Here is a 144,179-nt window from a genome sequence, read left to right as displayed (position 1 = left end):
GAACATATCATGAAACTAGAAGCTGGTTTTTTGAAAGAATCAATAAGATCAATAAACCATTGGCAACACTAATCCAAAAGAAAAGAGAGAAAACCAAAATTCATAAAATTATGAATGAAAAGGGAGAGATCACAACTAACACCAAGGAAGTAGAAACAATCATCAGAAGTTATTATCAACAGTTATATGCCAATAAGCTTAGCAACCTAGATGAAATGGATGCATTCCTGGAAAAATATAAACTACCAACATTGAACCAGGAAGAAATCGACAACCTGAATAGACCGATATCTAATAACGAGATTGAATCAGTGATCAAAAACCTCCCAAAAAACAAGAGCCCAGGACCTGATGGATTCCCTGGAGAATTCTACCAAACATTCAAAGAAGAAATAACACCTATTCTCCTGAAGCTGTTTCAAAAAATTGAAGCAGAAGGAAAACTTCCAGACTCTTTCTATGAATCCAGCGTTACCCAGATCCCCAAACCAGGCAAAGACCCTATCAAAAAGGGGAATTTCAGACCAATATGACTGATGAATATGGATACTAAGATTCTCAACAAGATCCTAGCCAACAGGATCCAACAGCACATTAAAAAGATTATCCACCAGATATATACACAATGGAATACTATGCAGCCATCAAAAGAAACGAAATCTTGCCATTTGGACAACATGGATGGAACTAGAGCATATCATGCTTAGCGAAGTAAGTCAAGCGGAGAAAGACAAATATCATATGATCTCCCTGATATGAGGGAGTGGTGATGCAACATGGGGGCTTAAGGGGGTAGGAGAAGAATCCATGAAACAAGATGGGATAGGGAGGGAGACAAACCATAAGTGACTCTTAATCTCACGAAACAAACTGTGAGTTGCTGGGGGGAGGGGGTTGGGAGAAGGGGCGTAGGGTTATTGACATTGGGGAGGGTTTGTGCTTTTGGGTGAATTGGAAGGGGAGATGAACCATGGGAGACTATGGACTCTGAAAAACAATCTGAGGGGTTTGAAGTGGCGGGGGGGTGGGAGGTTGGGGTACCAGGTGGTGGGTATTATAGAGGGCACAGCTTGCATGGAGCACTGGGTGTGGTGAAAAAATAATGAATACTGTTTTTCTGAAAATAAATAAATTGAAAAAAAAAAGATTATCCACCAGGATCAGATGGGTTCCATCCCTGGACTACAAGGATGGTTCAACATTCGCAAATCAATCAATGTGATACAACAAATTAATATGACAAGAGAGAAGAACCACATGGTCCTCTCAATTGATGCAGAAAAAGCTTTTGACAAAATCCAGCATCCGTTCCTGATTAAAACGCTTCAAAGTATAGGGATAGAGGGAACATTCCTAAACCTCATCAAATCTATCTATGAAAGACCCACAGCAAATATCATCCTCAATGGGAAAAAGCTTGCAGGCTTCCCGTTGAGATCAGGAACAAGACAAGGATGCCAACTTTCACCACTCTTGTTCAACATAGTATTAGAAGTCCTAGCAACAGCAATCAGACAACAGAGAGAAATAATAGGTATCCAAATTGGCAATGAAGAAGTCAAACTCTCTCTTCACAGATGACATGTTTCTTTATATGGAAAACCCAACAGACTCCACCCCCAAACTACTAGAACTCATACAGCAATTCAGCAACGTGGCAGGATACAAAGTCAATGTGCAGAAATCAGTGGCTTTCTTATACACTAACAATGAAAATACAGAAAGGGCAATTAGAGAATCGATTCCATTTACTATAGCACCAAGAACCATAAGATACCTGGGACTAAACCTAACCAAAGAGGTAAAGGATCTGTACTCGAGGAACTACAGAACACTCATGAAAGAAATTGAAGAAGACACAAAAAGATGGAAGACCATTCGATGCTCTTGGATTGGAAGAATAAACATTGTTAAAATGTCTATACTGCCTAGAGCAATCTATACTTTTAATGCCATTATGATCAAAATTCCACCAGTATTCTTCAAAGAGCTGTAGCAAATAATCCAAAAATTTGTATGGAATCAGAAGAGACACCGAATCGCTAAGGAAATGTTGAAAAACAAAAATAAAGCTGGGGGCATCACGTTACCTGATTTTAAGCTTTATTACAAAGCTGTGATCACCAAGACAGCATGGTACTGTTATAAAAACAGACACATATACCAGTGGAACAGAGTAGAGAGCCCAGATATGGACCCTCAACTCTATGGTCAATTAATCTTTGACAAAACAAGAAAAAATATACAGTGGAAAAAAGACAGTCTCTTCAATAAATGGTGCTGGGAAAACTGGACAGCTGTAAGTAGAAGAATGAGACTCGACCATTCTCTTACACCATACACAAAGATAAACCCAAAATGAATTAAAGACCTCAACGTGAGACAGGAATCCATCAGAATCCTAGAGGAGAACATAGGCAGTAATCTCTTTGATATCAGCCACAGCAACTTCTTTCAAGATATGTCTCCAAAGGCAAAGGAAACAAAAGCGAAAATAAACTTTTGGGACTTCATCAAAATCAAAAGCTTCTGCACAGCAAAGGAAACTGTCAAGAAAACTAAGAGGCAACCCACGGAATGGGAGAAGATATTTGCAAATGACAGTACAGACAAAAGGTTGATATCCATTCTTGTAATTTAAAACAAAAAATAACGAAATGTTGAGAAGATGTACACGTGATTCTGAGGCCTCCATCCTAAGACTGTGGAATGCACACAGTCGCTTAAACAATAAAGAGAAAATTGAAAAAAAATTATGGGCAAACATAAGTTGAAATCACAAAATTCTGGAATAATCACATTAGCCAATTTCTGAAAAAACAAATCTGAGAATCAAGCTTTTTAGCCTTAACTATTGTCATCTGTTGTCTATATTGCATAACATGTGGGTTGGAAGCCATACATTATAAGAAAATAATTGGATTCAGTCTTATAATGTGGACTTTATATTAAAGATATTGAGAATAAAAAACAAAAAAGTTTGATATCCAGGATCTATAATGAACTCCTCAAACTCAACACACACGAAACAGGCAAACATATCAAAAAATGGGCAGAAGATATGAACAGACACTTCTCCCATCAAGACATACAAATGGCTATCAGACACATGAAAAAATGTTCATCATCACTAGCCCTCAGGGAGATTAAAATTAAAAGCACATTGTGATATCACCTTACACTAGTTAGAATGGCCAAAATTAACAAAACAGGAAACAACATGTGTTGGAGAGGATGTGGAGAAAGGGGAACCCTCTTACACTGTTGGTGGGAATGCAAGTTGGTGCAGCCTCTTTGGAGAACAGTGTGGAGATTTCTCAAGAAACTAAAAATAGAACTTCCCTATGCCCCTGCAATTGTACTCCTGGGTATTTACTCCAAAGATACAGATGTTGTGAAAAGAAGGGCCATCTGTACCCCAATGTTTATAGCAGCAATGGCCACAGTCGCCAAACTATGGAAAGAACCAAGATGACCTTCAATGGACAAATGGATAAGGAAGATGTGGTCCATATACACTATGGAGTATTATGCCTCCATCAGAAAGGATGAATACTCAACTTTTGTAGCAACATGTATGGGACTGGAAGAGATTATGCTGAGTGAAATAAGTCAAGTAGAGAGAGTCAGTTATCATATGGTTTCACTTATTTGTGGAGCATAACAAATAGCATGGAGGACAAGGGGTGTTAGAGAGGAGAATGGAGTTGGGAAGAATTAGAAGGGGAGGTGAACCATGAGAGGCTATGGACTCCAGAAAACTATCTGAGGGGTTTGAAGTGGCAGGGGGTGGGAGGTTGGGGTACTGGGTGTTGAGTATTATGGAGGGCATGGATTGCATGGAGCACTGGGTGTGGTGAAAAAATAATGAATACTGTTTTTCTGAAAATAAATAAATTAATTTATAAAAAAAAGAAAAAAAGAAAAAAAAAGAACAAAAGTTGCAGGATTTGCACTACCAAATTTTAAGATACACTAAAATGCTATATCTGTCAACACAGTATGATAATGTCATATGAATGGACATATAGACCAGTGAAATCCATAAATATCCATAATACATAAAATCCATAAATAGACTCACACATGTATAGTCATATAATTATCATCATTAGTATTGATCAAAACGTAAAAGGTAATACTCTGAAACTTCTAGAAAAAATATAGGAAAAAAATATTTGCTGTATTGGGTAGACAAAAATTTCTTAAGACTCCAAATCACAAACCATAAAGAGGAAAAATGGCAAACTGGGCTTCATCAAAAGCATATTTCTTATACATATAAATCTGACAAAATGAGAATATCTAAGACAAATTAAAAAATTTCCACAATACAAAAATAATACAAATAATTCAATTTAGAAATCAACAAAGGATTTGAATAGACATTTCTCCAAAGAATGTGGGAATGTAAATACTCTACAACCACTTTGGAAAATTATTTCACAGCTTACTGACCTATGGCCCTGCCTATTTTACTCCTTGATGTTTATAAAAAAATAAGAAAGAAAAAAAGAAGAGGACAAGAGGAAGATGGTGGTAGAGTGGAAGCAAATGAGGTTCACCTTACCTCATGGACACAAGTATCAAATCATCCTAAATACCCTGGACGTAGACGTGAATGTGACTGAATAAATTACACAACTGAAGGGATACAAGAAGCCAAATCAAAGAAGGTAGGAAGTGCAGAGACATCGTTTAGGGAAGAAACAGATTGTGACTGCTGTGGAGAGGAGGGAGCTGTGGTCACACAGAAGGGTGAAACAGAACAAAGCACAAAGCAGAATGCATAAAGAGAACACTTCCCCCAAGCCATTGGCTTGGAAATGAGAGGCACTGAAATGAGTTCTTGCAACTAATGGGTCATAAAGTCTGGAGGTTTTTTGTTGTTGTTGTTGTTTTTAAGATTTTATTTATTATTTATTTGACAGACAGCGATTACAAGTAGGCAGAGAGGCAGGCAGAGAGAGAGGGGGAAGCAGGCTTCCTGCTGAGCAGAAAGCCCAATGTGGGACTCGATCCCAGGACCCTGGGATCATGACCTGAGCTGAAGGCAGAGGCTTTAACCCACTGAGCCGCGCAGGCACCCCATAAAGCCTGGAGTTTTAAGTCAGTGAGCTTGACTTGGCTAGAGCTCTGAGGGCACTGCACTGCTCCTAGAGAGAAGGCAGGCAAACAAACTGAGGGCAGACAGCATGGAAGAGTACCAGGGGCACGCAGTGGGGAGCTTATTTGCTCTTCTCAGAACATGTCTCTGAGAAACAGCCTTCATGGAGATACATCCCTGAGAACAAAGGTGACTTGTGTCATGTTCCTCCAATGGCACTCTGTATAAAGACAGAGCCACCTGTGTGAAACAGTGCAGCACCAACACTGGATGCCTAACTTGCATACACCAAGCCCCACCTCCTGTTCTATGGTGGGACTGTCCTTCATAGTCAATTTGCCTTGGTCCCAGTGCAGTGGGACCAGCATAAACCCCTGCCCACACCACATCTGAACAGAGCTCTGCAGGGACTCAGTTCTGCTGGAGGTGGTGACAGTTCTCTTTTCACAAGAAGACAACAGCACGTATAGTTAAAGCTCTGTTCATTCAGGCCAGGAACAAAACACTGCCCACTTCAGGCAAAGAGAACCTCTGCAGATATACAGCAGGAAAAACACAATAGCAGAGCACACACAGCACACACCATAGATACTCTCTGAAGTGTTAAGCCCTGAGCACTACATTACATCTTCTTCATAAGGCCATTACTTTCAAGAGCAATAGACATAAATGGATTTTCTAACACAGAGAAGGCAGCAACTTAGACAAAAAGAGAAGACAGAAAAATTCACCCAATATCAAAGAACAAGATAAGGCCACAGCCAGAGATCTAAGCAAAACAGATATAAGTAATATGGCAGATGAAGAATTTAAAGGAAAAAATAATGATACTCAAGGGCTTTAAAAAAAAAGAATAGAAATATTGGTGAAACCCTTACCATAGAGATAAGAGAGTTAAAAAAAGAATCAATCAGAGATGAACAGTGTAATAAATGAGATTACAAATACACTTGATGCAATAAACAGCAGTCTGGAAGAAGCAGATGAATGAATTGGTGACTGAGGGTAAAAAAGTAATGGAAAGCAATAAAGCTGAACAAAAGAGAGAAAGAAGAATTACGCAATATGAGAATAGACTTACAGAAGTCAGTGACTCTACTAATGTAATAATATTCAGATTATATCAATCCCAAAAGAAGAGAGATAAAGGGGGGCAGAAAATATGATTGAAAAAATAATAGATTTCTTCTCTAATCTGGAACAGGAAACAGACACAGATCAAGGAAGCACAGACACCTCCCATCAGAATCTAAAAAAATCAGGCGAACACCAAGATATACTGAAATTAAATTTGCAAAACATAGTGTTAAAGTAAAAAGTCTTATAAGCAGCAAGACAAAATAAGTCCTAACTTTCAAGGGAAAATCCATAAAGCAAGTTGGAGAATTTTTAACAGAAACTTGGCAAGCCAGCATGGAATAGCATGACATATTCAAAAGGGTGAATGGGAAAAAATCTGCAGCCAAGAATACTCTACCAGGCAAGACTAGCATGTAGAATAGAGAAATGGAGGGGGGGGGTGTTTTCCCAGAGAAAGGGGGGCCGTTTCCCAGACAAAAACTAAAGAAGTTCATGACCACTAGACCAGCCCTGAAGAAATATTAAAGAGGACTCTTTGAGGGCAAAGGAAAGACCAAAATTGATGAAGACCAGAAACAATCAGAAGAAACCTCCAGAAATAATGACAAGACAAGTAATAAAATGGCAATAAAGACATATCTACCATTAATGATTCTGAATGTGAATGGACTAAACAGTCAAATAAAAAAACATAGGATGTCAGAATGAATTTAAAAAAAGAATGATCTATATGCTGTCTACAAGAGACTCATTTTAGACCTAAAGACACCTGTAGAATGAAAGTGAGGGGATTGAGAAAAATTTATCGTTCAAACGGATATCAAAAGGAGGAACTAAGATGATGGCATAGGAGGACCCTAAGCTTACCTCATGCCTTGAATACAGATAACTATTACAGTTGATAGTTATCTGAAGAGAACATAGAACATAGATAACTATCAAATCATTCTGAATACCCAGGAAATCTCCCTGAGGACTGACAGAACAAACAGCACAACTAGAAGGGGATAAGAGGCCATATCAAGGAAGGTAGGAAGTGTGGAGATATGTTTTGGGGAAAAAACAGATCATGGGTGCAATGGAGGGGAGGGAGCCTTGGTTAGAGTGAAGCATACAGAGATATGCACAAGGAAAACACTTCCCCAAACCCATTGCTAGTAAAATGAGAGAGACTGATTTTCATGAGTTTTTGCAATCAGCAGGGCTCAATCACTGGAGTTATAGAGGTGCCTGGGCTTGGCTGAGAGAGAGCCCTGAGGGCACTGCCCTGCTATTGAAGAAAAGATAGGCAAGCAACCCATAGAAAACAGCACAATCTGAGGTTCGAGTCAGGTGCATGGGAAGAGACTGTTCACTCTTCTTGAAGTACATCTGTGAGAAGTAACATTTCATCTCGGGATAAAAAAGAGCAGGCAGGTGCCATTTCCCTCCCTGCCCCCCTTGGCGTAGGTGCAGAGACACCTACCCAGAGCAGCTAAATTGCATACTGGCTGTTTAGCTTGCTTTACTACAAATCCTATGGCTCTGTGCTCTAGTGCAACTTCCCTTCTCTGTCAAACATGCATCACTCCCAGTGTGACAAGACCCTCCCCCAAAGACCAGTGAATATACCCACCACACCAAGTCCCTAAAGTTTAGAGTTCAAAAAGTCAGCAAGCTTGGCTGAGATAGAGCTTAAAATGAACTGCATTGCTCCAGGCAGGCAAGTAAACTGGAGACAGTGTGAAAACAGCAATTCAAAAAAAAAAAAAATGCCTGGGATGCACAAGAGGAACTAATTCACTCTTCTGGGAGTGCTTCCTGAGAACAGCCAGCACTGAGTCCCCTATCTCGGGACAAAGAACTGGCCAATGCCATTTCCATCACCTGCCCCTCAGCATAAACCAACTTCAGTAAACAGCACAGTGCAAACACTGCCTGCCTAAACTGCTTACACCAAGTTGTGACACCCTGCACTCAGTTAGTACCGCTTTTCTCAGGCAAGTATGTCTATGGCCCAGAACAGCAAGCCCCTTCCCCAGATGACCAGGAGAAAGGTCTGCACATACCATGTCTACCAACCACAGAGTTCTGCTAGGCTTCAGTTCTACTGGAAGTAAAATCAGGTTTCATTTAACAACTGGACTAGAGCATGCCTAGCTAAAACCTGCCACACTCTGGGTGAGGTCCAAACACTGCCCACTGAGAAAGGAAAGCCTCTACAGATGACTGACCTGTGGGATAAAGCAGCCAAACAGCATCAGAAGGCATGCAGCACACACTAGAGACACTTCGTGAAGTATCAGGCCTTAAACACTATATGAACTCTTCTTCATAATACTGAGGTTTGAAGGAGGGGATGTTGGAAGGGGGATGGATTAAATATGTAATGGGTATCAAGGAGGGCACATGTTGAGATGATGCAACTGGGCATTGCATTTAAGTGATGAATCGCAAAATTCCACTACTGAAATCAATATTACACTGTGTGTTAGCTCAATAGAATTTTTATTTATTTATTTATTATTTATATTATGTTCAATTAGCCAACATATAGTATGTCATTAGTTTTTTATGTAGTGTTTAAAGATTCATTAGTTGCCTATAAGACCCAGCTTATCACAACACATGCCCTCCTTAAAACCCATCACCAAGTTAACCCATCCCCCGTCCACCTCCCTTCTGTAAACTTGTTTGTTTCCCAGAGTCCAGTCTCTCATGTTTAATCTATTTCTCTGATTTCTTCCCATTCAGTTTTCCCTCCCTACCCTTATAGTCCTCTGTGCTATTCCTTATGTTCCACATATGAGTGAAACCATATAATTCTCTTTCTCTGCTTGACATAGTTTACTTGACATAATCCCCTCCAGTTCCATCCATGTCAATGCAAATGGGAGATATTCATCTTGTCTGATGGTTTGGTAATATTCTATTGTATATATAAACCACATCTTCTTTATCCATTAATCTGTTGAAGAACATCTCAGCTCCTTTCACAGTTTGGCTACTGTGGACACCACTGCTATGAACATTGGGGTGCAGATGCCCCTTATTTTCACATCTGTATCTTTGGGGTACATACTTCATGGTGTAATTGCTGGGTCATAGGTAACTCTGTTTTTTAACTTTTTGAGGAACCCCCCCACAGCTTTCCAAGGTGGCTGTACCAGCTTGCATTCCCACCAATAGTGTAAGAGGGTTCCCATTTCTCCACACCCTCACCAACATTTGCTGTTTCTTGTCTTGTGAATTTTAGCCATTCTAACTGGTGTAAGGTGGTATCTCAATGTGTTTTTTATTTGAATCTCCCTGATGGCTAATGATGAACATTTTTTCATGCATCTGTTAGCCATTTGTATGTCTTCTTTGGAGAAGTGTCTGTTCATGCCTTTTGCCCATTTCTCGACTGAATTATTTGGGGTTTTTGGAGCTTGAGTGTGCAAAGTTCTTTATAGATTTTCAATACCAGTGTTTTTCCTGTAGTGTCATTTGAAAATATCTTCTCACATTCCATGGGTTGCCTCTTAGTTTTGTTGACTGTTTCTTTTGCTGTGCAGAAACTTTTTATCTTAACGAGGTCCCAATAGTTCATACTGCTTTTGTTCCCCTTGCCTTTATAGACGTGTCTTGAAAGAAGTTGCTGTGGCCAATGTAGAAGAGGGTACAGCCTATGTTCTCCTCTAGGATTTTGATGGATTCCTGTCTCACACTGAGGTCTTTCATCCATTTTGAGTTTATCTTTGTGTAGGCAAATGGTCGAGTTTCCTTCTTCTGAGTATAACTGTCCAATTTTTCCCAGCACCATTTATTTAAGAGACTGTGTTTTTTCCACTGGATATTTTTTACTGATTAGCTGAAGATGAGTTGACCATAGAGTTGAGTGCCCAATTTTGGAGATTCTATTCTATTCCATTGATCTAGGTGTCTGTTTCTGTGTCTATATGATGTCTTGATGATCATAGCATTGTAACATAGCTTAAAGTCAAGCATCGTTATATCCCCAGCTTTGGTTTTCATTTTAAATATTACCCTGGTTATTTGGAGTCTTTTCTGGTTCCACAAAAATTTTAGGATTGTTTGTTACAGCTCTGTGAAAAATGTCAGTGCTATTTTTATAAGGATTGCATTTAAAGTGTAGATTATGCTGGACAGCATAGACATTTTATCAATGTTTATTTTTCCAAGCCATGAACATGGGATGTTTTTCCATCTCTTTGGGTCTCCCTCAATTTCTTCCATAAATGTTATGTAGTTTCTTGAGTATAGATCCTTTACTTATTTGGTTAGGTTTATCCCTAGGTATCTTATGGGTTTTGGTGCAATTGTAAATGGAATCAATTTCTTAACTTCTCTTTCTTCAGCTACATTGTTAATGTCTAGAAACACAACTGATTTTTGTGCATCAATTTTGTATCCTGCAATGTTGCTGAATTGTTTTTTGAGTCCTAGTACTTTGGGAATTGTGTACTTTGAGTCTTGTGGGTTTTCCACATAAAATATCAAGTTATCTGTGAAAAGAGAGTTTGTCTTCTTTGCCAATTGGAATGTTTTTCATTTTGTTGTTGTTGTCTGATTGCTGAAGCTAGGATGCTTAGTACTTTGTTGAACAATGGTGGTGAGAGTTGAGCATCCGTGTCATCTTCCTGACCTTAAGGGAAATCTCTCAAGAGCTTTTCCCCATTGATAATTATATTCACTGTGGACTTTTCATAGATAGCTTTTATGATATTGAGGTATGTTTTCTCTGTCCCTGTACTTTGAAGAATCTTATTAAAGAAAGGATGTGGTATTTTGTCAAATGCTTTTTCTGCATCAGTTGAGAGGGACATATGGTTCTTGTCTCTTTTGTTAAAGAGATCTATCGTGTTAGTTGATTTGTGAATGTTGAACCACCCTTGTATTTTAGGAATAAATCCCACCTGGTTGTGGTGCATAATCCTTTTATTATACTGTTGGATCCTACTGGTTAGGACTTTGTTGAGTATTTTGGCATCCACATTCATTAAGGATATTGGTCTGTAATTCTCCTTTTTAATGGGGACTTTGTCAGGCTTGGAGATCATGGTAGTGCTGGCTTCATAGAACAAGTTTTGAAGTGTTCCTTCCATTTCTATTTTTTGAAAGAGATTTGGTCTTTGCTGAGAGTTCCTCCTCCTAATCATTCTGCCAAGAGATGGCTGAGTGAATGAGCAGATCCAAAATATCAACTATGATCCAAGCAAGATGCACCCTAGCAAAATCTGGAGTGGTCAGAAGCCACCACTGAAAAAATAAAGCCAAAATGAAACACAAAAATAAAATTTAAAAAATGAAAAAATTTTAAAAAGGTGGTGGAGGGAATAAAAGGATATAGTAGGGTGTTTCAGTTGTTCCTGGGTGTATTTTGGTCTGTGTATTAGAGGACACTATGCCCCCAAATTACAAGAAAGTAAACTTGTATGTATAAAAAGGTAAAACTGAATAGTGAAAAAAGTACTACAATAAAGCACAGATCTATAAAAAATTTAGTTGTGAAATACAAGTTGAAAAGTGACTAGGAAATATAAGTTGATATAATAAACATCCAGTTGAAATGAGAAAGTAAAAATGGAAAAAGAGGAAAGTATAAGAAGGAAAAAAGAAAAGAAAAAGAAATGAAAATTCTGTCTGAATAATAAACAAGTCATGAGGCTATACCTAGAGCTCAATATAGAATTTTCTCCTAGCCTTGGGATTTTACAGTCTTATAGGATCCATAGACTTGTCCTCCAGGTGTTCTTCCAGCCTGTCTTCTGGGGGAGGGGCCTGCCATACTGTTTCTTAGTTAACTCTGCCTGTGTGAAGTTGCCTGCTCCCCCCCAATCCCAATCCCATCAGGGGGATGGTCTCTGTGGAAACCTGTCTTTTCTGTGGCTTTCGTTTCCTGGGGGCTTTCCACTCCTCTTTGAACAAAAATGGCCAGAGCCAAACCTCTGGCCCAGAGCAGAAAATTCAGTCTTCCCTTTAATAAACACTCCAAGACAAATAGTCTCCACTTCTGCCTGCACAGCCTTCCATGGTGTGTGTCCACAGAAACTCTCTCAGAGGTAGTCCCTGGGGCCCAGAAGTGTCACTGTCCTTTGTGATTTTAAAACCACATGTGTCTTTGGGCTTGTGTGCACACCCAAAGCTCCTGGATGGTGTCTGTGCATGGCTGTAAAGCCCTTTCCAGGCTGCTACTGCTCTGCAAGTTTTTTCCCTGTCTCGAGCACAGGTTTCAGATTTTTCAAGGCTGCACAAGAGAAGAGCAATTATCGACTAGCCCAGCTCAAGGTTTAAATGGTGATCTGAATGAAGAGTCCCTTTCTGGACTTGCTGACCACAATCTGCTTCCTGGCTCTGCTGCTGAGGCTGTTTACTGGTTCAGCAACATCCTTTTGCCTGTTGTTCCTCATATCATGAGACGACTATGCCCTACTTAGAATTCTATCTTTTCATTTCCAGAATCCCTTACAGAGAGGAATGTCTCTCACTAGAGCAGATGTCTAAGGGTTCTGATTTTGTGCTCTAGTGTTATATCACTTTTGAGAAGCCAGCTTATGGAGGCTCCCTCTCCCTTGTTTGTCTTCTGATATCTCCCCAGAGATTCATGATTCTGTATGTCTTATTTTGCAAAAAGCAATGCCTTTCTGTTTGTAAGGATCCAGATATATATTCTTACATAACAGGCAGATTTCTTGAGTGTTCAGAATGGTTTGGTAGACATCCAGCTCATTTCAGGGGACCAGTAGAAATGGGGTCTCCCACTCCTCCAATATATTGCCTCTTTTTCCAGTCTACCAATTTAAATGTTAATCTCATCCATTACAGTCTGAAAGAAACACACCAAATAATGTTTAAGCAACTATCTCCATATCTCCATGGCCCAGTCAAGGTGACACATAAAACTAACCATCACAGTAACCATCTAGGATGAGTCTGGTGTGATTTACTTTTTTTTTTAATTTTATTTTTTTTAATTTTTTATTTCTTTTCAGCATAACAGTATTCATTGTTTTTGCACTACACCCAGTGCTCAATGCAATCCATGCCCTCCCTAATACCCATCACCTGGTTCCCCCAACCTCCCAACCCCCTTCAAAGCCCTTAGGTTGTTTTTCAGAGTCCATAGTCCCTCATGGTTCACCTCTCCTTCCAATTTCCCTCAACTCCCTTCTCCTCTCTAACTCCCCATGTCCTCCATGTTATTTGTTATGCTCCACAAATAAGTGAAACCATATGATAATTGACTCTCTCTGCTTGACTTATTTCACTCAGCATAATCTCTTCCAGTCCCGTCCATGTTGCTACAAAAGTTGGGTATTCATCCTTCCTGATGGAGGCATAATACTCCATAGTGTATATGGACCACATCTTCCTTATTCATTCATCCGTTGAAGGGCATCTTGGTTCTTTCCACAGTTTGGCGACCATGGCCATTGCTGCTATAAACATTGGGGTACAGATGGCCCTTCTTTTCATGACATCTGTATGTTTGGGGTAAATACCCAGTAGTGCAAAAATGAACTTCTGGGACTTCATCAAGATCAAAAGCTTCTGCACAGCAAAGGAAACAGTCAAAAAAACAAAGAGGCAACCCACGGAATGGGAGAAGATATTTGCAAATGACAGTACAGACAAAAGGGTGATATCCAGGATCTATAAAGAACTCCTCAAACTCAACACACACAAAACAGACAATCATATCCAAAAATGGGCAGAAGATATGAACAGACACTTCTCCAATGAAGACATACAAATGGCTATCAGACACATGAAAAAATATTCATTATCACTAGCCCTCAGGGAGATTCAAATTAAAACCACATTGAGATACCACCTTACACCAGTTAGAATGGCCAAAATTAGCAAGACAGGAAACAACATGTGTTGGAGGGAATGTGGAGGAAGGGGAACCCTCTTACACTGTTGGTAGGAATGCAAGTTGGTGCAGCCTCTTTGGAGAACAGTGTGGAGATTCCTCAAGAAATTAAAAATAGAGCTTCCCTATGACCCTGCAATTGCACTACTGGGATTTTATTTTTTAATTGAAGTATAATCAACATAAAATGTTATATTAGTTTTAGGTGTACAGCATATTAATTCAACAGTTCCAGGGGAGCTGAAATGGTAGAGTTAGAGGAGAATCCTACACTTGCTTCATCCCTTGAACACAGCTAGATAGATATCAAATCATTCTGAATACCCAAGAAATCAATCTGAAGACTGACAAGATAAACCGTGCAACCATAAGGAGAAAAGAGGCCACGTCATGGAAGGTAGGAGATAGAAAGATGTGATTTTTGGGAGAAACAGATTGCAAGAGCTACAGAAGGGAAGAAGCCACCTTGGTGACAACGAGAAGCAAGAGAGAGAAGACTGAAGAGGGGATCACACAAGGAAAACACTTCTCCAAAGCAACTGACTGAGAAAAATGAGAGGAGCTGATTTTCATTAGTTTTTACAACTAACAAGGCTCAAAGACTAGAGGTTTAGAAGTTCATGATGGCCCCTGTGGCGCTCTGAGGGCACTGCATTGCTCCTGTAGAGAAGGAGGGCAGATAGCCTGGGAGCAGAAGGCACAATCTGAGGATTTGCTGGGATTCACTGGGAAAAATGGTTCTCTCTTCTCTAAGAGCACATTTGGGAGAGGTGGCAATGACTCTCTCGGGACAAAAGTGCCATCAACACCATTACCTACTCTCACCCTTCAGCAAAGGTGCAGAGACACGTACTGAGGGTAGTTAACCTGGACATTGGCTTTTCACTGTGCTTTACTCCAAAATACATACCACTGTGCTTTAGTGAGACTGCCTTCCTGGAACAAATCTATCTCAGTCCCAGAGCAGTGAGACCCTCTCCCAGAGGACCAGCACAGGTCCATACCATACCAGATCCCTAAAGTTTGGATTTTTAAGACTCAGCTGACCTGCCTGATATAGACTCCAAGATGCACTCCACTGCTGGGTGGGCAGGTGGCCCAGACAAACAGCGTGTGGAGAGCGATCTGAGAGATGCCTGGTACATACAAGGGGAGATTTTTCACCCTTCTGGGAAGGATTCCCAGACAGCAGGAAGCATGATCTCCCCTCTCCAGGTACAAGGGAGTATGATTTATTTTCCCCACCCATCAGCATAAACAAATCTCAGTAAGCAGCACAGTGTCAATGGTGATGGCCTAAACTAATTACAGAAAGACCCATGCCCTATGCTCCTCAGATGCTGCTTTTCTCAGGCAAGTGCCTGAGAATCAGGGTTGTGCTCACCCCCCAGAAGATCAGCACAACCATCACCCCACACACACCATGTCTACTGACCATAGAGTTCTCAAAGCTTCAGCTCTACTGGAAAGAGAATCATGTTTTCTTTTAATGAGCAGACTAGAGCACACCTAGTTAAAATGTGCCACACCCTGCCCAAGGTCCAAACACTCCCCACTGCAGGGAAGGAGAAACTCTACAGAAGACTGAGCTGATACAAAAAGCAGTCAAACACAGTACCTGAGTGCACACAACATATACCAGAGACAAATCCTGAAGCGCCAGGCCCTGGACATTATATGACCTCTTCTTTATAAAGCCATAATAGGAAACATCATATCTTAGGAGCAGGAAACATAACAAGATTTGCTAACACAGAAGAAGGCAGAGACCTAGACAAGATGCCAACATGGAGGAATTATCCAAAGGAAAGAATAAGAAAAGGTCATCGCCAGGGATCAAAACACATATAAATTATATACCTGGTTCAGAATTTAAAATGGCAATCACAAGGATACTATTTGGGATTCGGAAAAGCACAGAATACACCAGGGAGTCCCTTACTACAGAGATGAAAGACCTAAAAACTAGTCAAGCTGAAATGAAAAATGCAATAGTCAAGATTTGAAACTAACTGGATGTAATGACCACAAAGATGGAAGAAACAGAAGAATAAATAGGTGATGTAGAATAAATAAGTGATATAGAAAATAGAATTATGGAAAACAATGATGCTGAACAAAAGAGGGGAGGAAAAATGTTAGATTATGAATGTAGACTTAGGGAACTCAATGACCATAAAGTGTAATAACATTCTTATCATAAGAGTCCCAGAAGAAGAAAAGAGGGAAAAGTAGGCAGAAGGTTTCTTTGAGGAAATTATAGCTGAAAACTTCCTTAATGTGGGGAAGGAAATAGACATCCAAATCCAGGAAGCACAGAGAATTCCTATCAAAATAAAAAAAAAATCAGGCCAACAATAAGACACATCATAGTCAAATTTGCAAATATAGAGATTAAAAAAATTCTAAAACCAACAAGAGAAAAGAAGTTCCTAACTTACAAAGGAAGACAAATAATCAGATTTATTCAGAGAGATTTGGCAGACCAGAAAGGAGAGGCATGATATATTCAAAGCACTGAATGGAAAATATCAGCAGCCAAGGACAATCTATCAAGCAAGACTATGATTCAGAATAGAAGAAGAGACAAATAGTTCCCCACACAAACAAAAACTAAAGGAGTTTGTGACCACTAAACTAGCCCTGAAAGAAATATTAAAGGGGACTCCTCAAGTGGGAAAGAAAGAATATAAGTGACAAAGACTAGAACAGAACAGCAAAAATCTCCAGAAACAATAACAAAACACGTAATAAAATGGCACTATATTCATATCTATTCATAATCACTCTGAATGTAAATGGACTAAATGCTCCAGACAAAAGACATAGGGTGTCAAGATGAATTTTAAAAAAATATATATGTTGCTTAGAAGAGACTCATTTTAGACTTAAAAATACCTGCAGATTAAAAGTGATGCTAATGGACATTTTTTAAAAAGCCAGAGTAGCCTTACTTATATCAGAAAAATGAGATTTTAAATGAAAGACTGTAATAAGAGATGAAGAAGGGCACTGTATCAATAAACAGGTCTCTCCATTAAGAAGAACTAACAATTGCAAATAGTTATACTCCCAAGTTGGGAGTACTCAAAGATATAAATCAATAACAAACATAAATATACCCACTGATACTAATACAATAATAGTAGGGGACATCAACATCCCACTTATAGCAATGGGACAGATCATCTATGCAGAAAAACAAAAAGGAAACAATGGATATAGAGACACACTGGACCATATGGACTTAACAAATATAATCAGAACATTTCGTTCTAAAACAGCAGAATACTCTCCAGAATAGATTACATGTTGGGTCACTAATCAGGCCTCAGCAAGTACAGGAAGACTGACATACAATGCATATTTTCTGATCACAATACCATGAAACTTGAAAAATTTGGGAAGACCACATATACATGGAGGTTAAAGAGCATCCTACTAAAGAATGAAGGGGTCAATCAGGAAACTGAAGAAATAAAAAATACATGGAGATAAGTGATAATGAAAGCATGACAGTCCAAAACCTTTGGGATGCAACAAACATAGTCATAAGAAGGAAGCATATAGCAATACAGGACTACCTCAAGAAGCAAGAAAAATCTCAAATACACAACCTAAACTTACACCTAAAGGAGCTAGAGAAAGAACAACAAATAAAGCCTAAAGTCAGGAGAAGATGGGAAATAATAAAGATTAGAACAAAAATGATACACAAAAAATACCAGTAGAACATATCAAGGAAACCAGGAGCTGGTTTTTTGAAAGAATGATTCAAGTGATAAACCCCTAGCTAGACTTCTCAAAGAGAAAAGAGAAAAGACCCAAATAAATGAAATCACAAATGGGCGAGGAGAGATCACAATCAACACCACAGAAATACAATTATAAGAGAAGATTGTGAAAAATTATGTGCCAACAAACATGACAAACTGGAATAAATGAATAGATTCCTAAAAACATATAAACAAAAAAAAACTAAAATAGGAAGAAATCAAATACTTGAACAGGCCAATTATGTGGAAGGAAATTGAATCAGTGATCAAAAATCTTCCAACAAACAAAAGTACAAGGCCAGATGCCTTTCCAAGGGAATTCTACCAAACAATTAAAGAAGAGTTAATGGCTATTCTTCTCCAACTATTCCCCCCAAAATAGTAATGAATGGAAAATTTCCAGACTCATTCTATGAAGCCAGGATTATCTTGATTCCAAAAGCCAGACAAACACCGCACTGAAAAGGAGAACTACAGGCTAATATCCTTAATGAACGTGCATGCAAAAATTCTCAACAAAAGGGGCACCAGGGTGTCCCAGTTGGTTAGGTGTCTGACTCTTGGTTTCAGCTCAGATGCTGATTTCACAACCCTGGAATCCAGGCCCATGTCAAGCTCCCCACTCAGTTGGTAGTCTGCTTGAAGATTTCTCTACCTGTGCCCCTCCCCCTGCTCTCCTTCTCTCTTTCAAATACATAAACCTTTTAAAAATTCTCAACAAAATACTAGAAGATCAAATCCAACAGTACATGAAAAGAAATTTATCCATTCTGATGGAGGCATAATATTCCATTGTATATATGAACCATATCTTCTTTATCCATTCCTCTGTTGAAGGGCATCTCAGCTCTTTCCACAGTTTGGGGATTGTGGCCATTGCTTCTATGAACATTGGGGTACATATGGTTCCTCTTTTCACTACATCTGTAACTTTGCAGTAAATACCCAGTAGTGCAATTGCAGGGTCAACTTTTGTATCAAGATAAACAGGACTGAAGGAGATTATGATGAGTGAAATAAGTCAAGTAGAGAAAGTCAATTATCATATGGTTTCACTTATTTGTGGAACAAAAGGAATAACATGGAGGACATTAGAAGAAAAGGAAAAGTGAATTGGGGAAAATTGGAGGGGGAGATGAACCATGAGAGACTGTGGACTCTGAGAAACAAACTGAGGGTTTTGGAAGAGAGCTTGGTCGTGGGTATTAGGGAGGGCACGTATTGCATGGAGCACTGGGTGTGGTACATAAACAATGAATCTTGGAACACTGAAAAAATAAAATAAAAAAAATAAAATAAAATCAAGTAAGAAAGGAAAAGAAAAGAAAGAAAAGAAAAGAAATTTGCCACAATCAAATGGAACTTTTTTTCATAGATTGCAAAGATAGTTCAATGTTTACAAATCAATGAATGTGATATATCACATTGATAAAAGAAGGGATGGGGCACCTGGGTGGCTTGGTGGGTTAAAGTCTCTGCCTTTGGCTCAGGTCATGATTCCACCCAGGGTCCTGGGATTGAGCAATGCATCGGGCTCTCTGCTCATCAGGGAGCCTCCTTCCCCCCACCCCCGCCTGCCTCTCTGCCTACTTGTGATCTCTGTCTGTCAAATAAACAAATAATTTTTTTAAAAGGATAAGAATCATATGATCTTCTCAATGGATACAGAAAAAAACATTTGACAAAATATAGCATCCATTCATGATTAAAAGCCCCAACAATGTAGGGACAGAGGGAACATGCCTCAGTATCATAAAAGGCATACATGAAAGACCCTTAATATGGGGAAAAACAGAATTTCATCTACGGTCAGAAAGAAGACATAGTTGTCCACTCTCACCACTGTAATTTGATATAGTACTGGAAGTCCTCGACTTAAAAATCAGAAAACAAAAAGAAATAAAAAGCATCCAATTTGATAAGGAAGAAATAAAAATTAGACTACTTACAGGGAACATTATACATTATGTAGAAAACTCAAAAGACTCCACCAAAATTTTGCTAGAACAGATACATGAATTCAGTAAAGTTGGAGGATATAAAATCATTGTACAGAAATCTTCTGCATTTCTATACAACATAATTAAGCAGCAGAAAGAGAAATCAAGGAACTCATTTCATTTGCAATTGCACCAAAAACAATAAGATAAATAGGAATAAACCTAACCAAAGTAGTAAGTGATCTGTACTCTGAAAACTATAGAACACTTATGAAAGAGATTGAAGAGGACACACACACAAAAAAGGAAAAAAGACATTCCGTGTTCATGGATTGGGAAAGCGAATATTGTTGAAATATATATAAAAACAAGAACAATTGGCATATTTAATGCAATCCCTATTAAAAGAACATCAACATTTTTCACAGAGCTAAAACAAACAACCCTAAAATGGATGTGTAACCACTAACACACACACACACACACACAACCCTAAATAGCCAAAACTACCTTGCAAAAGAAAAGCAAAGACAGAAGCATCACAATTCCAGACTTGAAATCATATTATATTGAAGCTATATTCATCAAGACAGTATGGTAGCATGAGAGACTGTGGACTCTGAGAAACAAACTGAGGCTTTTGGAGGAGAGGGGGTGGGGGATGGGTGAACCTGGTGGTAGGTATTAAGGAGAACACGTATTGCATGGTGCACTGGGCATAGTACATAAACAATGAATCTTGGAACACTGAAAAAATTTAAAAAAAAAATTAAAAAGACAGTATGGTACTGACAAAAACAGAAACAAAGATCAATGGAACAGAACAGAAATACCAAAAATGGACCCACAATATATGGTCAGTTAATCTTCACCAAAGCAGGAAAGACTGGAAAAAAGAAAGTGTCTTTTTTTTAAATTATTATTAATTTATTTCTTTTCAGAAAAACAGTATTCATTATTTATTCACTACACCCAGTGCTCCATGTAAGACGTGCCCTTTATAATACCCACCACCTGGTACCCAAACCTCCCACCCCCCTGCCACTTCAAACCCCTCAGATTGTTTTTCAGAGTCCATAGTCTCTCATGGTTCACCTCCCCTTCCAATTTACCCAAATTCCCTACTCCTATCTAACACCCCTTGTCCTCCATGATATTTGTTATGCTCCACAAATAAGTGAAACCATATGATAATTGACTCTCTCTGCTTGAATTATTTCACTCAGCATAATCTCTTATAGTCCCGTCCATATTGCTACAAAAGTTGGGTATTCATCCTTTCTGATGGAGGCATAATACTCCATAGTGTATATGGACCACATCTTCCTTATCCATTCATCCGTTGAAGAGCATCTTGGTTCTTTCCATAGTTTGGCAACTGTGGCCATTGCTGCTATAAATATTGGGGTACAGATGGCCCTTCTTTTCATGACATCTGTGTCTTTGGGGTAAATACCCAGGAGTGCAATTGCAGGGTCATAGGGAAGCTCTATTTTTAATTTCTTGAGGAATCTCCACACTGTTCTCCAAAGAGGCTGCACCAACTTGCATTCCCACCAACAGTGTAAGAGGGTTCCCCTTTCTCCACATGCTCTCTAACACATGTTGTTTCCTGTTTTGTTAATTTTGGCCATTCTAACTGGTGTAAGGTGATATCTCAATGTGGTTTTAATTTGAATCTCCCTGAGGGCCAATGATGATGAACATTTTTTCATGTGTCTGATAGCCATTTGTATGTCTTCATTGGAGAAGTGTCTGTTCATATCTTCTGCCCATTTTTTGATGTGTTTGTCTGTTTCATGTGGGTTGAGTTTGAGGAGTTAATTATAGATCCTGGATATCAACCTTTTGTCTGTACTGTCATTTGCAAATATCTTCTCCCATTCCGTGGGTTGCCTCTTTGTTTTTTGACTGTTTCCTTTGCTGTGCAGAAGCTTTTGATTTTGATGAGGTCCCAGAAGTTTATTTTCGCTTTTATTTCCTTTGCCTTTGGAGACGTATCTTGAAAGAAGTTGCTGTGGCTGATATCAAAGAGATTTCTGCCTATGTTCTCCTCTAAGATTCTGATGGATTCCTGTCTCACGTTGAGGTCTTTTATCCATTTTGAGTTTATCTTTGTGTACGGTGTAAGAGAATGGTCAAGTTTCATTCTTCTACATATAGCTGTCCAGTTTTCCCAGCACCATTTATGGAAGAGACTGTCTTTTTTCCACTGTATATTTTTTCCTGTTTTGTCAAAGATTAATTGACCATAGAGTTGAGGGTCCATATCTGGGCTCTCTACTCTGTTCCACTGGTCTATGTGTCTGTTTTTATGCCAGTACCATGCTGTCTTGGTGATCACAGCTTTGTAATAAAGCTTGAAATCAGGTAAGGTGATGCCGCCAGCTTTATTTTTGTTTTTCAACATTTCCTTAGCGATTCGGGGTCTCTTCTGATTCCATACAAATTTTAGGATTATTTGCTCCCGCTCTTTGAAGAATGCCGGTGGAATTTTTATTGGAATGGCATTAAAAGTATAGATTGCTCTAGGCAGTATAGACATTTTAACAATGTTTATTCTTCCGATCCTAGAGCATGGAATGGTCTTCCATCTATTTGTGTCTTCTTCAATTTCTTTCATGAGTGTTCTGTAGTTCCTCAAGTACAGATCCTTTACCTCTTTAGTTAGGTTTATTCCCAGGTATCTTATGGTTCTTGGTGCTATAGTAAATGGAATCGATTCTCTAATTTCCCTTTCTGTATTTTCATTGTTAGTGTATAAGAAAGCCACTGATTTCTGCACATTGACTTTGTATCCTGCCACGTTGCTGAATTGCTGTATGAGTTCTAGTAGTTTGGGGGTGGAGTCTTTTGGGTTTTCCATATAAAGAATCATGTCATCTGCAAAGAGAGAGAGTTTGACTTCTTCATTACCAATTTGGATACCTTTTATTTCTCTATGTTGTCTGATTGCTGTTGCTAGGACTTCTAATACTATGTTGAACAAGAGGGGTGAAAGTGGGCATCCTTGTCTTGTTCCTGATCTCAATGGGAAGGCTGCAACCTTTTTCCCATTGAATATGATATTTGCTGTGGGTCTTTCATAGATAGATTTGATGAGGTCCAGGAATGTTCCCTCTATCCCTATACTTTGAAGCGTTTTAATCAGGAACGGATGCTGGATTTTGTCAAATGCTTTTTCTGCATCAATTGAGAGGACCATGTGGTTCTTCTCTCTTCTCATATTAATTTGTTGTATCACATTGATTGATTTGTGAATGTTGAACCATCCTTGTAGCCCAGGGATGAATCCCACCTGATCATGGTGAATAATATTTTAAATGTGCTGTTGGATCCTGTTGGCTAGGATCTTGTTGAGAATCTTAGCATCCATATTCATCAGTAATATTGGTCTGAAATTCTCCTTTTTGGTAGGGTCCTTGCCTGGTTTGGGGATCAGGGTAATGCTGGCTTCATAGAAAGAGTCTGGAAGTTTTCCTTCTGCTTCAATTTTTTGAAACAGCTTCAGGAAAATAGTTGTTATTTCTTCTTTGAAGGTTTGGTAGAATTCCCCAGGGAATCCATCAGGTCCTGGGCTCTTGTTTTTTGGGAGGTTTTTGATCACTGATTCAATCTCCTTATTAGATATCACTCTATTCAGGTTGTCGATTCCTTACTGGTTCAATTTTGGTAGTTTATATTTTTCCAGGAATGCATCCATTTCATCTAGGTTGCTAAGCTTATTGGCATATAACTGTTAATAATAACTTCTGATGATTGTTTCTACTTCCTTGGTATTAGTTGTGATCTCTCCCTTTTCATTCATAATTTTATGAATTTGGGCTTTCTCTCTTTTCTTTTGGATTAGTGTAGCCAGTGGCTTTTCAATCTTATTGATTCTTTCAAAAAACCAGCTTCTAGTTTCATTGATACGTTCTACTGTATCTCTGGTTTCTCCCTCATTGATCTCAGCTCTAATCTTGATGATTTCCCTTCTTATGTGTGGAGTTGGTTTGATTTGTTGTTGATCCTCCAGTTCTTTAAGGTGTAGAGACAGCTGGTGTGTTCTGGATTTTTCAATTCTTTTGAGCGAGGCTTGGATGGCTATATATTTTCCCCTTAGGACCGCCTTTGCTGTATCCCATAGGTTTTGGATCGAAGTGACTTCATTCTCATTGGTTTCCATGAATTGTTTCAGTTCTTCTTTGATCTCCTGGTTGATCCAAGCATTCTTAAGCAAGGTGGTCTTTAGCTTCCAGGTGTTTGAGTTCCTTCGGAACTTTTCCTTGTGATTGAGCTCCAATTTCAAAGCATTGTGATCTGAGAATATGCAGGGAATCATCTCAGTCTTTTGGTATCGGTTGAGTCCTGATTTGTGACCCAGTATGTGGTCTATTCTGGAGAAGGTTCCGTGTGCACTTGAGAAGAATGAGTATTCTGTTGTTTTAGGGTGGAATGTTCTGTATATATCTATGAGGTCCATCTGGTCCAATGTGTCATTCAATGCTCTTGTTTCTTTATTGATTTTCTGCTTCGATGATCTGTCTAATTCTGAGAGAGGTGTGTTAAGATCTCCTACGACTAGTGTATTCATATCAATATGACTCTTTATCTTGATTAACAGTTTTCTTAAGTAATTGGCTGCTCCCATATTGGGAGCATAGATATTTACAATTGTTAGATCATCTTGGTGGATAGTCCCTTTAAGGATTATGTAGTGTCCTTCTGTATCTCTGACTACAGTCTTTAGTTTGAAGTCCAATTTATCTGATATGAGAATCTCTACCCCAGCCTTCTTTTGAGTCCCATTGGCATGAAAGATGCTTCTCCACCCCTTTACTTTCAGTCTGCGTGTTTCTTTAGGTTCAGAATGGGTCTCTTGTAGACAGCATATGGATGGGTCCTGTCGTTTTATCCAATCTGCAACCCTGTGCCGTTTTATGGGTGCATTTAGGCCATTCACATTGAGAGTGATTATTGATAGATACGTTTTTATTGACATCGAGTTACCTTTGAAGTCTTTCGTTCTGTAGACTGTCTGTATATTTCTGTTCAATGCTATTCTTAGGATTTTTCCTCTTTTATAGAACCCCCCTTAATATTTCCTGCAGTGTCAGCTTGGTGGTTGCATAGTCTTTTAAGCCTTGCCGGTCTTGGAAACTCTTTATCCCTCCATCCATTTTGAATGTCAGTCTTGCTGGATTAAGTATTCTTGGCTTCATGTTCTTCTCATTTAGTGCCCTGAATATATCTTGCCAGCCTCTTCTGGCTTGCCAGGTCTCTGTGGACAGGTCTGACGTTATTCTGATGGGCTTCCCTCTGTAAGTAAGGAGCCTCTTTGCCCTGGCAGCTTTCAAGAGATTATACCTACAATTATAATTCCTCAATTTGACTATCAGGTGTCGTGGTGTTTTTTTGGAATGTATCATCTTGGGTGGAGACCGTTCAGCCTCTAGTACATGAACGCTGGTTCCATTCACGAGATTCGGAAAGTGTTCATGAAGGACTTGTTCCACGATATCTTCTAGACTTTTTTCTTTCTCCTCCCCTTCAGGGATTCCAATAATTCTGACATTGGAACGCTTCATGGCATCATTTATTTCCCTGATTCTGCTTTCGTGGGATCTAAGCTTTTTGTTCCAGGCTTCCTCCTGATCCTTTCTCTCTATCTGTTTGTCTTCCAGATCACTATTCTACCTTCTGTCTCAGTTACCCTAGCTTTGAGAGAGTTTAGATTAGATTGGAACTCATTGAGAGCATTGTAGCTTTAAGCTCCGCCCTAACATTGTGAACATCCTGTCTGGTCGCTTTCAGTTCGGCCCTAATCAATTCTGTTTGGTCATCCATGGCTTTCTCCAACCTAGCTATTGCCTGGATAATTGTTAGCCTGAATTCTCTTTCCGACATATTGTTTATGTTGATAGCCATTAGCTCTGTTGCAGAAGGTCCATGCTCTGTATTTTTCTTCTTTTGGGCATTCCTCCTCCTAGTCATTTTGGTGGGAGAAGACTGAACAGATGTAGCTGGATGTATCAACTCTGGTGCAGTCAAGGTGCACCCTGGAACACTTCTGAGCAATCAGGATTCCCCACCCAAAGGAGAGACAAAAGAAAAGAAAAAGAGGAAAAGAAGAAAAAGAAAAACAAAAAAGAAAAAAGAGAGAGAGAGAGAGAGAGACAGGAAAGAAAGGGAAGATGAAAGAGAAGGTTCAGCCCAGATGTGCCCCAAGGTAAGATTTATGAAGTAGACAAACAAAAAGAGATAAAAAGACTGATACAACTATATGGCAAGAGAAAAAAAGAAAAATATATATATATGCAAATAAATCTTCCTGGATGTATCTTGATGTCTTTGTTAAAGGACTCAACTCTCCTAAGATAAAGGGGATTAAAAATTGGTTTACCTATAGGGGTAGTATTGATTGGGAAAAGGGGATTACTTTGAAGTTAAGTCTATATGAATATTAGAGGATAAAAATAAAAAGGAATATACTAGACTAAACTAAACTAAATTTTTTTTTAAAAAGGGAATTCAAAAAATAAAAATGCAAAAGAAAAACATAGGTGTATGTATCAAAAAGTTCAGGTTAGAAAGGTATTATGGAATTTGATGTACTGTACAGCTCGCTGTGATGGTAAATAGGTTAAAAAATTACCTATGTGTAAAAAAAAATAAAAATAAAAATAAAAATAAAAAAATATGAACCGGAATAGTGGAAACGAGTGAACAATACAAGTTTTCCTATGAAGTAGTGGTGGTTCTCTTGTTGTCCTTTTTTTTTTTTTTCTTTCTTGGTTTGTTTTCTGGGGGAGGGGCCTGCCACGTGGGTTGTCAGTCAATGATGTTTCCTGAGTTGAGTCCCCCCGCCCCCCTCAAGGGGGTGGGCTCTGGGGAAACTGGTTTTTTTCAGGCTTTTGTTCTCTGGCGGTTTTTTTGCTTGTTCACTTTTGTCCCTCTCACCTTGACCGCCTTTGATGGTTTTTGTAGTATTAGAAGGAATCAAACCGCACCCTGATCTCTGTCTCAGAGAGAAGCCTCAGTCTGGGTGCAGAAGCTGAATAAATTCCCCCTTGGCCACTGGCAGCGCAGATTCCAAGTTGCAGACCCTGGGGGCGCAGGATCTTTTGCTCGTCCCCAAAGCCAAGGCAGTGGCGGCTGTCTGGGAGCTCCCGACCGCCAGAGAGGTTCCAAGCAGCGATCGCACACTGAGATTTTGCCGCCGGCCGGGGCTGGGAGTGCCCGACTTGCGCGCACCTCTTTTCAGAGGCGGCTATGTGTCGGGCACGCGTCTGGGGCACTGAGAACCGGGCACGGGTCCGTGAGCCCCAGGCTGGGCTTTTGCGCGCCTCTGTCCGGGGTAGAGTTTCGCGCGCGTGCGCGCGGCTTAGGCTTTGAAACAATGGCGCGGGTCAAGGAGCGCCCGCCGGGCCTCAGTAATTCAGGGGAGAGTGAGGGACGTGCGCGCGTATCTCAAGCTTTGTGGTAGGGCTAGCGCGCGTTCGGCAGACCGGCGCGGCTCCCATCCCCTCACAGGAGCCAGAACCCATGCGCTCTGGGGCGCGCTGGCGGCTTAGGGACCAGGAGCTGGTTTCTCCGCCGCACTCTCTCTGCGTCCGCGCCGGGGAGGTCGTCTGGGACCGGGGACTTAAGCCCCTCTCCCTAGCCAGCCCGATTACCACAATTTCCCCCCGCAATCCTTTGCTCTTTTGGAGTGCTTTCAACCAGTCTCCGAGTTACTGCTGGTCCCCAGACGCAGGGCGCTCTCGCTCGGATTGGGGTATTACTTTCCCACCGGTCGCCTCTGGTGGCTCCCTCCCCCTTTTGTTTATCTTCCGATATCAGTCCGCTGTTCCCATTCCGCTTTACCTGCCCACTGGCGTCTTCTGCCTCTGTAGAGATCCAGACGTGTATAATTCTGGTCTCAGGCTGATTTCATGGGTGATCGGAGTTCTTTGGTAGGTAATCAGCTCACTTTGGGGTACTGGCTGAAAAGACGCCTCTTCCTACTACCCCGCCATCTTGTCCGACCAAAAGAAAGTGTCTTTAATAAATGGTGTTGGGAACACTGGAGCAATATCCAAAAGAATGAAACTGGACCACTTTCTTACACCATACACAAAAATAAAATCAAAATGGATGAAAGACCTAAACTGGAGACAGGAAAGCATCAAAATCCTACAAGAAAACACAGGCAGCTATCTCTTTGACATAAGCCATAGCAACTTCTTTGTAGATATATCTCCTGAGGTAAGGGAAACAAAAGCAAAAATAAACTACTGGGATTTCATCAAGATAAAAAAAACTTTTGTACAGCAAAGGAAACAATTGACAAAAATATTAGGCAACCTATGGAATGGGAGAAGATATCCACAAATGACATATCTGATAATGAGTTAGTTTCCAAAACTCTATAAAAAACATACCAATATTAACACCCAAAAATACAGTCAAGAAATGGGCAGAAGACATGAATAGATGTTTTTTGAAGGAAGACATACATATGGCTAACAGACACAGAAAGGATGTTCAGCATCACTCACCATTAGGAAAATAAAAATCAGATTTACAATGAGATATCACCTATCCACATAAAAAAGTAGATAGAATATAATTTAAGTTTGTCTTAATGACTCAGGGTTGCCATTAAGGGCATGAATTGCTGTACTATGCTTTGTTACACTAAGGTGATATTAAGGTATGTAGGTAAATTAGTCCCTAAACTAATTCCATATTAGTAGTCTTAAATAATTCTCTCTGCTTTAATCTCCTCCTCACTCTAAGCTGCCCCTTCTTCTTGTTGTAAGCATGTCTGACTCTAGATGAATGGCTTCTTTCTGCTATACAGTGGATTAACTAGTTATCTCATTAACTAATTGAGCTAAAAATTAATGGATAAAAATAGTTTAACATCCTTTATGGATCTGTCAGCCTTAAATGAACCTAAACTTTCTAAGCTATGTTCTTATCCTATACACTACCTCTTAAAATAGCAAGTTCCATGTTCTTATCACCCTTTCTATTTTTCTGAATTTACTTGAAAGTTTGGTATGCAGGAATATAGGCAGCCCAGTGAAGGATTCTAGAATTTGGTAAACAAATCCAAGTTCACTTAATCTACATCCTTAACAGACATCAGTGAAACCTCTTTTATTTCTGTCTTTCAGGATTACAAGTTCCCACCTTTTAGACTACCCTTATATGATGTCTTATATGATATGATCCTTATATAACATCTTTTTCTACTAGTAATTTTTTTGCTTTTCTTCCTTTCCCACAGTTTTTCCCCCTTTTTCAGGATTATCACATCATTCCTCACACAATGATAAGGTATTTGTGCAATACTTCTCTGTATTAGACACTGCATATATCGTTGTCCTTTATTTGTAACTTAGTAGATGTCAAACTATGTTGCTCTTTATCTTTTCATCAATAGCAGCCAACATTTAATAAGTGAGTGACACAGAAAGGAATAAGCATCTGTTTTTCAGGGTACTGTTAATTTCAAATAGTCTACCTAAATTTTAAAATGATATGCTTTAACTTTTTGGTTATAAAATATCACACAGTAAATATTTAGATAAATGCAATTCAGTGCTAGAGTCAAAATAATTGTAAATAAGAACTAGAGGGGTTTAAGGAAAAAACATACCAGTGTGACCACTACCACTACCAGTGAAGCAATTAGCAGGATTTCAAAACAGGAGATAGGACTGACTGGGGTTTAGAACAGGTAGGTCATAATTGGAACAGTGGTGAAAGAAATGGAATGATGGTCATCATCTAAGCAGACTAAAGGGCCCGCTTATATGGCTTCAAATCCTACTGAGCAGCATCATACCATACCAACCAATTTCTTTTTTTAAAATTTATTAATTTATTTATTTTCAGTGTAACAGTATTCATTGTTTTTGCACCACACCCAGTGCTCCATGCAATCCGTGCCCTCTATAATACCCACCACCTGGTTTCCTCAACCTTCCAACCCCCGCTGCTTCAAACCCCTCAGATTGTTCTTCAGAGTCCATAGTCTCTCATGGTTCACCTCCCCTTTCAATTTCCCCCAACTCCCTTCTCTTCTCTAACTCCCCTTGTCCTCCATACTATTTGTTATGCTCCACAAATAAGTGAAACCATATGATAATTGACCCTCTCTTCTTGACTTATTTCACTCAGCATAGTCTCTTCCAGTCCGTCCATGTTGCTACAAAAGTTGGGTATTCATCCTTTCTGATGGAAGCATAATACTCCATAGGGTATATGGACCACATCTTCCTTATCCATTCGTCTGTTGAAGGGCATCTTGGTTCTTTCCATAGTTTGGTGACTGTGGCCATTGCTGCTATAAACATTGGGGTACAGATGGCCCTTCTTTTCACGACATCTGTATCTTTGGGGTAAATACCCAGGAGTGCAATGGCAGGGTCATAGGGAAGCTCTATTTTTAATTTCTTGAGGAATCTCCACACTGTTCTCCAAAGAGGCTGCACCAACTTGCATTCCCACCAACAGTGTAAGAGGGTTCCCCTTTCTCCACATGCTCTCTAACACATGTTGTTTCCTGTTTTGTTAATTTTGGCCATTCTAACTGGTGTAAGGTGATATCTCAATGTGGTTTTAATTTGAATCTCCCTGAGGGCCAATGATGCTGAACATTTTTTCATGTGTCTGATAGCCATTTGTATGTCTTCATTGGAGAAGTGTCTGTTCATATCTTCTGCCCATTTTTTGATGTGTTTGCCTGTTTCGTGTGTGTTGAGTTTGAGGAGTTCGTTATAGATCCTGGATATCAACCTTTTGTCTGTACTGTCATTTGCAAATATCTTCTCCCATTCCGTGGGTTGCCTCTTCTTTTTTTTTTTTTGACTGTTTCCTTTGCTGTGCAGAAGCTTTTGTTTTTGATGAAGTCCCAGAAGTTTATTTTCGCTTTTATTTCCTTTGCCTTTGGAGACAAAGCTTGAAAGAAGTTGCTGTGGCTGATATCAAAGAGATTACTGCCTATGTTCTCCTGTAGGATTCTGATGGATTCCTGTCTCACATTTAGGTCTTTTATCCATTTTGAGTTTATCTTTGTGGACGGTGTAAGAGAATAGTCTTTTTCATTCTTCTACATATAGCTGTCCAGTTTTCCCAGCACCATTTATTGAAGAGACTCTCTTTTTTCCACTGTATATTTTTTCCTGTTTTGTCGAAGATTAATTGACCATAGAGTTGAGGGTCCATATCTGGGTGCTCTACTCTGTTCCACTGGTCTATGCATCTGTTTTTATGCCAGTACCATGCTGTCTTGGTGATCACAGCTTTGTAATAAAGCTTGAAAGCAGGTAACGTGATGCTGCCAGCTTTTTTTTTTTAATACTTTTTTTTTAATGTATGCCCATTTTTTTCCAATTTATTTATTTTCAGAAAAACAGTATTAATTATTTTTTCACCACACCCAGTGCTCCATGCAAGCCGTGCCCTCTCTAATACCCACCATCGGGTACCCCAAACTCCCACCCCCCCCGGCCACTTCAAACCCCTCAGACTGTTTTTCAACATTTCCTTAGCGATTCGGGGTCTCTTCTGATTTTATACAAATTTTAGGATTATTTGCTCCAGCTCTTTGAAGATTGCCAGTGGGATTTTGATGGGAATGGCATTAAAAGTATAGATTGCTCTAGGCAGTATAGACATTTTAACAATGTTTATTCTTCCGATCCTAGAGCATGGAATGGTCTTCCATCTATTTGTGTCTTCTTCAATTTCTTTCATGAGTGTTCTGTAGTTCCTCAAGTACAGATCCTTTACCTCTTTGGTTAGGTTTATTCCTAGGTATCTTATGGTTCTTGGTGCTATAGTAAATGGAATCGATTCTCTAAATTCCCTCTCTGTATTTTCATTGTTAGTGTATAAGAAAGCCACTGATTTCTGCACATTGACTTTGTATCCTGCCACGTTGCTGAATTTCTGTATGAGTTCTAGTAGTTTGGGGGTGGAGTCTTTTGGGTTTTCCATATAAAGAATCATGTCATCGGCAAAGAGAGAGAGTTTGACTTCTTCATTACCAATTTGGATACCTTTTATTTCTCTCTGTTGTCTGATTGCTGTTGCTAGGACTTCTAATACTATGTTGAACAAGTGTGGTGAAAGTGGGCATCCTTGTCTTGTTCCTGATCTCAATGGGAAGGCTGCAAGCTTTTTCCCATTGAGGATGATATTTGCTGTGGGTCTTTCATAGATAGATTTGATGAGGTTTAGGAATGTTCCCTCTATCCCTATACTTTGAAGCGTTTTAATCAGGAATGGATGCTGGATTTTGTCAAATGCTTATTCTGCATCGATTGAGAGGACCATGTGGCTCTTCTCTCTTGTCATATTAATTTGTTGTATCACATTGATTGATTTGCGAATGTCGAACCATCCTTGTAGCCCAGGGATGAATCCCACCTGATCATGGTGGATAATCTTTTTAATGTGCTGTTGGATCCTGTTTGCTAGGATCTTGTTGAGAATCTTAGCATCCATATTCATCAGTGATATTGGTCTGTATGTCTTGATTGGAGAAGTGTCTGTTCATATCTTCTGCCCATTTTTGATATGTTTGCTTGTTTCGTGTGTGTTGAGTTTGAGGAGTTCATTATAGACCCTGGATATCAAACTTTTATCTGTACTGTCATTTGCAAATATCTTCTCCCATTCCGTGGGTTGCCTCTTTGTTTTGTTGACTGTTTCCGTGGCTGTTCAGAAGCTTTTGATTTTCATGAAGTCCCAAAAGTTTATTTTTGCTTTTGTTTCCTTTGCCTTTGGAGACATATCTTGAAAGAAGTTGCTCTGGCTGATATCGAAGAGATTACTGCCTATGCTATCCTCTAGTATTCTGATGGCTTCCTGTCTCACGTTGAGGTCTTTAATCATTTTGAGTTTATCTTTGTGTATGGTGTAAGAGAATGGTCGAGTTTCATTCTTCTACATATAGCTGTCCAGTTTTCCCAGCACCATTTATTGAAGAGACTGTTTTTTTTCCACTGTATATTTTTTCCTGTTTTGTCGAAGATTAATTGACCATAGAGTTGAGGGTCCATATCTGGGCTTTCTACTCTGTTCCACTGGTCTATGTGTCTGTCTTTATACCAGTACCATGCTGTCTTGGTGATCACAGATTTGTAATAAAGCTTAAAATCAGGTAAGGTGATGCTGCCAGCTTTATTTTTGTTTTTCAACATTTCCTTAGCGATTCGGTGTCTCTTCTGATTCCATACAAATTTTTGGATTATTTGCTCCAGCTCTTTGAAGAATACTGGTGGAATTTTGATCATAATGGCATTAAAAGTATAGATTGCTCTAGGCAGTATAGACATTTTAACAATGTTTATTCTTCCAATCCAAGAGCATCGAATGGTCTTCCATCTTTTTGTGTCTTCTTCAATTTCTTTCATGAGTGTTCTGTAGTTCCTCGAGTACAGATCCTTTACCTCTTTGGTTAGGTTTAGTCCCAGGTATCTTATGGTTCTTGGTGCTATAGTAAATGGAATCGATTCTCTAATTGCCCTTTCTGTATTTTCATTGTTAGTGTATAAGAAAGCCACTGATTTCTGCACATTGACTTTGTATCCTGCCACGTTGCTGAATTGCTGTATGAGTTCTAGTAGTTTGGGGGTGGAGTCTTTTGGGTTTTCCATATAAAGAATCATGTCATTTGCGAAGAGAGAGTGTTTGAGTTCTTCATTACCAATTTGGATACCTTTTATTTCTCTTTGTTGTCTGATTGCTGTTGCTATGACTTCTAATACTATGTTGAACAAGAGTGGTGAAAGTGGGCATCCTTGTCTTGTTCCTGATCTCAATGGGAAGGCTGCAACCTTTTTCCCATTGAGGATGATATTTGCTGTGGGTCTTTCATAGATAGATTTGATGAGGTTTAGGAATGTTCCCTCTATCCCTATACTTTGAAGCGTTTTAATCAGGAATGGATGCTGGATTTTGTCAAATGCTTATTCTGCATCGATTGCGAGGACCATGAGGCTCTTCTCTCTTGTCATATTAATTTGTTGTATCACATTGATTGATTTGCGAATGTCGAACCATCCTTGTAGCCCAGGGATGAATCCCACCTGATCATGGTGGATAATCTTTTTAATGTGCTGTTGGATCCTGTTTGCTAGGATCTTGTTGAGAATCTTAGCATTCATATTCATCAGTGATATTGGTCTATAATTCTCCTTTTTGTTAGGGTCTTTGCCTGGTTTGGCGATCAGGGTAATGCTGGCTTCATAGAGTCTGGAAGTTTTCCTTCTGCTTCAATTTTTTGAAATAGCTTCAGGGGAATAGGTTTTATTTCTTCTTTGAAGGTTTGGTAGAATTCCCCCAGGGAATCCGTTAGGTCCTGGGCTCTTGTTTTTTGGGAGGTTTTTGATCACTGCTTCAATCTTGTTATTAGATATCGGTCTATTCAGGTTGTCGATTTCTTCCTGCTTCAATGTTGGTGGTTTATATTTTTCCAGGAATGCATCCATTTCATCTAGGTTGCTAGGCTTATTGGCATATAACTGATGATAATAACTTCTGATGATTGTTTCTACTTCCTTGGTGTTCGTTGTGATCTCTCCCTTTTCATTCATAATTTTATGAATTTGGGCTTTCTCTCTTTTCTTTTGGATTAGTGTGGCCAATGTTTTATCTATCTTATTGATTCTTTCAAAAAAAACAGCTTCTAGTTTCATTGATCTGTTCTACTGTATCTCTGGTTTCTACCTCATTGATCTCAGCTCTAATCTTGATGATTTCCCTTCTTATGTGTGGAGTTGGTTTGATTTGTTGTTTATTCTCCAGTTCTTTAAGATGGAGTGATAGTTGGTGTGTTCTGGATTTTTCAATTTTTTTGATGGAGGCTTGGATGGCTATGTATTTCCCCCTTAGGACAGCCTTTGCTGTATCCCATAGGTTTTGGTGTGAAGTGTGTTCATTCTCATTGGTTTCCATGAATTGTTTCAGTTCTTCTTTGATCTCCTGGGTGATCCAAGCATTCTTAAGCAAGGTGGTCTTTAGCTTCGAGTTGCTTGAGTTCCTTCTGAACTTTTCCTTGTGATTGAGCTCAGTTTCAAAGCACTGTGATCTGAGAATATGCAGGGAATCATCTCAGTCTTTTGGTATTGGTTGAGTCCTGATTTGTGACCCAGTATGTGGTCTATTCTGGAGAAGGTTCCGTGTGCACTTGAGAAGAATAAGTATTCTGTTCTTTTAGGGTGGAATTTTCTGTATATATCTATGAGGTCCATCTGGTCCAGTGTGTCATTCAATGCTCTTGTTTCTTTATTGATTTTCTGCTTCGATGATCTGTCTAATTCTGAAAGAGGCGTGTTAAGATCTCCTACGATTAGTGTATTCATATCAGTATGACTCTTTATCTTGATTAACAGTTTTCTTATGTAATTGGCTGCTCCCATATTGGGAGCATAGATATTTACAATTGTTAGATCATCTTGGTGGATAGTCCCTTTAAGGATTATGTAGTGTCCTTCTGTATCTCTGACTACAGTCTTTAGTGAAGTCTAATTTATCTTTTATGAGAATCGCTACCCCAGCCTTCTTTTGAGGCCCATTGACATGAAAGATGCTTCTCCATCCCTTCACTTTCAGTCTGGGTGTACCTTTAGGTTCAAAAGAGGTCTCTTGTAGACCACATATGGATGGGTCCTGTCGTTTTATCCAATCTGCAACCCTGTGCCATTTTATGGGCACATTTAGGCCATTCACATTGAGAGTGATTATTGATAGATGTGTTTTTATTGACATCGAGTTACCTTTGAAGTCTTTCTTTCTGTAGACTGTCTCTATATTTCTGTTCAATGCTATTCTTGGGATTTTTCCTCTTTTATAGAACCCCCCTTAATATTTCCTGCAGTGTCAGCCTGGTGGTTGCATAGTCTTTTAAGCCTTGCCGGTCTTGGAAACTCTTTATCTCTCCATCCATTTTGAATGTCAGTCTTGCTGGATAAAGTATTCTTGGCTGCATGTTCTTCTCATTTAGTGCCCTGAATATATCTTGCCAGCCTCTTCTGGCTTGCCAGGTCTCTGTGGACAGGTCTGACGTTATTCTGATGGGCTTCCCTCTGTAAGTAAGGAGCCTCTTTGCCCTGGCGGCTTTCAAGAGATTATACCTACAATTATAATTCCTCAATTTGACTATCAGGTGTCGTGATGTTTTTTTGGAATGTATCATCTTGGGTGGAGACCATTCAGCCTCTAGTACATGAACGCTGGTTCCATTCACGAGATTGGGAAAATTTTCATGAAGGACTTGTTCCACGATATCTTCTAGACTTCTTTCTTTCTCCTCCCCTTCAGGGATTCCAATAATTCTGACGTTGGAACGCTTCATGGCATCATTTATTTCCCTGATTCTGTTTTCGTGGTTTCTAAGCTGTTTTTTCCAGGCTTCCTCCTGATCCTTTCTCTCTATCTGTTTGTCTTCCAGATCACTAATTCTATCTTCTGTCTCAGTTACCCTACCTTTGAGAGAGTATAGATTAGATTGGAACTCATTGAGAGCATTGTGAACCTCCTCCCTGGTAGCTTTGAGCTCCGCCCTAACCTTGTGAACATCCTGTCTGGTCGCTTTCATTTTGGCCCTAATCAATTCTGTTTGGTCATCCATGGCTTTCTCCAACTTAGCTATTGCCTGGATAATTGTTAGCCTGAATTCTCTTTCCAACATATTGTCTATGTTGATATCTGTTAGCTCTGTTGCAGAAGGTCCATCCTCTGTATTTTTCTTCTGTTGGGCATTCCTCCTCCTAGTCATTTTGGTGGGAGATGACTGAACAGATGTAGCTGGATGTATCAACTGTGGTGCAGTCAAGGTGCACCCTGGAACACTTCTGAGCAACAAGATTCCCCACCCAAATGGGAGACAAAAGAAAAGAAAAGGAAAAAAAAAGAAAAAAGAGAGAGAGAGATAGAGAGGAAAGAAAGGGAAGATGAAAAAGAAGGTTCAGCCCAGATGGGCCCGAAGGTAAGATTTATGAAGTAGACAAAGAAAAAGAGATAAAAAGACTGATACAAATATATGACAAGAGAAAAAAAAATATATATATATGCAAATAAAGAAAGAACCTCGTCAAAAAGAACCCCAAGTGTTAAATTTATATGCTATCAGGACAAACACAAAAAACACAGAAACACTGGTGGAAGAAGATGGGAGAGTTCTTATAAATTCTTAGTGTGTGCGAGGAAAGGTTGTTTGATTCTTCCTGGATGTAGCTTGATATCTTTGTTGAAGGACTTAACTTTCCTAAGATAAAGGGGATTAAAAATTGGTTTACCTATAGGGTTTGTTTTCATTTATTGGTTTCGTTTTATTTGTTTCATATATTGGTTTACCTATAGAGGTCGTATTGATTGGGGCAAGGGGATTACTTTGAAGTTTAACTCTATGTGAATAGTAGAGGCTAAAAATAAAAAGGAATAAACTAGACTAAACTAAACTAAAATTTAAAAAAAGGAATTCAAAAAATAAAAATGCAAATGCAAAAGAAAAACATAGGTGTATGTATCAAAAAGTTCAGGTTAGAAAGGTATTATGGAATTTGATGTACTGTACAGCTCGCTGTGATGGTAAATAGGTTAAAAATTACCTATGTGTAAAAAAAAATTAATGGGAATAGTGGGAACGAGTGAACAATACAAGTTTTCCTATGAAGTAGTGGTTGTTCTCTTGTAGTCCTTTTTTTTCTCTCTTTTTTTTTCTTTCTTTCTTGGTTTGTTTTCTGGGGAAAAGGCCTGCCACGTGGATTGTCAGTCAATGATGTTTCCTAAGTGAAGTCCTCCCGGCCCCCTCAATGGGGGGGCTCTGAGGAAACTGGTTTTTTTTTCAGGCTTTTGTTCTCTGGCGGTTTTTATGTTTGTTCACTTTTTTTTCCTCTCACCTTGACCGCCTTTGATGGTTTTTGTAGTTTTAGAGGAAAACAAACCACACCCTGATCTCCCTTTCAGAGAGAAGCCTCAGTCTGGGTGCAGAGCCTAAATAAGTTCCCCCTTGGCCGCTGGCAGAGCAGGTTCCAAGTTGCAGACCCTGGGGGTGCAGGATCTTTTGCTTGTACTCAAAGCCAAGGCAGTGTCAGCTGTCTGGGAGTTCCCGACCACCAGAGAGGTTCCAAGCAGTGATCGCACACTGAGATTTTGCTGCTGGCCAGGGCTGGGAGTGCCTGGCTTGTGCACACCTCTTTCAGAGGCGGCTATGGGTCGCGTGCACATCACAGGCACTGAGAACGGGGCACAAGTCCGTAAGCACGAGGCTGGGCTTTTGCACACCTCTGTCAGGGGAGAGTTTGTGGCGCGCGGCTTAGGCTTTGAAACAATGGCGCAGGTCAAAGAGCGCCAGCTGGGCCTTTGTAACTCAGGAGAGCATGAGGGACATGCACGTGTATCTCAAGCTTTGTGGTAGGGCTCGCGCATTCTGCTGACTGGCGTGGCTCCCATCCCCTCACAGGAGCTAGAGCCCACGCATTCTCGGGCGCGCTGGCGGCTTAGAGACCAAGAGCTGGTTTCTCTGCCGCACTCTCTCTGCCTCAGCACCGGGGAGGTTGTCTGGGACCGCGGACATAAGCCCCTGTCCCTAGCTGCCCCGATTCCCACAATTTACCCCCGCGATCCTTTGCTCTTTTGGAGTGCTTTCAACCAGTCTCCAAGTTAATGCTGGTCCCCAGACGCAGGGCACACGCGCTCGTATTGGGGTATTACTTTCCAACCAGTCGCCTCTGGTGGCTCCCTCCCCCTTTTGTTTATCTTCCGATATCAGTCCGCCGTTCCCACTCTGCTTTACCTGCCCACTGGTGTCTTCTGCCCCTGTAGAGACCCAGACATGTATAATTCTGATCTCAGGCTGATTTCATGGGTGATCGGAGTTCTTTGGTAGGTAATCAGCTCACTTGGGGGTGCCGGCTGAAAAGGTGCTTCCTCCTACTCCCCCACCATCTTGTCCCTCCACCCCGTTCATATCTTCTGCCCACTTTTTTATATGATTATCTGTTTTGTGTGTGTTGAGTTTGAGGAGTTCTTTATAGATCCTGGATATCAACGTTAAAGACCCTACCAAAAAGGAGAATTCTGACCAATATCCCTGATGAATATGGATGCTAAGATTCTCAACAAGATCCTAAAAAACAAAATCCAACAGCACATTAAAAAGATTATCCACCATGACCAGGTGGGATTCATTCCTGGGCTACAGGGATGGTTCAACATTCACAAATCAATCAATGTGATAGAACAAATTAATATGAGAAGAAAGAAGAAACACATGGTCCTCTCAATTGATGCAGAAAAAGCATTTGAAAAAATTCAGCATCTGTTCCTGATTAAAACCCTTCCAAGTATAGGGATAGAGGGAACATTCCTGAACTCCATCAAATCTGTCTATGAAAGACCCACAGCAAATATCATCCTCAATGGGAAAAAGCTTGTGTCCTTCCTGTTGAGATCAGGAACACGACAAGGATGCCCACTCTCACCACTCTTGTTCAACATAGTATTAGAAGTCCTAGCAACAGGAATCAGACAACTTAGAGAAATAAAAGGTATCCAAATTGGCAATGAAGAAGTCAAACTGTCTCTCTTCATACCAACCAATTTCTTTGCACCTACATTAGATTCTGAGTTCAAGTGTCAGAAGGCCCTTCTCTGTCATTCAGAAGCTTCCTTCTTGATCCTACATCCTATTTTGCCAATTCATTTCCTGGCCTAATCCTGATGGGCTCTGGTTCCATTGGTCAATCAAAAGTTTGCCAAATCAGTTTAGTTGTTTAGATGGACTAGAAACGCTCCAGCTAGAGAGGATAAAGAATTCCAAAAAGTTATTTGATATGACCTTAGCATTCAAAGGTCAGACTAATTTGACTTTTTCTTCATCTCAAAATTGGTTTGGGGTAGTTACATAGCATACAATGTTAACATAACCCAAAATGTAGATCATTTCAAAATAGTATATGAAAATATGATAAAATTAAGCAGGAATAAAATATGTAGAATTAAATATTTACACCATGAATAGACTGAAGTGGGAAAGTGAACAGGGACAGGCAAGAAAATTTCATGTTTAGATAGAATGAGGTTTGTAAACTTATTAGACTTCTTTTGAGTGACCTAGGAAAGTTTGAAGGCTTTAGGGTATCAAAACTACTTGGATAAAGTCTAATGATGTGGGGAAAAAGGCAAGGGAGCTTGGGCTACAGCTTGTGAACAGGACTAAGAATATTTGGATGAGGCCTTAGAGTATCTGACAAAAAAGATTCCCTTTATTTTAATTTACTGGTTTCTTTTTTTCCTAGTACCTCTTAAAATGAGCATGTTCAAAGCCCTGCATCATCCAATAAATAGCAAAAATCTAGGAACCCATGAGAACTATGCAAATAAACTCTATTATTACTAGAATTATGGTTAATTATGGTTAATATCTAAGTATACAAAGAAATAAATAAGTAGAATTATTAAAACAAATGTTATAATCCAGGATGGCATGGGGATGGCCGGTTTGCATCTTCAAGATTTCTTATATATTTCAGGCAGTTGCTAGTTGCATATATGTTACAGACATTGTGAACAATTTCTAGGAATGACTTACAAACATTATACACATTGCCTAGGAATTGTTTACAATTCCTGATTTAACATTCTGCCTGTAACATAAACACCAGTTAAATTTCAAGAAACTTGATCATACACTGGCATCAAATCAGAAGGCAGTATTTCTTCAGATGTGTCATATAATCAGAAAGTTGATTTGCATATTGAAAATGTAACACAGTGTAGGTAATGGCCAAATAACTATACTGTGCATTTTAAGACCCATATGCAGAAAATTATGTATAAATCAACTGAAAGAACCTATGAGCAAAGAAAATTTTGATTCAGTGCTTTTTAAAGTAAGCTAATTTTATAATTATTTACTGAATTGTAGGACTTAAGTCCAAACATAATAAATACATACACATTTCTTACTTCGCTGTTTTTTTAAACAAATTAACTGCTAATTTAATATTTAAGAACATACCAGAACTTGTACATCCAAATGCATGTTGTACTTTTCAAAGTAGTCCCCTTGAAGATCTAACTATCTGTCATCTATAAACTTATTATTATTATGCTATTATTGCTCAGAATATTTTTGAAATGCTGTTTTTGGAGCTGCCTTCAGAGCCAGTTTATGAACTACACAATTAAAAGTCACATTACTTTCTAACATATTTCAATATACATCAGCTATACAACATATATTAGCTATATAATTTATGTAAACCAGAGTAATCTGATAAATTAAAATAGTCATATTATTATTAAAGCCCTTTCCCAAACTACCCTCTGAGACTTTTCTTAGGCTAGATTCAAGACCGTTTCCTCCCTCTCCACCCAAACATGCCTCCCTGAAGACATGTTCAGTTGAAAAGTATTGACTATAATTTGTTTCAAAAAGGTAGACTGAACTTATCTCAATAATATTTCTTAGAATATTACATTTGGCCAGACCAGGCAGCTAGACTATGAGTTTCATAACAGCGGGGATGTTTGTTTGGCTTGTTCAATGCTTTATCCTCAGTGCTAAGAACAGTGTCTGTAATGTTTTAGTTGCTCAATAATTATTTGTTGAATGGATGGATAGATAAATGAATTAATTAATTAAATTCCTTTAAAAGACATTATGGATGAACAAACATAGATGGGAAAATGTGAAATAATAAGGTGATGGCTATATTGAAAGTAAGACCATGCTCCCAATGACAATGAGCTCAAGTTATCACTGGCAGTAGTTAACAAAAATTCTGGTAGTGGTTATAGCATGTCTCTGGATTAGGAGCCAGTTAGCTTGGTGTGACTTTAGAGACTGGTATCATGCCCCATGTGGACCAGTTTAGTTATATATTCCACTCACAGCTTAGGCCTCTGGTATAGGCCAGGAGACTTGCAAATAAGTTTCAGTGACATTTTATTTTCAAGGGTAGTTACTGAAACTTAGAGATCTAAAGTGGCTTGGGCTATATTGCATAGCAAACCAAAGAAGAGTGGAAGAGCTTGGGTCTGAGATAAGAGAAATACAATTCCAGGTTCCTGTACTTCTTTGGTATTTTCCCTATTCTAAGAATTACAGTACTGTGATCTTCCTTGATATTACTACTTTCTTCATAAGTTAAGGAAGTTGGGGTACCAGGTGGTGGGTATTATAGAGGGCACAGATTGCATGGAGCACTGGGTGTGGTGAAAAAATAATGAATACTGTTATGCTGAAAATAATTTTAAAAATAAATAAGAAAAGAAAAAAAAAGAAATCATGAACTTGAGGTATTCAACTTCCCAACTCATTTGGGAAAAGCCCTCATTACCAGTAGTAGTAGTAGTAACAGTAGCAGCAGCAACAGCAGCAGTAGCAGTTTTTGTAGTTGTTGTATAGTGAAGTAATTATAATAGTAATAGTAGAAGAAGCAGTAAAGATAAAAGTACTTCTAGTGGTAATATTAATAGTAATATTGTCTAGGACTTATTGAGTGCCTAATACATGATATGCACTATGCACACTCTTTATATATTTCCTTTTAGTCCACTTCATAAACCTATCAAGTAAGCAATGTTATTGCCCTCATTTTACAAATGAAGAAAACTAAGGCTCCGAGAGATTAAGTCACTCAGCTAGTCAGGTAAGTCTTTGCCTGCCTAACTCTGAAGCTGAGGCACTAAAACACAACAAAATGTTGCCTCCTTAGCATTATCCCCTGTTATCTAACCCATCCTTTCCCTGACCCACAATAAACTACAAGAAAAATCTGAAAAGCCACCATCATTCAAACCTTGAACTGATTTGGTTCTACTTATAGCATTCAATAATACTGGCTGCAAAGCAACAATCCTCCTAGAGACTGAACATCTGTTTTAAGACCTTGAGTATGTTTTTCTGGAATATCCCCTTAGAAATGTTTTTTTGAACATTTGTTCAAACAAGTTAAGGTCTGGACACCCTCTCATGCCTTTCTTGATTGGTTGTATGCCAAATATGACACCATCCTTCTGCATGTGGTTTGAGTTAGATGGAAGCATTGTACATGCCTGGACACTGGGCAAACCCTCCAGACATGCCCCTAGATCCAGACAAGCAGGCCCACTGACTAAATGGCAGCCATGAGGTTACTGGGCTGGGTCACACCATAACCCCCACTGAGGAGGCAGCCTTTGTCTGATATTCTGCGTTCTCTTGACCTTTCCTTTGCCTCTGCCTGGATATTTTCCAGTCTTTGGGACAGGTTCCAGAAACACCTAATGGACTTCTTATGCTTTGTGGCTTAAGAGTTTCAGGATCACTGAGCCCAAACATCTAGCCCAATGCTGCTATGGCCTTATATTCTTACTACAAGCCAACTGAGCTCTATCTGATGCACTGTGAAATCATTAGGAAACTGAATAATGACATTGGCAGGTGCTTTGGTGCACATAACTGGAAGGGACTACAATTCTAGACAGTTTTACAGCTTTGGCAGGATGGAAGTATACTCTGGATAGACTGAATGTCACCTCTTGGCCTGTGTTTGTGGGAGATGGCTGCAGAGCCCATCAGCAAATCTGCCACGTGGCCAAGTACATGTGAGTGATGGAAACATGACTGTAGTAAGAGGCGAAGGCTGGTAATGAGGGAGGAGACACTAAAACCTAAGGGGAATCCCTGAATTCCCAACATCTGTGAAATGGATCAGATGAGGCTAGAGAGCTTTTTAGCAACAGAAAAGCATTTAGCTGATATAGGTGTATTAAAAAAAGAAGCAAAGATCAAATTTTCTGTTGTGGCCAAAAGGAAAGCTATAGATGTCAGGTCTATTTTAACATCAAAATTAGGAGATAAAACATACAGTGAGAGTGCTTCAGAGTTAGAAAAGAATCTAATTATTCAAGCATCTTAGTTCACTTAAAACTCCTGAAACTTCCTCTATTTCAGGAAGCCCAGCAAACTAATGCCATTCCTTATTCATGTCTCTGATAAAAAAAAAAAAAAAACGCACATGTACCTCTAAAAACTTGGTCTAACACTACTGGTGAAACTACTGGTGGGAAAGGAAACTAAGTTAAATGTCGCTCTAGGATTTTATTGATTTAAGTTGATAAGGTTTAAAAGGAATGGACCAGATAAAAGCTTATTAAAGTATTTGAAATGAGAAATTATGAAGGCCTAAATGAAGGCGAAGATAGTAAGTATGCATAGGAGCTTTTGCTCATGAGAGGTATTAAGGTGGAATAGCCACACAATGTGGCGACTGACTGCGTTTAGTGAGTCAATGGAAGAATCAGAGATACTGCCAAAGTTATTCATCTTAGTAATTGGGGAAATAAAAATGATGGTGCCAGTTATAGGAACAATGAATCCAGGAGAAAAGGGTCTTGAAGGGAAGATGAATGAGTTTGAGATGCCATACTGAGAGATGGAACAGGCAGTTTGAAATTCTAGGCTTGGACTCAGGAAAGGTTTGGCCTAGAGATAAAAATTCAGGCAGACATCAATTACCTTCTACTTTACCTAAGTCTAAACCTTCTGGCTCCCAATCCCCACCAGCAGAGGCCGTACATAAGGGATACTTGAAACTTCCTTCTCTCTACTTCTGCTGCCATTCCTCCCTACTCCCCAGATTCTTCTTCCCTACAATTATCTCCAGAACATTATAGCTGAGAAGCCTCATTTGCTTGTCTATTCCAAACATCCTCTGTACATGTCTAGTTTTAAGCATGATTTTTTGTATTCCCAAACACATGTCATTTGTGAGTAATAAGTGATCCATGCATATTATATTTATAGAAAGTTTCAATTGCTTTAAATATTCCTATGCCAATGAAAAAATTCATATGCATTAGAAAAAACCTAGAAAGGAAACATAAAATAAGTGCTACAGAGTTATGGCAACCATATTTTCTGAAGCAAAAATAAGGGATTGTTTTTTTTTTATTTCATTGAAATTCAATCAGTTAACATATAGCAGCATAGCATTAGTTTCAGAGGTAGAATTCAGTTATTCATCAGTTACATATAACACCCAGTGTTCATTATATGTGCCTTCCTTAATGTCCATCACCCAGTTACCCCATGTCCCCCAACCTCCCCTCCAGCAACCCTCAGTTTGTTTCCTATAGTTAAGAGTCTCATGGTTTGTCTCCCTCTCTGATTTTCTAAGGAAAAGTGTTCTGAAATCCTTTCTGATCAAATAAGGAAGTTTAGAGGACTCAATTGGAATGATAAAACATTACAATTACCAGGATATTTGGACTGTTTATAGGGAAAATAGGACAAGACATTTATCCTGCGAAATCTGGAAAGTACATAGAGTAAAATACTAGTAACACAATAATACAATGCATAATTCATACTTTCTGTTTTGGTACTGTAAAATTATTTTATTATCTTATATTCCTTAACTTTCTGTTTATGATATCTGACAGTCTTGGTATTTGCTCCCTCTCTAAAGAAATTTGAGGACACAAAATATTGAAAGTCAGAATGAGAAAGTAACCTTGGAAATCAGTTATTCCAGACACTTTTTTAATATTAAGAAAGTGAGGGTCACAACTAAGAGATTACTTTCCCAAGGTCACATATCAAGTCAGTGACAGAACTGGGACTAGAATCCAAGTATCTTGACCCTCCAGAACATCCTTTTTACCAAATATCAAAGTTCCATTTGAACAACAGTCTTTCTACTCTTTTTTTTTTAATTCTCAAGAATGGCTTTATTTACATTTATGAGATGACAAAAACTCTAATTTTTTCACTTTAACTTTTAAGATTTTTTTAAAGTTAAATATTTGTCTACCTATGAACTTTATGCACTATTTGTACTGAATTAGTAACAGATACCACTATCTGGATTGTTTTCTCCTTCACATCTCATCCCTACTCTTTTTCCTTGAAAATCCCTGAAGGAATGGAGCCCACTGTTAACACTGCAGAACACCCAATGCCTGTTACCTCAAATGCCTGTAATCCACAGCAGCAGTACCCTCTCCCCTCTCCCAGACATCTTTCCCTCTATCAGCTAACACACACACACACACACACACACACCTGTTATAGCAGATGTCTTAGGGATAAATGGGGCATCAAGGAGAAACACAGGTGGAATTTGGATACCTGATATTCCCAGAATTGCATTCCTAGATGATTACAGGTTGAGAACTTTGTACACACCAAGACTGCTAGAATGTCAGCACGTTTCATGCTTTCCAAGCTTCTCTCAAAATTGCTGGAAGAGTCAAACTTCCTATTGAGGAACAAATAGTCACCATAAGGAAAAAATTCATTGATGGTTATACCTCATTCCTTGAAGTTTGTTCAACTCTTCCCTATGGTTAAGCAGGAAAATAATATTACTTTGCATCTCTTGCGAGAAGCGACTTGCCCTAAATCAAAACAACAGAGCTGGAACCCATGACTTACACTGCACATATCTAAATTCTCTTCTCTACTCCCTTTGGCCTCCTATGGCTGTCAGAAAAACTGGTGGCCAAGAATGGCTCACATGCTCTCATGCATGACTTCTTCACATGGAGCAGGCTCCTATAATCCCATTAACCATGCAGTACACTTTAGAATTTTCCCTTCTGAGACTATGAGTTTTTGAGCTTCTTGAAGAAAGGACTGTAGATAGAATGGTTTGTTTATCTACAGGGCCTAGGATGTGACCAATAAGTATATCACAAACACTCAAATAAACATATATGGAACTAAACTGAAAGAATAAGCACAATATATTAGAACAGAAAAACGGGCCAGGACCAGAGTGTGGAGGACTTTGAATGACATTCTTGGAATCTATAGTTTCCAACATAGTCTCTGACTGTGCATCTTTGTGTGTTATGTAAAACAGAACTCAACATTCGAGTATAACTCCATGACAAGGAGGAATTTTGAGAACTATTCCCCTCTTTACCTCAGTGCCTCTGTAAGTAGTATTCAGCCTTCTTTTAATATATGAAGAACTCATAATTCCTAAGCACTCACTCCAATATGTCGTAAGCAATTTGATTGAAGTATTGCACACACTGTGGGCCTGAGACCAAGTGTGAGAAATTCTACACTCTAAAAAAACCATTGAGGCAGCATAAGGCAATGGAAACTGGTGCTTTGGACTAAACCTGTCTCTTTCCATTTCTGTTTTTGGTGCCTGAATGATGTCTCTGAAGGAAAAAACAAAGAGTATGTAGCTTTAATACTCTGGAGTTAAAGAGAGAAGAAAGATTAAAAAAAGAGAGGATATGAAGCTATGTTCTAGTCTTTAATACAGGTCCCAAAGAGATCTTAAAAGTAACATACAAAGAACACTTTCAAATTAGCAGGATCCCACAGGCCACTATTTTTCATGATCACAACCCAAGCTTAGGATATCTGCTTTGTAGAGAAAAACCAAAAAGGATAAGAGAAAATCTTCAGAAACAAGCACAAAAAAAGTAATAAAATGGCAATAAACACCTATCTATCAATAACTACTTTGAAAGTAAATACACAAAATGCTCCAATCAAAAATATAATGTGACAAAATAGATTTTAAAAACAAAACCCAACTAAACTAAAATTTAAAAAAAAGAAATTTAAAAAATAGAAATGCAAAAGGAAAACACAGGTGCATGTATCAAAAAGTTCAGGTTAGAAGGTTATTATAGAATTTGATGTACTGGACAGCTCACTGTGATGGTAAATAGGTTAAAATTTATCTATATAAAAAAATGAGCCAGAATAGTGGGAACGAATTAAAAATAAAAGTTTTCCTATGGAGTAGTGGTGGTTGTTCTCTTGTCATCTTTTTTCTTTTTTTCTTTCCTGGTTGGTTTTCTGGGGGAGGAGCCTGCCAAGTGGGTTTTCAGTCAATGATGTTCTCTGAGTTAAGTCCTCCCGCCTCCCTCAAGGGGGTGGGCTCTGGGGAAACCGGTTTTTTCAGGCTTTTGTTCTCTGGAGGTTTTTATGTTTGTTCACTTTCATTTTTCTCTCTCACCTTGACTGCTTTTGATAGTTTTTGTAGGTTTAGAGGAAAGCAACCTGCACCCTGACCTCCCTCACAGAGAGAAGCCTCAGTCTGGCTGCAGAGCCCAAATACATCCCCCCTTGGCCGCTGGCAGAGCAGGTTCCTAGTCGCGGTTCCTGGGGACACAGGATTTTTTGCTTGTACCCAAAACCATGGCAGAGGTGGCTGTCTGGGCAGCTCCAGACTGTCAGAGAAGTTCCAAGCAGTGATCACACACTGAGATTTTCCCGCTGGCCCCGGCTGGGGTCTGGGAGTGCCTGGTCTTTCCCGGTCGAGAGCACCAGGCTGGTGCTTGTGCGCGCCTCTCTCAGGGGAGGGCGTGGAGGCGCAACTTGGACACTGATAGCACAGCAGGGTACTCGCATGGGGACTACAAAAAGGTTGTGCTTCTGTTGGCTGGCGAGGCTCCCAGCCCCTCATGGGAGCCGGGCCCCACGCGCTCTCAGGCACGCTGGTGGCTCGGGGACCAAGACCTGGTTTCTCCGCCGCACTCTCTCTGGCTCTGTGCCAGGGGTGGCTGTCCTGGGTCTGGGGACTTAAGCCCCATCCCTAACACCCCATTTCCTACACCCCCCCGGTGATCCTTTGTTCTTTTTGAGTGCTTTCTACTAGACTCCCAAGTTAATGCTGGTCCCCAGATGCAAGGCACTCTCGAATTGGGATATTACTTTCTAATGGGTCGCCTCTGGTGGCTCCCTCTCCCTTTTGCTTATCTTCCAATATCAGTCCAACTTTCCCACTCCGCTTTACCTGCCCACTGGTGTCTTCTGCTCCAGTAGAGATCCAGACGTGTATAATTCTGATCTCAGGCTGATTTCGTGGGTGGTCAGAGTTCTTTGGAAGGTAATCAGCTCACCTTAGGGTACAGGTTGAAAGGGCGTCTCCTCCTACTTCCCCGACAACTTATCTCCCCCGACTATGATGTCTTTGTGTCTTCAGTGTCCCAGCATGCTGCCTAGAAAATAGCAAGTGGTCAATGCCCTTCAATGGACGAATTGATAAAGAAGATGTGGTCCACATACACTATGGAGTATTATGCCTCCATCAGGAAGGATGAATACCCAACTTTTGTAGCAACATGAACAGGACTGGAAGAGATTATGCTGAGTGAAATAAGTCAAGCAGAGAGGGTCAATTATCATATGGTTTCACTTATTTGTGGAGCATAACAAATAGCATGGAAGACAAGGGAGATGGAGAGGAGAAGGGAGTTGAGAGAAATTGGAAGGGGTGGTGAACCATGAGAGACTATGGACTCTGAAAAAATCTGAGGGTTTTGAAGGGGTGGGAAGTGGGAGGTTGGGGGAACCAGGTGGTGGATATTAGAGAGGGCACAGATTGCATGGAGCACTGGGTGTGGTGCAAAAACAATGAATACTTTTACGCTGAAAAAAAATTAATTAAAAAAAACCAAGACCCATGTATATGCTGCCTACAAGAGACCCATTATAGTTCTAAAGAACCTGAATATTGAAAAAGAAAAGATGGAGAAACATCTATCATGCAAATGGATACAAATATTTACAGCAGCACTATTCATAATAGTCAAAACATGGAAAAAGCCCTAATGTCTGACAACTGATGAATGGAGAAAGCAGATGTGGTGTGTATGTATGTGTGTGTATGTATACACACATATACACACATACATATATATGTATGCCATATACATACAATGAAATATTACTCAGCCATCAAAAAGAATGAAATCTTCCCATTCGCAATGACATTGATGAAACTAGAGTGTATCATGCTAAGCAATGTAAGTCAGTCAGAGAAAGACAAATACCATATGATTTCATTCATATGTGGAATCTAAGAAACAGGACAGATGAACGTAAGGGAAGGGAAGGAGAAATAAATTGAGATAAAGACAGGGAGGGAAGCAAACCATAAGTGACTCTTAACTATAGGGAACAGACTGAGGTTGCTGAGGTGGAGGTGGGTGGGAGGATGGAGTAATTGGGTGATGGGCATTAGGAGGGCACTTGATGTAATGAGAATTGGGTGTTATATGCAGCTGATGAATCAATAAATTTACCCTGAAACTAATACTACACCATATGTAAACTAACTGGAATTTAAATAAAATCTTGAATGAAAAAAGCCAGAGTAGTAGTATTTACACTGAACAAAATGACTTTAAAACAAAAAAAAATGTAACAAGAGACAAAGAAGGACACCATATAATAATAAAGGGGACACTCCAAGAGGAAGATATAACAATTGTAAGTATGTATGCACTCAACATAGGAGCACCCAAATACATAAACAGTTAATAGCAAACACAAAAGGGGGTGCTTGGGTGGGTCAGTGGGTTAAGCCGCTGCTTTCGGCTCAGGTCATGATCTCAGGGTCCTGGGATCGAGTCCCGCATCGGGCTCTCTGCTCAGCAGGGAACCTGCTTCCCTCTCTCTCTCTGCCTGCCTCTCCATCTACTTGTGATTTCTCTCTGTCAAATAAATAAATAAAATCTTTAAAAAAATAATAACAAACACAAAGGAATTAATAATAATACAATAAAAGCAGAGGACTTTAACACCTCACATCAATGGACAGATCATTTAAACAGAACATCAAAAAGGAAACCATCACTTTGAATGACACAATAAAAGAGGTAGGATTTAAGAAATGTATTCAGAACATTTCATCCTAAAACATCAGAATACACATTCTTTTCAAGTCCACATGGAACATTCTCCAGAACAGAGCACATATTACCCCACAAAACAAACCTAAACAATTTCAAGACCAAATCATACCATGCATATTTTATTACAATACTATGAAACTAGAAATCAACTACAAGAAAAAATCTGAAACGATCACAAATACACGGAGATTAAACAACATACCACTAAACAATGAATAGGTCAACAAATAATCAAAGAAGAAATTTAAAAGTGCATGGAAAGAAATAAAAATGAAAGCACAACAGCCCAAAACCTTTAGGATGCAGCAAAGTGGTTATAAGAAGTAAGTTAGCAATATAGGCTTTCAAGAAGCAAGAAAAATCTCAATTAAATAACCTAATGTTATACCTTAAGGAGCTAGAAAAAAAGAACAAACAAAACCTAAAGCCAGCAGAAATAAGGAAATAATAAAGATTAGAGCAGAAATAAATGATATAGAAGCTTTACAAAATGATAAAACAGATCAATGAAACCAGGAGGTTTTTTTTAAATCAATAAAATTGACAAAATTCTAGCTAGACTTATCAAGAAAAAAAAAGAAAGAACTCAAATAAAATCACAAATGAGAGAAGAGAAGTAACAACCAATACCACAGAAATACAAGTGATCATAAGAGAACATTATGGAAAACTACATGCTAACAAACTGGAAAACTTAGAAGAAATGAATAAATTCCTAGAAACATAAAAACTATCAAAAGTGAAACAAGAAGAAATAGAAAAGTTGAAAAGACTGGTAAACAGCAAGCAAATTGAGCCAGTACTAAAAAAATAAAACTCCCAATAAACAAAGTCCAAGACCAGATAGTTTCACAGGTGAATTCTACTAAACATTTAAAGAAAAGTTAATACCCATTCTTCTCAAACTGCTCCAAAATAATAGGAAAGGGAAGGAAACACCCAAATTCATTCTGAGGCTAGCATTACCCTGATACCAGAACCAAATAAAGACACCACTGAAAAAGAGACCATAGTTCAATATCGCTGATGAACATAGATGCAAAAATTCTCAATAAATTACTAGCAAGCTGAATTCAACAATACATTTAAAAAGTCATTCACCACAATCAAGTGGGATTTATTCCTGGGTCACAAAAGTGATTCAGTATTTTCAAATCAATCAATTGTGATATGTCACATCAATAAGAGAAGGGATAAGAACAATATGATCATTTCAATAGATGGAGGAAAAAAAGCATTACAAAGGTCAATATCCATTCATGACAAAAACTGTCAACAAAATGGCTTAGAGGCAGTGTATCTCAACATAATAAAAACCATCTATGAAAAATCGACAGCTAACATTATTCTTAATGGGGAAAAAGTGACAGCTTTACCCCTAAGGTCAGGAACAAGAGAAGAATGTCTACTCACCATTTTTACTCATCATAGAACTGGAAGTCTTAGTCACAAACAATCAGAAAAGAAAAAGAAAGAAAAAGAATTCAAATCAGAAAAAAGGAAGTAAAACTCTCTCTGCAGATAATATAATACTATTTATAGAAAATCCAAAAGACTCCAAGAAAAAACTGCCAGAACTGATAAACAAATTCAGTAAACTTGTAGAATACAAAATCAAAGTACAGAAATATGTTGCATTTCTACGCACAATAATGAAGCAGCAGGAAGAGAAATTAAGAAAACAACCCCATTTACAATCGCACCAAAAATAATAAGATAGCTAGGAAAAAAACTTACCAAAGAGGTGAAAGACCCATATTCTGAGAAGTATAAAACACTGATGAAAGAAATTGAAGCTGACACAAATAAATGGAAAGACATTCCATGCTCATAGATTGGAAGAATAAATATTGTTAAAATGCTATGCTACCCAAATCAATTGACACACTTAATGCAATCCCTATCAAAATACCAATAGTATTTTTCATAGAACTAGAGCAAACAATCCTAAAATTTGTATGGAACAACAAAAGACCCTGAATTGCCAAAGCAATCTTGAAAATGAAAAGCAAAGCTGGAGGGATCATAATTCTGGACTTCAAGTTATATTACAAAACTGCAGTGATCAAGGAAGTATGGTACTGGCACAAAAATAAACACACTGATCAGTAGAAGAGAATAGAAAATTCAGAAGTGAATCGACAATTTTATAGTCAACTAATCTTTGACAAAGCAGGAAAGAACATTCTATGGGTAAAAGTCTCTTCAGGAAATGGTGTGGGAAAAACTGGACAAAATCATACAAAATATAACTGGATCATTTTCATACACCATACACAAAAATAAGTTCAAAAAGGATGAAAGACCTAAATATGGGACCTGAAATCATAAAAATTCCTAGAGCAAAGTACAGACAGTAAACTCTTTGACATCAGCTAGTTAGGACAACAACATGTGAATTTGGAGTGATACAATTCAGTCCATAACAGTATTAACCATACTTTACTAAAGAAGAAACTGAGGCTCAAAGAGGTTTTGTGATTTATACACACTTATAAGTAATATAAGCCAAGACTGGAACTCTAGTCCTGTGTCCTTTCTACTATATTATGCTGCATTATGGGATTCATTTTTTTTAAGATTTTATTTATTTGACAGGGATTACAAGTAGGCAGAGAGGCAGGCAGAGAGAGAGGGAGGAGGAAGCAGGCTCCCTGCTGAGCAGAGAGCCCAATTCAGGGCTCTGTCCCAGGACCCTGAGATCATGACCTGAGCTGAAGGCAGAGGCTTTAACCCTCAGAGCCACCCAGGTGCCCGCATTATGGGATTCATTAAGAAATATTCTTTCTGCTTTTATTTTCTGGAGAGATTATACAGAATTGATACATGTTTTATTTATGTATGCATGTATGTATGTATGTACAATTAGCCAAAATATAGTACATTGTTCATTTTTGATGTGGTGTTCAATGATTCATTAGTTGCATATATATTCTTTTTAAAATATTTGGTAGAATTCACCAATGTACTCATCTGTGTCTGGTACTTTCTGTTTTGGAAGAATATTATTGATTTAATTTCATTACCAAAAACAGGCTTATTTACATTCTCTCTCCCTGAGTTTTGGTAGATTGTATTCTTCAAGGAATAGGTTCATCTTATCTATATTATCAAATTTGTGATCACATAGTTTTTGTGTTTTCTGTTCATAATATTCCTTTATTATCTTTTAAATATTAATGTGATTAGTAGTGATGGTACCTCTTTCATTTCAAGTATTAGTAATTTGTGTCTTTTCTTAGCCTGGGTAGGGGTTTACCAAACTTATTAATTTTTTTCAAAGAAATAGTTTTTAGTTTTGTTAATTTTCCCTACTAATTTCTCATTTTCAATTTCATTGATTCCTGTAATAATTTCTATTACTTCCTTTCTTCTGCTTACTTTGAAATTAATTTGCTCCTTTCCTAGTTTCCTAAGATGGAAGCTTAGATTATTGATTTTAGATCTTTCTTCTTTTCTAATATATTAATTCACTACTATAAATTTTCCTCTAAGTGCTCTTTGCTGCATCCCACAAATTTTGATGTTATACTTTTTCATTTAATGTGAAATATTTAAAAAATTTTCATGAAACTTCTTCCATAGTCTGTGTTATGAATAAGTATGTTAATAGTCAAGTATTGTGGGCTTTCCCAACCATTTTTCTGTTATTGATTTTTATTTTTTAATATTTTATTTATTTATTTGACAGAGAGACACAGTGAGAGAGGGAACACAATCAGGGGGAGTGGGAGAGAGAGCATCAGGCCCCCCACCGAGCAGGGAGCCTGATGTGGGGCTAGATCCCAGGACCCTGGGATCATGACCCAAGTGCAAGGCAGACACTTAATGAATAAGCCACCCATGTTATTGATTTTTAGTTTAATTCCATTGAGATCTAAGAACATAATTTTTTATTTCTGTTCTTGGAAAAATTTGTTAAGGTTTGTTTTATGACCCACAGTATGGGTTTATCTTGGTGAATATTCTGCATGAGCCAGAGAAGAATGCACATTCTGCTGTTGTTGGATAAAGTATTCTGTAAAATACTTATAGAATTTGGTAATCCTGTTGATAGATGGTGCTGTTCAATTCAACTCTGTCCTTACTGATTTTCTGCCTGTTGGATCTATCACATAAGACAGACAACATAAGATAAGAAATCTCCAACTATAATAATGGGCTCATCTTTTTTTCCTTGCAGTTCTATAAGTTTTTGCCTCATGTATTTTGATGCTTTGTTGTTAGATGCATACATATTAGGGGCTTTTATGTGTCCTTGGAGTATTGACCTTTACCATTACATAATTCCCTTATTTATCTTTGATAATTTCCATTACTTTGAAGTCATCTTTGTCTTTTATTATTTTAATAAATATATTTTATTATTATAGTTCTTTCAGAATTCTTTTGATTATGTTAGCACAGTATATCTATCTCTATTCCTTTGCTTTTAATCAATCTTTGTCTTTATATTTAAAGTGGGTGTCCTCTAAACAACATAGAGTTGAGCCTTTTTTTTTAAAAGATTTTATTTATTGATTTGACAGAGACACAGCAAGAGAGGGAACACAGGAAGAGGGAATGGGAAAGGCAAGCTTTCTGCTGAGCAGGGAGGCCAATGTGTGGCTAGATCCTAGGACCCTGGGATCATGACCTGAGCCAAAAGCAGATGCTTAACAACTGAGCCACCCAGGTGCCCTGAGCCTTTTTTAATCCACTCTAAGAGACTAATATCTTTTTTAATTTGTCTAAAGTTGACACACAATGATACATTAATTTCAGGTGTACAACATAGTGGTTTAACTTCCCTATACTTCATTCTATGCTTACCACCAGTGTAGCTACCATCTGTCACCATACAATACTCTTAGAATATTATTGACTATATTCCCTATGCTGTGCTTTTTATTTCATGACTTATTGATGCCACAGCTGGAAGCTTGTATCTCCCACTCCCTTTCAGCCATTTTGCCTGTTCCTCCCTTCCCTCTACAATAATCAGTTTATTCTCTCTACTTATGGGTCTGATTCTGCTTTTTGTTTATTCTTTTGTATTATTTTTTTAGAGTTCACATATAAGTGAAATCATACAGTATTTTCTTTCTCTGTCTTATTTCACTTAGCATAATACCCTCTAAGTACATACATGTTATTGTAAATGGCAAGATCTTATCCCTTTTATGGCTGCATAATATTCAATTATATAAATACCACATCTTTTTAATCTATTCATCTGTCAATGGACACTTAGGTTGCTTCCATATCTTGGCTATTGTAAATAATGCTGCAACAAATATAGGGGGTAGATATATATTTTTCAACTAGTGTTAAGACTGTCTTTTAATTGGGTTATTTAAACCACTAACATATAAAGTGATTATGATATAGTTGGCTTAATATCTACCCATATTTTTACTGCTTTCATTGTGTTGCCTTTATTATTTGTTTCTTTTTTTTGTCATTCTATTTCTGCCTTCTCTGCTTTTAAATATTTTATATGATTTCATTTTCTCTCCACCTAGCATATCAGTTGTATTTTTTTTTACTTTTTCTAATAGTAGCCCTAGAATTTGCAATTTACATTTACAACTAATACTAGTACACCAAGTACATCCAAGTACAATGAATATAACATTGTGTGCCAACTAAAATTAAAAAATATATATTAAAAATACACACCCTCCAAAAAACCCACAAATAATGTCATACCTCTTCACAGGTAGTAAAACACTTTATAACAGAGCATTCTCAATTCATTCTCCCTATATTTTATAATATTGGTGTCATTCATTTCACTTATGCATAATCTATAACTATCAAATACATTGTTACTTTATTACTTTGGATAGTTATGTATCACATAAAATAAAAATAATATATTTAATTTTACCTCCATTTATTCATTCTTTTTTTTTAATTTATTTATTTTCAGCATAACAGTATTCATTGTTTTTGCACCACACCAGTGCTCCATGCAATCCGTGCCCTCTCTAATACCCACCACCTGATACCCCAACCTCCCACCTCCCGCCACTTCAAACCCCTCAGATTGTTTTTCAGAGTCCATAGTCTCTCATGGTTCACCTCCCCTTCCAATTTCCCCCAACTCCCTTCTCCTAACTCCCCTTGTCCTCCATACTATTTGTTATGCTCCACAAATAAGTGAAACCATATGATAATTGACTCTCTCTGCTTGACTTATTTCACTCAGCATAATCTCTTCCAGTCCAGTCCATGTTGCTACAAAAGTTGGGTATTCATCCTTTCTGATGGAGGCATAATACTCCATAGTGTATTCATTCTTTAATGCTCTTTCTTAATGTAGATCCAAGTTTTTGACCTATATCGTTCTCCTTATTTCTGAAGAACTTTTGAGCATATCTACTGGTGATAAATTCTCTCAACTTCTGTCTAAGAAAGGCTTTATTTCTCTTAAACTTTTGAGGTATAATTTCTCTGAATACAGAATTCTAGGTTCACGGGCTTTATCTTTCAATACTTGAAATATTTCATTCTACTCTTCTTGTTAGCATAGTTTTTGAAGAGAAATCTGATGTAATTCTTACCCTCTGTCCTCTATAGATAAGGTGTTTTGTTCATCAGGCTTCTTTCAAGATTTTCCTATGCCTTTTATTTTCTCCAGTTTGATTATGATATGCCTAGGAATATATTTTTGGTATTTGCCTTTCTGTGAGATTCCTGCATATTTAGATTAATGTCTTTCATTAATTTTAGAAAAATTTGCAGTCATTATTACTTTGAATATTTCTTCTGCTCCTTTCTCTCTCCTTCTAGTATTTGCATTGTGTATGTTACAACATTTGCAATTGTCCCACGGGTTGCATATTCTGTTCTGTCCTTTTCATTATTTTTTCTGTTTGCATTTTATTCTTAGAAGTTCCTATTGACAATCCTTCAAGTTCACTGATTCTTTCTTCAGCTGTGTCCAGTCTATTGTTTTTGATGTGTCTATCAAATGTAATTCTGTATTTCTGTTTTTGATTTCTAGTATTTCCTTTTGATTCTTTAAGAAAGAGTTTCCATTTATTTGCTCAAACTATCCATCTGTTCTTGCACGATGTCCATTTTTCCCATCAGAGCCCTTATTATATTAATATAGTTGCTTTATATTCTCAGTCTGATAATTCCAACATCTCTGCTATATTTGAGTCTGATTCTGGTGCTTGCTCTATCACTTCAAACTGTATTTTTTTTTGTCTTTTAGTATGTCTTTTATTTTTTTACTAGTAGCCAGACATGATTTACTTAGTAAAAGGAACTGAGGTAAATAGGCCTTTACTGTGAAGTTTTATGTTTATCTGCTAGGTGTTTTACTGTGTTTACCATTTGCTTTAGCTTTAGATGTCAGAAACCATTATTTCTGGTGCACTTGTTTTTGTTTTTTTGTTTGTTTGTTTGTTTTCCTCTCTCTCTCCTGTTAAGACTTCTTTTTTAATAAGGATTTTTTTAAATTTATTTATTTGACAGGGGTGAGAGGGAGAGGCAGGCAGAAGGAGAGGGAGAAGGAGACTCCCCACTGAGCAGAGAGCCCAACATGGGACTCAATTCCAGGACCCTGGGTTCATAACCTGAGCTGAAGGCAGATGCTTAACTGACTGAGCCACCCAGGTGCCATGAGACTTCTTAAGTAATATCTGAGACACACAGTTCTTTCAGCTGCATTTCTCTGTTATAATACAGAAGCACTCTTGAAGTAATGATGAGGTGTGGGGAGAAGGGTAGCATTCTATAATCCTATGATTAAGGCTCAGTCTTTTAGTGAGCCTCCATTACTAGGCCATGATCTTCACAAGTGCTTCTCAGTTTTTATCCCCTTAGGTGAGACAGAAAGCCTAGAGGGGGTTGGAGTTTGGTATTTCCTTTCCCTGGGACATTTTGACTCTGGTAAAATCCCAGTCAGTTAGGCTTTGATAGAATAGTTTCCTTTGAGGGCAGGCCTTTTTAAAAAGAGCAAAATTTTCTAGGCATAGTTCAAATGGTTATTCTCCCCCTTCCTCTGCTGGATGCACAAGGGGATTATTATTATTATTATTATTATTATCAAATCTTCACTGTGAAAATTCAGTAGGGATCCTAGAGAAAAAACTCATGAAAATGTGGGGGCTCCCCTAAAACTTGTCTCCTCTGGAGTTTTTAACTAACAAGCTTGTCCACACTGAGCCTCCAACAATGTGCCAACTACAGTTTGTTTTCCTAACTCATTATCACTACCAGGGGCACTTTCTGCTCCTGGGATTCTGCTTTAATAAATTGTGTTCTGTTTTCCCGTCTGACTATCCAACTGGGGGTGGGTAAGCAGTTTTCTTGAGATCTCAATTCTCTAGCGCATGTAAGAAGGGTCAATGATGTTTAGTTGATTCCTTTTTTATTGTTATGAGAACAGGAGTGATGACTTCTAAGCCAGAGGAGAAACCAGAAGTTTCATGTTGTCTCTACATATAAGTCTTATTTTTCCAGTTCCAGTTCCAGCCACTTTTAGCTCTGGGCTCTTTAGTTTTTACTTGGAGTCCCTAGTCCCAGGAAACCCTCAAGCTTATCCTGCTTAGTTTCAACCCCCCTCCACTCCATATCTCATTCCTTTTTCAGATCAAAACTGTCCAGGCTTCACCATCAATATCTATTTCTTACTAGAAGTATAATTAAAAGATTTACTCTCCTGGTCATTTACCCAAAGAAAATGAAAACACAAAATCAAAAAGATATACACAGCCCTGTGTTTATTGAAGCATGATTTACAATACTCAATTATGGAAGGAACCCAAGTATCCATTGATAGATGAATAAATATAGATGATGTGAAATATATATTCAATGAAATATTACTCAGCCATAAAAAGGAATGAAATCTTGACATTTGCAACAACATGGATGTACCTCGATGGTATAATGCTAAATGAAATAAGTTACAGACAAATACCATACAATTAACCCCATATGGGGGAACTTAAGTAAAAAATAAACAAATTAAAAAGAAAAACAAACAAGAGAAAAGACTTCAATATACAAAATAAACTGATGGTTGCCAGAGTGAAGGTGGGTGGGAATGGGTGAAATAGATAGAGGGGATTAAGAGTACACTTAGCTTGATGAACACCAAGAAATGTATAGAATAGTTGCATCATTATATTTTATACCTGAAACAAGTAAAAAAATTGTGTTGCTCCATTACTAGTTTTGTTTCAGGTCCACTAGTTAGCTATTTCTATGTACTAGTTCAAAGACCTTGTTTATATATATTTTTGTATTCCTTATAAATTTTGGCACATAGTAGGTATGGTACAAATAGGAAATTTTTTTAGGGTTTTTTTGAATGACTAGGGAAAATGTAATATTGTGTATGATCAATTCCATGTGTTGAAGACAGCCTTATGTTTGGAAATGATCAAGAAAGTCTTCATGATGGAGGCTGAAATTAAATCCTGCCCTAAAGAATGAATAGGATTTATAATGATTGAGAGGAGAATGAAATGGCATTTCAAATTTTGAGCACAACATGAGCAAAAGTATAGAGACAGGATAAGAATGAACATCTGCTTCTGAGGGACATATTCTGTCTGCTGTTAAGAAGAGCTGTTATTGAGATATCTTGGGTGACTTGAAAGTTTTGGAAAATATTAACATTCTTCAGAGTTGATTAAGGATGGAGAAATTATGCCCAGCTTGAAAGATACTGACTGAGTCAATGATCAAAGCCTTATTACAAACTACTTACTAGTTAATCATTGCTGCTCTGGTTTAAAATATTTTCTGTGATATTGGAAGATCTCAATTTCCTATGTGGACCCAGGTAGAGGCATATATATAGCATAATTTGCTAACTGAAGTTCAAAGAGATAAAGCAATTTCTTCAGTAAGGTATAGAGCCAGGATTTAAACCCAGATCCAACTTTAAAGAGATCATAATGTTTAAATAACACTGTGTTTTGTCCAAGTAAGAGAAGTGCAAAAATGGAATGGGATGCCTTGTAAGTGAGCACACCTTAAACTCCAAGTGTGTAATCAGAGGCTGGATAACTATGAGAAAGGAATTTCAGAGAGGTAATTAAAACTTAGAAGTTAAGGAATGGGGTGTCCTTTCTGCTTAACTTGATCTGGGAGGTGTTAAGACGGTAGTGGAGTAGGGGGACCTTAAGCTTTCCAAATCCCTCAAACACAGCTAGATAAATATCAAATCATTTGGAACATCCAAGAAATCAATCTGAAGACTGAAAGGACATAACTACACATATACAAGTAGAAAAACAACCACGTTGTGGAAGATAGAACTGTGGAGAGTTAATTTGAGGGAGAAAAGGACTGCAGCTGCTATGAAGGGGAGGGAGTCCTGATCATGGAAAGAGGAGTGAGAGACAGAGAGAGAGCATGAAGCTGCAGGCAGGGGATGCACAAGAAAAATTCTTTAAAACCACTGACTGAGAAAAGGAGAGGAGATGACTACTGGAAGTTATTTTAAGATGACTACTGGAAGTCTGAAGTTTTAGAAGTCCATACCACCACTGGGGTCATCCCTGGCAGGCTTAGCAGTGCTCCTACAGGGAAGAAGGACAGATACTTGGAAGCGAGCAGCATGGTCGGAGGATCTTCTGGTTGCACATCGAGAAACAGTTCCCCTTCTTGGAGTGCATTTGTGAGTGGTGGAACAGCCTCTCTGGGGACAAAAGAACAGGCTGTCTCCTCCCTAGTGTAAGGGGACCAAAGACACAAGCTGAGGGCAGCAAACCTCAGTGCCTTCTTGTTCCACTTTTAAACTCTGAACCACTGGACAGTCATGTGACTGCTTTTCTGGGACAAAGAAGCAAGTGGCAAAAGCACAATGAGGCCTTCACCCAGAGGATCAGGACTGGTCCATGCTACATTGGTCCCTAAAATTTGGTTTTGAAACCCAGCTGTGTCTGAGATAAAACATAGTATTGGGCCACCTCACAGGTAGACAGCTTGGACACAAACAGGGTGAAGGCAGGAACATGACAGAAGCCAAATACAAAAGAAGGGTGATTATTTACTATTCTGTGAGGACTTCCTGAAGAGTGTTGTGCCTGAACTCCCCAATCCAGGGATGAGAGAGCTGAGCAAAGCCACTTTCCCCTCTGCCCACCAGCAATGACCAAATTCAGTACAATACAGTGCCCCCAATTGGAGGCTGGAGCCACTTACAACAAGCACCACCCCCTGTGCCCTGCAGGTGCATCTCCACTAGGGCAAGTCCTCCTGAGAAATCAGTGCCACAGACCCCTCCCCCAGAACACCAGCACAAATCCCCCACATGCACCAAGTCTTCCCATCATAGAGTGCTGCAAAGCATGAGTTCTATGGGAAATAAGATCTAGCATCTATCTCTCTCTCTCTTTTTTGATCTAGCTTCTTTTACAAGCAGACCAAATCACACTTAGTTAAAACTTGCCACACAGTGGACAACATCCAAACACCACCCACCCCATGCAGGCCAGTAGAAACTCTGCAGAGGGCTGATCTGAGGGTAGGAGCAGCCAAAAAACAATAGCATACTACATATAGGAGCCCCCTCCCTTTTTTACCCTCGTCTTAATATAGCCATTACTCACAGAAGCAGGAATATAACATGTTTTCCTAACAATCACACACACACACTCACACACACACACACACACACACATGCACACATACACACACACACACACAAAAAAAACAAAAACAAAAACAAAAAAAAACAGTGGCCTGGAACAAATGACAAGATGGAGGAATACACCCCAAAAGAAATAACAGGGAGAAGTCATGGCCAGGGATTTAATCAATACAGATATAAGTAAGATGTCTGAAACAGATTATAGAACAATTATAAGGATACTAACTGGGCTTGGAAAAAGCATAGTGAACATTAGAGAATCCCTTACTTCTTTAGTAAGTAAAAGGACTAAAAACCAGCAAAAAGAAAATTAAAAATGCTATAGCTGGGATGGAAATCCAACTGGATGTCCTAACAACAAGGATGGAAGAAGTAAAGGAACTAACTGGTGATATAGAAAATAAAGTTATGGAAAATAATGAAGCTGAAAAGAAGAAGGAAAGAAAGAATGAAGAGTTAGGGAACTCAATGATTCCTTAAAGTGTCATAACATTCTTTTTATAGAAGTCCCAGAAGAAGAAAAGAGAGAAAAAAAAGCAGAAGATTTATGTGAGCAAATTGTAGCTAAAAACTTCACTAATCTGGGTAGGACACAACATTGAAATCCAAGAAAGACAGAGAATTTCCATTAAATTAAACAAAAGCCAACCAATCACCACCAAGACATATCATAGTCAAATACACAAAATACACAGACAAGGAAAGAATCCTGAAAGCAACAAGGGGAAAAAAGTCTTAACCCACAAGGGAAGACAGATCAGGTTAACAGCAGATCTGTCCAAAGAAACTTGGACCAAAAGAAAGAAACATGATATATTCAATGTGTCAAATGGGAAAAATATGCAGGCAAGAATACTCTTTCCAGCAAGGCTATCATTCAGAATAGGAGGAGAGATAAGGAGTTTCCCAAACAAAAACTAAAGGAGTTCATGACCGCTAAATCAGCACTGCAAGAAATATTAAAAGATACACTTTGAATGGGGAAAAAAGACCAAAAGCAACAAAGACTAAAAAGGAAGAGAGGATATCACTAGAAATAGCAACTTTACAGATAATGCAATGGCACTAAATCCATGTCTTTCAAAAATCACTCTGAAAGTAAATGGACTAAAGGCTCCAATCAAAAGACATAGGGTATTGATGATATTGAGGTATGTGCCCTCTATCCCTACGCTTTGAAGAGTTTTGATCTAGAAAGGATGTTATACGTTGTCAAATACTTTTTCAGATTCTACTGAAAGTAGCATATAGTTCTTGTTCTTTATTAATGTATTGTATCATATTGATTGATTTGCAGATGTTGAACCAACCTTGCATCCCAGGAATAAATCCCACTTGGTCATGGTGAATAATCCTTTTAAAGCACTGTTGGTTCCTATTGGCTAGTATTTTGGTGAGAATTTTCGCATCCGTTCATCAAGGATATTGGTCTGTAATTCTCCTTTTTGATCTTTGTCAGGTTTTGGGATCAAGTAATGCTGGCCTCATAAAATGAGTTTGAAAGTTTTCCTTCCATTTCTATTTTTTGGAAGAGTTTCAGGAGAATAAGTATTGATTCTTCTTTAAATGTTTGGTAGAATTCCCCTGGGAAGCTGTCTGGCCCTGGGCTCCTGTTTTTTGGGAGATTTTTGATGACTGCTTCAATCTCTTTACTGGTTATGGGTCTGTTCAGGTTTTCTATTTCTTCCTAGTTATGTTTTGGTAGTCTATAATTCTCTAGTAATGCATCCATTTCTTCCAGATTGTCAAATTTACTGGTGTATAGCTGTTCATAATATGTTCTTATAATTGTTTGTATTTCTTTGGTGTCTTTTGTGATCTCTTCTCTTTCATTCATGATTATACTTATTTGTGTCTTTTTCTTGATAAGTCGTTTTCTTGATAAGTCTGGCCAGGGGTTTATCAGTCTTATTAATTCTTCAAAGAACGAGCACCTAGGTTCATTGATCTGTTCTACTGTTGTTTTGGTTTCTATTTCATTGATTTCTGCTCTGATCTTTATTATTTCTCTTCTGTTGTTGGGTTTAGGCTTTATTTGCTGTCCTTTCTCCAGCTCCTCTAAGTGTAGGGTTATGCTGTGTACTTGAGACCTTTCTTGTCTCCTGAGAAAGGCTTGTATCGCTACTATACTTTCCTCTCAGGACAGCCTTCGCTGTGTCCCAAAGATTTTGAACAGTTGTGTTTTCATTTTCATTTGTTTCCATGAATTTTTTCAATTCTTCTTTAATTTTCTGATTGGCCCATTCATTCTTTAGTCGGATGTTGTTTAGCCTCCATGTATTTGAGTTCTTTCCAACTTTCCTCTTGTGATTGAATTCTAGTATCAGAGCACTGTGGTCTGAAAATATGCAGGGAATGATCCCACTCTTTTGGTACTGGTTGAGACTTGATTTGTGACCCAGGATGTGATCTATTCTGGAGAATGTTCCATGTGCACTAGAGTAGAATGTGTATTCTGTTATTTTGGGATGGAATGTTCTGAATATACCTGTGATGTCCATCTGGTCCAGTGAGTCATTTAAAACCTTTATTTCCTGGTTGATCTTCTTTTTTTTTAAGATTTTATTTATTTGACACAGAGAAATCACAAGTAGGCAGAGAGGCAGGCAGAGAGAGAGAGAGAGAGAGGAGGAAGCAGGCTCCCTTTGGAGCAGAGAGCCTGACACGGGGTTCGATCCCAGGACCCTTGGATCATGACCTGAGCCGAAGGCAGAGGCTTTAACCCACTGAGCCACCCAGGTGCCCCGCTGGTTGATCTTCTGCTTGGATGATCAGTCCATTTCAATGAGGGAGGTGTTAAACTCCCCTACTATTATTGTATTATTGTCGATGTGTTTCTTTGATTTTGTTAATTGGTTTATATAGTTGGCTGCTCCCATGTTAGGGGCATAGGTAATTAAAATTGTTAATTCTTCTTGTTGGAAAGACACTTTGAGTATGATACAGTGTCCTTCCTCATCTCTTATTATAGTCTTTGGCTTAAAATCTAATTGATCTGATATAAGGATTGCCACCCCAGCATTTTTTTGATGTCCATTACCATGGTAAATTATTTTCCACCCCCTCACTTTAAATCTGGAGATGTCTTTGGGTCAGAAATGAGTTTCCTGTAGACAGCATATTGATGGGTTTTGGATTTTTATCCATTCTGATACCCTGTGTCTTTTGATTGGGGCATTTAGCCCATTTACATTCAGGGTAACTATTGAAAGATGGGAATTTAGTGCCACTGTATTGCCCCTAATGTGATTGTTACTGTATATTGTCTCTGTTCCTTTCTGGTCTACTACTTTCTCTCTTTGCTTAATGGACCCCTTTCAATATTTCCTGCAGGGATGGTTTGGTGTTTGTGAATTCTTTTAATTTTTGTTTGTCCAGGAAGCTTTTCATCTCTCCTTCTATTTTCAGTGACAGCCTAGCTGGATATAGTATTCTTGGCTGCATACTTTTCTCATTTAGTTCTCTGAATATATGATGCCGTTCCTTTCTGGCCTTCCAGGTCCCTGTGGATAAGTCTGCTGCCAATTTACTATTTCTGCCATTGTATGTTACAGACTTCTTGTCCTGTACAACTTTCAGGATTTTCTCTTTGTCACTAAGACTTGTAAGTTTTACTATTAGATTAAAAACTCACAGTGAATATCATTCTCTTTGGAGAAATACTGAAAGCTTTTCTCCTAAGGTCAGGAACACAGCAGAGATGTCCACTATCATCACAGCTGTTCAACATAGTACTAGAAGTCCTATCCTCAGCAATCAGATAGCAAAAAGAAATAAAAGGCATCCGAATCAGCAAAGAAGAAATCAAACTCCCCCTCTTTGCAGAGGGTATGATACTGTACATGGAATACCTAAAAGACTCCACCCCCAAACTGCTAGAACTCATACAGGAATTCAGTAATATGTCAGGATATAAAGTCAATGCACAGAGATCAGTTGCATTTCTATACAGCAACAACAAGACAGAAGAAAGAGAAATTAAGGAGTCAATCCCAATTTCAATTGCACCCAAAATCATAAAATACCTAGGAGTAAACCTAAACAAAGAGGAAAAGAATCTGTACTCAGAAAACTATAAAGTACTCATGAAAGAAACTGAGAAAGATACAAAGAAATGGAAAAACTTTCCATGCTCATAGATTGGAAGAACAAATATTGTGAAAATGTCTATACTAGTTAAGCAATCTATACATCTAATGCAATCTCTATCCAAATACCATCAATTTTTTTTCAAAGAAATGGAACAAATAATCCTAAAATTTATATAGAACCAGAAAAGACCTCGAATACCCAGAGGTATGTGGGAAAAGAAAGCCAAAGTTTGTGGCATCACAATTCCAGACTTCAAGCTCTATTACAAAGCTGTCATCATCAGGACAATATGGTACTGGCACAAAAACAGACCCATACATAGATCAATGGAACAGAATAGAGATCCCAGAAATGGCCCCTCAACTCTATGGCTTAACTAATCTTTGACAAGGCAGGAAAGAATGTCCAAGGGAAAAAAGATAGTCTCTTCAACAAATGTTTTGGGAAAATTGGACAGCCACATGCAGAAAAATGAAACTGGACCATTTGCTTAAACCACACACAAAAATAGACTCAAAGTGGATGAAAGAGCTCAACGTGAGACAGGAATCCATGAAAATCATTGAGAAAAACACATGCAGTAACCTCTTCACACTCAGCCACAACAACTTCTTCCTAGAAACATTGCCAATGGCAAGGGAAGGAAGGGCAGAAATGAAAGCTTGGGACTTCATCAATATCAAAAGCTTTTGCAACCTAGATGAAATGGATGCATCCCTGCAAAACTATAAACTCCCAAAATTGAACCAGGAAGATATTGACAACCTGAATAGAATGCTATCTAGTAATGAGATTGAAACAGTGATCAAAAACCTCCCAAAAAACAAGAGCCCAGGACCTGATGGATTCCCTGGGCAATTCTAACAGACTTTCAAAGAAGAAATAACACCTATTCTCCTGAAGCTTTTTCAAAAAATTGAAGCAGAAGGAAAACTTACAAACTCTTTTTATGAAGCCAGAATTACCCTGGTCCCCAAACCAGGCAAAGAACCCACCAAAGGAGAATTTCAGACCAATATCCCTGATGAATATGGATGCTAAGATTCTCAACAAGGTCCTAGCAAATAGGATACAACAGCACATTAAAAAGACTATCCACCATGACCAGGTGGGATTCATTTCTGGGTTACAAGGATGGTTCAACATTCACAAATCAATTAATGTAATAGAAAAAATCAATCAGAGAAGAGAGAAGACCCACATGGTCCTCTCAATTGATGCAGAAAAAGCATTTGAAAAAATACAGCATCTGTTCCTGATTAAAATGCTTCAAAGTATAGGGATAGAGGGAACATTCCTGAACTTCATTAAATCTATCTATGAAAAACCCACAGCAAATATCATCCTCAATGGGAAAAAGTTCATAGCCTTCCCGTTGAGATCAGGAACATGACAAGGATGCCCACTCTCACCACTCTTGTGCAACATAGTATTAGAAGTCCTAGCAACAGCAATCAGAAAACAAAGAGAAATAAAAGGTATTCAAATTGGCAATGAAGAAGTCAAACTCTCTCTCTTCGCAGATGACATGATAGTTTATATGGAAAACCCAAAGCCTCCACTCCCAAACTACTAGTACTCATACAGCAATTCAGTAATGTGGCAGGTTATAAAGTCAATATACATAAATCAGTTGCTTTCTTATAAACTAACAATGAAAATACAGAAAGAGAAATCAGAGAATCAATTCCATTTACTATAGCACCAAGAACCATAAGATACCTGGGAATAAACCTAACCAAGGAGGTAAAGGATCTGTACTCGAGTAACTACAGAACACTCATGAAAGAAATTGAAGAAGACATAAAGAGATGGAAGACCATTCCATGCTCTTGGATCCGAAGAATAAACATTGCCAAAATGTCTATACTGCCTAGAGCAATCTATACTTTCAATGCCATTCCGATCAAAATTCCACTGGTATTTTTCAAAGAGCTGGAGCAAATAATCCTAAAATTTGTATGGAATCAGAAGAGACCCTGAATTGCTAAGGAAATGTTGAAAAAGAAAAAACTGGTGGCATCACGTTGCCTGATTTCAAGCTTTACTACAAAGCTGTGATCACCAAGACAGGATGGTACTGGCATAAAAACAGAGACATAGACCAGTGGAACAGAGTAGAGAGTCCAGATATGGACCCTCAACTCTATGGTTAAATAATCTTTGACAAAGCAGGAAAAAATATCCAGTGGAAAAAAGACAGTCTCTTCAATAAATGGTGCTGGGAAAATTGGATAGCTATATGTAAAAGAATGAAACTCGACCATTCTTTTACACCGTACACAAAGATCAACTCAAAATGGATAAAAGACCTCAACGTGAGACAAGAATCCTAGAGGAGAACTTAGGCAGTAACCTCTTTGATATCAACCACAGCAACTTCTTTCAAGATGTGTCTCCAAAGGCAAAGGAAACAAAAGTGAAAATGAACTTTTGGGACTTCATCAAGATCAAAAGCTTCTGCACAGCAAAGGAAAAAGTCAATAAAACAAAGAGCCAACCCACAAAATGGGAGAAGATATTCACAAATGACAGTACAGACAAAAGGTTGATATCCAGGATCTATAAAGAACTTCTTAAACTCAACACACACAAAAGAGATAATCATGTCAAAAAATGGGCAGAAGATATGAACAGACACTTCTCCAATGAAGACATAAATGGCTATCAGACACATGAAAAAATGTTCATCATCACTAGCTATCAGGGAAATTCAAATTAAAACTACATTGAGATATCACCTTATACCAGTTAGAATGGCCAAAATTAGCAAGACAAGAAACAACATATGTTGGAGAAGATCTGGAGAAAGGGGAACCCTCTTACACTTTTGGTGGGAATGCAAGTTGGTGCAGCCACTTAGGAAAACAGTCTGGAGATTCCTTAAGAAAGTAAAATAGAGCTTCCCTATGAAGGGAAGTGCAATTGCACTACTGGATATTTACCCCCACGATACAGAGGTGATGAAAAGAAGGTCCATCTGTACCCCAATGTTTATAGCAGCAATGGCTATGGTTGCCAAACTGTGGAAGGAACCAAGATGCCCTTTAACAGACGAATGAATAAGGAAGATGTGGTCCATATACACTATGGAGTATTATGCCTACATCAGAAAGGATGAATACCCAACTTTTGTAGCAACATGGATGGGACTGAAAGAGTTTATGCTGAGTGAAATAAGTCAAGCAGAGAGAGTCAATTATCATATGGTTTCACTTATTTGTGGAGCTTAAGAAATAAGCTCCATGGAGGACATGGAGAGATGGAGAGAAGGGAGTTGAGGGAAATTGGAAAGGAAAATGAACCATGAGAGACTGTGGACTCTGAAAAACTATCTGAGGGTTTAAAGGAGTAGGGGGTGGGAGGTTGGGGGAGCCAGGTGGTGGGTAATAGGGAGGGCACGTATTGCATGGAGCACTGGGTGTGGTGTATAAACAACGAATTCTGTTATACTGTCAAGAAATAAATAATTTATAAAAATATAAAAAGCTTTTGCACAGCAAAGGTAACAAGGAAAACAAAAAACAACTGACAGAATGGGAAAAGATATTCACAAATGACATATTAGAAAAAGGACTTGTATCCAAAATCTATAATGTACTTATCAAACTCAATAGCCAGAGAAGAAATAATCTAGTCATGAAATGGACAGAGGTCATGAACAGGCATTTCTGCAAAGAAGACATCTAGATGGCCAATAGACACATGAAAAAGTACTCAATATCCCTCGGCATCAGGGAAATACAAATCAAAACCACAATGAGATACCACCTCACACCAGTCAGAATGGCTAAGTCAGGAGATTACAGATGTTGGAGAGGATGTGGAGAAAGGGGAACCTTCCTACAACGTTAGTGGGAATGCAAGCTGGTGCAACCACTGTGGAAAACAGCCAGTAGGTTCCTCAAAAAGTTGAAAATAAACTACTCTACAACCCAGCAATCACCTCCTGGGTATTTACCCTAATGATACAAATGTAGTGATCTGAAGGGGCACATGCACCCAAATGTTTATAGCAGCAATGTCTACAATAGCCAAACTATGGAAAGAACCTAGATATCCATCAACAAATGAATGGATAAAGAAGATGTGGTATATATACACAATGGTCATGAACAGGCATTTCTGCAAAGAAGACATCCAGATGGCCAACAGACACTTGAAAAAGTACTCCACATCATGGCATCATGGAAATACAAATCAAAACCACAATGAGATACCACCTCATACCAGTCAGAATGACTAAAATTAACAAGTCAGGTAATGACAGATGCTGGCGAGGATGTGGAAAAAGGGTAACCCTCATACGCTGTTGGTGGGAATGCAAGCTGGTGCAACCTCTCTGGAAAACAGCATGAAGTTTCCTCAAAATGTTGAAAATAGAACTACCCTATGACCCAGCAATAGCACTACTGGGTATTTACCCTAAAGATACAAACGTAGTGATCCAAAGGGGCACGTGCACCTGAATGTTTATAGCAGCAATGTCTACAATAGCCAAACTATGGAAAGAACCTAGATATCCATCAACAAATGAATGTATAAAGAAATGGCATATATATGCAATGGAATACTATGCAGCCATGGAAAGAAATGAAATCTTGCCATTTGCAACAACGTGGATGGAAGTAGAGAATATTATGCTGAGTAAAATAAGTCAATCAGAGAAAGACAATTATCATATGATCTCCCTGATATGAGGAATTTGAGAGGCAGAGTGGGGGGGTTAGAGGATAGGGAAGGACAAAATGAAACACGATGGGATCGGGAGGGAGACAAATCATAAGAGACTTTTAATCTCACAAAACAAACTGAGGGTTGCTGTTGGAGGGGCTAGGGAGAGAGTGGTTGGGTTATGGACATTGGGGAAGGTATGTGCTATGGTGAGTGCTGTGAAGTGTGTAAGCCTGACAATTCACAGACCTGTACCCCTTGGGCAAATAGTCATTATATTTCAATAAAAATAATTGATTAAAAAAAGACATAGGGTATCAGAATGGATAAAAAAATGTCCCATCTATATGCTGTCCACAAGAGGCTCATTTTAGACCTAAAGACACCTGCATATTGAAAGTGAGGGGATGAAGAACCATCTGTCATGCTAGTGGACATTAAAAAAAAAGCTGGAGGAACCACACTTAGTCAAACTAGATTTTAAACCAAAGATTGTACAAGAGATGAAGAAGGACATTATATCATAGTCAAGGGGTTTCTCCATCAAGAAGATCCAACAATTGTAAGTATTTGCTCCCCCAAAAGGGAGTACTCAAATACATAAAACAATTAATAACAAACCAAAAATAACTAATATAGAACATTAATAACAATACAATAATAGTAGGGGACCTTAAAACACCACTTACAACAATAGACAGATCATCTAAGCAGAAAATCAACAAAGAAAAAATGGCTTTGAAAGACACACTGGACCAGATGAACTTAATGGATATATTCAGAACCTTTCATATGCAGCAGAATACATATTCTTTTCAAGAGCACACAGAATATTCTCCACAATAGATTACACCCTGGGTCACAAATCAGCCCTCAAAAAGTACAAAAAGATAGAGATTTTTTGATGCATAATTTCAGACCACAGGCCTATGAAACTTGAGTGAACTACTAGAAAAATTTGGAAAGACAACAAATACATGGAGGTTAAAGAACATCCTACTAAAGAATGAAAAAATAAATTAAAAAAATACATGGAAGTAAATGAAAATGAAAACATGATAGTCCAAAACCTTTGGGATATAGCAAAGGCAGTCTTAAGAGGGAAGTATTTCAATACAGGCCTAACTCAAGAAGCAAAAAGTCTCAAATACAAAACCTAACCTGACACCTAAAGGCGCTAGACAAGGAACAAGGGTGGGGGGTGCTAAAGTCAGCAAAAGAAAGGAAAATAATAGAGATTAGAGTAGAAATAAATGATATAGAAATGATAGAAACAAACAAAAAGTAATAGAACAGGCCAAAGAGACTAAGAGCTGGTTCTTTGAAAGAATGAATAAAACTGATAAAACCCTAGCCAGACTTATCAAAAAGAGAAGAGAAAGAACCTGAATAAATAAAACCACAAATAGGAGTACCTCACTGGCTCAGTCTTTAGGTGGCTGCCTTCGGCTAAGGTCATGATCCTGGCATCCTGGGATGGAGCCCCATATTAGGCTCCCTGCTCAGTGAGGAGCCTGCTTCTCCCTCTCCAGCTTCCCCATACTTGTGTTCCTTCTCTCACCATCTCTTTCTGTCATAAATAAAATCTTTTTTAAAAAATTGAAAAACCCACAAACAAAAGAGGAGACAGTGTAACCAATACCACAGAAATACAAACAATTATGAAAGAATATTATGAAAAATTATGTGCCAACAAACCGGGCAATCTGGAAGAAATGGACAAATTCCTAGAAACATACAAAGTACCAAATCTGAAACAGGAAAAAATAGAAAATTTGAATAGACCCATAACCAGCAAAGACAATGAATCGGTAATCCAAAATCTCCCCAAAAAACAACCGTCTAGGGCCAGATGGCTACCGAGAGAAATAGAATACAACCAGACATTTAAAGAGGAGTTAATACCTATTATTCTCAAACTGTTCCAAAAAATAGAAATAGAGGGAAAACTTCCAAGCTCCTTTTATGAGGCCATCATTACCTTGATACCAAAACCAGACAAAGACCCCACTAAAAAGAGAATTACAAGGCAAAATCTCTGACCAACATGGATGCAAAAACTGTCACCAAGATACTAGCCAGAAAGATCCAACAGTACCTTAAAACTTTTTTCACCACAATCAAGTGGGATTTATTCCTGGGCTACAGGGTTGGTTCAATATTCACAAATCAATCAATGTAACACACCACATTAATAAAATAAAAGATAAGAACCATATGATCCTCTCAATAGATGCAGAAAAAGCATTTGACAAAATACAGAATCCTTTCTTGATAAAAAACCTAAACATGGGAGGAGTCAAGATGGCGGAAAAGTAGCAGGCTGAGATGACATCAGGTAGCAGGAGATCAGCTAGATAGCTTATCTAACCATTGCAAACACCTACAACTCCAGTGGGAAATCGAAGAGAAGAGCAACAATTCTAGAAACAGAAAATTGATCACTTTCTGAAAGATAGGACCAGTGGAGAAGTGAATCCAAAGGGAGGGGAAGATAGACTGCAAGGGGAGGGCCCAGCTCCTGGCAAGTGGAGGAGTAACGGAGCACAAAATCAGGACTTTTAAAAGTCTGCTCCACTGAGGGACATCGCTCCAGAGGCTAAACTGGGGTGAAGCCCACGTGGGGTCAGCATAACACCGGGTCCCGCGGGGTCAGAGAAGGACCAGGGGTGTCTGAGTGTCACAGAGCTCGCAGGTATTAGAGCAGGGAAGCCGGCTACAGCGACAAAGCCGAGGAGTGAGCTCTCAGCTTGGGGTTACCTTGAACCAGCCACAGGCTGGGTGGGGAGATGGAGGGACTGAGCACTTTTATCCAAGTGCGCTGCTGGAGGCCAGGGAGATGGAAGCGACCAAGCTCTTTTCTCCAAGAGCATGGCTGAAGGCCGGGGAGACAGGAGTGATTGGGTGCTTTCCTCCAAACGCAGCCAAAGGCAAGGGAGACGGGAGTGACCGAGCACTTTTCTCCAAGCGGGAGTGATTGAGCACTTTTCTCCAAGCATGGGTGACTGAGTGCTTTTCTCCAAGCACGGCCAGAGGCTAGGGAGAGGGGAGTGATTGATTGAGTACTTTTCTCTGAGGGTGCACTGAGGAATGGGGCCCCGAGCACTCAGCTCCTCCGGGCTGGATATTGAGAGGCCACCATTTTCATTCTCATCCTCCAGAACACCACGGAAAGCGTTCAAGGAACAACAGCTCCCGAAAGCAAACCCAAGTGGATTACTTAGCCTGGCCCCTGGTAAGGGTGGGGCAATTCTGCGTTGGGCAAAGACACTTGAGAATCAATACAACAGGCCCCTCCCCCAGAAAATCAACAAGAAATCCTGTCAAGATCAAGTTCACTTACCAAGGAGAACAGTGGAATTCCAGAGCAGGAGAAAGCTAAGCAAGGAATTCATGGCTTTCTCCCCATAATTCTTTAGTCTTGTAGTTAATATTTCTTTTACTTTTTTCTTCTGCTAATTTTTAAAAAAATTTTACCCTTTCCTCTTTTAACGTTTTTTTAAACTAGTTTATCTTAACAATACCTTACCAAAAAAATAATAATCTTTTTTTGAACTTTCATTATTATACTCATATTTTATCCTCCATTGTATCTAACTATATTTTTTGTATACACATACGGTTTTTTCTTCTAAAAAATTTGGGTACAACTTCTACTAATAGATCAAAATATACCCTAAATCTAGCTCTGGGCTTGTTATAGTCTCCAGCCCAAGCAAATTCTCTCCACTCTTTTTCTTTATTCTCCCAACCAACTTGCTTTATCAACTCATTTTTTAAAAATTAAAAAAAATTCTCATCTTTATAGGCTTATTCCATCCCTTCATTGTGCCTATGCTTATATATGTTTTTCATCCTTTAAAATTTTAGGAGGTAGGTTCTTCTAAGAGACCAAAATATTCCCAAAATTAAGTGAGTGACCCTGTTCTAGTCGCCAGAACTAGATTTTTTAATATTTTAAATATCATTTTTATATTTATAATACTTATATTATAATTTTTTTATTTTTAAATTTATTTATTTTAAAATATTAAAAATATTCACAATATTTTAAATATTAATTATTTAATATTTTAATTTTTTTCTTTATTTGTTTCCTTTTTTTTTTTCTTCTTAACTTCTTTTTTATCCCCTTTCTCCCTCCCATGATTTGGGGTCTCTTCTGATTTAGTTAAAGCACAAATTTCCTGGAGTCTTTGCCACCCTTTTAACATTTTATTTGCTCCTTTATATATTCTTATCTGGACAAAATGACAAGGTGGAAAAACTCACCACAAATAAAAGAACAAGAGGCAGTACCAAAGGCTAGGGACCTAATCAATACGGACATTGGTAATATTGCAGATCGAGAGTTCAGAATGACAATTCTCAAGGTTCTAGCCGGGCTCAAAAAGGCATGGAAGATATTAGAGAAACCCTATCCAGAGAGATAAAAGCCCTTTCTGGAGAAATAAAAAAACTAAAATCTAACAAAGTTGAAATAAAAAAAGCTATTAATGAGGTGCAATAAAAAATGGAAGCTCTTACTGCTAGGATAAATAAGGCAGAAGAAAGAATTAGTGACAAAGAAGACCAAATGACAGAGAATAAAGAAGCTGAGCAAAAGAGGGACAAACAGCTACTGGACAACAAGGAGAGAATTCGAGAGATAAGTGACACCATAAGACGACACAACATTAGAATAATTGGGATTCCAGAAGAAGAACAGAGAGGGGAGCAGAAGGTATATTGGAGAGAATTATTGTAGAGAATATCCCTAATATGGCAAAGGGAACAAACATCAAAATCCAGGAGATTCAAAGAATGCCCCTCAAAATCAATAAAAATAGGTCCATACCCCGTCACCTGATAGTAAAATTTACAAGTCTTAGCAACAAAGAGAAAATCCTGGAAGCAGCCTGGGAAAAGAAGTCTGTAACATATAAGGGTAAAAATATTAGATTGGCAGTGGACTTATCCACAGAGACATGGCAGGCCAGAAAGAACTGGCATGATATATTCAGAGCACTAAATGAGAAAAACATGCAGCCAAGAATACTATATCCAGCTAGGCTATCATTGAAAATAGAAGGAGCGATAAAAATCTTCCAGGACATGCTGAGTGAAATAAGTCAAGCAGAGAGAGTCAATTATCATATGGTTTCACTTATTTGTGGAGCATAACAAATAGCATGGAGGACAAGGGGCGTTAGAGAGGAGTAGGGAATTTGGGTAAATTGGAAGGGGAGGTGAACCATGAGAGACTATGGACTCTGAAAAACAATCTGAGGGGTTTGAAGTGGCAGGGGCGTGGGAGGTTGGGGTACCAGGTGGTGGGTATTATAGAGGGCACGGCTTGCATGGAGCACTGGGTATGGTGAAAAAATAATGAATAATGTTTTTCTGAAAATAAATAAATTGGAAAAAAAAATCTTCCAGGACAAACAAAAACTGAAAGAATTTGCAAATACCAAACCAGCTCTACAGGAAATATTGAAAGGGGTCCTCTAAACAAAGAGAGACTCTAAAAGTAGTAGATCAGAAAGGAACAGAGACAATATACAGTAACAGTCACCTTACAGGCAATACAGTGGCACTAAATCCCTATTTTTCAATAGTTACCCTTAATGTAAATGGGATAAATGCCCCAATCAAAAGAGACAGGGTATCTGAGTGGATAAAAAACCAAAACCCATCAATATGCTGCCTACAAGAAATTCATCTTAGACCTGAAGACACCTCCAGATTTAAAGTGAGGGGGTGGAAAACAATTTACCATGCTAATGGACATCAAAAGAAAGCTGGGGTGGCAATCCTTATATCAGATCAATTAGATTAGGAATACCATACTCCAAGTGTCTGTCCAACAAGAATTAACAATTTTAATTATCTATGCCCCTAACATGAGAGCAGCCAACTATATAAGCCAATTAACCAAATCAAAGAAACACATCGACAATAATACAATAATAGTAGGGGAGTTTAACACTTCCCTCACTGAAATGGACAGATCATCCAAGCAGAAGATCAACAAGGAAATAAAGACTTTAAATGACACACTGGAAAAAAGGGCTACTATCCAAAATCTATAAAGAACTTAGCAAACTCAACACCCAAAGAACAAATAATCCAATCAAGAAATGGGCAGAGGACATGAACAGACATTTCTGCAAAGAAGACATCCAGATGGCCAACAATCACATGAAAAAATGCTCCACATCACTCAGCATCAGGGAAATACAAATCAAAACCACAGTGAGATTCCACCTCACACCAGTCAGAATGGCTAAAATTAACAAGTCAGGAAATGACAGATGCCAGCGAGGATGCGGAGAGAGGGGAACCCTCTTACACTGTTGGTGGGAATGTAAGCTGGTGCAACCACTCTGGAAAACAGCGTGGAGGTTCCTCAAAAAACTGAAAATAGAGCTACCCTATGACCCAGTGATTGCACTACTGGGCATATACCCTAAAGATACAAACGTGGTGCTCCAAAGGGGCACGTGCACCCGAATGTTTATAGCAGCAATGTCCACAATAGCCAAACTATGGAAAGAACATAGATGTCCATCAACAGATGAATGGACAAAGAAGAAGTGGTATATATACACAATGGAATACTATGCAGCCATCAAAAGAAATGAAATCTTGCCATTTGTGACAACATGGATGGATCTAGAGGGTATTATGCTTAGCGAAATAAGTCAATCGGAGAAAGACAACTATCATATGATTTCCCTGATATGAGGAAGTGGAGGTGCAACATGGGGGGTTTGGGGGGCATAAAAGAAAAAATGAAAGAAGATGGGATCGGGATGGAGACAAACCTTAAAAGACTCAATCTCAAAAACAGACTGAGGTTTGCTGGGGCGATGCAGGGAGGGAGAGGGTAGTGGGGATATGGACACTGGGGAGGGTATGCGCTATGGTGAGTGCTGTGAAATGTGTAAACCTGGCGATTCACAGACCTGTACCCCTAGGGATAAAAATACATTATATGTTTATAAAAATTTTTAAAAATTAATATAAAAAGAAAAAAAAGATGAGATACCACCTCCCACCTGTGAGAATGGTTAAACGTAACAACTCAGGAAATAACAGATGTTGGTGAGGATGCAGAGAAAGAGGAAGCCTCTTGCACTGCTGGTGGGAAGGCAAACTGGTACAGCCACTTTAGAAAACAGTGTGGAGATTCCTCAAAAAGGTTAAAATATAACTACCCTATGGCCTAGCCATTGTACCACTAGGTATTTGCCCAAAGGATAGAAAAATACAGATTCAAAGGCACACATGGACCCTGATGTTTATAGCACCATTATCAACAATTGTCAAACTATGAAGAGAGACCAAATGTCTATTTACTGACGAATGGATAAAGAAAATGAGGTGTCACAGACACATGTACACATACACACTGTGGAATATTACTTGGCCATCAAAAAGAATGAAATCTAGCTATTTGCAATGATGTAGATGGAGGTAGAGTGTATTATCCTAAGTAAAATAAGTCAGTCAGAGAAAGATAAACACCATACAATTTCACTCATATGTGGAATTTAAGAAACAAAACAGATGAACATATCAGAGAAAGAAAAAGAGAGAGGGAAACAAACCATAAGAGACCCTTGAGGGTAGAAAACAGATTTGATGGAGGGTGGTGGGTGAGGCAAGGGTTAAATGGGTGATGTGTATTAAGGAGGGCATTTGTTATGATGAGCACTGGGTGTTATATGTAAGTGATGAATCCCTAAATTCTACTCCTGAACCCCATTTTATAGTAGAATTTATAACTAGAATTTAAATAAAAATCTGAAAAGGAAAAAAAATAAAGATCCCCTCCAGAACACCAGGCTAGCTCAGTCAGTTAAGTGCTTGCCTTTGGCTCAGGTCACAATCCCAGGGTCCTGGGATTGAGTCCCACATTGGGCTTCTTCCTTAGTGGGGAGCCTGGTTCTCCCTCTTCCTGCTGCTCCCCCATGTTTGTGCTCTCTATCTCTCTCCCTAACAAATAAATAAATAATTTTTAAAAAAAAATATCTTCCAACTCAGAGAATCTGATCTGTCCAAATGTCTTAAGGACATTTTTTAGTCTTATATTTTCAAAATAGATACAGAGAGAGAGAGAGAGAGAGAGAGATAAGCACACTATACAACAAATGACTTTTCTTTCCCAACAAAATTCCCTGAAAGTATTATTCCTTGAACTTACATATAAACTTCCTGAAGTTTTCACTTATAAGGTTTTCTTACTGGCAAGTACGAGTTTTTAGAAGGCTTCCTTTATTCTGAAACAAATCATTGGACCCTCTACTCAGGAATATTGACCCTGCTGACAAAACTCAGATCATAGTTGCTGCAAGGTAAATTGGCTGTCTGTTGTGTACCCTGGATGTACACAAAATAGCTGAACCTATCACTGAAGTAATTTAGAAACATCATAGAAAAAAAATGGGCCTCCATTGCTTAAACTGAAATCAAAGATATCAATGGTGTCACTGCAGAAGTTTGGGAGCTATTAAAATCTTATCATGCTATTGTGTTTACTTAACACTATTAGTGTGTCCCATTTAGCACCATCAAAGAAAAATAAACATTTACAACACATGGTAATCATTGTACTCTGGTTATGAAAACATCTATGGGAAATATCTTCGGTGATAAGGCCTCTGATTTCCTCTCTGAGCTCCCATCCTGGCTGTAGGACAAATTGCAATTTCATAGCTATATATATAATGATCAAACAAATTTTAATAAAATGGATCTTCTGATTCAGACAGTTAGATAGAGGAAGACGGCTTGAATCAGGCCTGAACAGTTGTCAAGAAAAATATCTTGTTTCATCTCTCTTCCTTTCCACCCTCTGAGTTTAGGGTCTATCACTTGGAGCTGGAATAAACTTCAGGAGCAAATCTTTATTTCAGACAACATGAGAATTTGTAATGCTTTTTTAAAATGACAACAGAATTTATTTTGCTTAGTATAACCTAATTGAATTATCCTATTTATATTTTCTCCATAAATTCTTTTTGTTTTTACTTCTTTTGCTTTTGAATGAGTTGTGCCAAGCTCCCTCCTTCCCAATGTCTCCTTCCCTCCTTTTCCCATCACCTCTCCCCTACTCTCTCTCTCTCTTTCTCTCTTTGTCTCTGTCTCTCTTTTCCCCCAACCAAAATTATAAGAATAATCATTGTTCAGATCAGTCAACCAAACTTCCTTTTATAATTATACACGAAAGATGGGGAATGTCTCTCCCCTACTTGAACATAAATTATTCAGAAAAGACCAACCACAGTTTGACAACTTGAAAGTCCCCTACTAGTAATGATCCTTAGTATAATAGTATTTAAAACAACAACAACAAACCAGGTCTGTGCTACTATGTTCACCTTCACTGCATTTATACCAACCCCATTCACTTACAAGAAAACCAAAGTTATAACATAACTGTCATATGTAAAGATTTGAAAAAAAATCACCACTTGGCCATAAATTAGAAACAAGTTGGAGTTACAAGATGTAGCCTGTGGTGAAAGCCTCAAAATCAGGGCAAAACAAAAACAGTTGTCTATATCCAATGGTCTTTCTCCAGAACTGAACCTGACTGAAAATCTTCCAGAGCAGATTTTGAGCAAATTTCTTTGAGGAGTCAATCTTCCAAAGATTTCCCAAAAGGCTATTGCTAAGCCTAAGACTGTGAATTCAGTTTTCCCTTTGTCCAGCTGCAATTCCTCTACTAGATATCATCTTGATAGTAGAAGAAAATGAACTTGATTCTTACAACCTGTTCTTTTGATTCTTAATGGTTCTGAGTTTATGCAGCATAAAATCCTACCTAGCTATGTTCTTAAAACCAAAAGGAATAATATCACAGCTTTGGGCATCTTTTATGAGATCTTATCTAATGAGTGAGTGAACTTTTCCAACTATTATATATATTACATTAGGAAGAGAAGAATAAGCCATAAAAGAATAATGAATTTTTATCAATGATTTCATACATTAACTTTATCAAGGAATGAAAAGGTTAGCTGAGATGAAAAGGAGACAAGAGCAGAGCTAAGATCTGAGCTGCCATCATGGGATTCATTGTCAGTAGAAATGCTCGATACTGAGTAACAAAAATAACAAAAACAACAAAAAGGAAAGCAATATTTTTACTGAGCTTTTATTATGTATCTGCACTATTTCAATAGACACAGGAAAATAAAAGACAGTCCTCAAGGAGTTCTTACAATCTTCCAAGGTAGACTCTCCCAGACACTCCAGTTTGTGTTTCTCTATCACTGTGTCCACAGAATAATTAAAACTCTTTTCTCATCTCTATGTTCATAATGAATGTCTCCCAGCTGGACTGTGACGTCCTTGAGGGCAGTTCTTTTCAGTTTTATATCCAGCAAAGATAGTGGACAGCCACTGAAAAATGTTTGAATGAATCAAGAAATTAACAGATAAAGACGAGTATGAACTAGAGAATACAAAATTAGGAACAGGTCAAGGTTGAAAGATTCTAATCTTATCTTTCTCCAATATACTCTCTACTCTACTACCAGTGTGAAATTTCCCATAAATTTGATCAGATTGCCAACATAGCTGAATGGGTCTACATCGTCTTGGGGATAAAACCTGAACCTTCTAAGTGTCCTGTAAAAGTCCATCAAAGATCTGTCCTCTCAAAATCTCAGTGTGTGACTGCTGCTTGGAACCTCTCTGGCGGTCAGGAGCTCCCAGACAGCCGCCACTGCCTTGGCTTTGGGTACAAGCAAAAGATCCTGTGCCCCCAGGGTCTGCAACTTGGAACCTGCTCTGCCAGCAGCCAAGGGGGAATTTATTCAGCTTCTGCACCCAGACTGAGGCTTCTCTCTGAGAGGGAGATCAGGGTGCAGTTTGATTTCTTCTAATACTACAAAAACCATCAAAGGCAGTCAAGATGAGAGGAAAAAAAGTGAAAAAGCATAAAAACCGCTTTTTATGTCTGAAAGCCTGAAAAAAAACCAGTTTCCCCAGAGCCCACCCCCTTGAGGGGGCGGGAGGTCTCAACTCAGGAAACATCATTGACTGACAACCCACGTGACAGGCCCCTCCCCCAGAAAACAAACCAAGAAAGAAAAAAAGAGAACTACAAGAGAACAACCACTACTTCATAGGGAAACTTGTATTGTTCACTCGTTTCCACTATTCCGGTTCATATTTTTTTTTAAACATAGGTAATTTTTTTCACTTATTTATCATCACAGCGAGCTGTACAGTACATCAAATTCCATAATACCTTTCTAACCTGAACTTTTTGATACATACACCTATGTTTTTCTTTTGCATTTTTATTTTTTGAATTCCTTTTTTAAAATTTTAGTTTAGTTTAGTCTAGTTTATTCCTTTTTATTTTTATCTTCTAATACTCATATAGAGTTAAACTTCAAAATAATCTCCTTTCCCCAATCAATACTACCCCTATAGGTAAACCAATTTTTAATCCCCTTTATCTTAAGAAAGTTGAGTCCTTTAACAAAATCAAGATACAATCAGGAAGAATCAAAACAACCTTCCTAGCACACATTGAGAATTTATAAGAACTCTCCCATCTTCTTCCACCAGTGTTCCTGTGTTTTTTGTGTTTGTCCTGATAGCATATAAATTTTACACTTGTGGTTCTTTTTGAGGAGGTTCTTTCTTTACTTGCATATATATATATATTTTTTTCTCTTGCCATATACTTGTATCAGTCTTTTATCTCTTTTTGTTTGTCTACTTCATAAATCTTACCTTGGGGCCCATCTGGGCTGAATCTTCTTTTTCATCTTCCCTTTCTTTCCTGTCTCTCTCTCTCTCTCTTTTCTCTCTCTCTTTTTTTCTTTTCTTTTTTTTCTTTTTCCTTATCTTTCCTTTTGTCTCTCGTTTGGGTGGGGAATCCTGATTGCTCAGAAGTGTTCCAGGGTGCACCTTGACTGCACCACAGTTGATACATCCAGCTACATCTGTTCAGTCATCTCCCACCAAAATGACTAGGAGGAGGAATGCCCAACAGAAGAAAAATACAGAGGATGGACCTTCTGCAACAGAGCTAACGGCTATCAACATAGACAATATGTTGGAAAGAGAATTCAAGCTAACAATTATCCAGGCAATAGCTAAGTTGGAGAAAGCCATGGATGACCAAACAGAATTGATTAGGGCCAAACTGAAAGCGACCAGACAGGATGTTCACAATGTTAGGGCGGAGCTCAAAGCTACCAGGGGGGAGGTTCACAATGCTCTCAATGAGTTCCAATCTAATCTATACTCTCTCAAAGGTAGGGTAACTGAGACAGAAGATAGAATTAGTGATCTGGAAGACAAACAGATAGAGAGAAAGGATCAGGAGGAAGCCTGGAACAAACAGTTTAGAAACCACGAAAACAGAATCAGGGAAATAAATGATGCCATGAAGCATTCCAACGTCAGAATTATTGGAATCCCTGAAGGGGAGGAGAAAGAAAGAAGTCTAGAAGATATCGTGGAACAAGTCCTTCATGAAAATCTTCCCAAACTCGTGAATGGAACCAGCGTTCATGTACTAGAGGCTGAACGGTCTCACCCAAGATTATACATTCCAAAAAAACATCACGACACCTGATAGTCAAATTGAGGAATTATAATTGTAGGTATAATCTCTTGAAAGCCGCCAGGGCAAAGAGGCTCCTTACTTACAGAGGGAAGCCCATCAGAATAACGTCAGACCTGTCCACAGAGACCTGGCAAGCCAGAAGAGGCTGGCAAGATATATTCAGGGCACTAAATGAGAAGAACATGAAGCCAAGAATACTTAATCCAGCAAGACTGACATTCAAAATGGATGGAGAGATAAAGAGTTTCCAAGAACGGCAAGGCTTAAAAGACTATGCAACCACCAAGCCAACACTGCAGGAAATATTAAGGGGGGTTCTATAAAAGAGGAAAAATCCTAAGAATAGCATTGAACAGAAATATAGAGACAGTCTACAGAAAGAAAGACTTCAAAGGTAACTCGATGTCAATAAAAACACATCTATCAATAATCACTCTCAATGTGAATGGCCTAAATGCACCCATAAAACGGCACAGGGTTGCAGATTGGATAAAATGACAGGACCCATCCATATGTTGTCTACAAGAGACCCATTTTGAACCTAAAGATACACGCAGACTGAAAGTGAAGGGATGGAGAAGCATCTTTCATGCCAATGGACCTCAAAAGAAGGCCGGGGTAGCGATTCTCATAAAAGATAAATTGGACTTCAAACTAAAACTGTAGTCAGAGATACAGAAGGACACTACATAATCCTTAAAGGGACTATCCACCAAGATGATCTAACAATTGTAAATATCTATGCTCCCAATATGGGAGCAGCCAATTACTTAAGAAAACTGTTAATCAAGATAAAGAGTCATATTGATATGAATACACTAATCGTAGGAGATCTTAACACGCCTCGTTCAGAATTAGACAGATCATCGAAGCAGAAAATCAATAAAGAAACAAGAGCATTGAATGACACATTGGACCAGATGGACCTCATAGATATATACAGAACATTCCACCCTAAAACAACAGAATACTCATTCTTCTCAAGTGCACACGGAACCTTCTGCAGAATAGACCACATACTGGGTCACAAATCAGGACTCAGCCGATACCAAAAGACTGAGATGATTCCCTGCATATTCTCAGATCACAATGCTTTGAAACTGGAGCTCAATCACAAGGAAAAGTTCTGAAGGAACTCAAACACCTGGAAGCTAAAGACCACCTTGCTTAAGAATGCTTGGATCAACCAGGAGATCAAAGAAGAACTGAAACAATTCATGGAAACCAATGAGAATGAAGACACTTCGGTCCAAAACCTATGGGATACAGCAAAGGCGGTCCTAAGGGGAAAATACATAGCCATCCAAGCCTCCCTCAAAAAACTTGAAAAATCTAGAACACACCAGCTGTCTCTACACCTTAAAGAACTGGAAAATCAACAACCAATCAAACCAACTCCACACATAAGAAGGGAAATCGTCAAGATTAGAGGTGAGATCAATGAGGTAGAAACCAGAGATACAGTAGAACGTATCAATGAAACTAGAAGCTTGTTTTTTGAAGGAATCAATAAGATTGATAAGCCACTGGACACACTAATCCAAAAGAAAAGAGAGAAAGCCCAAATTCATAAAATTATGAATGAAAAGGGAGAGATCAAAACTAACACCAAGGAAGTAGAAACAATCATCAGAAGTTATTATTAACAGTTATATGCCAATAGGCTTAGCAACCTAGATGAAATGGGTGCATTCCTGGAAAAATATAAACTACCAACATTGAACCAGGAAGAAATCGACAACCTGAATAGACCAATATCTAATAACAAGATTGAAGCAGTGATCAAAAACCTCCCAAAAAACAAGAGCCCAGGACCTGACGGATTCCCTGGGGAATTCTACCAAACCTTCAAAGAAGAAATAACACCTATTCTCTTGAAGCCGTTTCAAAAAATTGAAGCAGAAGGAAAACTTCCAGACTCTTTCTATGAAGCCAGCATTACCCTGATCCCCAAACCAGGCAAGGACCCTACCAAAAAGGAGAATTTCAGACCAATATTACTGATGAATATGGATGCTAAGATTCTCAACAAGATCCTAGCCAACAGGATCCAACAGCACATCAAAAAGATTATCCACCATGATCAGGTGGATTAATCCCTGGGCTACAAGGATGGTTCAACATTCGCAAATCAATCAATGTGATAGAACAAATTAATATGGGAAGAGAGAAGAACCACATGGTCCTCTCAATTGATGAAGAAAAAGCATTTGACTAAATTCAGCATCCATGACTGATTAAAACGCTTCAAAGTATAGGGATAGAGGGAACATTCCTGCACCTCATCAAATCTATCTATGAAAGACCCACAGCAAATATCATCCTCAATGGGAAAAAGCTTGCAGCCTTCCCATTGAGATCAGGAACAAGACAAGGATGCCCACTTTCACCACTCTTGTTCAACATAGTATTAGAAGTCATAGCAACAGCAATCAGACAACAGAGAGAAATGAAAGGTATCCAAATAGGTAATGAAGAAGTCAAACTCTCTCTCTTCACAGATGACATGATTCTTTATATGGAAAACCCAAAAGACTCCACCCCCAAACTACTAGAACTCATACAGCAATTCAGCAATGTGACAGGATACAAAGTCAATGTGCAGAAATCAGTGGCTTTCTTATACACTAACAATGAAAATACAGAAAGGGAAATTAGAGAATCGATTCCATTTACTATAGCACCAAGAACCATAAGATACCTGGGACTAAACCTAACCAAAGAGGTAAAGGATCTGTACTTGAGGAACTACAGAACACTAATGAAAAAAATTGAAGAAGACACAAAAAGATGTAAGACCATTCCATGCTCTTGGATCGGAAGAATAAACATTGTCACAATGTCGATACTGCCTAGAGCAATCTATACTTTCAATCCCATTCCGATCAAAATTCCACTGGTATTTTTCAAAGAGCTGGAGCAAATAATCCAAAAATTTGTATGGAATCAGAAGAGACCCCGAATCGCTAAGGAAATGTTGAAAAACAAATGTTGAAAAAAAAGCTGGCGGCATCACCTTACCTGATTTCAAGCTTTATTACAAAGCTGTGATCACCAAGACAGCATGGTACTGGCATAAAAACAGACACATAGACCAGTGGAACAGAGTAGAGAGCCCTGATATGGACCCTCAACTCTATGGTCAATTAATCTTCGACAAAACAGGAAAAAATATACAGTGGAAAAAAGACAGTCTCTTCAAGAAATGGTGCTGGGAAAACTGGACAGCTATATGTAGAAGAATGAAACTTGACCATTCTCTTACACCATACACAAAGATAAACTAAAATGGATAAAAGACCTCAACGTGAGACAGGAATCCATCAGAATCCTACAGGAGAACATAGGCAGTAATCTCTTTGATATCAGCCACAGCAACTTCTTTCAAGATATGTCTCCAAAGGCAAAGGAAACAAAAGCGAAAATAAACTTCTGGGACTTCATCAAAATCAAAAGCTTCTGCACAGCAAAGGAAACAGTAAACAAAACAAAGAGGCAACCCACGGAATGGGAGAAGATATTTGCAAATGACAGTATAGACAAAAGGTTGATATCCAGGATCTATAATGAACTCCTCAAACTCAACACACATGAAACTCGCAAACACATCATAAACTCTCTCTCTTCGCAGATGACATGATTCTTTATATGGGAAAACCAAAAGACTCCACCCCCAAACTACTAGAACTCATACAGCAATTCAGCAGCGTGGCAGGATACAAAGTCAATGTGCAGAAATCAGTGGCTTTCTTATACACTAACAATGAAAATACAGAAAGGGAAATTAGAGAATCGATTCCATTTACTAGAGCACCAAGAACCATAAGATACCTGGGAATAAACCTAACTAAAGAGGTAAAGGATCTATACTTGAGGAACTATAGAACACTCATGAAAGAAATTGAAGAAGACACAAAAAGATGGAAGACCATTCCATGCTCTTGGATCGGAAGAATAAACATCGTTGAAATGTCTATACTGCCTAGAGCAATCTATACTTTTAATGCCATTCCGATCAAAATTCCACCAGCATTCTTCAAAGAGCTGGAGCAAATAATCCTAAAATTTGTATGGAATCAGAAGAGACCCCGAATCGCTAAGGAAATGTTGAAAAACAAATGTTGAAAAAAAAGCTGGCGGCATCACCTTACCTGATTTCAAGCTTTATTACAAAGCTGTGATCACCAAGACAGCATGGTACTGGCATAAAAACAGACACATAGACCAGTGGAACAGAGTAGAGAGCCCTGATATGGACCCTCAACTCTATGGTCAATTAGTCTTCAACAAAACAGGAAAAAATATACAGTGGAAAAAAGACAGTCTCTTCAATAAATGGTGCTGGGAAAACTGGACAGCTATATGTAGAAGAATGAAACTCGACCATTCTCTTACACCGTACACAAAGATCAACTCAAAATGGATAAAAGACCTCCACGTGAGACAGGAATCTATCAGAATCTTAGAGGAGAACATAGGCAGTAATCTCTTTGATATCAGCCACAGCAACTTCTTTCAAGATACGTCTCCAAAGGCAAAGGAAACAAAAGGGAAAATAAACTTTTGGGACTTCATCAAAATCAAAAGCTTCTGCACAGCAAAGGAAACAGTAAACAAAACAAAGAGGCAACCCACGGAATGGGAGAAGATATTTGCAAATGACAGTACAGACAAAAGGTTGATATCCAGGATCTATAATGAACTCCTCAAACTCAACACACATGAAACAGGCAAACACATCAAAAAATGGGCAGAAGATATGAACAGACACTTCTCCAATCAAGACATACAAATGGCTATCAGACACATGAAAAAATGCTCATCATCATTAGCCCTCAGGGAGATTCAAATTAAAACCACATTGAGATATCACCTTACACCAGTTAGAATGGCCAAAATTAACAAAACAGGAAACAACATGTGTTGGAGAGGATGTGGAGAAAGGGGAACCCTCTTACACTGTTGGTGGGAATGCAGGTTGGTTCAGCCTCTTTGGAGAACAGTGTGGAGATTCCTCAAGAAGTTAAAAATAGAGCTTCCCTATGACCCTGCAATTGCACTCCTGGGTATTTACCCCAAAGACACAGATGTAGTGAAAAGAAGGGCCATCTGTACCCAATGTTTATAGCATCAATGGCCACGGTAGCCAAACTATGGAAAGAACCAAGATGCCCTTCAACGGATGAATGGATGAGGAAGATGTAGTCCATATACACTATGGAGTATTATGCCTCCATCAGAAAGGATGAATACCCAACTTTTGTAGCAACATGAACGGGACTGGAAGAGATTATGCTGAGTGAAATCAGTCAAGCAGAGAGAGTCAATTATCATATGGTTTCACTTATTTGTGGAGCGTAACAAATAGCACGGAGGACAAGGGGCGTTAGAGAGGAGAAGGGAATTGGGGTAAATTGGAAGGGGAGGTGAACCATGAGAGACTATGGACTCTGAAAAACAATCTGAGGGGTTTGAAGTGGCGGGGGGGTGGGAGGTTGGGGTACCAGGTGGTGGGTATTATAGAGGGCATGGCTTTCATGGAGCACTGGGTGTGGTGAAAAAATAATGAATAATATTTTTCTGAAAATAAATAAATTGGAAAGAAAAAAAGAAAAAAAAAAAGATCTGTCCTCTGCCTGCCTCATCTCTCACCATAGCATGGGTCATATACTATTGTGTCCATGGCTGATTCTCCAACTAGACTGTAAGTTCCTTGAGGATAAGAATCTTGTCTCTTTTATTGGTATAGTACCACTCCATAATGTAGTGTGTCTTAATGCCTACTAAACATTCACTATGTACCAGATCATTCCAGTGGCACTTGGATATTACCGCATATTCATTTATCTTCATATTATCTTTCACTTAATTGTGCCTCAGATCCCTCATAAAATTTGCCAAGTAAACAATAAGTCCATATGCCTCTTTATGAATCAGCTAACTCAGCTTCTACTTCTGGTTGTCTAGCTATTTAGATAAATTTATCTCTGCCTGTTTCCTCAATCTAATAAGAAATAGAATACCACCTACACTTTTTACCTTACTTGATATTCTATGCTGACATACTTTCTGGAATATGATGGAGTATAAATGAATACCCACATATACAAATGTTATTATAAACAAATAATGTAATTATATGAATGTAAAGTAGTGAAGTTATAACTATTTATATGGATTGACTGGGTCCGGAGCCAGATTGCCTGGATTCAAACCTTGGTTCAGATCAAAGGTTCTCTGTTTATCAATTTCTTTATCTGTAAAGTACAGATAGTAATTGTACCTACTCTTAGGGTTGTGTTAAATATTAAATTAGTAAATTTTATGTAAAATGCTTAGAATATTACCTAGTATGGAGTAGATACTCAACAAGTGTCAGCCATTTTTTCCAGTTATCTGTGACTTGATTGTGGCAGTGAATGTCAAGTTATCTGACATCAGCTATACATATCTGATGGCTGCCCAAGCCCTAAGAGATAAATTTCAGCATGCTCAGAGAGACTCACCTCTAAATTCTACCCAAAGTGTAATATACATGGGGAACTCTTGAGAACTTTCCAAACACTTAAGGTATGCCATCTGGTCCTCAAAATTGAGCATATTTGGGACGCCTGGGTGGCTCAGTTGGTTAAGCAGCTGCCTTCGGCTCAGGTCATGGTCCCAGCATCCTGGGATCGAGTCCCACATCGGGCTCCTTGCTCAGCGGGGAGCCTGCTTCTCCCTCTGCCTCTGCCTGCCACTCTGTCTGCCTGTGCTCGCTCTCTCTCCCTCTCTCTCTCTCTGACAAATAAATAAAATCTTAAAAAAAAATTGAGCATATTTTCATTTACTTAGAAACTTCAAGAATTTGCCCCAATAACCAGAGACAGCTCCAAGTTTACATATTTCCAATATAAGAACCAACTCCCTGAAAGTGGTTGTGATATGAGGGGTTTCCCCAACCCTGTTTTCCAACAAATCCCTACAAACTTCTCTGTCCCACTGCCCTCAGCCTTGATAAGAAAGTCAATTGTCAGAGTCCCCTTGAGTCAGCAAGAACTTCAAAGAATGAGAGATTGGGGAGATATTTTTATGTTTATTACCTCCAAAAGTTGCAAATAGAGTAACTGAACTTCCTTGTGTCAGTTTAGTTAGGATTATATCTTATGACAGTTTCCCAAATCTGTTGAAAGGATAGCTAGAGAATTTGATTTGAAAGGGAAATCAGGAAGAAGGATTACACACAGAAAGTAAACATGTTTGATTTTAGACATTTGAATTTGCAGCGTAGGTAGAACAAGCAGTTCTTATTGATCCTAAAGCTACAGACTCCAAGGGATGGAAGATTTTCTACTATCTCTCAAAACAAAACAAAATTTGAAAAATGCTATTTAAATGGACAGTAAAAACTAGGGGTAATTTTGAAAATACAAAAGAGACTTGAGTTCTATAGTACAATATTAGTTTCAGGTGTAGAATGGACCTGTGAAGAAAGAGGGAAAGTGTTCATCAAATGGCTTCCTCTAGAAAAACTGATCTAAAGATGAAATAAAAAATAGGAAGTCATGTTGGCCTCACTCTGCCTCATCTCTATCCTAGCCACTCATCTACCAGAAGATAGGGTCATATTATTTTGGTTTCCATAATTCTGTTAAAGTTGAATTTATGATGCTTGCAATAAATTCTAAGTGCATTTTTAATATGTATGTTTTTCTCTACCCTCCTCTAATGTACTTACTTTGGATGTTACTTTTGAAATGACCTATTTCGTTTGCCTCTGCAGATCACACACAATTCCTAATAACTAATTTTAACATTCATCTGATTTCAAGAATAAGCCAATACCTAGCAGAGATCTGGTGTTTTTCTTGTAAAACTGCTCTCTCCCAAAAGATAAATGCAGCATGACCCTCCAATTCATTAGCCCAATGACTGTCTCTGGGTGGTTAATAAGCTGGACACATGATGTCCAGCCCAAAAATTTTCAGAGTTTCAGAGTTATTCCTTTTGAACTCCTACACTCTAAGGAGACAAAAATGTCCAACTCTGTAATTCATTTCTAACTTTGCTTAAAATTGGTCAAGGAAACATTCTGACAGTCAGTTCAATTAAGCAATTACTTCAGTCAAATAGATAACTCAGTCTAACAGTAAGTTCTGCCTCACGACTAATTAATTCAGTATAACCATTTATCAGTTGCCAATCAATTTATTCAACATATCAAACAACCAGATTTAACAGATTCTATTCACCCTACTCCCCACTTGATAAGCTGAAAAGAATAAACAGAAATGCTTAGGAGTGAGATGTTCGGGAGAGGATACACAGTGTTCCCACCTCCAAAGTAAGAGGATGCTTTCCTGGTATGTATTAAATGTGCTTAGCCACAGCAAACATAGAAACCCTGAACTGAGTGAGGGATAATGTGTGGGAAAATAAAATTGCAAGTAATGGTTTATTGTTAATATTATATACTCAAGATAGAATGGAAGGAATATTTTTAGATGTATTATTTACACCTTAAAATATTGGTTCAGAGTTTTCAGTTACTGTGAGAAAGAATTTTTATCAGTTTTATCCTTAATAGACCATTCCATAAATGTGGCCATTCCATAAATTCCATAAATTTTAGATATATTATTCACACCTTGACATATTAAGAGTTTTCAGCTTCGCTGTGAGAAAGCCCTCTGAAAGAGGCAGCATTTTAGCTAAGCATCAATTCAGATTTTTATTCAGCCATTCTGACATCAGGAACTCTTTGACCCAGTTAATTTAACCCAATCATTTTGGTGTGGCCTAAAACAACACACCGTTACACTTTAAACTGTTTTATAAATTACCAGGTAATGTATAAAACAAATAACCTTACCTCATTCTGACACTCACCCTAACACCAGCTTCTACACTTGGGAAGAGTGAGGTTCAAAATGGAGTGGGAATTTGGCATATTTATGTTTTTTCACATATGAAGAGTGGTGTGTTGACCACCTGCGGTCATCTCGTAAGGGGCCATCAGTTATATTCAGTAATCTATCTTCTCACTTTTCAAGAATTATATCTTGATAAACACTTCAAATAACCTGATTTCCCCCTAAAAGTCAAAGACATTGGGGAGAGAAAGTATTTTAGCCACATTATGATCTCTCATTCTGAGATCTAGGCTGTACAGGAAATCTTTGGTTGGATCTCTCACAGTAATCTCAGACATCTCAGTAATACACATATATTTAATATTATGATGTTCATTTTTATTCATTTTATTTTATTTTTTCAGTGTTCCAAGATTCATCGTTTATGCACCGCACCCAGTGCTCCATGCAATAGGTGCCCTCCTTAATATCCACCAACAGGCTCACCCAACCCTCCGCCCTCCTCCCGTCCAAAACCCTCAGTTTGTTTCTCAGAGGCCACAGTCTCTCATGGTTCGTCTCCCCCTCTGATTTCCCTCAACTCCCTTCTCCTCTCCTTTTCCCAAAGTCCTCCATGTTATTCCTTATGCTCTACAAGTAATGTTCCTTTAATCAAAGAGTTTCAAAAAACATGATTGGCACGTCATCTAACAGATATCTGTTAGAGCCAGTGACGCTAATTTCTAAGGATGTGCCATATATATATGATATATCTTTAATTCTTTTTTAAAAATATAAAGGTAATACGCTCATCAAAGTCTTTAAAATAAAAAAATTAAAGAATTAAGTGAAAGACTCAGACAACTAGGATTGGAGTTAGGTAGATACGTATGCTCTAAATATCAACTGATAAGTTTAAAACAATAGTAACTATTCATAGTTGAAACAGTTTCTTCAAAATGACTGTATCATAATGTTCTGCTTTGGATTTTTGATAGTAGAGATGGTAGCTGATTTGGAAAATATGGGGGACCAGAATAAAAGAGACTAATTAGTTAATGATAACTAAGAACATTTACCAGAGTAAGGAAAACCAACCAAATAATGCCAACATCATACAGAAAGATGTATAGTGGTTTTATCAAATGAAGAAGTAGGGGTGTTTCAATACTGATAAATGAAGTTTCAATACTTCATTTATCAAATGAAGAAGTAGGGGTGGAAGTGAGAAATACTTAAAGCAATGAAGGTAGGATGAAATTAAATAATGACACAAAATAGATAAGAAAGCTTTAAATTTGTATATCTGTGTTTGTAGTTCTGTAAACCTTATTCTACATTATGAATTATGGCATATCTAAGGAAAAAGAAAGATTAGTATTTATGTTTTTATTTTTCCCAAAGAATAACATGCTAAATGATCTCCACACCCAACTATTCTGAACTAGAGCATGTCTAGCTAGTGGGTCTACATGTTGAACACAAAAGATTTCATCATTCCCCTGCTAACCAATACCTAAATATCAGGAAAAGAAACTAACAATGAACCAATCCAATAAATTTGAATCTATGTAGCGGTACTTCTTAACTTTCAGAGGATTTCGGATCCTTAGTGAATCTGATCAAAGGTGAAGACTCCAGAAAATTGCACATATGCATATAAACATGAATTTTTTGCTAATAACTTCTGGAGTTTCATAAACTTGAAATTAAATGCCTCTCTCTTGGTTTCTTTTGTCCTTGAGCACAATGCTTCCTTTCCTGGCAAAACATATATCATTTTTATCTGGATGCTACTGAGGTCATTTTCCAGTGAAATGTTCCTTGCTTCCTCTGTGCCTTAAGTACTATGATGATGTGTGGATAGTGACACAGCTCAGCTTCACTTGGAGTCCTCAGGAAACGATTTTTGCCAATACTGGTAACCCTGTCTTATAAGCTAATGTGCCATTTTCTTGCATAACAATGACATAGTAAAAATAACAGAACAGGAACTCCCCAAACCATTTTTTTTTACCCAGTACATTGACAGACATGCAAAACCTGACTAGAGGTATAATTTTTTTGCCTTCTTTCTACATTAATTTTCTTCATAATTTCAATTAGCCAAACTTGAATGGAGACGTTACAGACAGTTCAACCCCACCTCAGAGCTTTTCAGACAGCTCTTGCTGCCAAGCTGTCTATCACCAAGACAACTAGTCCAATGTGCTTTGCTCTGGGTAAATACTTCATCAGGGCCAGTTGCAAAAGGAGTCTCTGCAATGACTTTCTATCAGATCAAATACTTACTCCTAGCAATTGAAAATATTTTTTTGAAAGTACATGGGGGTATAAATAATCATTAACATTTAAAAATAATTATTTATGCTGATTAACAGGAAGCTATTTCCAGAAATAGTCTCTCATGAAGGTAGGCTCATTCAAGACATCTAGAAAAGCTTTCTCCTCCCCAATAAGTCTGAAGTTCTATTTGTGAGACATTATTTTTTTTCCTTTGCATTAATTATAACTTTCTTCTAACATCTTCTAAGCCACAAACTCCCCTGAAGTGGTCATCAGTAGTTCATCAATTTTCAGTCTTTAGTCTCTTCTTTTTAAACATTTTGAATAAGATGAGATGACAAATGGTGAGGTAGTTGGCATTCTTACCTCAAGTGAAAAATAAAGGAGATAGGTTAACTCCTTGGACACAGTGGCATTCAATAAAGTGATGTTTTTGATATGTTCAGTACATATAAATGAGTTAAAAACAGAAAAACTTAACAGTCAGTAGATTCAAAGAAAGTTTTTTTTTAAAAAAAAACTGGGTTTTGGGACTTTATGGACCCAGTAGAGGTGCCAAATCATTGTATTCCTCCCATCCAGGCTCCACTACTGTTGATCCACCCTCAGGGGTTTTCTGAGCAGCCCCTCACAGCTTTATTGTTTGCTGGTCTCCTAGGTGGCAGGTGTCTTTTAATCAAAGACTTAAGAAGGTGGGGGGGGTTAGGCGTCACCCCTGACTGGAAGGAAAACTTTCCATTTAGCCTTGGGCAACAATATTGGAGATTTTTTGAATGTTGTAATCAACTCTGTGCCAAGTGGGGCCCAATCTCCCCCTACACCGCCCCAGGAATCCAAAGAAAGAAGTGTTTTAAATTCTCTTCAGAACGTCTGATCTCCCACACTGCAGACCAAATAAAAACAGTCTGGGCCAATTGTGTCTCCTCCTACCCCCATTTACTGTGGAATCCGCCTGGGAGAAATGGGAAAGTTGGCTTCAGGCCAGCACTGGCCTTCTGTAGAGGCAGAAAACTTCCCTTACCTTCCTTCCATGGTCTGTCAGAAACCAAAAGGAGAACCTCCACCTCAGATATTCCACGGAGAGGGGCAGCTGTGGGGGTCAGGGCAGGACCTAAGATGACAGCTGGGACATCAAGGCCTAAAATGTTCGAACACTTGATTTGGAATTTCAGTGTATATATTAGTTTGTTACTGCTATTTTCTCTTATTAAGTAGACTGGGAGGAAAACTGGAAAGAGTTGCTTGGGAGTTGAAATGGCTACAGACTGAATCTCAGCATCAATACTAACAGACCATAACATCAGATGACTTATTATATAGACCAAGGCTCTCACCCCATTTCTCCCACTGACTAGCTCTGTGATGTTGGCCAAATCCCTACAACAACGCTGGTCACCTCATCATAAAAATGAGGAGGATGCAATAAAAGATCTCTAAAGGCCTCTTCAATCCTAATAGTTTAAGTTACTTCTGGGATCCTGAATTTGGAAAACATCCAAGTGGGATTAGATACTTTGAAATTTAGATTAGACACATTAGAAATTAGCATCTGCCCCATCCACAACCTCCACCAACTTCAATGGGTTTTGGCCATAGTTCTTCAAGACATGTTTCTTGGGGGACGTACTGGGCCTAAGAATGGGGAGCAAGAGTAGGAAATGCAAGGCCAGATCCACAACAACAGTCCCAGTGGCCATGCTCAAAGTAAGAGTAGCTCAAAATTACAGGTTTCCAGGCCAGAAATACCAGTTTACGAGCTGAAAATAAGGTAATAGCAACTTTTCCCCAAGAATTTTACCAAGCAAAGCTTGTCAGGTGACTCGAGGGTACCCTGGAGATTATGGCTCAAAACTGCCATAGCCAAGGCTCATACAGAGGCTGCTGCTAATATATCCCAATGTTAAAGGAAGAACAAGTGGTCCAGTGAAAAGGAATCAGAGAACATGAAGCTGGGAAAGTTTGGGGGGACCGAATTACAGAAGGGAATACCTCTAAGAATCCAACAGAAGGACAAAAGGAGAGAAAGCCCTTTCCTGCTATAGTGATTATCAACTATGTGCTAGAGGAGATGATGCCAAAGGCCTGTTTAAGCCACAAATACTGAAATGAAGACTCTGAGAAACTAAAATTTCTTTAAGGACCTAAATGAACAAAGCCAAATTTCAGGTCTTGTCATAGTTTGTTAGGGAAAACAGTTTGGAGAGTCGAATGAGCTAGTGATGTTGTAAAGAATCCCGCAGAACTCCTTTTTTTGTTCTTAAGATAGAATCGTCACAATTGAAAGCTGTAGGGGGTAGGAAAGTGAAGGAGAATATAGTGGAATTCTAAACAATACGATGTTCATAGTAGAAATACAGGCTATTTCCATACTCAAAATATTTGCCTGAATATATTAAAATAAAACTAAGTAATAAATCAAAAATAAAACTAAGTTAAAAAAGAATAAGGCTAAATTCAAACTTATTTTTCTGTGTTCATGACACTAAATAAACAGATTTTAGTGAATTCTCCCTTTTTAACTAGTTGGTTGGTATTGTGTAGATCCAGCCAGCATTTAATATGCTTTCAATTGTGTCTTCAGCCCTCAAGACCCTGGGGGTCTGAAATCTCAGCCAACTTTGCAATTTAATCCAAAACCCAAAGGAGTTCAGGTTCCAAGTAACCTGTTACCCTCTGTTAGCCAAACATCACTTGTGGTTTGAAAAATAGCATTTTTAATAACCCCTTTTCAGTTTCCTGGCAGGCCCCCAGCTTCACTTCAAAGTTGATTTTCCCCAGTGAGAGTACAGCTGGAAGAATCCAGAAGTGCACTGTGCCACAATCCCACTACCTAGGGCTGGGAAGGCCCAGCTCTAGGGCAAAGAAGGCTGGGGTGGGAATGCAGGTGGGGGGTGGGTTACAGGCTGGGGGTGGTGCAGATTGTGGATCACAGAGAAATGGCCTCAGTTAAGGCCTTCCCAGAGACAAAACAATGCATCACTCTCAGTAGTGAGCAACTAACGAAACTGAATCTAAATTGAATTGTGGGTTATATCATTTTGGCTTGTTTTTAAATAAATTTGATAAAAAGAAACCACTATAATTTGGGCTGCCTCTTGAATGCCATGTTTTTTTTTCAATGACCCACCCTTTAGATGTCATGCGAATAAATGTCAAGAAAACATACTATGAAGAGAGACACTGGAGGCAGGAGTGGGGGCAAGAGAACAGACTTTCATCTTCAGACCTAGGATCTCTTAAAACAAGTGCAGACTGAGCTCTCCTTAAACTCCAAGACAGTAGTCTTGGAGTACCGAGTTTGCTCTTGTATTTCTTGCCCAGGACTAGTAAAGTTGAGGTTGCCAATAAAATGACCACTTTGCTCAAAATGTTGCATTTAAAATCCAAGTATTCTTAAAACTTGAACTAAAACTAAAAAAGCAGAGTAGGATTTGGGCCAGAAAGTGCTTTCTAGTACAAACACCAGTACACTTTTACAAGGCAGGTGAAACTCAAAATTATGTTGCTAATTAATTTTATAGTTCCTCTAGCTACCTAGAACCAACTGTAGTCCAACATTCTTCAATTGGGGTTTGGCCAAGAATTCAGATAATGCCATTTTGGACCATGCCAACAGCTGAGGTCATGCTTTCTGTCGAAAGAGGAAAAAAGAAAGAAAAAAATAAATATGGAAGGATTCATGGAAAGTACATATTAAGGGATAGGAGCAGAAGGGAGAAAAAAAAAAAGAAAAGAGGTAAAAAATCTTTACATATCAACCAATGCCAAAGAGAAATGCATACCAGAGGAGAAGGCTTATAGACTTTGAGTTTCCATTGTTTTGAGGAAAAGGTGAAGCAAAACAGGAGAATGCAGTGATTGTAGTAAATGCTAGAGAAGCAACAGTTTGATATCAAAGAAATAACCTTTATTTCCCCCCCAATACAAAAAAAAACACATAAGAAAAGGGAAAGGCCTGATGTCTTGCATCATGGCTGGTACAAATATTCTGTTATTTGCATACTAGGAATGTGAATTGCGTGCTACTTGATTTGGGGTTCTGTAATTATCAGTCTTCTTTTTTTTTTCAGCACAAACTAGATTCCAAGAACTAGAAAGAACCTCAACAAATACAAATTACAGTATATTGAACATTAGAGTTAAAAAGGAATTTGGATCTCATCTAATCTATCTCCATTCTAGGAATGAGGAAACTGAGGTAAATGGAGAAAAAACTTGGCCAGATGTCACACAATAAATTAGTCAAAATTAGAACCAAGATATAGGGGGGTAGTTCCTAAATATCAGTTGATAATCAACATCACTGGTCCAAGGGAAATATGAGAAATACAAGAACTATGTAGTGATTATTTTATTAAGTTAAAATTTTTAAAATATTTTTAATTTTGAGATTATGTCCATTTTTTTATTTTTTAAGAAGATTTTATTTATTTATTTGACAGAAAGAGAAACAGCGAGAGAGGGAACACAAGCAGGGGGAGTTGGAGAGGGAGAAGCAGGCTTCCTGCCAAGCAAGGAGCCTGATGCCAAGCTTGATCCCAAGACCCTGGGATCATGACCTGAGCCAAAGGCAGATGCTTAACGAATTAGCCACCCAGGTGCCCCATGAAATTATGTCCATTTTTTATGTTAAAATATCCTTTCTTTTATGAAATAATGATAAACAAAGAGAATACTTGTTATTTTTATAATGTCCTTAATTGAAAAAAATAATAAATTGTCAGCCTCATGTGAAGTCTCAACATTTTTTGGAAAATATTTGATGTGTGAAAACTTGAAGTCTTCTACTAGCCTAGTCCAATCCCCTGGTGTCAGGCAGGATATCATCACTTAATCCAAGGTCTCTTCTGACCCCAAAAGATTTTGCACCCACTGAATATGCCACTGAAGTGTCATATACTGAGCAAAGTGTCAGAAAAAGACTGGTTTGACTGGGATGTGGAGAGGAAGACAAATGAGGAAAAAAGAAAGTACATGGCAGAACATGGAGAAACAAACTGGTTTGCAATCAATGCATCACCCTGTTTTTTGTTATGGTAACTTCAAGTTACCATACTATCCTGATTTAATATGTAATAGCTTTTTCACCACATATTTATATTTTTCATTTGTGATTCAATTCAAATTTTCATCATGAGGAAAAAAGACACAGACACTCAATTTGTATGAGGTTGGCATATTGTATAGAAGAAGCTAAGAGAGGTTAAGTGACTTTTCCCAGACAAATTGGTTCACATGGGACTGAACAAGGACTAAAGTCTAGAATTTCATTCTAGATCTCATAATCCTTTCTCTTATCCACGTTTCTATCCACTGCACATCTTAACTCAGTTTCTTGATATGACCCATCAGCTGGCCAAGGACATTGTGGTATAATTTGTTATATTATATGATTATATATTATTATATGATTTGTCCCGAAAGTGCCCAACATCACCACTCTAGGTGCCAGACCCAAGTAGCACAAGACTCCAGGACCCAGAAAGATTACAACGTTACTGGGAATATAAAGGCCTCTGGCTCCTGGCTAGTCACTGGTATGATTTGTGAAATACAGGTGGTCCAAGAGCCCTATCACTGTTGCCACCTGTTGTTACCACTTCTGGCCAGATAAAGGCCAGAGGAGAGAACTGATGTATCAAAATGCTCACACAAGTGTCATCATCATTATCATTATTACCAAATTGTCAGTGATTTTCATTGAAATAACTTGACTTATGAATTATCTAAATTCAATATTTCATCCTAGCTATTACCTTCCACCACTCAATCAAGACCCAATCTGATATCTAAAAGATTTTAACATCAACTTAAGCCACACAGAATTTTAAAGGTGGAGCAAATAATACCAACCAAAACTACCACATAATATGCTCCAAAGTCAAACTGAAGGTCACTGTTTGGGATTGCTGCTATTTGGGATTCCAGCAGTTTAGGACAATCCTTATCCCTGCACCCATTTACATGGGCTGGAATCACAGGTTTTTTAAAAACAAGACCACCTTCTGGCTACTGGTTAGGTTAGTAGTTAACAACTTCCAGGGTCCTGACTCAGCAGAGTATCAAGAGGAACTACATAGTATTCACTTAGCTGTGGCCCAGCCAGTAACTGCTTTCAATCATAATAAATAACTCTTTTTTTAAAGGTTTTATTTATTTATTTGACAGACAGAGATCACAAATAGGCAGAGAGGCAGAAAGAGAGGAAGGGAAGCAGGCTCCCTGCCGAGCAGAGAGCCCCATGAGGGGCTCGATCCCAGGACCCTGGGATCATGACCTGAGCCGAAGGCCGAGGCTTTAACCCGCTCAGCCACCCACGCACCCCTAAATGACTCTTGAAAGAGAAAACAGTGTCTCCATCTGGACAGGCACCCTCTCAATACAGAACTCAGACCTGGCCAATCAATAAATGTTTATCTCTCAGACCCTGGTAAAATAAAACAGGGCTCAGGGGCTCTGGATAAAAACAGTCAGGTTGGGGCACCTACCCCACACACCTACACCTACCCACAGAAAGCAAGTCACTTCTGTCTCTCCCAAGCTTGATTTTATAGTTATCGGAGTTTCCCCTTTCCTTAAGTTTTTTCTTTTTCTTTCTTTTGTGCTTTTTGTCCTTCTTTTGGGATTTTTTTTAATCCTTTTTAGTGCTTGACTATTTTATTGCCCTTTGTTGCTCTTGTTGCTGTTGTTGCTGATGCTGTTCACTGTCCTTGCCTTCTCTTTCCCATTGGTTTTCTTCTTTTTGTTGCAACTTGGGGAATATCTTCCTCTGTTTGGGGCATTCATTTTACTTTTATGTATTTTCAGATTTTTCTTTTATGGGTTTTTTCTCTGGTTTGTTTGTTTCTTTTTGTTTGGGGTTTTAACTTTCTTCCTGGGTGTTTTGTATTTTTTCTTGTTGTTTACTCATTTGGGGGGGATTTTTCTTTTCTATGCTTTTTTCCCTTTGGGTTTTGGGTTTTGTTACGTTTTTCTTTATATTTTGGGGCTTATAAAATTTTTTTTTAGAATTTAGATTTTTCTTTTTCTGTTAAAGTTTTCCCTTTTTTTCTGTTTCTTTAATGTTAAAAAAATTATCTCCTTTCAGTTAAGTGGTTTTTTTTTTTTAACATTTCGCCTCTTGTTTTTTTTTAACTTTTAGTAATATTTTTACATTGGAATCATTTTAGATTTACAGAAAACCTGAAAAGATAATACAATGGGTTCCTATATACTCGCCTAGTTTTCCCTATATTAACATCTTTCGTTAGTATAGTACATTTGTTACAATTAATGAACCAATTCTAAAATGTTATTGTTTTTTGTTTTTTGTTTTTTTATTTCTTTTTTTCCCCAACTTATTTATTTTCAGAAAAACAGTATTCATAAAATGTTATTGTTAAGTCCATACTTTTATTCAGATTTCCTTAGTTTTTATCTAATGTCCTTTTCCTATTTCAACATTCCATTCAGGGTACAATATTACACTTAGTTGTCATATCTTCTTAGCTCCTCTGGACTTAGTTTCTTAGGCTTTCCTTCTTTTAGATGATCTTGATGGTTCTGAGGTACTGGTCAGGTATTTCATAGAATTCTCCTCAATTGGGATTTCCCCAATGATTCTTTCATAATTAGAATTGGGAAATGTATTGGAGAGAAATACCACATAGGTGAAGAGCTCTTCTCACCCATCAAATGATGGAACACACTATCAACATTACTTACCACTATGTTATCTGTCAGTAATAGCTTTTTTTATATATATTTTTTATTTTTACTTTTTAATTTTTTAAAATTTCACATTTTTATTTAAATTTCAATTGTTTAACATACAGTGTAATATTAGTTTCAGGTGTAGAATTTAGTAATTCATCGCTTACATACAACAACTAGTGCCCATCTCAAGTGCCCTCCTTAATACCTATCACCTATTTAACATATCCCCCTGCCCACCTTCCCTCCAACAACCCTCAGTTTGTTCTTTATAGTTAAGAGTATGTTTTATGGCTTGCCTGTCTCTTTTTTCCTCCTTTTGTTCATTTGTTTTATATCTTAAATTCCACATATGAGTAAAATCATGTGGTATTTGTCTTTCTTTGAGTTATTTCACTTAGCATAATACTCTCTAGCACCAACCATGTGATTACAAATGTCAAGATCTCATTCTTTTTATAGCTGTATAATATTCCACTGTATATGTGTGTGTGTATCTATCATCTATCTATCTATCTACATATGTATACCACTTCTTTATCCATTCCTCAGTTGATGGGCATTTGGACTCTTTCCATAATTTGGCTATTGTTGACAATGCTGCTATAAACATTGGGGTGTATATATGTTTTTGAATCAGTATTTCTGTTTCTTTTGGTAAATATCTACTAGTGCAATTACTGGATCATAGGGTAGTTCTGTTTTACACTTTTTGAGGAATCTCCATACTGTTTTCCAGAATGGCTGCACCAGTTTGCATTCTGGCCAACAGTGTAAAAGGTACCCCTTTTCTGCAACCTTACCAACATCTATTGTTTCTTGTGTTGCTAATTTTAGCCATTCTGACAGGTATGAATTAATATCTCATTGTAGTTATGACTTGTATTTCCCTGATGATGAATGATATTGAGTATCTTTTCATGTCTGTTAGCCATCTGGATAGCTTCTTTGGAAAAATGTCTATTCATGTCTTCTGTCCATTTTTTAACTTGATTCTTTGCGGGGGGTGTTGAGTTTTATAAGTTCTTTATATATCTTGGATACTAACCCTTTATCAGATATGTCATTTGCAAATAGATTCTCCAATTCCATAGTTGCCTATTAGTTTTATTGACTGTTTCCTTCACTGTATAGAAGCTTTTTCTCTTAATGAAGTCTGAACAGTTCATTTTTACTTTTGTTTCCCTTTTCTTAGGAAACCTGTCTAGTAAGAAGTTGCTATGGCCAATGTCAAAGAGGTTTCTATCTACGTTCTCCTCAGGATTTTGATGGTTTACTGATCACATTTAGGTCCTTCATTCATTTTGAATTTATTTTTGTGTGTGGTGTAAGAAAGTAGTCCTGTTTTATTCTACCACATGTGGCTGTCAAGTTTTCCTAACACCGTTTGTTAAAGAGAATGCCTTTTTTCCCACTGGATATTCTTTCATGGTTTGTCAAGGATCAATGGACCATAGAGTTGTAGATCCATTTCTTGATTTTCTCTTTTGGTCTATTTGTCTATGTGTCAGTTTTTATGCCAGTACCATACTATCTTGGTGACTATAGCTTTGTCATATAGCTTGAAGCCTGGAATTGTGATGCTTCCAGACTTGCTTTCCTTTTTCAAGATTTCTTTGGCTATTTGGGGTCTTTCGTGGTTCCATACAAATGTTAGGATTGTTTGTTCTAGCTCTGTGGAAAGTCCTGGTGATGTTTTCATAGGGATTTCATTAAATTTGTCTATTGCTTTGGATAGCATAGATGGCTCATTGCTCAGCAGGAAACCTGCTTTTCTCTCTACCTCTGCCTGCCTGTAGTGTGTGTGTGTGTGTGTGTGTGTGTGTGTGTGAAATAAATAAAAATCTTTAAAAATTTTTGCAAAATATAGAGCTAAAGAAAAAAGTCCCAAAGGCAGTAAGACAAAAGAATCCCTTAACACACAGAAAAGACAAATAAGTTTAGCAGTAGATCTCTCCATAGAAACTTAGTATGCAAGAAGAAGTGGCATAATATCTTCACCGTCCCAATTAGAAAAAGTATGCAACCAAGGATACTCTATCCAACAAAGCTATCATTTAGAATAGAAAGGGAAGCAGAGTTTCCCACACAAACAAAAAGTAAAGGAGTTTATGACCAATAAACCAGTCCTGTAAGAAATATTAAAGGGGACTCCTTTGAGTGGGAAAGAAAGACCAAAAGTGACAAAGACTAGAAAGGAACACCAAAAATCTCCAGCAACAACAGAACAATTAATAAAATGGCATAAATTCATATCTATCAATAACTACTCTGAATCTGAATGTAAATGGACTAAATGCCCCAATCATAAGACAAAGGGTGTCAGGATGGGTTAAAAAACACACACACAAGACCCATCTATATGCTGCCTAAAAGAGACTCATTTTGGACCTAAAGACACCTGCAGGAGTTTGGAGAAATATTTACCATGTAAATGGATGTCAAAAGAAAGCTGGAATAGCCATACTTATATCACAGAAGATTTTAAACCAAATACTATAACAAGAGATGAAAAAGGATCCTATATCATAATAAAAGGGTCTATCCAACAAGAAGATCTAACAAATGTAAATATTTATGCTCCCAGCTTGGGAGTACCTAAACATATTCAACAATTAATAACAAACATAAAGGAACTCATTGATAATAACACAATAATAGTAGAAGATTTTAACATCCCATCATTTAAGCAGAAAAATCAATAAGGAAACAATGGTATTGGATGACACATTGGAACAGATGGACTTAAAAGATACATTCAGAACATTTCATATTAAAGCAACAAAATACACTTTCTATTATTACCTTCAGTCGGCCAACATATACTTTTTGAGTGCATGTGACATTCTGTGGAATAGATCACATACTTGGTTACAAATCAGGCCTCAACAAGTACAAAAAGACTGAGATCATACCAAGCATCATTTCCAGTCACAATGCTATGAGACTTGATGTCGATCACAAGAAAAAAAAAGACGAAATCTGGAAAGACCACAAATACATAGAGGTTAAGGAACATTCTACCAAAGAATGAATGAGTCAACCATGAAATCAAAAAAGAAATAAAAAAATACATGGAAACAATAATGAAAACATGATGGTCCAAAACTTCTGGAATGCAGCAAATAGTCATGAAAGCAAAATACATAGCAGTACAGGACTTATCACTATTGATATTAATCTTGATTACCTGCCCAAGGTGTGTTTGCCAAGTTTCTCCACTATAAAGTTATTTTCATCCCCCTCCATACTGTACTTTCTAAAATCAAGTCATTAAGCCTCATCTATACTTTGAATGGAAGAGACTAAGCTCCACCTCCTGGGGTAGGGGGCAGGTATCCAAATAAATGATTTGGAATTAAGTACTGCATTATCTATTTTGTTCCAATTGTTCTACTTTGGTTATTGGATGCTCTTTCAGGATTATTTCTGTGCATTTTCTTGACATGCCCTCTTCTTTTTATTTTTTCACTTGTTAAACTTTTTTTTCCCAATTTATTTATTTTCAGAAAAACAGTATTCATTATTTTTTCACCACACCCAGTGCTCCATGCAAGCTGTGCCCTCTATAATACCCACCACCTGGTACCCCAACCTCCCACCCCCCCGCCACTTCAAACCCCTCAGACTGTTTTTCAGAGTCCATAGTCTCTCATGGTTCACCTCCCCTTCCAATTTACCCAAATTCCCTACTCCTCTCTAACGCCCCTTGTCCTCCATGCTATTGGTTATGCTCCACAAATGAGTGAAACCATATGATAATTGACTCTCTCTGCTTGACTGATTTCACTCAGCATAATCTCTTCCAGTCCCGTCCATGTTGCTACAAAAGTTGGATATTCGTCCTTTCTGATGGAGGCATAATACTCCATAGTGTATATGGACCACATCTTCCTTATCCATTCATCCGTTGAAGGGCATCTTGGTTCTTTCCATAGTTTGGCGACTGTGGCCACTTGTTAAACGTTTTAAAATTATTTCCTACTCCTTTTTCTTTTACATTTGCTAGAGTTTCCTTTTTCATTTCTATTGTCCTTCTGCTTCCATTTTCCCTCTCCTTGTCTCTCCTCTGTTAGCTTTTCATTTTTTCTCCTTTCCTCCTTTTTTCTTTTCCACTTGTATTTTTAAAATAGTTTTCTCCTTTTCAATATTCAATTTCCAATTTTCTTTTTTCTTTTTTACATACCATTTTGTTAATCAAAAATTTTAATAAATTCTACATTATGATGAATTCACCATAACTAGTAAAACAATATAAGTTGCAAAAAGAAAAATAGACCCTCATTCCTACCCTCTCAACCTCACTGCTAAAATTCTTAGTCATCTACCAGAGTTTACAACACCCCTGTAAAGCTCTATGCTCCCTCACAGGAATGACTGGAAGACTCTGTGTGGTAATTCCAGAGGCTCTGCTAGTTTTTTTGAGAATTTTATTCCTCTAAAGGTCATATTCATTAAACTGAAGATTAATTGAAATACTAAAGCAATAATCATACAATTTAATATATTCCTTTATATAAAAACATCCACATTGAAATTACTTTGGCTGGCTATGACTAGAGAAGTGTTCTATAAAGACTTTATCTAGGACCTTCTAGTTCCTAACATTAGGAGAGTATGTATATGTATATGCATGTATTCCCATGCTCTCTGCTCTCAAACTCAGGAAGTTATTGGGAACCAGGAATAAGAAGTGAAAGGAAGTCCAGGGAACTTAGGGAGAAAATTCTTTTAGAAATGAGATATTCACATAGATAGAAGGTACCAGGAAGACATTAAAGGCTACATTTCTGTTCTCCAAGAACAGAAATGGCTTATTTGAAGGCCCCATTCTGTCTTCATGCTCTCATCTTAACTGCTTCCTCTCTGTTTAGATTCTAAGCTTAAACCCATGTGCAGCTAACTTGGCAGGTAAAGGTGGGTCCCCAAATTCCTTTGCTTTTTTGTACTCCAGTTTCTCTGGGTTGAAATGGAAATAACAATCCACCTTTCCTGACAAGTCCTGACAAGTTATTTCAGGTATAATCCTGCATGGGAGCTAAGGGTGAGAGAGAGAAGAATGAGGTGAATTAGATGACCTTTAGAACCACTTCTAATAATGTAACTCAGTCATCTGATGGCTTTTGTAGTTGCTGTCAATTGAGGTTGACACCAGGGGTCAAGCAGACTCTGTGAGCTAGGCTAAAGTTGGATCACTTTTGGAGCTAGGGAGAGGAAAGAACATCATTATAGATCCTACCAGAGCCTTCTACTGTTCCCTTTCATTATCATGCCAATTATTCAGAAGAGAAGCCAGAAACCATTTCATTAAAAATCATGTCACATCCTTCCAAGCAAGGGGTTCCTTCCAAACCAGCCTGATTTGGAATGGTGTTCCCAGTCTAGGGCCCTAACCTGGAGCAGTTTGCTGACAAGTAGATATCCATTCCACAGTGTCAGAGAGTTTCCCTTCCTGTCTTTTACTTTCACATGTATATAGCCAAGGTCTGATATTGGCTTCTGTACTTGAAACCATGTGACTTTATTGTCCTTAAATATGGTATTAATTTTCCCCAGAGGAAAAAAAGTGACTAATAAAATCAGGCACTTAAGGTAACAAGGACAGTTTTGCCTTAGGGTAAAGCATAAGGCTTTGATTTTTCTCAGAATTCTCAACCTGATTCTGAGGTCAGCAGCAACTAGTCTGGAGGAAGTACAAATATATCAGGTGAAGCCTTTAGCCCAGGACCTGGAGCAAGAAGCATCCACTAGTTCAAGAACACAGTGGCTTTAAGTGATATTTATTTTGGAGGTCTTTTCAACAATGTGGCTGTAATCTTCATAGTGACCAGATTGAACAAACCACCTTTGAGTGGTAACTTCAAGAGGGCAAAAGTAATATTGGGGTTTTGGGGGGATGCAGAGGTATCAAGGGAAGCTCTAGAAGAATGATAAGACTTTCTGTTTTGTTGGTCCTTTCCTTGCCTACAGCTTGTGAAGAATCACTGTTTACAAGGGCAAAGGGGAATATTAGGAAGGCCTCTACCTGAACATCAACCTCTTTAGGACCAGATATTTCACTATTAATGTTAACAATTTACTTCTTTGGTTTAAACAATGTGAATTCCCTGAGATGTCTCTGGAAAAAAATATATTCACTCTTTGACACCATAAATCCTAAGAAAGGTAGAAAAGGGTGGCCAAGAGGGAGGATTGTCCTTTGGAATGTGAAATACTTGCTTTAAGTGAACCAAAGACTTAAAGTGGGTGTGACCTAATAGATCATTTAATTTACCTTGAAACTTAACAATAATAAACAGGCTAACAATTAAAATAAGGTTGAGGGTCTTACTGGAAACAGAGATAGGCTCTAGGTTGTTTACAGGGTTTGAACCAGAAAAATATTTTAATTTTTAGGGGCTTTGGTATACAAACTTAAAGGTAAGAGACAAGATAGCACCAAGAAAAATGAAGGGACACAGGCAAAACTAGGCCAGTGTATATGGGGCAACAGTGTGTTGAGGTCTAATATTTGAAGAGAATTTGTAATGAATTTCAAGGGAGCAGAGAACTCTTTTGAATGGCCAGATAGCTACAAGATGATTTTCTTTAGTTTAGATCTCTCAGGCTAATTGAAATTGAATATTTCTATTAAAGGAAATACCTAGTAGACCTTAGACCTAGTTATACCCCCACTCAAATAAAGGTATAGGTCAGAATGGTGGAAAATAGCTATGCTTTTCTCTATTTTGAATATAAAATATAGAATTTATACTTTCAAAGTTTGTTATGGAACTATTTTGAATGTTACAAGATACAATAAGCCCTCTTGGGGAAAAAAATGGCAAAATTGTAGCAGCAAGCTCTATGCCTATTAATTTTACTTCCCTTACCTTAAGTCCTATCATGCAGTGTTAGAGCATTATTTAGGGGAAAATGGAAAGGAAGAAATGGAATTTTCAAAAGAGTATTTGCAGAGTTATTCTCTTTTACAATCTGCATTTTTTTTAATTTTTTATTTTTTATAAACATATATTTTTATCCCCAGGGGTACAGGTCTGTGAATCGCCAGGTTTACGGACTTCACAGCGCTCACCAAAGCACATACCCTCCCCAATGTCCATACAATCTGCATTTTTTTGTTTTATTTTTAGTTTTAAAAGGATAATCTATGCACATGGTAAACATGTACACAGTAATACATGCACACAGTTAACCTCACTAGAGGAAAACATTATTCAAAATTTCTAAGCATATATATGCATATTATTATAATTTTAGATGTTATAAAAACTTCTGTGAAGTTTCTTTCTGTCAGGTTTGCTTCAAAGCAACACCTGATTTCCACAGCATGGTCCAAACTATAAAGCCAAAACTATCTGCAAAGATTCAACCAAGCAACAGTCTCTACTTTAATGTACATACCCAGGACCCACAGTAGAGTAGCAGAGTGAGAATAAATCCTGGGAAAACAATGTGTACTTCTTTTAGGGAAATGGGGATATTAATACCTATCTCACAGGATTGTTATAATTCCTGAAAAAAAAATGTACACAAAGTGCTTAAACATTGCCTGGTATAGAGTAAATACTTTGTAAGTGTTAGCTGCTGTCATTTGAATTGTTATTTGCCACTGTTACTTGGATAGGATAGCTTGGGCCTTCTTGAAGCTATTCCCTATTTTCTCTGAGTTTTCTTCTTAAGTACCTCCAAAGTTGGGAGCCTCTATTTTGTTACTATTCTTCCTCTGGGATACCTCTCCCACCAGGATATAAACTCTGGAGCCAACTGATAAACAAAACTATACCTGAAAATCTGTCCTGGACACAAGGAAATCTTAGTCTCACTACCTGATGCTTCTTTCATGGTCTCAAGGAGATAAACTTTTATATGTTATAGTTCACTACTGTTCTTATAAAGACCATGGAAAGGCATGGACAGATTGGCAGCTCGCCACACTTTCTGGGGAATTACTCAGCCCAGAACATATTGTTTCCATCTCCTTTATGTGATTCAGTCCCTCTTCATCCCTACACCACTCAGTGCTTCTGAGGAGCTGCATGTTACTGGCTAGCCACAAATATCATACTGGTCTGGTTTGCCCTGCAGACTAGACCTTTAATAAGCTGGTGCTGCTGGGACAGGTTGGACTCCACAGTCACAGGTCAAACATCTGAATCTACCATCTCATTCCCTTAGAAGCTCTTTGAGGAGGGAAAGCCAATTACATAATGTTTAGCACAACTTCTATCACTTATCTCCTTATCTGTAAGGGTAGGTGAATGAACAAGTGAAACACTAGCTTTCTCCTACTTGTTAGTCTCAACAGTGGCCTCTGCCTACTTCATGGTTTCTTCCAAACATTAATTGTATATTTGGCTCCTGATACAAGTCTTTGTATCATCAAGGAGGGACTTAAACATCCATGAAGATAAACCTTAGAGTACCACTTTCTCGGCTCAATTCCAGTAACCTTTCCCTGCATTTCAGTTGTCTACAACCAATGGTAAGAAGTCTACAAGGATCTTTTTACCTTCAAAACCACTCTACCTCTAAAATCTTATATCCATATATTCCACTCTCTAGATACATTTTCCCATTAAGGACTTTTTACTTCCTCATTCTTACTACTCCTATTATTTGGTCTCCTCCCAACTTACCAGTCCACTGCAGCCTAATTTTCTTCCGTGACTAGCATGGACACAAAAACCATTATTTTATCCACTATCTTCCATTCTCTTGACTTACCATATTTTGACCTAGTATCACCCCAAAATTCTCTTGCTTCAGAAAAATTCTCAGTGCCACACAATGATTCTTCCAAGAATTCCTGGTCAGGTTTATCTCCCATCACTTCCTATAACCTCAGTGATCTCTTTTCATCAATTACTGCCTTTATTTCTTAATCTTTACTCTTTCCCTCTCTGCTGTTTCTTTCTTCTCTATGCAAAAAATATGTTCAAATCTCTCATTATTTAAAAAACAATCCCTGAACCCTGTCTCTCTGTTTCCTGCCCTCTGTCTCCTTTTCTTCTTAACCAAACTGTGTCTCAAAAGAACAGTCTACATTCGGTGTCTTCACTTCCTCTGTCCATATTTACTCCTCAACACACTATAATCTGGTTGTTTCTGGAGTAGGTCCCCTCCTACCCTTGTTTGTACCTCTGTCTTGAACTCATCACTTTATTGTAACCACTACTAAACCTAAGCACCTGAAAAGGCAAGACCTTGTCTAACTTATCTGTGTGGTCCCAGAGCCTAGCACAGTGCTTGATTGATAGGAGGTGCTCAATAAACGAATTATGTCACAAACACTTACTGAACACCTACTAGGAACCAAGCACTGTAGCGGTTCTGTCAGAATCCACTACACTTGGACTCTCTTAATCCAGCACCAGAATTATATGCAAGCATCCTTATTCTTACAGAAACTTTCTTTCTTTAGTGAATATCAAGTCAGTACATTCAATTAACCACACAACCCTTGCTGTATGCTGTGCCTTACTCGTAGTAATCATTTAACATTTGTCGAAGGAATGCCTGATAGATCTCAGCAGACCCAAGAGCTGCTATTGTAAATGGCTACAGAGGGGCCTGTCTGGGATCTGGTTCCTCACAGACAGCATTTTGTTTTTTTTAAGCACCATTTCTAAACAGTTTCCTAGAAACACATACATTTGCAACTCTATCTCAATATTGCTGATACGTAGTGTAAGCTAACAGCCTGTTTACAAACCCTCCTTTTCCCTTTATCTTCAACTTCTCTCCAAGCTTCTTCCCCTCTACCTATAAACAGGTACAAAAGTCACTCATAGCCACAAATAAATAACCTAAACTAAAAACCCTCTCTTAACCCCAAAGTCCCATTTTACCCAATACCCTTCCTTTCTCGACTAATCTTTACAAAAGTAGTCAATACTTATTAGCTCAAATTTCCTTTTTCCCACTGGCGTCCACATCAAGTGGGAAGAAAGGATAGGATATGGGATTGTCAGAGAAAAGCTTCACGGACAACAGGACACAGGGGAAACTCTGAGATTAATGTACAGGAGATGTAAATGTATTGTGGCTGTAAGACATTTTTTTTCCTATTTTATCTTTAATCTATTTTATAATGTTTCTTTTTTAAGCACATAACTTATATATATGACACACAGTTCAAAGTGTACAAAAAATACAGGGTGAAAAGTATTTTTCCCACTTCCACCCATGTCCCCTCTTTGCAGGCAAAATCACTGTCAAAAGTTTCTTGTGTATCATTCCAGAGATAATCTATGCATTTACAGATATTTACATAGAGTCTCTATGCACAGTGGTAAAAAACAATAGGAATTGCCAAGAGACGGGTGAACTGATAAGTATAAGAGGAGATGTGGAAGAATTAGGAAATATCATCTTCCCTCCAAAACACTCTTCCTCTTCAGTACCCACCTCCATTAATAATATTTCCACCCTCCCAAGTTGCCAAAGCTCAAAGCTTCTGAGCATCTCTCGTTGGTACAATGGTCTACAGTTTATAGAGCATTGTCATAGCCCCTATTTCATCTAACTTTATGGCATAACATTGTGAACTGAGCGGTGTTATCTGCACATTACAGTTAAGTTGATTAATAATTTCTCTATCCTTCCTACTGCTACATTCAATTTTATTTCCAAAATGTAAATTGCATATATCCATTTCTCACTACCTCCACTATTTTACCCTTCTTTAGACCTTCATTACTTGTCATTTGTAAAATTGGAATAATTGCCTACTTTATGGGGTTGTTAAATGGACTCATTAAAATTAAGTAAGAACTTTAACACTACAACAAATCTTTGTCCTCAAAAAAAATATCTGTTCCTTTCTCCTTTTCACCCCCAAATCTCCCCAACTTTAATCCATTCTCCACATTACATACCTGATTCATCAAAATGATGTAGAATTCTTGATTTTTTTTCTATGTCCATCCTCTATTGATTCCAACATCAGGGCATCAGAATATGACAACGCACCTGGAATCTGAGGGAAAGCACTAGAAAATTCTGGGTGCAGTTATATCAAAGGAAAATCATTCTCATTGACTCACAAAGGCATGCTTTTACAATCTGTGGTAGCATCATTGGCATTTAGAAGCTAAGAAGGTCAAGGTCTGCCCTGCATTTTCTACCTAGAAAAATCCTGCATATCTTTTATTACTCAGTTCAAATGTCACCTTCTTGAAGTCTTCTAAGATCCTGCTCACGTTACCTCTTTACCCAAATCTGAATGAATCTTTCTTTTCTCTGCATTACCAAAAGTGGAGGGAGGGAAAGAGAGAAAGAGGGAGAGAAACAGAAAGAGGGAAAGGAAGTGAAAGAGAGGGAGAGAAAGGAAGAGGGAGAGGGGAAAGGGAAGGAGAAGAGAGGGAGATGGGGAAAATAGATGTGTTCGATTGGCTTAGTTCAGGCAGAGTTATGTTCCTGTGAGACATAGTCACAACATTTTTGTCAATAAATCAATACATACATTGTTTATATGGGTTTCTCTTTAGAGACAACATTATTTAACACGCATTGTTGATTCATTAACATTGAACTCACAGCCGATAGCACTGTAACTTATGCCTGAACTAAGCTAATCGAACATATGTGTTTTCTCTGTAAGGCATATCACAGACTTCTTGTGCTCAAGAACATTACGCAGCACTTTAGCATCACACTTGGGGGACATTATAAACAGCAAAATCACCAAGAAAAATGGGGCCTGGGTGGTTCAGTCAGTTAAGCATTTGCCTTCGGTTCAGGTCATAATTCTAGGGTCCTGGGATTAAGCTCTACGAATGGCTCCCTGCTCAGCAAGGAGCCTGCTTCTCCCTTCCCTACCATGCTCTCTCTTTCTATCTCTCTCTTTCTCACGTGCGTGCGTGCACTCTTAAATAAAATCTTTTTAAAAAATTGCCAAGAAAAGAAAATGTGAAAAACATGGCACTAAATTGACTGAAAATACACTTATTTACAGCATGAGAGCTAAAAGAAAAAGACAAGAGAATCATCTTGTTGGACCTCGGCGAGGAATGTGCACATCAGGTAATTCAAATGTTGCCACTGTGTATATCTACAAATGACCAAAAAAACACCACAGGTATTGATTTCAGGATTACAAATAAATTTTAGTGACTAGATGAATAGGATCCACAAATGAGTATCAACTGCAATTGTCGTATTTGTTGCAGTTTTTCAGTTTAGCATCTGTACTTCATATTTTTCATGTTTTATATTTACAGAGATTTTCATTTCTATATAGAAAAATATATAAACCTTTCCTTCATGACACCATATATTACTTTAAGCATATGCAAAGAGGAAATAATTTATTCACCTACATTTCCTTCTATTTTTTAAATCTTCAATATTTTGCATAAAACTGTTTAATATACCTGACATTTGGTTTTTTTGATGGTGTATTAAATTAGAGTAGGGGGAGGTAAGAAGTCACTAATCACCAATCAATGAACCTTACCTTTTGAGCCCTCTGTCATTCTGGCTCACAATGATGTGCCCTTCTAAATACTGGTAAGCCAGTTCCAGAGTACCTAAGAAGCTTTTTTAAAAAAAATGAAAAAGCAAGGGAAAAAAGTTTTATCTTTTCCACTAAATCCAAGTGTTGGTTATTAGGAAATTAAATGGGGCTGGTAATATCCCACAACAACTTCATGCCTGCATTTAGCAGTGAGGCAAGAGCGGGTAGGGAGCTAGAAGCTACATCAATGCCAAGGACTAGAGTGGTTCAAATGCAATTCCCTCTATGCCATAGGACCATATTTCTCAAGGTACTGTCAAGGACAACCTCAATCAGAGTCACCAAAAATGTATAGTGAATAAAATGAATAAGTTAAGGGTTTTGTACTTAACTCCATACCATCCCAGGAATACTATGTTCAGAACACCACACCTCAAGACTGATAAAACCAAAACATAATATGTCCTCAAAAGGACAGTTTGGCTGATGTAGAGGCTAGAATTCAAGACATTCAGAAATATCTTTGATCTAGGGATGCCATGCCTAGAGAATTGAATAATTGGGATTACATAACTGTCAACTTCAAATAGCTAAAGAGTCATCATGTGGAAGAAATCCTTCTGCTAGACAATGCCATCCATGCATGTGGCTTTATGTACCTTCCCTTTGGCTGTTGATTCTCAAATCTGTATCTGAAGATCCAGTCATTCCCCTGAGCTTCAGCCTTCCCTTAATCTCTCTACCTGGATTTTTCACAAGAACCTCAAACTCCACATGTTTAAAATAGAACTATTATTATTCCTATCTTCAAAGATAATGAATCTGAGTCTCAAAAAAACTAAAGAACGTCCCATGGGTTCCAGTAAAGGAATTAAATCTAATCTTTCTGATTCTAAACTAATGCTCTTTTAACTTATATGATGCTGATTTCTATAATATGGTGGGGGGAGGTGTAGAAACCAGAACATTACACATCCATATTGTAGTTCTGAAATAGAGTAGGACATTTCACAGGGGAGTTGGTCCTTTCTGAAAAACAAATCAGCTCTAAGAAGCTCTAGTCCTAAATTTGCTAAATTACATTTTTAAAAATAACTTCCTTGGCAATATCAGGAGCAAATTCATTAAGTGGAACAGGTTTGAAAAGTCCTTCTCCTCTCTCGAGCACAGTCTTCTGTTTTTCAAAATAGATAGCTTTATCTGGACTTTGAAGATCTTTATATCCTTTGACAGCTGTGCCATTCTGTTCCGTATAAGGTACAGACATTATGAATAAATAGTCATGCCATTTAGCCTGTGTAATAGCTCAGTTGCATTCCAACACCATCCTCCTCCAGGATCTGCTGGACTAGAGGCTGATCATATATCTTTATGATATTCTCATCTACTCCAGGCACCCAGCCCATCATGACATGCTTGTCCACACAGTTTTGACTTGCCTCTGGCAATACCAACTCTTCACTCAACTGGAGAAGTGTTCAGGTAACAAGTAGAAATTCTGTCACATCTTTCCCTGCACAGAGCTCTGATATGCTCCCCCAAAGTCACTTACTAGCTGCATGAACCTGGGCAAGTCACTTAAACTTTCTGAACCTCCTTTTTCTCATTTGTAAAAGAGATGCTAATTATATATAATTCACCTGATTGTTGTGAAAATTAAGAAATAATACAGGTAAAATCACCAGGCAGGCGTGTATACAGTGCTTAGTAAGTGCTTTTATGCCTTCAGTATCATCCTTGGCTGAGCCACACCAGCTAACCCCAGGGTTTTCTTGGATTAAAAGATTATCATCAGGGTTACCCTATACCTCTCCTTTCTGATCACCACCCCCTCCAACAACCAGACAACATTCAAGAAATGCTCAATGAAAATTCTCTCAATCCACTGAACTGTAGCAATAAGACTATGTTTGAGGCTTTGTAACAAATCTCAAATCCCTAACAAGTAGTCAGCTAGTCTCTGCTTAAATATTCCCTACGATAGGGAATTCATTCCCTTCCAACACAACCCATTTTATCTTCAGACAGCTCTGCCGTAACTTCCACCTAACAATCTTAATTCTGTCCCTTGGGGTCACAATTGTGCAGATAAAATTCTCTTTCTTATGACAGCCTTGCAGATAATGGAAGATAGCAATCATGTCCCACTTCACCCTTCAAGCTTCTTTTCTTAACCTCTATTTTGTTTTTGTCCCTTTTTAAAAGATAGCTGCCACTACTAACACAATACTTGAGGTGTAGTTCATACAAACCTAGAGAAGAGTGGAATAATTACCTCCTTCATTGTAGACTCTCTACTACTATTAATGCAGACTGAGTATGCATTAACTTTTCTGGCAGCCATATTAAATTTAACCCATCCTATGGAATATTTTTTAAATTTTATTAAATTTGTGCAAGATGTCATATTTACTCTTATCAAATTAATTTTGCTTTTTTGAACCATTGTTACAGTCTAATAAATATTTCTTGAATTCCTGGTTCTGGTATCCAGTATATATACTACCCCCACCCCACTCCAGTTGTCTCTTAAAAATCTGATGAGCATACTATTCTACTTCTCCATCCAATTGTTAATTAAAATGCTAAAACCAAGATAGAACCCGGTACAAAGTCCTACAGCTCACCAAAGGATCTCCCTTTGCAATATTGAAGCTCAACCTTTTTCCTCTCTTCAACACACCTTAGGGCCCTTCCTTTCACTCTTCCACAATAATCACAGTAACTCACAAAACATCTAAAATACCCAAGGAGGGGTAGGCCTTCTGTAGTACTTCTAAGGAAAGTACTATAATGGGGGAAATGCCTACATGGTTTCAAAAAACTTTCATTGAGGTGATTCTACTAAACCCCTCAGAAAATGTGCCTTCATCCTCCCTTTCATTCCACACACACTTCTCAAGAATTTCTGCTGCACATAAGGAATAACATGGAGGACATTAGAAGAAGGAAAGGAAAAGTGAATTGGGGGGGAAGCAGAAGAGGAGATGAACCACGACAGACTGCAGGACACTGATAAAAAAAACTGATGGCTTTGGAAGGTGGGGGGGTGGGGGATATGTGAGCCTGATGGTGGGTATTAAGGAGGGCACGGATTGCATGGAGCACTGGGCGTGGTGTATAAACAATGGATCTTGGAATACTGAAAAAATAAAATTAAGTTAAAAAAATTAAAATAAAAAAAATAATCCTATGCTATGGAGCAGGAAAAAAATTTCTGCTCCAGAGAAACTTAGAATTAATTATTAGTGTCCTTTGTAAATGGTTTTTCCATCTGTATGATGAAGCTAATTACACATAGATCATAAGGCTTTTTTCAGGATGAAATGATTAATGCATAAAGTACTTAACAAAATGCTTGGTACATAGTTAAGTGCTCAGTGAATAGTATACTTTAAAAAAATCTTTCAGAGTCCAACTAAAGGAACAATGTCACAGCTCTAGTTTTCTCCATCTTGTTAGCCAGGATGTCATAAAAATAAAAATCTTTATTATACACCTTGCACTAATACAGGTACACTAACTGTAACTATCAAACACTTGCATCTATTAGTCAACCTTATTTTAAAAAGGCCACATTTCCAAGCTCACAAATCTGTATGCAGAACACAGCTCCTTTTTTTTGTTTTGATATTTTTTTCTTAAAATTTGTTTTTTTTCCCCAATCTTGAAAATTTTATTTATTTTTTAAATTTTTTTCCAATTTATTTATTTTCAGAAAAACATTATTCATTATTTTTTCACCACACCCACAGCTCCTTAATGGAGCCATTATGGCCAAAAATATATTAAAATCTAATGTTGGTTTTCTCCAGCTCAAGCTCTGCTGCCTTATTTGGCTCCCATCCCCATCACCTATGAATGGCAGAATCAGGATTTCCATATTCATAAAGGTCTACATTATTGTCCTTCCTGTTGCTCCTTTACCTGATCCTGCTGTTTTCAAGGAGGATGACAGTATCCAAGGGAAGTAATCCAGGTTTGTCTTGTAATAAATAATTTCAAGATGTTTATGGCTCTCATGGTTCATCTCCCCTTCCAATTTACCCAAAAGCACATACCCTCCCCAATGTCCATAACCCTACCCCCCTTCTTCCAACCCCCCTCCCCCCAGCAACCCACAGTTTGTTTCGTGAGATTAAGAGTCACTTATGGTTTGTCTCCCTCCTCTGAAAAACAATCTGAGGGGTTTGAAGTGGCAGGGGGGGGGGTGGGGGTAGGAGGTTGGGGTACCAGGTGATGGGTATTATAGTGGGCACAGCTTGCATGGAGCACTGGGTGTGGTGAAAAAATAATGAATACTGTTTTTCTGAAAATAAATAAATTGGAAAAAAAAATTAGAATACTTCTAAAAAAAAAAAAAGATGTTTATGGCTGAAGGACAGTTTGTTACACCCTACCCTGTTTACACTAGTCCATACCTATCACCTATATCTCTGACATGATTCTTCCAACTCTTATCCACCACCTGCGTCACCACAATTTATGATGGTGCATACCACATCTCAGGGCTTCTAGTGGCCACAGGTCCAGGATGAAATAGGAACTGAATCTGGATCCAGATCTCTATGAATCTGAAACACAAGGAGCCATTTTATGCTATGGATTTTCTGAGTGTCACTTAATAATAAAAAATTATTATAAAAATAATAATTTCTGACATCTATTATATTTTTAGTTTAGCTTCATTTGGGTTTAACATTGTTGAAAGGCTTTTTTAAAAACTGTCTTTATCGGGGCACCTGGGTGGCTCAGTTGGTTAAGTGGCTGCCTTGGGGTCCTGGGATTGAGCCCCAAATAGGGCTCCCTGCTCAGCAGAGAGTCTGCTTCTCACTCTTCCTCTGCCTGCTGCTCTGCTTACTTGTGCTTCCTATCTTTCTGTCAAATAAATAAATAAAATCTTTTTTAAAAATTAAAAATAAATAAATGTCTTTATCAAGCTAAATTGTGTATTATTTTCCCCACATATACACAAAAATAATCCATCATACAATTTAGTTTATTCATACAATGTTGAATGGCAGTTACTTTGCTCCAAAAGGCATTATACTCTAAGGTTATTTTTCTTTTAGGACAGATGATATTAACTTTATTTCACAAATGAGGAAAGTAAGTCTTTGGGAGGTTAAATAATTTGCTCACGGCCCATGTAGCAAATAGCAGAAACAGGATTTAAAGCCTGGGTCTTCTGAATCCAAATCTTTTGATTTTTTTTTTCTACCTTGACATTTGGAAGTGCCATTCAACTGTCTTGACAAAAATGGCCCCCTTTCTTCCAAGTCAAAAAATAGGCAGTGGCTAATTAAATCCATTTTCCTAAAAGACATCTTTCAAATTACAGGATCCTAAGCCAAATTCTTTCATAAAAGGATCAATTTCCCTCCCAGTCAGCAAAGTTCTTATGCCATTCTAAGAATACTTCCTTTTTTAACCTGTAAATAGCCACAAAGCCTCATCTATCTGCAAAAAAGATGTTGAGACATCCTGCACCAAACCAGAGCCTCAGCCCCACCCTCAATCTTGCAGCGTTCTGTCACTCATCATCAAAGCCTCTGGCCTTTGCCAACTGTCCCTCTGCAGAAATTTTGCTCAAATTAGAAATGCTACAATCTATAAAAATTCCATTTTCCAGACTCCATTTCTTTCAATATCTACTACAGTCCTAGTAAAGGACAGGACAACCACCGGGAAAAATCCAGAAAATGCAGGCCAATTTTTACTTCAGTCAATAATAAGATGATAGATAACCAATCCCACAGGAGAAAGATTAAATACTGTCCTCAACTTGCCACCTTCTTTTACACACATCTCTGAAAAATTGCAAGGTATGATCTTCAACTCAATTCTAATTAACTGAGTTATGCACTTAATGATGATTAGTTTTTTTTCTTCAAGGTTTACCAATCCCTTCTTCTAAACTAAATAACATCCCTAAACAGCTAAAAAGCATCATGACCATCCACAGTTAAAGGGGTGGAAATGTTGTCATTTGTGGTTTGGGACTCTAATAATTGCAACTTGAGATGAGGCCAAACACAAAGAATAGCAGAACCAGGTATCACTGGGGCCACATATAACCCAGTCTCAGCTCCAGCTGGATCGGACTGCTAGATGGTATCAGCTTCCATACTGCTTCCCAGACATACAAAGGCAGAGCCCAAAATCCTGCACTACCTCCTCAAAATGGCCTCTCACCTTTCAAAAAAAAAAAAAATAGGTTTGGGTGCAACTAATCTCTTTTGAGCTTCCCTCAACCAACTCTGGCTCCTACATTTTACTCTCTCATTTCATCTATTTTCTTTCCTAGTTTTCAGCCCAGTTTCAACTTTTGTAAGTACCTGATTCCTTGCTTTGGCTCAAATCAGCATCGTCTTCAGCCGTCTTCCTGAGTTTACCGACCTCAGGCTCCAGCTCTGCAGAATTATATTAAACTGGTCAAAATAGATTAGAACTGGTCAGAACTGATTTTTCCGTGTGAGAAAAGGTTTGAACTGGTCATGAGCAAGTTCTGACCACTTTAAACCCATTTGGGCCAGTTTTACGTTGCTAGTGTAAGAACGAGCCACTGAAGGGATCAATTTGAATCAGGAATGAGATGAAGCAGCTTCAATCTGCTTTGAAGACCAGTGTGGGATACAAAAAGAACCTGATGCTAAGGACCATACCATTTGTGGTGGCGATGTTAGAGGGGGAATCAGAGAGGACCTAATACTTTGTGAGGCAGGATCAAACCACTGTTAGACCCCGGGGGAGGAGCTAAAAGAAACTGATGCTCAATGACGTAGGATCAAATTATTGGTGTAAGACAGAAGAGGAAAAGATGCTGATGTTCCCCAGACAGAATCAAACTACTTAGATCTATAAGGAGCAAAACAAGGAGGCTTTTCTATAAGGTGTCATCAAACCACTTCGGGGTAGAAATAGAAGAAGGGAAAGTAAGAACATAAAAGGCCTAGTCGTCTGTGAGAAAGGATCTTCACTACTGTGAAGTGGCAGAAAAGGAATGCAGTTCTAAGAAGCAGGATCAAACCACTGTGGAAGGGAGGGGAGCAAAAAAGGAGCTGAAATTTCCTGAAGCAAATTTAAATTCCTTTTAGTAAAGTAAAAAAGGATATGATATTCTGTAAAACAGAATCAGATTCTGCTGGTATAATAAATAAGGGGCATTTACATATATTATCTCTTTTGCTCTTTACTCTGCCCTGATGGTTGGGTGAGACCATCTTCCCCAAAAGGCCCCTGCAGTAATTTGCAGCTGTCCCCCATGGTTTCTAGGCAACAGTACATCTGCTGCTTAATGAACTCTGCCCTTTGACAGTAACTCCTGGGTTTCTGGAAGGGAAAGAATATGCACAAATATGAAAAAGATGGGGAGCAAATTAAAACAGTATCATCGGGCGCCTGGGTGGCTCAGTGGGTTAAAGCCTCTGCCTTCGGCTCAGGTCATGATCCCAGGGCCCTGGGATCGAGGCCCGCATCGGGCTCTCTGCTCAGCAGGGAGCCTGCTTCCCTCTCTCTCTCTCTCTTTCTGCCTACTCTGTCAAATAAATAAACAAAATCTTTAAAACAGTATCATCAAATGTTAGGTGGAGAAAAGTGGGAGACAACCACACAGACTTTTAAAAATTAAAGGAAGACAGCAGGTAGTTGGGAAATGATGGTTATATAGAGGAAGAAAAACTCACAAAATCAGTCCTGTAGACTTAAAAAACCTCAAATCCAAGCCCCCACAAAATCTTTGAGTCCTCTTATGATATCCTTAGTCAGTGGTGCTTTAATATCTTCAGTGGAAAAGAAGTAGGTTTAACTTCCTAGGGAATTTATTACATTTTCCAATAATCTTGATTCTTTTTTAAAATTTGAAGCCAAACTCAATCCCCCATAATATCCACCCAGTAATCTAAATTCTGTCTTTAGAGTGGAGGTTAGCAAACTAGGGCTTGCCAGCCATGTTCAACCATCACCTATTTTCTGAAAAGTGTGAGTTAAGAATGGTTTTACATTTTTAAATGGTTGAAAAAATCAAAAGAAAAATATTTTGTGACATGTGAAAATTGTATGAAATTTAAATATCATACCATAAATAAAGCTTTCTTGGACCACAACCATGTTCATTTATTTACGTATTATTTATAGCTGCTTTCCTGTACCATGGCAGAGTTGAGTAGCTGCATCTGAGACAGTATGGCTCTCAGAACCTAAAATATGTACTATATGGCTTTTTACAGAATAAGCGTGCTGACTCCTGATCTACAGCAACAGAGAATCAGGTTTTTTTATAGAGCTCTGCTTAAGTAAGAATGTAATGATGATGTTAGATGTGAAAGGGAATGAAGAGACCTCATGAAGAATGTCAAATTCTCAAACAGATGACAGGGACTGGTACCAAAGTCTTCTGAGGCCACAAATAACTTTAAGCCACTTCTCATGGCCTTCAGGGGACAAGATGGAGATTTAGGCTATATGAAATTGCTGAGAGTCTCCAAAAAGAATGAGAGAACGTAAGGAAGGGAAGGTTCAGAGTGTGAAAGGCCTTGAACGCTGAATACAGTTGCTTGGCCATCCTGAAAGCAACAGAAGAGCTAGTATTGGGTTTCAAGTTGGGAAACAGTTGAGCAGCAAAGTAACAGAAGAACTTGAGAAATGTGATTCATGCCTCCAGGTATCTAATTCTCTTCCAGCTCTAGAGAAGTTGTAATGTCTGAGAAGACCACATCATTTTGGTGATGCGAACTCAGGTTCAGAACAATCTCAATACAGGTATCCTAGTGAATATAATCTGGTTGGAGACCGGAATTCTATACTAAATCAAAATATATTTTGAGTCAGTTTCAAAGGATTTCTGCCTTAGGAGCATAAGAAAACTCTCATCATATCTTTATCTCGTTCTTAGTCACTCTTCAGGACCCAGCTAAACCTGTATCTCTCCTAGCCCTCTTGCCCTTCTCTGAACTCCTTTAGCACTTCTTTGTGCTATTCACATGAGCTTCACTCCACCCTGTCTAGTACTAAAGGTACCTCTTTGTGAAAATGGTTTGTTTCCCCAAAAAGACTTCGAGATCTCAGAAAAAAAGGAACCAAACCGATTCTTCTCTGTGTTCCTGTGGTATATGGTTGGTTGGTAAGGTTATTGATCCAGCCTTCTAGTGGTCCCTCAGTGTGTGGAGGCCCCCATTTAGGGGGGCTCAGGCACTTTGGGAGCTATGTCAGCTCTAGCCACACATACACCTTCCTAGATTAGAAGACCTGGGAAGAGATGAGGCCTAGTGATATATTACAGCCAATCCTGGGCTTCAATGACCATGCAAAGAGCAGTTAACTCTCTCTGGCCCTGATACCACAACTACCCCAGTTTCCATCATTCTTACTTTCACAGGCTCAGGGAAGAATGTCCTGGTCAGGAAGACAAAGCCCACAGTTCTGGCTGCCAGGCATCCAGTCCTATTTTCCACAGCCTCTGTTGATCCTGGATCTAGACTTCAGGCTGGACTCAACAGATTCAAGATGAAAATAGGCCCTTGGCTGGGAAGACCAGCTTTCCACAAAGTGCTCTTTCCCCCAACGGCCAAAGCAAACGCCGCCAGCTGGCCAGGGCTAAAAGCCAGCCGGCCACTCCCGACCTCTGCTGGCCAGCCCCAAGGAGGCCCAGAGTCAACAGTGCATGGACAGGTCTGCTATTCTATTCCTTCTACCTCTGACATCAGATTCCCTTCAGTGAATCTAAACAACCAAATAGAACTAAAGTCAGCTCTAGCCTCTAGGAAAATGTCAAAGATACCTCATGGGCCTCAACTGCTAAGAGTTGGAAATTCAGCACAGCCTTTACCTTTATTCTCCTCAGCTTCCTGTGTCCAAGCCCCAGGCCAACTTCTGGAGTTTCTCTGTTTAAATTGTTTTCCTATGCTCCCTCAGGGGAAGGGAAAGAAGAATACAAGAATGAACTGTCAGTACCCACTGTTCTTACTGGTTCACAGACCAAGCTGAGATTCAAAACAGAGTTCAACCAATCATTTTTTTTTAACTTAGTATCAAGCATCCCTTCATTATGATGGAGATGGGGCCAAGTCTCAGACACTGGCTGAAAGGAATATGAAGAGAGGTAGAGGAGGAAAGAGAAGGAAAAGGAGAGTAGAAGAGGCCAGGCAGAAACATAGGAAAGTATATTTTTTAAATCTAATACATAGAAGCCTCTTCTGAGTGATTTTTGACTAGAAATCACTAGAAGCTAGAAAAGTGCACTTCCTTTGAGAATGAAGTTTTCTTCTCCATGAACATAGAAATTACTCTCCCCTCTCAAGCTAGGGTTATTTGGTCCTAACTTAGAGAAAACCTGAGACTAGAAGATATTACTACCAAAAAGGGAAGCGTCTCTCCTCAGGGATATTCAACATCTGAATCAAACTAGTAGGTCAGTATCCTCTTTGGTAATAACAATTTAATAACAATAACAGATATTCTAATAACAATTACAAACATTTTATAATAATAACAAATACCATGTATTTAGCACCAACTGTTTGCCTGGCAGTGTTCTATTCCCAAACTGTGCACTAAGGCACACCAGGGTGCCGTAGCCAACTCACAGGGCTACTATATTTTACTTTTTTGAGGGAAACACAGTGACATCTTTCGGGCAGAGCATGAACTACTACTTACTATTATGTGTTTTGTCCTTAATATAGCAGAAGGGTTAAATACTTCTTTTGGCTTGGGGATGCTGTGAAAACAGTTACTAACACAGGAAAGGCACAGTGAACCAAGAAACTTGGGGAGCTTCTGCCATATATATTACATGGATTATCTCATGCAAGCCTCAAACCTTATGAGATAGATATTAATATTATTTCCATCTTATAGATAAAGAAACCAAGGCTCCAAGAGATGAATTAAATTGTCCAAGGCAGCCAGCTAAGTGATGGCAAAGCGGAGTTGAGAACCTTGATGTGGCAGACTTCAGAGATTGCTCATAAACCATTTGCAACACTTCCCTCTCATAATTAACTTTGTCCACTACTCTCATTACATATGCAGGCTATGAAGAATGCCTTGATAGAACAAGTGACCTTTGTGTTATAGAAATAGTATTACTATTCTGAAGTCCAGAATGTGACCTATAAATCAAGACACATAAAAGACATAGGAAAAGGGACATTATTTATTTATTTTTTAAGATTGTTCTTTTTTTGAGAGAGAGAAAAAGAGCGTGCATGCACATGTGTGCACAGACAAGCAGGGGAGAGGGGCAGAGGAAGAGAGCGAGCAAATCTTAAGCAGGCTCCACATTCAGAGCAGAGCCCAATGCAGGGCTCACTTTCATGACCCTGAGATCACAACCTGAGCTGAAATCAAGAGTCAGATGCTCAGCTGACTGAGCTACCTAGTCACCCTCATGGGACATCATTTAAAAAGCAAGAATTAAACGAAAAAGAAACAAAGCCTAAAAACGGGACTGCCCTTAAGCTATTTGAATGGTTCAACTGCTTTTAACTAATGTTTGGGAGACGCCCCCATGCTTACTATAATCTCACCCTAAATTTTATCTGTCCTGAACCACTAAAGTTCACTTTTGTGTTACAGTGTGAGAAACAATGCCTCACTGCCTCACTGAATATAAAAGAAGAAGCATTCACCCTCGTTGCCACTGGTTTCCCTTTTGCAACCATAAGGGAAACGAGGATGAGGACAAAGCCAACATATAAAAGAGGGCAGAGTCAAGAGAATCATAAAGAAAAGAAGCAAAGTCATGACTAAACCATGATTAAAGCCTCTCCTACCTCTATATTTTCCTGTTACATGAGTCAATAAGTCCCTGATCTGTTTCAGCCAGTGTGAGTTGGGTTTTCTGTATTTTATAACCAAAATCATCCTGAGTAATAATTACTCTCCTAAAACATCTAATATAATGCTAGTACATTCATCCATAAGAACTCAGTCCAATGTCAGTTACTCAATGACGCTTGTTTGGAACCTCCAAACAGAATTTATTGTTCTTTCCTTTGTGAACTCATCGTTCACTATATAGAACTTTACTGTACAACATATCACCTTGGATCATACATTTACAGTTACTTCTTTATCTATTGTCTCTTCCACTGTAAGATGAACCTGTGGTGCCATATAAAATGCCAAGCACATGGAAGATACTCCATAGGCATTTTTTAAAAAGATTATTTATTTATTTATTTGACAGAGAGAGAGATCACAGTAGGCAGGCAGAGAGAGGGGGGGAAGCAGGCTCTCCACTGAGTAGAGAGCCCGATGTGGGGCTCGATCCCAGGAGCCTGAGATCATGACCTGAGCCGAAGTCAGAGGCTTAACCCACTGAGCCACCCAGGCTATGAGCTCACCCATAGGTATGTTTTATCTGAACCAAAATGAAATATTAAGCATCCAATCAATGCTAATTCAGTTATCCTTCCTCTGGTAAGCAGAATGCTGCCTGACAGGCCCTATTCTTATTGTAAACTCTGAGGGTTCATGAACCTGACCCACACCAGTCCTGGAACATGCAGAACAACTACAAATGGCAATATTCAGTCTGATGTCCCAGCACCCAACACCTTGCACCAAACCTAACAGAAGTTAATCAAGAGGTTGCTGGGACAAGCCATGGGCCCACTGAATCCAGCCAAGGCATTAGCAGCACAATAACGGCCACACAAATGCAACCAACTTTTCAAGCAGGACAGCACAAAGGCATTTTCAGAAAGGCCTCAATTTTCTGAAAATAAATAAATTGAAAAAAATATATACTCATTTAATTCTTTCTTCGCTGTCCCATCTCCAAGCCTGCAATTCTACAGAAGAAGTTAATTGTGTTGACTGGGGTCTTTGGCTTTTTTCAAGTGCCAATTCCTCCCTGTACAGTAGTTCACCCTTTTCTGAACTCCCAGAGTGCTTTACACATTCTTCGAGTATCACTTCACTTATTAGCTTGTGATTCTCTCTATATATATATATATATGTCTGTTTTTCCCACTAGACTTTGAGTTCCTTGAGGGTAAGAACTGTGTTTTCGTAGTCTGCACCCCATGGACCTAGCATAGTGTCTAAAACAGAATAGGTGCTCAGAAAGTATTGGTTGAAATGAATTATTATTATTATTATTCTCTCAAAAGAATGGGTTAGATTAATGGGTTAGATTTTATGCCATTTTGATCCTTGATAACTTCTTGTACAGGAAAAGTTTAGGAATTGGAGATGGTGACAGAAGACAAGGATCGGAGCCTGGCATGGCCAATTACTAGCCCTATATCCTTATATTCTATATTCCTATATCCTTGCTTAAGTCCTATAACCTCTTCTGAAACATGTTTTTTTTTTACCCACAAAATTAGGGCAATCTTAAACATGCCTTACAAGGTTATAGTAAAGAAAAAAAAAACACTATCTGAGGCAGCACTTTGTGAATGTGATATCTTATGAAAAAGTTGAGTTACTATATAATGTAATTAAATTAAAGGAGGATTTTTTCATAATTCTTTTTGCCTGGAGATAGGTCGGAGTTCCTTCAGAGTGATTCAGAGATTTCCACTATGTGTTCTGGATGTGTCCTGAGTTGCCTTTCATGGTTATAAGCCTCTTCTCCCCACTCCCCATTGGATAATAAACAGCTTTCATCCCTTAGGCATCCTTCTTCCGTGATGTTCAAGGCTGGCAAATGGCAGTGGAGACAACCCAGATCTAGCTCTTAAAATCAACATTAGAATGATATTCTTGCAGATGAGAAGCCTTCCACTTTTTACCACACTTCAGTTAATATTAACACGAATCTATGTTTCCTGAGCACCTGCTGGCTGGAGGGTGAGAGAAGCCATCTAACAGGAATGGTGATGGGGGTGATGTCCACTCTGAATGCCAAACTAAAGCCTGCCAAATTGAGCTACATACTGCTCCTCAGACATGCCCTGTGATTTTTCTACTTTTGTATCTTTGCTCCTGTGCTACAGAGGTCTGAAATGGACTACTTCCACCCCTTTCTCAATGTCAAGTGATAACTATCCTTCAAGGCCTGGCTCAAATCCTATCTTTACTAATCTTTCCCCATATACCACCTCCTCCTGCAAATTCTTTCTCCTTCTAATATCTCTCTAAAGCACATGGATTCTGACACTTAAAACTTTCCTATGATCTGTCTCAGTCAGTATCTAATTTACCCTCTCCTCCTAGGTATGGCATTCATCTTTTGCCTGTAATATTACAGTTGCATATACAGTCTCCTTGTCACTGTTTTTTCCTTCAGTCTATATTCTACTACCAAAGGCAGCTTTCTGAAATACAGACCACTTCTCTAATCTAAAACTTCTTTTTTTCTGATTTAAAATTTCTGATGGCAAATTTAATAATATAACATAACATAATAGCTACTAAATACAGATCCATGAACTCATTACATGAGAATCATGGCAGGAGGTAGTGGAGGGGTTATAGATTGTTAAAAGCTTAGATTCCCAATAGGATTCTGTTTCCTGAACGTCTGTAACTTTAAAGGTATTGAAGTCAGCCAAGGATGGCAAATATGTTTCATCTTGTAAATCAATTCAAATTGACTGCAAGTGGCCATACTGTGTTCAGAAGGATTCTAAGCCTTATCCAGGCTTAGAAGCCTTATCCAGGCTACAGCAAGTATGGTAAGTTACACTTACCATACTTGCTGTAGACACACAGGGCAACAAGCCAGGCAATGCCCACCTTTGTGTAATGTACCATTTGTCTAGAATGCATCCCTTTACCCATACCTCCCATTTTTGATTCCCTAGAAAAATAATCATTGTCTGAGTTCAATTCAAATATCACCTAGTCTGGAAAACTTTGGATGATTCACTTTTACATCATTACTTCTCTCATCTGGGTTTTCGTTATAATTTGTTCATAAGCAGAACTTACCACGTTTAGCACCTCAAATCCCTTTTTTCGTGAAGAAGAATATAAATTATTTTTTTTAATATTGAATTATTTTGTAAACCTCTGTGCATATCTATCTGACCTATGAGACTTTGGTCTACTACAGGTAAATGACTGTAGATTATTTATCTTTTTATTCCAAGCCCCTGGCTCTGTACCTGGTACCCACAGGGTACTCAGTAAACATGCTTGAAACTAAGGCAGATTCTATTTGGGAGGAGTGAAAAGAAGAGGAAGCAAGAGACCTGGCTTCAAATAGCATCAAACTCATCATCCTTCCCTGAAGAGCATAGGGTTGGGCCCATGCGTGCAAATAAACACTTCCAAATGAAGGAAGATAAAGCACTGACAGGAAGGCAACATGAAATAGGTGCAAAGATGTCTCCTTTCTTCCATAATGCTTTCTTGGACTAATTTGTCCTTCAGTGGTCTCCTGCTGTTCTCTACAATGCTTATTGTCATATCTCACAAATTGGTATCTGCTTGTCTGAGGTGAGTCTTGCCTTTACTACTAGACTACTCCTAGAAAGCAGGAATCAGGGCTGAATGTTTTCATATCTCCAGCACAAGTCTAGGCACATGTTATACATTCAAGAAAGGCTTGCTACTTGATTTATTGAATGACTATTATTTGTGGATTGGTAGGTCAGGTATTTATGTAATGCTTGGCCCAGTGTTTATTGTTCTCCAAAACCAGAGCAGTAAATGTTCAGAGAAACTCCTGTTCATGTAAAAATAAAATTCTTCTACCTCCACATTAATCTGCCCAGAGCTTGCTTCTACGTACTGACAATGCCTTACCTATGCCCTGGAGTTGGAGAATAAAACTAACTTGTGTGCCTAGCATGGTATATAATGGGGAAAGTTGTGAGTCTAGGCTTAGATGTCTTGAACTCTTCTTCAGACTCTGACAACAAGTTGCTATATGGCCTTGGGCAAGATTCCTCCCCTCAGTCTTATCTATTAAATGAGAGAGTTAGACAAGCAGGTCCCTAAATGCCTTTTCTACAAAACATTAGAGACTCTTAATGTCACAAAACAAACTGAGGGTGGCGGGGGGTGGGTAGGGAGAGGGTGGTGGGGTTATGGATATTGGGGAGGGTATGTGATATAGTGAGTGCTGTGAAGTGTGTAAACCTGGCGATTCACAGACCTGTACCCCTGGGGCTTATAATACATTATATGTTTATCAAAAAAAATAAAAAAGTTATTTTAAAATGCCTTTTCTGCTCTAACTTCCATTGTTCTATTAAGACAAGTGTGTTTACAATAAGGAACATGAATGAAGGAATTGAAAGTATCTGCCCTTAGGCCTTTTAGGTTTTATTTATTCCTTAATCCAAAAAAGTTTTGGCCAAAATTAACAAAACAGGAAACAACATGTGTTGGAGAGGATGTGGAGAAAGGGGAACCCTCTTACACTGTTGGTGGGAATGCAAGTTGGTGCAGCCTCTTTGGAGAACAGTGTGGAGATTCCTCAAGAAATTAAAAATAGAGCTTCCCTATGACCCTGCCATTGCACTCCTGGGTATTTACCCCAAAGATACAGACGTCGTGAAAAGAAGGGCCATCTGTACCCCAATGTTTATAGCAGCAATGGCCACGGTCGCCAAACTATGGAAAGAACCAAGATGCCCTTCAACGGATGAATGGATAAGGAAGATGTGGTCCATATACACTATGGAGTATTATGCCTCCATCAGAAAGGATGAATACCCAACTTTTGTAGCAACATGGACGGGACTGGAAGAGATTATGCTGAGTGAAATAAGTCAAGCAGAGAGAGTCAATTATCATATGGTTTCACTTATTTGTGGAGCATAACAAATAGCATGGAGGACAAGGGGCGTTAGAGAGGAGTAGGGAATTTGGGTAAATTGGAAGGGGAGGTGAACCATGGGAGACTATGGACTCTGAAAAACAATCTGAGGGGTTTGAAGTGGGGGGGGGTGGGAGGTTGGGGTACCAGGTGGTGGGTATTATAGAGGGCATGGCTTGCATGGAGCACTGGGTGTGGTGAAAAAATAATGAATAATGTTTTTTCTGAAAATAAATAAATTGAAAAAAAAACAAAAAACAAAAAAGTTTTGGGGGTGCCTGGGTGGTTCAGTCAGCTAAGCCTCTGCCCTTGGCTCATGTCATGATCCCTGGAGTCCCAGGGTCAAGCCCCCCACATCAGGCTCCCTGCTCAGTGGGCAATCTGCTTCTCCTTCTCCCTCTGCACCTCCCCCGATCTTTCTCTCTCTCTCAAATAAATAAATGACATCTTTAACAAAATTCCAGCAGAACTTTTTAAAATTTTTTATTTCTTTTCAGCATAACAGTATTCATTGTTTTTGCACCACACCCAGTGCTCCATGAAATCCGTGCCCTCCTTAATACCCACCACCTGGTTCCCCCAACCTCCCACCCCCCGCCCCTTCAAAACCCTCAGATTGTTTGTCAGAGTCCATAGTCTCTCATGGTTCACCTCCCCTTCCAATTTCCCTCAACTCCCTTCTCCTCTCCATCTCCCCTTATCCTCCATGCTATTTGTTATGCTCCACAAATAAGTGAAACCATGTGATAATTGACTCTCTCTGCTTGACTTATTTCACTCAGTATAATCTCTTCCAGTCCCGCCCATGTTGATACAAAAGTTGGGTATTCATCCTTTCTGATGGAGGCATAATACTCCATAGTGTATATGGACCACATCTTCCTTATCCATTCGTCCGTTGACGGGCATCTTGGTTCTTTCCACAGTTTGGCAACCGTGGCCATTGCTATCCAGCAGAATTTTTTTTAAAAAAATTACTATGTGCCAAGCGCTCTTCCAGAGACTGAAAATATAATGTTGGACAGAACAAAAATCCTTGTTCTCAAGCAACTAATATCCCAGTGTGGAGAGATAGATCATTATTAAGTAAGTAAAATCATAATATGTCAATGAATGCAATAAAAAAAAACAGAGCAAGAAGGAGAGTGCAAGTATGTATCATTAATAGTTCATATAGTATAATAAAGAAAGGACTCTTTTATAAAATACAGTTTGTTTAGAGACATGAAGGAAGTGAAGGAGCCAACCATGTACCTGGGGAAAGATAATTCCAGACATAAGGAACAGAAAATACAGAACAGAAAAATACATTTTTCCCTGAGGAAAAAAATGTACTGGGTGCATGCAAGGGACTGTAAGGCAGCTCATGTGGCTAAAGCAGAGCAAGCAAAGGGAGAATAATAGGAGAGGAAGTCAGAGACCTGACATGCAATATGAAGAGCATGGAAGGACATTGTTGACCATTGTTAAGATTTGGGGTTTTACTCTGAGAGTAGACTATATGGAAGGTAGTAAATGTTGAGGCAAGGACAAGTCAAAAGTCTTTGTTATAAGTGATAATGGCTTGTTTCAGGAACATAAACACATGAAATAATCAGAGACTTAAATAAGAATAATAAAATGACTACACAGAAATGAATAGAGTTTAAGTGTTATAGTGGATGGGCAGTGGATGAACAGTGTGAGAACAGAATTACTATAGAGAAGGTAAAGGTCAAGCTCAGTCTTAAAATATGAAAAGGTAGAATCTATCAAATAAGAATAAGAATCTAAGCACTATTAACCCCACAGAATTCATGTGAAGCCCAGCTGAAAGCCTTGACTGAAGAGATGTAAAATAAGATTTATCCTACAGAGGTAAGGAATTACTATCCTGTTCCTTGACCTGACTCTCCCCTACTTCTCCTGAATAACCAGAGAAAGGGGACTGGTATCTAATTTCATGCATCCAGGAATACACAAATTCCACTAAGAAATTGACTATCAACTCAAAAGATATGCATATATGGTAGTCTTTATGAGTTGCCCTATTCCCATTGGTAGGGAAGTCCTGTCTTGTTAACTAAAGCCCATCAATTCTACAGCATTTGAGTCTGATTTCCAAGGCTGTACTAGTGGAAAATATTATCAATAGTCAAGGTTGGCCCAGTTGGAAAGGTCCAGTGTTTGATAACCAACACCACAGAAGCTGCTCCAACCCCCAAGCCTGAGAATTCCTCTTTCTTTTTCTGTGTAATCACTGACAGAAAACTGTCAATGCCATACACTACATACAGCTCTTTCCCTTTGTTCCTTCCTCATCCCTATAATGCCCACATTACCCAGGAAACCTTCACAAGTTTTTGAATAAGCTGTAAGAGGGGTGAGCAAAGGTTTCCAGTGATGTTGCCAGGCAAACAGTCACAGAGTATCTGACCTAGCAGGTACCATCTAGTCTAGTGATTGACTCTGCTGAAGCAGAAAGATGACCAATAACCCTGACTTTTTATATCCACTCCATCTCCGCTTCACTGAGCCCTGACAGGGCTCTCCATACCCATGGTGTAACATAGAGCAGAGTGTAAAAGGCACTCATCTACCCAACCACATATCCTCACCATAGATGGTACTAGGGCCCAGAGAGAGGAAAAATGTCCAGTCACAAACCGAGTTCACAGCAAAGGTAGCCTAAACCCAAGTTTCCTAACTCTCTGCCTCAGGCCCTTTCTGCTATAATGAAACTGCCTTGTTTCATCTAGTTTTGCACATTTGCTTTTCTCAGATGACCATCATTTGCACCTATGAGTCCTAGATTTACCCATAAGTCAAAGACATCAATTGGACTCTCCCATCATATTTCAACTTGGATACTTTTTTTCACTTTTTTAAATTTTTTATTTTTTATAAACATATAATATATTTTTATCCCCAGGGGTACAGGTCTGTGAATCGCCAGTTTACACACTTCACAGCACTCACCATAGCACATACCCTCCCCAATGTCCATAACCCCACCCCCCTCTCCCAACCCCCCTCCCCTCAGCAACTCTCAGTTTTTTGTGAGATTAAGAGTCACTTATGGTTTGTCTCCCTCCCAATCCCATCTTGTTTCATTTATTCTTCTCCTACCCCCTTAACCCCCCATGTTGCATCCCCACTTCCTCATATCAGGGAGATCATATGATAGTTGTCTTTCTCCAATTGACTTATTTCGCTAAGCATGATACCCTCTAGTTCCATCGACGTCATCGCAAATGGCAAGATTTCATTTCTTTTGATGGCTGCATAGTATTCCATTGTGTATATATACCACATCTTCTTTATCCATTCATCTGTTGATGGACATCTAGGTTCTTTCCATAGTTTGGCTATTGTAGACATTGCTGCTATAAACATTCGGGTGCACATGTCCCTTTGGATCACTACGTTTGTATCTTTTGGGTAAATACCCAATAGCACATCTGACTCCAACTTGAATACTTTTTAAGGAATGTTTCCATGCTGGGAAACCTCATCTGAGATAGAAAGGTACTCTATCTTTCTGTATAAATCACTGTTTTTCCAGACTCAAAACCTGGAGTTTTTTCTGCATCTCCCTTATTCTTTATCCCCTCAATTTTTCCTGTTTTTATCATGTCATTCTGATTCTCAACCTTTATCTAAAATTATAATCCTTATACACATAACCTATCCCCCGATCCTTGTTTTACTTTTCTTCTTGGCATTTAATACGGTTTAATATACTATATATTTTACTTACTTAATCATATTTGTCTATCCCTCCTTCAAACTGATAAATAAATGAATGCATACATTGAATATAGATCATTTAGCAGTGTGTTTGACACACAGCATATGCCAAGCACCTTCATCTAATATTAAGGTCCTATGACTAGTAAACATGTCTTAAATATTCACTGAAATGGTGGTATGAAGGTCAAATGACCATCTCTATATTAAAATATGTTGTTTTATGGGCACCTGGGTGGCTCAGTTGGTTAAGCAACTGCCTTCAGCTCAGGTCAAGATCCCGGAGTCCTGGAATCGAGTCCCACATCAGGCTCCCAGCTCTGTGGGGAGTTTGCTTCTCCCTCTGACCTTCTCCCATCTCATATTCTCTCTGTCTATCTTTCTCTCCTTCTCAAATAAACAAATAAAATCTTTGTAAAAAAATAAAATAGGGGCGCCTGGGTGACTCAGTGGGCTAAAGCCTCTGCCTTCAGCTAACGTCATGATCCCAGGGTCCTGGGATCAAGCCCCACATCAGGCTTTCTGCTCAGCAGGGAGCCTGCTTCCCTTCCTCTCTCTCTGCCTTCCTCTCTGTCTACTTGTGATCTCTGTCTGTCAAATAAATAAATAAAACTCTTTAAAAATAAATAATAAAATATGTTGTTTCCAAGTAGAAAGAACACTGTATTGCAGGGTGGATTACGTGGGATCCATCATTCATTTATTCTTACCTTCGTTCATTCAATTAATCAAGAAATATCTATAAGCATCCATTATGTGCCACGCCCTCTGCTTCATGCTAGGTACATAATAGAGAGTTAAAACTGGCATAGTTATTGATCTTATGACACTCAAAATCTACCAAGAGAGACAAACAAGAAAACAGATAATTATAATATAATATAATAACAGCTATATTAACAAGCAGGTCTGGGGTGCTATGGGAGTTCAGAGAAGAAGTGCTTAACCCATCCTGAGTACGGAGAAGCTGAGGTGAGGGTTCCTAGAGAAGGCAGTATCAGAGGTAGGGCTTGAAAAATAAGCAGAGGTTTACCAAGTGAAGAGGAGTGGGGTAACTGAGTATGGCAGGCAGAGAAAATAACATGTGTATAGACTGGAAGCATATCTTCAAAGACCTGAAAATTTTCAAAGTTTTTGAAGAATAGAATGCAAGGAAGGAATGGGAAGAGAGAGAGAGAACAGACTCTAAGTGATAAAGGCCATATGGCATTATGTAGGCCAGATTCAAGAGCTTGTTTTTTATCCTAAGAACAATTAGAAAGGGTTTTATACAAGAGACTGTCATGATCAACTTAATACACTAGAAAGATCACTCTGACTGCTATCTGGAAAATGGACTGGAGGACTTGGGCTACAGTGGTGACAGTGACAATGGGGAGAAAATGGACTGATTAAAGATGAGGTAAAGAAGAAAATCACCCAGAATTAGCAGTTGACTGAAAATAGAACGAAAGGAGTCAAAGATGCTACCCAAGGTTTTTCCATGCTCAGCTTGGCACTACCACTTAATAACTAGAGGCCCTTGGATATCACTTCAGTCTGCTGAGCCTCAGTTTCTTTGTGTATCAGATGAATAGAATAACTCCTGGTATACTTGCTTCTACCTTATTAAGGAGACTTAAATGAAATAATGGTCATGAACACCCTTTCCAGGCTACAAAGAGCTATGAAATAGGAGGCCTGGGGATGGCTTATGGGTTTAGGCTCTCTGCTCTCTGCAGGGATATGATTAACAGGTAATAAAATTCATAGTCCAATTACTTTCCCAGATTTTCTTTCTTTTTTTTGTTTTGTTTTATTTAAAATGCTTCATTCAAGAGTCTTTGTTTAAAAAATAATGCATCTTATTCTACTCTCAGGAGGATATGAGCCCTGAGGTCTCACAGCATTGCTGGACTGCTGCCAAAGCAACCATACTATTATCCAGGCCTTCTCATGAGCAGTGCAGTGTTGTTCATCTGGCTAGTGGCTACCACACTGGACAGCATATGTCTAGATCTCAAGAGGACAGTAAGTCAGAGATAGGAGTGTCAGAGCACAGGTAGGACCAAAGTGACCTTTGATGCCAGGGCAGAGGCTGTTTTTTCTCTGTATCCTCTGATACCCCTTCCAGGTATGCAGCCCAAGTACAACTCTGGTCCAAAGGGAAAAAGAAGCTTGGAGATACCAAAGCTGGGCCAAGGTTCTGATAGTCCAGGTAGCCAATGAAGGCAATTTCTAGATAGGATTAGCACAGTCCAATGCATAATGGTAAGAGGCAATAAAATTTGTCTTTGGCATTCTCCTCCTTCCTGGCACCTATGTGTCACCCTTGATCCCAACATCTTATTTCCCATTATCACAAGACTTTGCTTCCAGCTGGCTGTCAACATCTCCTTGAGAATGTTTTAGGGTATATCTCCTTGTATATTAGGTTATGCTTCTGCTTATACCACCATTCTTCCTTTTGCCCCATGACTATCTAAATCCTTGGAGACTTCCCCATACCCTGACATCTTACCAACATTATAAGGCAAGAGGAAAGGAAATAAGAACAATTAGTTTAGTTCCTTCCATCTGAGGGAGGTAAGAATAAAGTCTTACCATCCCTTTATTTCTCCCAGAACATTCAACAATGTCCCCTACACCGTGTTCTTACTTCATCTATGTGAGCAGCAGGTATTAGTAGCTCCACTTTAAATGGAAGAAGTTGAGACAAAGAGATGATGACTGACTTGCTTAAAGCCACAGTGCAAGCTGATGACAGAGCTAGGACATAAACCCAGGACTCCCGCCTCCCAGCCAATTAGATTCTCTATCCAGGGGAATGTGCTTCTTCATCAGGAGACGAATTCTTCCTATTGGAAGCTGGTCAAAGAAATGTAACCAGCTGCAAGAAGGGATCCACCCAGCAGAGACTTGTTCCATGAACCCTTCTACCTCACCCCTAACCCCAACCCCAGAGACCCAATTTCAGGCTTGAAAAATGCAAGCACTGGCCAGGCTGGGGGTGGGGGCATACATAACCCTGGCCCCCCCTTCTCTTCCCCTCCAGATCCCTGGAGCTTAAGCCTCGGAAAAGCCACGCATTACAGGGAGGGGGCCGCCCCATGACAGCTGCAAGCAGGTTATTCCAGAGGACACTGTGATGGCAGGAATATTTTCCAGTTGAAATCAACCCAATTCCCTTTGCATTTGAGTCTTGGGAACATTCATGATGAAAATCTAGACAGCATGACATTGTATGAACTCTGAAAGCTGGGCGAATACTACTCTGGTTGGTGTTGCCTTTGGCTCACACTGAAGACCCAGTCAGAGTCCTGAAAAGGTCTGGCCAAAGCAGCTTCAGCTAAAGACCCTGTGCCATCTATATTTTAAAGGCTGTCTATGTGTAGTGGTGACCTGGCCTCTCAATGATTGGCTTTTTGTACTTTCCAAGGAAGATCTGGAGTTGTGAGCCTCACCACTTGGGATAGCCCAGGGAAGGAGAGTCCCTAGGTTGCAACTTTATTCCAGCTGCCAGGGTAAGAAAGAGAATGGCAAAAAGAAAACATGGCTAATTTCAGGCAAAGGTGACATAACTGTCATGCAGAGTATAACTGGCATCAGACAGGCAGCAGGGCTATGAACATGCAGAGCTAAGGATATCCCTACCAAGGTCTGTCAGTACATTTAAGGTAGCAGAATGGTATTGAGGGAGGGGCTCTGGGCTAGAAATGAGGAGAAATTTGGTTTCCTGGTCTTCTGTTTCTTTCTCTGCCCCATCCCGGACCTTGTCTGAGATCTAAGAGGGTTTTTAGTACACTGGAAAAAATGACCACCAGAACCCCAACAATGCAAGTGAAAGCATGGAATATTGCTTAGAAGGCAGAATAAGTAAGCTGTACCACACACTGGCAGAATGACAAGTTAGTTTCCCCACTCCAGTCTTTAGTTTCATACCATTAAATTATAATAAGCCTGCCCATCAGAAGGCTCTAATGAGAACAAAATGAGATAATGGATATGAATGAGCTTTAGAAACTTCAAACTATGAAGCTTGTAGCCAGGATCTCCGGAAGGGATTGGGTGATGCAACTGGCATAGTAACATGTATATGTAACTTTCCTGAGCCTGGGGCTTTGTGAAAAGAATGAAAGGAACAGTGAATTTCCCCCTAAACTCAAGGCCCCTGGCTCATAACACATAGAAATCTGAGTGCAAAATGAAACCAGAGAGCAGAGAGCAGCACTGAGTTTAAGCAAGGGCTTGTCTGAGTGTAATCCTGGGAGATCTCCACAGAATTGTGTTCCAGGACCAGGAAGCCTCCAGCTTCCAAATATCCCTATCTCTAGTGGTTGAAATCCCAGGAAAAGAAACTATGATTTTGCACTTACATTGTTTATTCTGTTAAAAATAGACTCTGAAAAACAATCTGAGGGTTTTGAAGGGGCGGGGGGTAGGAGGTTGGGGGAACCAGGTGGTGGGTATTAGAGAGGGCACGGATTGCATGGAGCACTGGGTGCAGTGCAAAAACAATGAATACTGTTATACTGAAAAGAAATTAAAAAAAAAAAAGAAATGTACTCACGCCATAAAGAGTGAGCAGGTCTATGGCAATTCCAGCCTACATTTGGGGCTACTTCTTAGTTGCTTTGCTCCCTTCAAGTTCTCTCCCACTCCAATCTACCAGGTATGCTTCACTAAAGCATTTGAATAACATTCCTAAATTGTTAATGATGTCATACCACTGTTCCAGAACATCTAACATTTTCCCATTACCTACAGGAAATAATTCAGAAGATTCAGCCTGGCATTCCAAGTTCTCTATAGTTGTGTCCTACCTTCCTTCCAGCTGTACCTCAAAAACATGCCTTTTAAACTTTATTTGGGTCAAACTTCCCCATTTCAAAAGCGTTTGAGCAAAAACAGATTACAAAGGAAACACACCAGACTAGAAGTCAGGAGCACTGGTTTCCAGTCCAATTATTCAACCAGATTGTAAGGAATTTTGAGATCACTTGAAAGTGTGTTAAAATAAATTTGTTACTAAAGTATTAATGTTTGTGAATGACTTAATTTTTATATTCTAGAACAGAGTCTAAGTCCTCCATATACTGTGATTCATATTCACTTTTTTTTTCCAATACATTTTCCAGAATGGGAAGGAGATGACTAGTGTTACAGCCAACACCCAGGAAATCACCCAGAACCCTGGATAAATATAAGGATCTTTCTAGTTTTAGTGCTATAACAAGCTGAAGTCATATGTGTTTATTTTTAATTTGTGCCTCTCCTTAACATTCATATTCCATAATATCTTCCCACCTTCCTGGAAAGTGTTTAAATCCTAAAGATAGTAAGACACTACTACCACTAATACGAGGAGTTCTTTCCAATGTCACAACCCACCATCCCACAGTGAGCTCACACACACACACACACACACACACACACACACACACACATCAGTCTTTAATACTGGCTATGCCTATTCTCTGGATCTTCAAAATAGTTGTCCTGTGATTTCTTCTCTGTCAACCATCTGGAACAGATTGCCTTACCTAACTTACCTACTTTCATAGTATATAAGCTTCTGAGGTCATATCTCTGTCTTACAGACCTTGGGAGAAACTCCGTAGGGGTGGAGTAGCAAATTCCTGGCTAAGGTAATGAACTGACTGCCAAAGTATGGCTTAAAGTCAACAGGAGCATCATCATTATCATCACCATTATCATTGACACCATCATCATCTCTGAAATGTGTAAGGTACAGTTTAAAATGTATTTTTACATCCATTATCACATATAATCAGAGAATCAAAGTTGGAAAGGCCTTAGATTATTCTAGTTCATGCCTGGAAGTATTGTTAAAACACACATTTCTGGGCCCCAATTCCAGAGTGTCTGATTCACTAGGTCTGGGATGAGGCTTAAAAAATGGAATTTTAGGTTCACCTATCCTGGTGGTGGGTATTAAGGAGGGCACGTATTGCATGGAGCACTGGGTGTGGTACATAAACAATGAATATTGGAACACTGAAAAAAATAAAATAAAAATTTAAAAAATAGAATTTCAAAAAATTCCCAGGTGATATTCTTGCTCTGGTCTGGTGATAACCACTGATCTGATCCAATGCTACCACTTTACAAATGAAAGCAGAAGAGACTTTTCCAAGTTTACATCACAAGTCAGTGACCAAGCTGTGGCTCTTGACTCCTAAGTCATAACTCTTTCTTTACCACCACAGCTACACCTCCTCCCCTTCTTTTCTCCTTCCCAAGGGTGCAGTGAAGATGAATTAAATGCTGTCTGGAAAAGCCCTTTGGATTCTGCAAAGCTAAGATGCCCATAACCAGGTGGTAGTGTTATTGCTCTGCAGAGGCATCTGATCCCAATTAGGCCCCTCCTCCTCTTTGCCTGGACTCATGTTTGAAATATCCCCTTTGCCCCCATCTCCTCCCAGCTGTGTATGCAACAAATAGCTCCGCGTTTTTTGGTCCAGAGTCACCTTGGGCCACTGTTAATAGCTGTGCCTTCTCTGAGACTGTGTGCACATGGAATGGCCCAACTCAGCCAAGGTGACTGTGGCAGAAGGGAGCTGGTTTGCTTCCAGCAGGGTTCCAAATGCACCTAAGGCTTACATTCTACCTGTCACTTGTACCATCTATCACCCTCCCAAGGCCCAGCCAAGAGCAGTCTGGAAATTGCAGGCTGTACACAGGTCCTGAGGTGGAAGGAGGAGCGGGGGAGCAGGAGCAGAGGAGAAAGAGGAGGAAGGAAGGGGATGGAGGGACAAAGAGGGGGATGGAGAAGAAGAGGAGAAGGCAGAGACAATAGTGGCCCACAAAGCCCAAAATACTTACTATCTGACCCTTTACAGAAAAATTTTGCTGACTTCTGAACTTCATATGATACCAAGGGAACCCTCAAACTGCAGAATGCCAGAATTGAAAGGGCCTTGCAAACTAAGTTAGTTGAGGATCAGACTGCATTCCTGGGTGTTCTGGGGTTCTAGAAGTAGCTCATGGTATGCCTCTAAGGTGACCAGAGCTTCTAGCCCCTATTCAACCTGCTTTTTTCAACTAGAGAAGCTACACTGATATCATTTTTCATTTTCTTAGAGAAAAAGAGTGTGAGCAGGGGTGGGAAGGTGGTGGCAGAGGGAGAAATAGAATCTCAAGCAGATTCCATGCTAAGCACAGAGCCCCAGGTGGGACTCAATGTCACAACCCTGAGATCATGACCTGAGCCAAAATCAAGAGATGGATGCTTAACCAACTGAGCCACCCAGGTTCCCTTACACTGATTTCATTTTTAAAATGAGATTCTCTGCTTTTAAAAATATTGAAAGTCACTGGCATAAACAAAAGCCCCTCACTTTACAGATGTGAAAACAGAACCATAGAAGGAAAGAGTCATATTCAAAGGGACATACTCACATAACAACTGAGAGCCAGAGCCAGAAGAGAACCCTAGGTGTGCTTGACTCCCCAGGTCAATAATCTTTACACATTTACATCCCACAAATAAAGCAGAGCATAACCACAACCATGGCAATTATCATTTACATAGGATTTGTCACTTTACAAAGAACATTAACATGCTTGTCACCCCCAATAGATAACACAGTAGCAGGACTTTGTTGATTCTATTAGTAGAAGTGATAAACCATTCTAGGACATCACATCATCTCATCCAATGCTCTCGTTATATAGGTGAGAAAACCGAGATCCAGAACATGTGGATGACTTACACAAAGTATACAATAAACCAGTGGCATCACTTTTTCTACTGCGCCACACTTAGAAACCCAATAATACCAATATGGGCAAAAGAAGAAAGTTGCCTCCTCCCAGGAGATGAGTTTCCACAGCTTCCCAGCTCATTAATAAACTGTGGCCTGAGAACTTTCATAGATCTTCGTTTCTCTTTGCACTTAGTCCCTAATTTATCTCATCAGTTCTGATGCCTTAAAATGGTATCTGTTTGTTGACAACTCCCAGATTGTATCTCCAGCCAAAAGTGTTTTTCAAAATCCAGACTTAGATATCCAATTGCCTATTCAATATCTCCATTTGGACATAGAACACACCTCTCAAACTCAACATGTCCAGAACTAAACTCATCTCCCCCATCTTCCAAAAAGAGCACCTTCCCCACCCACCGGGAAGAAGTACCAGTGGCTTAGAGACCACCTGAACCAACCCAAAGAATAAAAAGTGTTAGAAAGTATAGTAATGAGTGAGACACTGCCTGTATGGTATAATCCAAGTCCTTTTCCAAAGAGGAAGAAGCTGGACTTTGACTATGCCTTTTTTTCCCACCAGAGCATTCTAGGAGAACACAAAAACAATCTCAAACAGTATGAAATAAAAAACAAATGAGAATGCAAAAGTAGCTTGTGAGATGTTTTGCTCCTTTGAAAGTTACTATGAGGCGTAGTGGAAAAATGGAGGTAAGTTAACCCAGAGATTGATCATCTCTGTCTATGACTAGAAGAGGGTAGGCTAGTCATATGTAGTTAAGAGGAAAGACAGTATGAACAAAGAGGAATTATGAGGAAAGTGGGGCTAGCCAAACCTTTAACCCCCCTACATCTTGTGGCTCAGGCCCAGAGAAATCTCCAAAATCCCCAAATGGGGTCTGAGGAGGCAACTGTATTCTCCCCTGCTCTCAAAGCTCTGAACTCTCTCCCTTCATAATGGCCAGCAGCAAATACTCTGGCCCACAATGCAACTGAATCCTATTTGTAGCAGATTTCTGAACTCTTTGTCTTTTTAGCACTGCCCTGTACAGGGTATAACCAGCTCAGTGAGGTAGTATGGATTTTTAGAAAGTACTTGACTTCAAATCAGAAGATCTGGGTTTGAGGCCCAGATCCTCACTAACCATCTATGAGAACTTACACATCTCCAAACTTGGGCCTCAGTTATATTATTAAAAATAAAAGTTAGTTAATTAAACTTTTAATTGTAATTAATTAAAAATACTACACTTGAAGTGACGTATCTTCTTCCAAACCTGTAGGAAGTCTTCAGGGTCTCATTCCCCACTATATATTTATTTTACTATTTTTAGCCAACCCATTCAGATCTCCATACTCCACTCCAGCAAATATACCAAAAATGAAGCTCCT

At 38.7% G+C, this 144,179-nt stretch overlaps 2 long non-coding RNA genes across 2 annotated transcripts; both read right to left on the bottom strand.

The window, feature by feature from the left end:
• Positions 1 to 45,872: 45,872 nt before the first annotated feature.
• On the bottom strand, positions 45,873 to 113,132 carry LOC122897060. The gene is made up of 3 exons (XR_006382464.1): positions 113,050 to 113,132; positions 48,613 to 48,711; positions 45,873 to 45,998 (listed from the first exon to the last, which is right to left on the bottom strand). It is a non-coding gene; the product is annotated as an uncharacterized LOC122897060 (long non-coding RNA).
• Positions 113,133 to 114,630: 1,498 nt separating this feature from the next.
• Positions 114,631 to 121,033, bottom strand: LOC122897058. Its single transcript, XR_006382463.1, has 3 exons — positions 120,968 to 121,033; positions 119,129 to 119,203; positions 114,631 to 114,710 (listed from the first exon to the last, which is right to left on the bottom strand). It is a non-coding gene; the product is annotated as an uncharacterized LOC122897058 (long non-coding RNA).
• Between the last annotated feature and the right edge of the window lie 23,146 nt (positions 121,034 to 144,179).

The sequence above is a fragment of the Neovison vison genome, chromosome X (assembly GCF_020171115.1).
Source record: "Neovison vison isolate M4711 chromosome X, ASM_NN_V1, whole genome shotgun sequence".
Classification (NCBI taxonomy): domain Eukaryota; kingdom Metazoa; phylum Chordata; class Mammalia; order Carnivora; family Mustelidae; genus Neogale; species Neogale vison.
The sequence above is the reverse complement of the archived record's forward strand: the minus strand, read 5'-3'. Positions and strand labels throughout refer to the sequence as shown.